Below are 122,805 nucleotides of genomic sequence, written 5' to 3'. Positions count from 1 at the left end.
GGGGCATCTGCCGGGCCGGCAGCGCCTTCCCCGGGCGGCCGCGGGCGAGCGTCCGGCGCTCCCCCGAGCCAGCTGCAGTCGGAGCGGCCGTTCCCCGCCTCGCAGCGGGGGCTGGCGGGCGAGGCGGCGCGGGGAGTTGGTGCCTGGCTCGCTGGGACTGCCGGCGGGCCCCGGCTTCGGGAAAGGCAGGCGGCATCCCATGGCCAGAACACCCCGGAGAGAGAGGCCTTCATGGGCATCGCTCTGCTGGGCTACGGGCGGGTCGCTGGCCTGAACGCAGCCCTCACGTTTTCAGGAATTTAATTTCTGTTATGCATATTTGCGTTTAAAAACCCACCTCGATATGTATTTGTAGCGTAACGCGTGCTGGACATGTTCCTGGGCTCTGTTTTGGCTGTGCTTGCAGCTGGTGTCCGCCTCAGGAGGGCACTTTAGGTGGGGCTTGATTCTGGTGCCCTGTGTAGCCATCACGGGGAAGCTGTTCAGGGACGAAGGAGATGCCTTGTGTCGGTGCAATGATGTGGTGGCCCGCTAGAGACTTGAGATCTTGGGAGTTTTTCTGCATAAAGCTCTTCCAGTTTTGATGTTCAGTTGTGAGTCAGTGTTTCTCTTCTGTGATTGAGAAAGATTAGTCGAGGTCATCAATTGGACTGGGTCATCCAGGCTTTTCGGGTCGGGTGGGGGTGGTTTGTTGTTTTTGTTTTGTTTTAGGGGGTTTTTGTGTGTGTGTGTGTGTTTTTTGTTTTTGTTTTTTAGTGTACGTCATCTGTACAGAGAGTTACATGAAGATATAATTTGGTGAGGCTTTGACGTTTGTTGTCCAGTTACCATCATTGATCGCAGATTTCTGCTTCTTAGACTTCAGTGTTGCTGGTCATAACAACTTGCATCTTACAAGTGGAAGTAGGAGAAAAACATTAACAGCACTGGTTTGAAAGTAATTTTAAGTTTTAGATTAACACAGTGTTTAGAGAGAGAAATTGTGCTTAAGCAAGGGGTTTTTTTATGTGAGTTGTTTTTATCAGTTAATTTTTTTTATTGAACAGTCAAAAATGTTTTGTTTGCTATATGTCAGTATATGAAGGAATTTAGTTGATTGCTTTTTGTTTTGGAATAGCAGAGCTTTGGAACATTCTTCTATAACGTTGGTATGTTTGTACTTCTATAGTACTGGTGTGGTCTTCTAAATGGATAGTGCCAGTGAACAAAGTAAACAATCTGTTATGGTTAATATTTACTGTGAAAATCTCATGTCAGGTTTGTTGTGGGGTTTTGTTTGTTTGTTTTCCATTAATATGCTATTCAAAATCACAACAAAATAGCTATTACACTGTGTGCTGGCAGTCCTTCTTAGTTCCATATTATAACTTTGTAACTTACAGTGTGTTTTTACAGATACAGTTAAACTGCTACTGTAGACAATTCAGGCCAAATAACTGAGGCCAAAGTGATTTGAGGTGAAGTTACTTACGTGGAAGCATCTAGTTAAAAATGAAGTTTGGTCTCAGCCATATCTGACATCTAGACTTAGTAATAGAGGTGTGAGAACTTAGCTTAGAAGCCTTTATCACCAGTCTGTTATAACGTAATTATGGTGATTATTTAACATGCAATAATAATAAAAAAAGAGAAATGTATAATCTCATAAAGCATCTCTTTGAGAGCTATTAAATTGTAACGGGTATGTTCAGTTTTACTTGGAATTAAATAGTTACCTCACCACAGAAAGCATATTTTTTTTCTTTTTTTGAAACTGTTATGACTTTGAAGAATTTCCCAGTTTATAGTAAAAAATAGTATAGTAAATTAAGAAATACTGGAAATTCACTTTGTGCTTTTCTACTGTACGTTGCTCTTTCTGTATGCATCTCTTTGTTCTTCATTTTTTCATACATCCTATTCCAAAAATTTTCTTAAGGGTTAATGAAAGCTGAGACTGATGAAAGTTGGTTATTTCTTTAAATTTTCTTCTAAGTGGCTTGAGAACCAATCAGTGGTTCAGTATATAACTTATACATGTGTATCACAGATGGAGTGACCTAGCTGAAACTTCTTTCTGTTTTACAGAGACACATTGCAAACTTAAGAAAGTAGGTCTTAAAAATCTGAGCAAAGCTGGGGCTTTTTTTTCCTCACAGGTGACCAGGTAATATGAAGAATAAAACAATGAGATGATGGTGATGGGGTGACATGACTGCAAAAGAAAGAAAAAGTAACTGCAATTTCTAGAGAAGGCTGCAGACTGCCAGCTTGTGGTTAATGTAGCAGCATTGGTGTAGTGATAGTCTAAAGACAGAGATTGTCCTTAAAGTATGCGGTCTGAGGTGCAAGTATGTGGAAGAACATTGTGATTTGGCAAGTTGAACATTAGGAAAGGCTGTGACAGAGATTTTGCCAGGAAGCCACCAAACCTTTTCTTATTTAACTTCAGAAATTTTTTTTTTTTCATTTTCACCCTTTTATGCCTTTATAAACTTGTTATCTGTTTCAGACATTGTGAATAAACACCTTTATTTGCATGTTTAACTGAACCTGGCATGAATTAAAAGTGGCGCGATATTAAAAAGTCATTTCTCACTTCAGTCCGTGGAGCAAACTGCAAGAACCTGGTTCCCTGTTATGTTTTGTAGAATATCAGAAAGCTAAGAGAGTGTGCTCCCAAGGAAACTGTTTGGGTTCTCTGGGGAATAGGTGTTACAGGTTCAGAGAAGAAAGAAATGTCACTTCAGTAACTGTAAGTAACCAGCTTTCTGTCATTCTCGATGCTGGGGTGCACACTGAATTCAGCATGCTCCCAGGAAGACTATTATTTAATGTGAAGCTAAAACCCGTTGGAAACGAGATTAAATCCTTATATCCCACTCCTACTGTGACAGAATTTAAAATATGCCCTAAATATACCTATTTCTCTGTCAATATTGTGTTATGTGTTATTAGGTTATTGTAGATTGCTGCAGACAAAGCTTTATGTTCTGTGGTCCCATAGTCTCTCCAGTCATTAAACTGTTCATCTTAATCTGATATTTTTTTCCTTCTTTCAATCCATTTTTTCTTGGTCGTAAAGATAACACTGATACTGCAATGATAAGTTGATGTAGTTTTATCTTTCTGAATATGTATACCTTTGGAAACATTAGGTGTTATAATGGCATATTGGTAATAGCACTGTTAGGAGTATTAACCATTTTGCTGCTGTTATCTTGTTTTAGCAGAATTGGGCAGTTAAAGGATTTATCTCCAAACCTACTCTAAGATTATTTTCCTTACTCAAACCTTTGACTTCACCTCTAGCAACTTCTGCATCAGTGGTGTGTTTTCCATATGAAATCATGAAGACTATATCAAGAAATAATAGTTATTAAGTCAAACACAAAGAATTGCTGCCTTTTGTATGCAATGATGTAATGTATTTATTAAAATTATCTATTTTCCTCCCTGTATATGTTGTCCCAAAAGCAGGGTTCTTTACCCAGTGTGCAAGCAGCCGAATATACACACGGAGTCAAGATATCATTTTATTAGGAGATTGCGCTGTGTTGGGAGCTAGGTGATAAAACCACGAAGCTAGCACTCTTTCTTCACAGTACCTGCATCATTTATACTTTCAGTTTTGGTTAGTACCTCCTCACATTTCTACCCCCCTTTCCAGGACTGGTTAGTAATTTACATATTGTTGCACAATCATTTTCTTGGACTATGCATGCTCATGGGTTAGGGTCTTTACCTGGGCCAGGGTCTTCATGCCTGTGGGTGTGATTTTTAGTATTATAATGAGCAAAGTTCATCCAAAGGACACTCTATCTGACAGTCTCAAGATACATGTTAAACAAATGTAACTAATTACGCATGTTCCAGGATGTTCAAACTGCAAGGACAGCAGCTCCTGATAAGAGTGATTTGAGGAACTCCTTATCTCTGTTTAAGGAGCAGACTGACCTGGTACTGGTCCACTGCTTGCTTATCCTTCAATTAGTCATTGCTGACAGGATACATTCCTTTAATTGGTAACGACTACATATAGACTCCAGCCTGTTCCAGGACCCTATCTAGGCAGTGCCAACTTAATGATTGAAACCTTAAAACAGAGGTCAGAAGTACTAAATTTGGATGTTCAATTTGGTGTCACATGGGTACAATTTCTAAGAATACTTAACATAAGAGAGTACTTATATATTTAGCATACATACTGCATTAACTTCAGCAGGCATTTGGCTCTCCTCATCAGATTCAACATCTCAGGTTGGGTACTCAGAAAAAGAAGAATGAGCAATTACACGGTAGTTGTGAGCAACCTGAAGTGGTATTTGCTGCCAAAACCGTGATACCTGTGTGCCCTTATATAAATGGCTTCATATGTTACAAACACAACTGTCTAATCTCTTTATCCTCCTCAATTCATCAGAGTTGTATGTAGTGATTTTTGACTTTGAGTTGAGGATATGATAGGATGTTCACAGGAGTTATTCATATTTACCCTTTATGTGGAGTGAGGATGGTGCTGGAATATGTCTTAGGAATGTGCAATTTGAAGTTCCTATTCTAGCATTTTTTGAGCCTATTGAGATTCTGTCTGCATTAAGAAGTTATGTATCAGAACTGATTTATATATGTGTGAGTTTGGAAAATCTCGTTATTAGCCAGCATCAGGCACTGGCCGAGGTGGTAGACGTATCTGAGACAAAGCAAAGAAAACTTGTGTAGGGCTCATTACTATTTGTGAAATGATACATATGAGTTGGGTTTCTCTCAACAGAGGAAGCCATGAGCTATGTCTGATTCTCTTGTTTGTTTGTTTGTTTTGGGGGGGATATTGTGTATTGTGTCATGCTTCTGACTGACTTTCTCACTTTATTTTTCCTCCCTAGAGTTTGATGTCACCTTGCTTTTTAGTCCTTCCCCACGTAAATGAGAAGACAAGGTTTTAATTCTGAATGAGCCCATCTATTTTGGGATTTATTCTGCGGTAAATGACTAGGGATTCTAACAGCAAAGTTTCATCTGTTGCATACTGTCTTAATCATCTGCAGACCAGGTTTGTCCTCTAGAATGAATGAGGAAGAGGTGCTAAAGTAATTAAGGCTGGATTTGTGTCTCATTGCTGATGGAGTTTCAACTTAATTATACTAAGGCTGAAGTATTAACTCATTGTAAATATTGTAGATGGTTTCTTGAAGATATACATGTTTGTGAGTGACCTAATTAGGAAAACAGCTTCACTCTATACTTAATCACATATTACACTTGCAAGTTTTGATACTGACAGTAAGGAATTGAGAATAGAGAAGTCACTGTAAGGGATTTAACAAATAAAATAAACTAAGCATACTATTAAACTTCATGACGGCAGTGAGTAACTTTTTTTTTTTTTTTGGATGAAAGCTGAGCAGAGGGAAGGATCAGGGAATAGGAATGGGTAATGAGAGAAAGTAATGATGTATTTGCAGTAATATTGTTTACATGGGTTATAGCGGCTTAAGCAGTTCCCTGACTTTGTGCTGAATGAAGTATCTTCTGAAATCCGAACATCATGAGAACAACCACAGGGAGAAATTAAAAATAACACTACTGAAAATGTTGTTTGATTTGTGAAATACATTGTGTATCAGATATTTCTGTGGAGGGCACTTGGCTTTCTTTTTGCTGTGGCTACCTTTGACAAAAATCTTCAGTTCAAATAGGTGCTTTTTTGTTGCATTAACTTTCTATAAATTCAGTCTTTATCTGCTACTGAGACTTCTTCAACATGCCTTGCAAAAAAAAAGTCAAAATGCAATGTAAATTGTTTAACCACAATGTTTTAAAATTCTTTGCTATGCAAGGATAGCATTTTTAGAACTTTTCACATAGCAATTATTGTTTTGCTTTTTGATTCCCATCCATTACCACTGACATTTTGTCTTTACCCGTAACTTGGCTCAGTTATGCTATGTGAAGTGACAGATGCTCCAATTCTAAACATGCAGTTTCTTTTGATCGCTAATAACTAGAGATGCTGAAGGGGCACTTCTAAACCCTGGGTTTGCTTTCCTGCTGCCTCCTTTGTGCTGCAATGATTTTCATCTGCTGATGCAGGAAGGCAGTTCTGGGAGCTAAACAGAGATCCAGTGACTTGTTTATGAAGTGTTATTCTGATGGCAATAACCATTTGGCAGGAATAGCTTCCTATAAAGACCTTTCCAGATGGAGTTATTATGCAGAACATAATAAAGGTGCCAAACTGTAAACACTAGGAATTGAATAATTAATTCCAAAGAGGCAATGACAGGAGAGAAGGGGAATACTATTCCCTTGATTATGGTTCTGTCTGCTCTTTAGTAAACAACAATATTGTTATACATAAGAGTGAAAATAACTCTGCTCCAAAGGTTTGTGCTTGATAAAATAGTCTCCAGTAGATAGTAGGTTTGTGATTTAGGAGACCTACAGGTGGGTAGATGGGCAGGCTTTGTGCTTTTGGTGCAGCATTCTGTAATTTGTGGATTTATTTCTTTTTTTGGTTGAAGTATAGTTTATGTATGGTTTCATGTATATGCTTATACCAAAGTGTCTGTAGGGGTGAGCTCAAGCCCCACCTTCCATCATGCAATAGTCATGAGCACATATAGTAGAGAGTGCCTTGTTACTGCAAAATCCCAAAGGTACCTGATGTTAAAGGATTCAAGCTAGATAGCAAAAGGGTAAGGCAGGAAGTAGGTTTCCCTGTCAATTGTCTATCTCAGTGAACTGATTAACATACCTTTCTGTCTGCAAGTGAAAGTCTACATACCTCTTATTGCAGTAGGTGACTCCAAGCTGCAGTTCCAACAAACGCTTAAATGGAAATGGGGTAATGGCCTTTGCATAGCAGCTGTACAGCTTAAAGACCACTCTGTCCAATGGTATTTAAGTATTATCTATAGATAACATTCCATAGGACTGTTTAGCAGATGCAACTGACAAAGGTATTTCTTAGCAAGTACACTGATGTAGCTTGAGTTCTGGTGGAACTCTGATGATAAAAGGACTTTGTTTTTATCAGTACCATAAAAGGCATTGACACAGCCTCCAGTCTGTTTTAAAAAGTCATATTTCAGTGAAGACCATTCATTTGGATCAACATTAACTGTTCTGTAGATCTGAATGGTCTTCTTACTGGTTTTATAAATACGGAACCACTTTGATTCTGAGGATGAGAAAGGTGGTACGTGCAGGAAGTAACAGCTAGTGAAGCCATAAGAAGCAAAAAAAACTTTGATTCCTTAGCAGGCCCTAAATGTGGATGAACATGACTACTATTTCATCTTTACTCACCCTTTTATCGTAATATGGCTAAGCTTCAGGATCAGAGAAATGAAAAGGAAAATGCAGACAGTTCTTTGTAACCAGAGAACAAGGCAGATGTTCAGTAAACATGTAGGGGTAAAAATGGCCAACACTTTTCTTTTGTATTTGAACCCAGAGGTTGATGTCCATTCTGGAATTGCCATGTAGGACTTTGGAACACATATCCCACTCAGTCTAGTATAAAAAAGTCAGACTTTCTGCCCAAGTATCAATAACAAGGAGATGGATCTTTAATACATGGAATTGTCTTTAAATAGTTTGCAAAGATAACCCAGAAGAGGTGGAGGGACACTACACCACCTCACAGACTGGAGATAAACAGTTGTGGTTTGTTTGTCGGTGCACTGCTGTAATATGTCTTTCGATATGTTAGCAGGATTTTTTCCACAGTTCATGCTGTTCTGGCTTCTGTGAGGTTTGTGAACAACCTTTCATTTGAGAACAATCAGCCTTGCACAGTCATGCCTGTGAGTACTTTACCAGTGCCATGTACCACGACTGATGAGGTAAGTGGGATCAAAAGCATCCCCCTTGCAGGATACGAGAACCATAACAATGTTGCATGCTATGGGATTGGGGGGGGGGGGGGGGACACACGCGAATATTAATAATGCATAGATGAGTCTGAAGGTGTAAACTGTATAGAGGGGAAGCCAGACTTGAAAACGTTATAGGGATAGATTGGCTTGAGGCGCCACATCACTTAGCAAGGTTAAGCAGATTTGTCATTGTGATAGGAAGAAGACCAACACATGCATGTTATAGCCATCCAAAACCTGTTTTGAAATGGAAAGATTCTTGCAGGTTCTGAACATGTGGAGTGGGCTCTGCCTCTTGCTTGCCCCTTTACCAGCCAGCAGTTCAGACCAGGAGAGGAATACAGACTTCTACCCAGGGAAGATCAGCACCACTGCCAATATTTAAGTGCTGTGGCAAGTCTGAGTTGATCTCTATTATTAATAATCTGTGAAATATGATACTATGTAGATGATACACTTTAGCAATGTGGAAATGTCTCATGAAGTCCGATTCTGCAAAGACAGAGAGGAGGATGCCAAAGCAGATAAACAGCATTTGTGTTTGTTTACATGATCCTTCATTTTTGAAATGTTTCTCTTGAGAATTTGATAACTAGTGCAGGTGAAAGCTGGCAGGCAGAAGATGTTCTTTCTGTGGAAATTCACTGTGTGGGGTGAGTCAGTTGTGGCAACTTGAATTGAAAACTCGATGCTGCCAAGTAGGAGTATGAAGATTCTGATGGGCTGGGACTGGAGCCCCATGCATATGTTGAGCCAATACCAAAAGAGGTGGTGAGGGTCCTGTTGTCATCAAACTATAGTTCAGAGGGCCAGTTATTTTTTGCCTGAAATTGTACAGTGTTGCAGTAGAATTTTTTTCCTTCTCATCCAAAAATGGAATGAATAATCTTTTGAGACACCAAGTCTCACGGTGAGATGGAAAAGGCAAAGGAAACAGGTCTTTGAGATTATAGAACATGTGCTGAGGACTGGTCAGATGCCCCAGATAATACTACATACTGTTGTATTTTAAAATATGGGCTAACATACTAATACTTAACATGGAAGGTTGAGAATTCTGATCTGGTAGTCTGTCCTAAGGTATGTGAGAGATGATTCAAAAGTGTCAGGCTCCTAATACTGAACTATATGTTGAGCCTGCCCTGATCTTTGTGCCATTGCTCTGAAGGACTGTATCAAAGAATGACATGTGTCCTGTGCCACAGCTTGGACAGTCCATAACAAAAACTCCTTGTACCTTGTTACCAAGAATAATTGAGGATCAATAACACTGATGAACCTTTCCTGCATGCTAAATTACTAGGTGGAGACACTGTCTCCAGGTATGGGCACCAGAAAATGAAGCTCAGCAGTTGTTTGGAATTCTGTAGAGAATCTGAGGGGCAGGGAGGCCTTTCTGCAAATGGATCAGAAACCTTCCATCTCAAATCCGTTAGGAGATCAGGTCCTGGCACCACAGCACACTGTTGTGATTGATTCAGGCTGTCCTGTCAGTCCTTAGTCAATCGGTTGTGGCAATCAATGATGCTGCTTCTGTCTTTTTAATTAAATGACTGTGGAAGTGCCACTTCGTATTTTTATCAGCATGAAGTTTAAGACCTTATACCTTATGGATGGCGTGTTTTTACCAAATGTGTCCTGTGCACAGGGCAGGCAGAGCTGAAAGATGTGTCTCAAGAAAAAGTCAAGTAAGTAGATCTTACTAGAGAGAATAAAGTATGAGTTTAAACTACAAAACATATGGTTAAATGATACAAGTAAGGAACACTGCATTATTGAAGGGACATCCAGCTGTGGAATGCTGTAGTCCACCTGGCAGAAAAAAGAAACTGGAGAAGTGTCATACTTGTGCGTCAGACACGTTGGAGTATGGATACCATCAAGTTCTCTGTGGAAAAATTATTTCCAGTTATAAAGCATTTGTACAACTGCAGGGCAGATATGCATGTGGATTAATACTTAAAAGATAAAACAACATGTTTGCTGTCATAAATGAAATTTTATTATAGTTATTATTAGCTTCTTGACAAAATTTATAATTTCTAGTAATTTTTATACTTTGCACACCAACGCATATGGTTTAGTATGCTGCTCCCTCTTTTATATCTATGACCAGCTGAATTCTGGTGCAACAACATTAACTTGAATCAGCATGTTGTAAGACTTGTGAGACTGATGTAACTGGAGAGTAATTCATCACAGGGAAGTGCACAAATGACCAGATGGACTCTGCAGTTCATACACTCTTATTTTTTTTTTTAATTTTTTTTTTTTAATTGGAAATTGAAGTTACTGGGCCTGTCTGATCTCAAAGATCTATTTCTACACTGAGTGCACTGCAGTTGCTTCTGTTTTAAGAGATCAGTGTGCTGGATGGTCCCTGATGGGGGGAAAAAAGTAGTTGGAAAGTACTTTGCCTATTCTATAGGATTTCTTTAGCTTTCTGGATCTTAATTCACTTTCTACAAGTAAGTAATGACAGATGGATCTGTTTCCGATTTCCCAGTCATAAATTTATTGTGGGACAAATGGCTGTTGGAGGCAAGCAAACACAGTACCACTAGAGAAAATGTAAAAATGATAAGTTGTTTTGAAGCAATCTTTGAGTGGATGGTTGTTACAGGTGGGCAAATGATCATATGTACTCTTGACCGCTTGCTTTTTACTACTCACAGGACTTGTTCTGTATTATCAGCACAGTGTCTCAGGCTGGGGTAGCTAAAAGTTGTTTCTTAAGCATGTGGGTGCAGCTGCCTCACAGAAATGTATTGCAGTAAAACCCTCCAGATCTCGAATGTGGCTGTAATGGCTGTCTAAAAATAATATAAAACAAAGGGTGTCCTTTACAGAGCCAGCCAGAAATAACTTGCTTTTGCTCTGTCAAAATGTAAAGCTCTTGCTAGTTAATTTAAAAGCCACAGCCTGACCCGGAGGCGATGGAAGAGCTAACTTTACAGCAAATTTTCTACGTGCAAACCTCGAGCTTGGACTTCTACCAAAGAAAAAATAAATATCAGTCGTTCGTAGTTTCGAGCCTTGGTTTTGTAACAAGCCGCATTCCTTCCCCCCCCCCCCACCGTTTCGTTCTCCCCACGCTGGGACGTGTGGCCGTTCTGGCTGGGGGCGGCGCGGCTCGGGGCCTGTCTGTGGCCGGGCCCGGCCGGCTGAGGGCGGGAAGGCAGGGGCCGGAGCGGCGCGTTCCCGCCCTGTCCCGCGAGGCGCGCCCCGCCCCGGCCCTACCCGCCGGAGCGCCCCGTGCCGGCTGCGGCCAGTCCCGCGCGGGCCTCCGCCACCCGAGGTCGGGGGCGGGGGAAGCGGCGGCGCAGGCCCCGCCCCGCGGCGGCGGCGGGGCTGGGCGGTGCCTGGCGCCCTCACGTCCCGTCCCTCCCGCCCTCCTTCTCCTCCCCCCTGTCGGCGCAGCGCTGTGGTGAAGCCGCATTGTTTGTGCCGTGGGGGGAGGGGAGCTTCTCAGCCCCGGGAGCTGAGCGCCGAGCCCGCAGCCGGACGACGAGCCGCGTCGCGCCTCACGAATGCGCCGCGCCCGGCTGCACCAGCAGCCCCGCACCCAGCGCCGGGTCGCTGTCGCGGGCAGCGCGGCCCTCTCAGCGCCCGCTCGTCCGCCCGCGGCTGCCGGACGCGGGGCCAGGCGGCAGCCCCGGCGGGACCTCCGCCATTAAACCGGCCGCAGCGTCGGCCGCAGAGGCGGAGCGGGAGGTCTGTCAGCCGCGCTTCGGCGGCTCCCACAGCGTGAGTGAAGCCGGGCGGGCGGCGGCGGCCGGCGGTTGGGGGCTGCGGGGACGGGAGCCGGCGGGTCCCGCCGCGGCGAGACGGACACCGGCTGGGGGAAGGGTAGGGCGGGCTGGGCACGGCAGCGGGGGAGGGCGCGGAGGGGAGAGGCGGGCGGGGGGGAGCCGAGCGCGGCGGTCTGGGGGAGGGCGCCGCTCGAGCTGTTTTGTCAGCCGCCATATTTGTGGGCCGAGTATTTTCGCGGTGGGGAGGGAGGTGACTGTTGGGAAGGGCTGGAGATGATGGGCCTGGGCAGGAACCATCGTCCCGGGGGCCGGGAGGGGGGAATGCCGGGGCCGGGCAGGAACCATCGGCGCGGAGGGGTGTGTGCACGCTGGAGGCTCCTGGGCGTGGGCAGGAAGTGTTCGCGCAGGACCGGCGAGGGCGGGCCCGTGGGCAGCCCCGAGCTGGGCGGCGGGAGCAGGGCCGGTAGCTGGGGTGACTGTGCTGTCCCGGGGCAGCGCAGCCGCTGCCGGCGGCGGTTTCCTCCCGCTCGGGGGCAGAGCGGCTGTGGCGATCCCGCGTCGGTTGGCCGTGCCCGGGCCAGTTCAGTGGGGTACGTGAACACCGGTTCTTCGCATTCCCCTGAGGACATTGCTTTTGCTCCACAGCTGAAGTTGTGGGGGATATCCGGCCCGTATGCGCGTAAGCGCTGTTTGCTTACTCTCATTGTCTAGGACTAAAGAGCATTCCTGTGTCTTTCTCTTTTTAATGGTCTGCATGAAAGTGTCCATTGAGAATGGAAATTCCCTTTTCCATTGAGCAAGGGATCCAGGGACCAAAGGCAATTTATTTGAAGAGGAGGAAGGTAACTAGGACAGAGATTGTAAAAGGAATTTGTAATCAAAAAGTATACCTTATACTTTTCCTGTTCGCTTTAGCTATTGTACACTTTGATTTAAAAGTATTTTTTCCCCTCATACCGTGCATTCCACACAAACAGCTGTCTTCCTGTACTTGGGTGGCGGTGAAGCAGAGTGTCTGCTGGTAACTTTCTTCCCCAGCAGCAGCTGGTGTAATTCCAGGAAAGCAAAATTGTGGGTAACTTTCTTGTTTCATCTACTGCAGTCTTTGAGTTGTTGTAAGAGGCAGAAAAGTGCTAACAGAAGTGCCTTAAAGTAATTCTGTTTTGCTGTTAGTGTGGTGTTAGTATTGAATGGAAACTGTCTTAGTTTACTCTTTTTCAAACTTAGGTCCATGGCTTTCATTCCTGTGGATCTACAGGGTACTATGCGGGGGGAGGGAAGAAAGATGTGTGATAATTAACTAGGAAGAGCAAACCAATTGCCAGGCATGAATTTGCTATGCAGGAATCTGATCTTCCTCCAGAATATTTATAGGACACTTGCAAACAGAAGAATTTTGGAGAAACAAAACATTGCTTTGGCTTCTGGAGCATTTGAGTTATTCACACTAGGTTTCTATGAAGTTTGGCCTCAGTGCTACCTGTTACAATTCTGTGTTCATTGCATTTGTTTGTAGCATGTCCATTCTGTGTTTAACTGTGACAGTAATTTTCTTCCTAAGTAAGCTTTATTTACAGTTGAGTATTACAGAGAAGGTGCCTAGATTTTAGCTCAATTTGTTTTTATCATTCTGGTTCATGCAGTTTATTTGACTTTTATGATAGCAGTCCTAAATCTTAAAGCAAGAATGCTTGTGCTTCTATATGTTTTCTTCCTGTTCTGACTGCTTTCAGCCATGCTTAAGAATCTCAGGAATGGGGAAGGATAGAGAGCTTGGAAACTTAGCATTAATGTGGTGGTGTTTGGGTTTTTTTTTCTGTAATACTTGGTTAAGTTAGGTAGTGGATTGTATACAAGTTACACTATTTTTTCATTTCTGAAGGCTGCCTCTCATCCGTCCCCCAGTATTTTGTTCAAAATAGTCACTATCCTGATGAGCCACTATGAACAGGTACACAACCAGCCAAGATGTAGGAAGGGACATTTTAAAAAAGATACAGACTTTTACATCTAGACAGAAGTAAAGAACAGTGAGGTAAACATAATTCAAATGATCTGTTTTTCTTGATTAGTGACTAAATTAAAGACAAATATATAAAAACCACGAAACCATTCTCATCTGTAGTAGGTTGCCGTACATTGACACATCGGTGTGTTTTAGCTGAAGAATTGCCCACTATTCACAATAATAAACTGAAATCAGGGGCAATCGTGTTATCTTTGGCCTCCAAATTGTAAAGTCTATTGTGAAACTGGGAACTAACTTTTAATTTCAGCTGAATTATTAGTATGTCTTTGTTTTTGGTTATTGGACCTTCTGTAGCAGTATTAGTGGTTTAAACTTTTTTTACAGTTAATAAATCAGTATTATTTATTCCCATGTTGTTTTACAGAATTAATTTACTAAATATTTCTTCCGAACTTGTTTGAAGTGGTGAAGCCTTTTTTATTCATCTGTTGTTTATATAGAGCAGATCAGAGGTCTGTTATGATTAAAAACTTACTGTTGTCCGATTTTGTGCTTGTGCTATAAAAACAAGTAATAAGAGTTAAGGATTATTTGTATATAAGATCTATGAGCAACACAATTCTCACATGAATTATAAAACAGCTTAGATTAGTCTTCTTATTTTTTCTGGGAAAACAAGGTCAGTTTGTGAGAGCAGATAGAGCAGACCTTCTCAAGAGCTAGTTTGAATGCTAGCTGCTTAAATTATTTAGTCTTCGTGTAAAAGGAGTTCCTTTAGTACTTTGAAGGTGCACCTTTAGAGATAGGCATCATAGACTAAGCAAAAGGCAGGCTACATGGAGGAGTTTGTTATTGTTCCAGTCCTTGCTATTCCTGAAATAGATATACTAGTCTTGAACAGTAATTGTGTTTTCACCTCTGTGTTTCTCTGCTATTTTGGCAATACATGCTAACACTAGTTGTATTATTTTAGCTAATAAACAACACTGACTTGAAGTGCAGAATTTTTGGTTGGTCAGAATTTAAATGGTGAGGCCCTAATAATACTTGAAGCCAGTGATTAAAGATCAAGAGTTTTTTCTGTAGCTGAGGCAGAATGTTGCTGTTTATGAATTATTTATTAGGAAGAACGGGGATAGAACTTTTAAACTTGACCTTATAGGTTGGTTTTATAATATTTTCAGCCCTCATAGGAAAAAAAAAAAATTAAAAGTGTTAAAAAGGTATAAGTGTGGAAGCTTTTACTTAGAAATTCTTTCAACAAAATGCATGCTTGTCCTGGTCATGGTGCTTCATGGTGGGGTGCAGATGGAGCTATCATTTTGTGCAGTATGTGGAATGATCTATTTCCAGTAAGTGTTAAACTTGAAAATTATGATAAAGAGCTTGGGATTGGATTTAAAGACAGGGAGATTTTTATCTATCCCAGTTACTCTGAGAATCACTCTTGAATAATCTGTTGAGAGAGAAGGGTGTGCATACATGCACAGTTACATGCAGGGAGCAAGTTTTCACTCTAAGTCACATCTGCTTTACAGGTGGAATATTTTGTAGTTGCAGTTCATACTGTGACATATTGAGCACTGCAGGTTCAATTACGTTCTTATCATTTTGTAAAGAATAATAGACTTGCTAAGAATTGAGAAAAGTAAAAAAGTAAAGGGCTGTCAAACTGCACACTTGCCAAAGATGGAAGTATGTGTAGTTTTCTGCCTTAAATTGTAGGTGTAGTAATTGAGTTTTTAACAGGATTATTTCAAATTACACTGGAAAACATTGTGGGGAAAACTTATTTCTCCTTCATGATTTTGTTAGTTCTTTTGAGATCTGGAGGAAAGAAACTGTGGCTGTTGAAAAAAATGTACAAACTGCAGGCACCTTTAATGTATTAGGAAATACTGTGTTAAAGGTTTTCTTCCAGTGTAAGAGGTGTATCTTTTTTTTTCCTGTGGCACTTCTGAAGTGTTTTTTCTCATGCAGAGGTCATACATATAGCTCTTCTGTAGGATTTTTGTGTCAAGGATTTTTGTGTTTACTAAGAGAAGCTGTTATTTAGGAGATCTATTTATCATTAAGTTACATTTGTACAAAACAAAGTGTGCAGTCCTATGAAGTAAGAGTGACTGGCTTTTTATTTTCATTTGAGCAGATAGGTTGAGGCCTATAGAATTGGAAGTTTTTTTCTTGCTATCATAAAACTAATAATATGAATATTTGGAGTTCATAGTATTAACTGTTGTTCTAATTTTAGGTAAACATTACCAAATGAGGAGAAAAGGAAGATGTCATCGAGTATCGGCAGCAAGGCATTCTTCTTCCCCGTGCAGTATTAAGCACTCCCCCACACGAGAAACCTTGACGTACGCTCAAGCTCAAAGAATGGTTGAAATAGAAATTGAAGGTCGCTTGCATAGGATCAGTATATTTGATCCTTTAGAGATTATATTAGAAGATGATCTTACAGCCCAGGAAATGAGTGAATGCAACAGCAATAAAGAAAATAGTGAAAGACCACCAATTTGTCTAAGAAGCAAACGGCATAAAAATAACAAAGTGAAAAAGAAAAATGAAGCTCTTCCGAGCTCACATGGTACACCTGCTACAACAGCTCCTCTTCCAGAACCAAAAGTACGGATTGTTGAATACAGTCCCCCTTCGGCTCCTCGGAGACCTCCAGGTTATTACAAATTCATTGAGAAGTCAGCAGAAGAACTTGATAATGAAGTTGAATATGACATGGATGAAGAAGATTATGCGTGGTTAGAAATAATAAATGAGAAGCGTAAAAGTGATGGAGTGTCAGTCGTTTCACAAAATATGTTCGAATTCCTTATGGATAGGTTTGAAAAAGAGTCTTACTGTGAGAACCAAAAACAGGGTGATCATCAGTCTTTAATTGATGAAGATGCGGTGTGTTGTATATGCATGGATGGTGAATGTCAGAACAGCAATGTAATCCTGTTTTGTGATATGTGTAACTTAGCAGTACATCAGGAATGCTATGGGGTGCCATATATACCTGAGGGCCAGTGGCTCTGCAGACACTGTCTGCAGTCCCGTTCTCGGCCTGTAGACTGTGTGCTGTGCCCAAACAAGGGAGGTGCCTTTAAAAAGACTGATGATGATCGTTGGGGGCACGTTGTGTGTGCTTTGTGGATTCCGGAAGTTGGATTTGCCAATACAGTTTTTATTGAGCCAATTGATGGTGTCAGGAACATTCCCCCAGCCAGATGGAAGTTAACATGCTACCTCTGTAAACAGAAAGGTGTTGGTGCCTGCATCCAGTGCCACAAAGCAAACTGCTATACTGCATTCCATGTGACGTGTGCTCAAAAAGCCGGTCTATATATGAAAATGGAACCTGTGAAAGAACTAACTGGCAGTGGGACAACCTTCTCTGTAAAAAAGACTGCCTATTGCGATGTACATACGCCACCAGGTTGCACACGGAGACCTCTAAATATTTATGGAGAAGCTGAAATAAAAAATGGTGTTTGTAGAAAGGAGGGATCAGTCAGAACTGCTAGGTCTTCATCAAAAGTCAGAAAAAAGACAAAAAAGGCCAAGAAAACAGTGGTTGAACCCTGTACAGTTATGCCAACAGTATCTGCTCCTTATATTCCCCCCCAGAGGTAAGCAAACCCTCCAAGTGAGAGAAACCTTTACTTAATTATCTGTTTAATAGTAAACCAATGCTTTTAGATGCTGACTTTAAGTTTTGGTGCATTTTTAATATGCTTTCCTTAAAGGGCATACTTGGAGGATTAATACAAATCATGTACATTGTACTTTTATGAAATTGCATTACAAATACATTAACTTCCCCAGAGAAATTAGTAGATGGTCAAGTGGTCTGTCTTGTCCTCAGGAACTTTATTTTTTCAGTTGTGTTTGGGTTTGTTTTGTATTGTTTTTTGTTGTTGTCAGACCAAATCATGCTGTGTGCTCAGTCATCATTTGCTGTACTTTGGAGGATTAACCACTGAATTCAGAATTGCATATGTGGTTGACCTTCATATTAAAAAAACAGCCAAGCTCAAAGTTAGCTATATTCATAATTTGAGGATCTGAACTTCTTTTCCTAATTTTAAGAGGCCCAAACTGAAAAATTGCATTTGCAAATGTAAGACTTGAATCTTGCTCATCTCATCTAAATTAAGTATAAACTTGTACTGTAAGATCTATGTAAGTAGTACAAAGAAACCTTCCAGGAAGTGTTTTCTCTGTGGGGCAGAGTATCTTTTCAGGCATTTTTTTTCTTAAATTTGTGGTTTTCATTTGCAAATGCAATAGTATTTATGAAGGCCTGGATCATCAGTTTGCTATCTTGCAGACTTTTTTTAGAAAAGTTAGCAAGTACATGATGTTTAGGTAGTTGGTTAAAGTATTATCGGTCGTGGAACTTGAAATTAATGTGCCCTCCGATTCAGTGATGCTGTCAAATATCTATCCTATAACTTTAGTGAAAGATTTATGTTTGAACAAAAATGAATTAATGCATGTGGCAAAGAGTTTTAGTTCTAATGTTGTTTTTGCTTACAAATTTATACTTTGTAAGAATTTCTATTTAAGCTGAGTTTTATATTAACGTCTTTTGCAGTTCTTGCAGGAGGTTTTGCTATGTGAGTGCAAATATAAAGCACGAACTGATATTGCTATTTAGATTTAACATGCCATATTTTTGTATTTTAACTGTAGTGATCAGAGGGGCTGGCAGGTGGCCCTAGATCTGGTGAGGCTAGTGAAGTGATGCATCAAAAAGCGGGGACGTTTCAAGTGATGTTTTCATAAGTAATAGCAAAATTGGAGCAAAATGAAGACCTGTAATCTCCAGGAGTTAAAAAAATCAGCATGGACTTCAGTTATCTTAGCTGTATCTTAACAGTAGCATCTTTTCAGATTTCTTTCAGTTAAACTGAGTTATAGTGCATTTCAATAGTGGAGATAATTTATTTCTGGAATTTGAGTAATGACAGAAAGTTCTGAGGTAGAAAAATACAGTTTTGGCTTTGCTGAACATTTGAGACATAGTGTACTAGGCTGAGAAATGCAAAATTGGACTATTGGGACTAGTACCAAGTTTGTCTTTATTGAGTATTGGTTTTGTTTCTGACATTTACAACATCAGTGTTTGCTATCCCCTTGAATGAAATTCTTACTGATTTAAGAACAGTAGTTTAGAAAAATTCTCGAAACAGGCATCACTTCCACGTGCAAGTTCATTGTGCTGTGACAGTGAGGGCTCTTAAAATAATGCAAATAACTGCTGCTTTTTTAAAAGCTCACTCCCAAGTCTCAGATAGTGGACAATTCAGGCTGGTTGAATTAATCTAAATAAATACATGATTTGAGACTGCAGTCCTTTTCTGCAGTAAGCTGTGTTAATACAAGTAGCTACTTGTTGACTGACAAACAGCATTTAGCTCCTGTGTGGTGTTTACAAACATCAGATCGATTGCTTTGTTCTCCATTATGTTTTGCTTGGTAAAATGGTATTTCTGTTTAGTGATGCATTGTAGAAAAGCATAAGTTGACAGTAAGCAACTAGTACCATTGTTTAAACAGGTACTGCTGTTTGTGGGAGGGAAGAGTTATATAAAAGTATTTGGCTTTGTCTTAATTAGGACAATCCTGATTGGCGATGTAGTATATTTGTTTTTTTAAGACAAATTAAGAAAGAACATGAGTTCCAAATTCTGTGTCACAAATGTAGAAACTGGACACAGTTTAAAACTATTTTAAAGTTCAGCTGTATTACAAATGGCTTGCCTTCAGCTGAAGGAGACTCTTGCTTAAGTAGTCTTTGTAATGTGAACGTGCTTGGTCCTGGAAAGCTAATAGCTGAATTGAAAGCAAAACAGAAATGGGTAAATTAAAAAGAAAAGTGGTTATACTGCAGACTGAAATCTCAGTTGTCTAATTTTCTTTGGCTATTCTTTTTTGTCTATTTTTTTTTCTTTTTGCTTTAGAAAACTCTTGTGTATGTATGTGAGTTAAAAACATACCCATAGACTAATAATGAATGATGTAGATATTTTCACAGCAGTCTTCATCTAAATGATCCGTTTTCTCTAAACTGTTTTTTAATGCTTTTTCTCTTGGAACTGCCTTTCCAGACATCTCGGGGAAGAGCAGTTGAGCTGAATTATCAGAGAAGAAATATATGTTTACAACATTCTGGAAATTGAGGCACATGTGGAGATGTTTGATTTGGTATACTTTCTTAATCATTAATAAGGAACTGTATGTCTCCTGGGCATGTAGCTGGTTCTTCAGAGTGAGTAGCCAGAGAAGTATACAAATATGAAGGTTATAGTGAGGAGGAAAATACTTGGTGGATGTAGCCTCTGAGCACACGCGCTGAAGCTTTAGGAGAAATGTCTTGCCATTTATCTTTAGTTTATGGTAGCAGGTTTATGTGGTTTCCTTACCTGGATAGTGAGTGTGTAGGAAAGACCTGGCATTTTAATAATACCATTTGTAATAATTCTGTTTTCCAAAACACCTATGCAAATATTCACAATATGTTTAAAGACTGGTGTAGAAAAACATACTTCATAATTTCTACACAACTTTCTGTAGCTCATCAATTTCTGTATCAGTTTATCTGTAGATCAGGTTTTTACGCGACTGCCTTGAATGACTTTGAGGGCTGTACACCTTGCAGTTTTCACAGTTTCTTACGCAGATGTCATACTCTTAAGCTTTTTGCTGTTAAATTACATAGATAGTGTCATTCTGTAGGTCGTTTGTTATCTAGTTATATGGCCTCTGTAAACTACTGATTAAGGAGTGTAGGATCAAAAGTTTTTAGCCATTGATAGGAGATTAATGATTGCTTCCTGTCTTTTATTTTACTTTTTTTTTTTTTTTTTTTTAAATGGTGGGCATCTATGCTGTTGCTTAGGTTTTTTAGAAAGTCAGTACCCACTTCCAGAGGTTCAGCAGGTCATGTGAGAGCCTGAAGGGAACTTCAGTGCTGACTTCTAAGTTGCTTAGCATATAGGATACTATATGGGACCACCAAAGAACCTCTTATGCATATATGATTTGCATCAGGCGTTCTGGCGGTTTTTTTTAATATAAAACTTTTGAAGATCGTTGCTTATGTTGTACTGCTTGCATTCATCAGCCTCTTTGTTGTTTTTTTCTTTTGGAAAGGCAGAAATTATCCTAGTCTGAAAGTCACATGTTTCTGAGATGTGTGGGAGCAGCCGTGTTAGAGGGGTACAAGTGGGACAGGACACTCTGTCAAACTGTAAACCTGTCTGGGAGAGACCAACAGTACTTGCACCTGTTGGGAAACAGTAGTCAGAGAAGTGGCCTCCCACTGCCGCCAGCTAGGTTGTCTGAAGAAAGAGGCAAATTTGTTCTTGCAGTGTTCATAGTCTACCAGTGGTGTGTGATGGTTGACTTTTGTTTAGTAGATGAATGAATACTTGTTTTACTAATCAAATACTGAAAGTGTTTTATATAGATTGCAGGTCCAGAGTTTCCAAGTTAGGAAATCTAACTTTTAGGACTGACTTGACAATATAAATCTAGCTTATTGTCTGTGTTGGTTATCTTGTACTAAGGCTCTGTGCACTATTTCTTGTGGATTATTTTTTTCTCCTATTGCCACTCATCATCCTTTGTAACAGCTGACTTACCCAGTGAATAGGATGGATACACAGGGAAGAAAAGTTGCAGTGTTAACTGTGAAAACTGTCTGGTTTCTCTCCCTTTTGAGTGCTTGATTCTTTAGTACAAACAACATTGTTTTGGTGTAGTCTCTTGATCTTGTGTGTCAGAAGAGGCATTTAAAATGTGATTGCTTTGTGAAAGAAAAGCCAGTGTCAATATTCATGTTCTTTAAAAATGTCAAAGTAGGGCATTGTGGCTATATACTTGGGGAAATTGAATGTAATGTAAAACATTTAATCTTCAATATTCAAAATACTTGGATATAGTATAATCTGCTGTATTAAAATACCATTCGTGCAAGTACTGCACTCTAAAGCGGAAGCAGATATTTTAAAGCATATAAATATTTGCTTTCTCCTACAGTTTTGGTTTCTACATTATATATTTGTAGTGTCTGAAACTAAAAAGCATTTGAAATGCAATACTTGTACAGAGAGCGAAAAATAATAAAAAACAGTCCCGCTTGCATAATAAGTAGGAATGAGGCGTTATACTTGTTTTCTGTGTTAAATGCATCGGTTCTGTTGCATCATATTATTGAGAGAGAATAAAAGATCCTTGTGAAAGTACACAAGTAGTAGTTGGCAGATAACTGAGAGTAAAAATTGATGAGACTCTTAAAAATTTTTTTCAGCTGTCTTTAGAAATCAACATTTATGTGCTGCACATTAATCGATTTTTCTATGTTGACCTTTGCTTTTATTAGAAAGCATATCGCTTCTGGTAGTAAAACTGGATTTCTGGTACTTTTTGTCTCAAGGCAGAACTGGTATTTCCTTTTGTTTTATAATTTATCTAATTGAACTATTCTCAACTTTTTTACCAATAATTAAATGTAGTCTTGATATCTTGACACAGGCATCGTGATTACCTCAAAAATGAAGTATGGACCAGAAAAAGAAATTAACAGGAAGTGATGAAACACAGTATCAGCAGAAAGGAACATTTACTAAGGCCATTGACACTTAGCATTCACAGATGATACTTCTTAATCATATATGTGGCTTGTAGGGTTTTTTTGGAGGGTTTGGTTTAATGTTTAGGGTACCGGGTGTGGGGGTTTTTTTTAATACCTTCAGAAAAATTTTAAGTGGGGCAAAAAAATAAGAAATGCTGCTTAAAATTCAACATAAAAAAGCTATTGAAAAATACTACTAGAACCTGTGTTACAAAAGACTGAAGGCTGAATAAATCCAGGCTAATGTCTGTTAACTGTTTATCCTTGAATATACATGTATGTATACTTTCACAAAATAATGTGGAAATACTTAATTACAGGACAGCATGATGTCGGTATGCCTTATGGTTGTATCTAATAATTAGATGATGGAATCACTTAGGTAAAGTGGGAGAGGATGCCAGCAGTCATCATCCATTGCTGTTTCTTGTAAGACTGATTGAGCTTGAAACCTTTATGATACATGTGGAAACTACTACTGATGTCATCTTAACCTCTATGCTTAATTTTTAAAAAAGCCTAAATCAAGAAAAGAACTACTGCAGTGTTCACTAGCTTTACCTTAGTGGTATTTGGGGAAGAAAACGTAAAAGTCACTTTAGAGCTTTATTTTCAAACCACGTTGTCTTGATTCTGGTTGGGTTATGAAATAAGAATTAATTAGTGTATTGGAGAAAGTGTGATTGACTTAATAGGTTGTAAAAGTAGATTTTGATTTTAAGTAAAAATAATGGAGAAGACACACGTATGTCTGGTGTAAAAAGAGAAAAAAAAAAAAAAAACACACACACAAAACCACAAGTTGATTGATATCCAAAGGGTGATTCCCCCCTGCTAAAAATCCAGAGGATAGCAGTGTTGTCTCTTATTTAAATATGCCCTTTTAATGAAATTAATATAGGAGTATGTTGTACATCTATTTTTTTTCCTGTATTCTGGTTGTTTTGCATGGTACAAAGAAGCTCAAAACATATATTAATATGTTAAGTATCTCTGTAAGGTGCATTATTAGTATTCTGTGTGTCCTCTAAGGGTTTTCGTCCACAATGACTATATATGCAACAATGCAGTTATGAAGCTCAAAATCCACGTGTTTTTAATTTTCAGTACTTATGAATTTCACCAGTTACGTGAACTTTCATTAGATATTTTGGTGGCAGTTAGAGAATGTTGCATCTTGTAAGTGCCATACAAGAATGTGATTTTCAGAACACCTTGTCTGAAGAACTGTCTCCAGGCAGTTTTTGATTCAATAGTAAAGTTACAGAAGGCACAAAAATTAGTAGATAAAGGCTGAGATTTCTTTTATTATAGATAAAAAGGCGGTTTTTGAATTATACTTTGGGTGATGTTAATTTAGCCTTTTGAGATTATATTTCAAAATCATGTTTGTTATGGTTATGACTACTACCAAAAAAAAAAAGCACAGAATAATATTTTCAGTAATTTGAAGGAAAAGTCATGACTCAGTATTCTGTATAGGAAGTGGTAGAAATACATCTATGCATGTGATTTTTCTGAGAAGACTAGGGAGGTTTTTCAGTGTGACGGGGTAGAGTTTTTTGGTTGTTTTTTTAATTTTTTTCTTATCCAGAGTTTTGGAAGATCACAAACTTGAATGTTAAGTAGGAACAAAGTAACCTGTTACAACTAACGGAGAATTGACTGTTTACTTAACTGTTAAGTTCAATGTTCTGCTTTTCTGTCCAAGAAAGGAAGATGCATCTGTAGATAAAATACGCACAGTTAGATTCTCAACCTAGCAGAGAAGGACAAATTCAATAGCTAGAATTTTAAAACATACAGACAAAAATGAATAACTCTGAAGGTGATTGAACACTGCGTTAGACTACTAAGGGAAGTTATTTGCGAATGGGACATTCCTGTTTGTTCAAAATCTTCAAAACAAAAGCTGGAGAGTAGTTATAATTAGGAAAGTGTGTATTTGTCACAGGGGAATTCTGCAGACTTGTGTGGCACAGAAATAATTGTTAGTCTTTTCAGGATTTGTTGTATGTGCTGTTTGGTACATAGCTGACTTCTGTTAGTTATAAAAGAAATTTTATCCTTATCCTTTTTCAAAAGGAAATAAATACAAATGGACTCCGATTTTTACATAGTTATTAATCTACCTCCTGTGTTATCTTTAAAGCTGATCAAAAGGGTTGGTTTGGGGTTTTTTTAGTTAAATAATACAGTAAGTTGAAATTTTGAAGGCGGAGATAAATACAGGCAGAGCAACAAAACTATCTACACTGTTGTTCTGTTTTGTTTTGTTTTAAAAGGTGAGTTTTACAAACACTGTTTGATAGGCAGCTGCTGCCAAAGGTTCAGTGTGGGAAGAGTTGTTTGGGTAGTTGGCAAGGCCCCAGAATTAATTCCAGTTCTCAGAATAGATGCTTTCATAGGTTTTTATTCTTTTTTTCTGCTAATTCTTTTCCAGTTAGTGGAATTACTACAATTGTTTGTAGGTAATATTTGTGTCTTTGCTGAGCAAGACTTGAAAATTCAAATGTTCTTGAAACTCAGTTTACTTTGTTACAATTTATTCCATTTAGATTTTGTTTTGTTCTGACAGGTTTTAGAAATACATGTGCAATCTTTGTGTTGGAAAATAGGGGTATTTTATTTGCTCAGTAAGGTGGAACATCGTTTGATTGTTTTTGGTATTTTAGTGATAGTAAATAAAATTTTAGAGTATCATTTAGTTTTGCTAGTCTTTTGCATGTACATTTAATACAGCTATGTTGGATAGAGGAAGATGCAAAATAACAAATTAATGCAACTGGAGCTTCAGGACAAGTATAGTAATTCAAATACTAGTTTAAATTCATGTTTAAAATTGATTCTTTAGTGGGTATTTGATCTTACTTAATCTTACAGATTTTCATATGAAGTTCCTTCTGCCCAAGTTACTATACTAATAATACTGGCAAAATCACATATTTACATAAGGAAATTATCTTTCCAGTTCATATTTTGAAAAGAGAATGGAGAGATGCTATAGAAGTCTTTATAACAGTAAAATAATATCTGTGGAGTTAAAAAACATTTATGGTCTGTGGAGCGGTTAGTGATGATTAACAGAAAAATGGCTGATTATCTTTTGTTGGCTTTTTTTAAGTTAAACTGCCGCATAGTTAGTCACCAAAAATACTGTTTTCACTTTTTTTTTTTTTAATCTGGTTACCATAGTTGCCACAGTGATCTGTAACTGAAACCAGGAGAGGAAGGCAGTCATGAGTAGGAGAAGGAAACTGTAAGATTGCTAATGTGACAAGAGCACATCTCTTATGTTGATGAAAATTATTTTATGCATTTATCTAAAAGATGAGGAAACACAGGACTTAGTAACACTAAGCTTTCTGCGAACGCTTTGAGCGGTGCTTTAAGAATATCACCTTTTGTAGGGCAGATTATCCATCAAATGTCTCTGTATGAGGAGAGGGTTAGTATAGAGCACCTGATAAATTGCAGTTTCTCACTAAAGCTGTTGTATATTGACTTTCATTTGAAATTAAATTGAGTCTGTCTCACCCTTTCAAAACAAACCAATTTCATCATCATTCTGTTGCTTTTTTAAATGCAGCATATTTTTAATGCCATAATTTACACTTCAGCCTAAACTGTGGTTTCAGGCTGGGAACTGCAAGTGCTATTCAAAAGGTTCAGTTAAAAAGGGACCTTTCCCTTTTTAAAGACGAGCAGGGAATTATATGATACCTCCGTATCATGGTTGTAGTGCATGGTGCAGTGTTCTACAGTCAGATGCCAGTAGGAAGGGCAGTAGTACTAGTTTTCTCAGTTGCCTGTGGCACGAATAAAACAGTTCTGAAAAATGTTTTGACATCTGCATAGTCTTGGAATGTAGCCCAAAAAAAGGAAAAAAACAAGAGGGAATATGGTTAATGGTGCCAAAACATCAAGAGGCTGCAGTAGTCATCAGCGTGAAACCTAATGCTGCTTTAATAGAACTAATTATATAACAGCAGCCACTGAATTTCATGGGAACACAGCCACGTTTTCAAATCTTATAATGTGTTTCATTTTAAATAACTGATAAGTTGAGGGAAAAACAAGATACTGCGAGCCACACTGAGCTGTTCTTAAGGTCTCAGAACAGTGGTTCAGGCTGCAGCAAGTTACAGTGTAAGAGCTGTTCTGCTCTGGGTTTAGCTTAATTGTCTTAATTATTTAAATGCTTTGAGCGAAGTGTGTTTCGCACTTAACGTGGTCCGTTTCAGGATACTCCTCAGGAATTTTGTCATAACAAATTCCCTGTTTCACGTGAAACCTAGACAGCAAGGACACTTTTGTCTTCTTCCTTGCTTTCTGTAGTCGCTATAGTTGTGGCTTTTTATTCCCCGTTGTGTCTAAAGTCGTTGTGATAGGGGAGACCATAACTCTGGTAGAATCTTCCAGATGTATGTTCCTACCTTCTCTTCTTTGTGAGCTGTCTTCAATAGTAGTCTTGCACTTACTTGTCAGTCTTAATAGAGATATAAAAATTGTTATGTAATGAGATTGCTAATTGCAGCAAGATAGGTGTGGTTTTTTTCTGAACAGAAGGCACAAGTTCAATTGATACACTGGTGTTTAATGTGCGTTCTAGATATCTGACTATTTTCTCACAATATTTGCTGTGTTTGACTTGACATTTAAAAAATAAAATACTACAGAAAGATGTTATTCCTGATGTTCTCATACTTGGAAAAAGTCCTAGGGTAGGCAGATAACTTGGCAAAAAAATGCCTTTGCTGAGGTGTTTTATGTAGGCATGGGAGGTGTGTTAAGTTCTGTAAGTCTTGCCTCTGCGTGGGGGATTTATCAGTATAGTTGTAGCTGTTGATCCTGTCTTGTGCAAGTCGTATCCTGGATTTCAAAACTATGAAGTCTTCAAACTGCTCTGTCTTACCTGCCTGAAATGTATAGTGTTTTAGTTTTTTGTTTGTTTTTACTTTTCAATATTTTTTTTTTTTTTAATTACATCTCTCTTGGGGGAAAAAAAGGGGTCAAGTGCAGCAAACTCCTTTCAGACCTCAAAGAATTTCAAGATTCTAGTTTGAAAATTAATTTTCAGTATCTACAAATATAGTTCAGGTTCAGGTAGCAGAAAGGATCTTGTTCAAGGCTCGCACATCCCGTTGTGCCATATTTCATGCTTGTGTTTAGCTTCACTGCAGCTGAAAGTATCACTGTGAGTGAGAACCTCTTTCCCAATATGGTCACTCTGTCAAGGGTGGGAGCTTCAAAATCAGCACTCAGTCTGTGTTACTTCTGGCATCACAGCAGTGGATAAATTGTGTCTCTTTTTTCCAGAATGGTTGTGTTGTCAGCCAAAATTAAAATTGTTTGGGACAGTAAAAGCCTACCTGGGAGTGTCTGAGTAAGCAAAAAGATGATCAAAGAACTGTGCTGTAGTTAGTGGACTTTTAAGAGTCTAACAGCAGATGTCGCATCATTATATTAATAAGATCACAGTGTAGCGGCTCTGTATATAACTGCTGTGTGAACATTCTCTGACCGCTGTATTTTGAGAAATTAAGGTGTGATTGGTGGTGTGTTGCCACTGCTGAATGCTGGTGTCTAAATGAAATATGATCAACCAGTAGTTGTTTTTATTTGCAGGGAAGGCAAAGAGGAGTAAGATTCCTACCACTTGTTGGGTAGTTTCTGCACTCCAGATTACCTTCTGTTTATTTGTATTTTCAAAGTTGGAGAATATCTTCTGTGAACATCTTTCCTAAGTTTATTCTAGCACTTTACTATTATAATTATCTATGAATAGAATGTTTTGTTATGTGACTGGGCAAATGTACTTAAAGCTGTAATTAAAGATGTTTGCTTAGTCTTGCCACATCTGATGGGCACAAAGCCGAAGCACCTTTCTTCACGTTAAATTATGATTCTCTGATCTTTCCAAATAGGTATCTATTTGGCTGTGCTTTTTTTGACTCAGTTTAGTAGGTTATTCTGCTCCCAAAAGAGAAATATAAAAGTACTTATTTGATTTTGATTGCATTCTGTAATTAATTGTAATTCTGTTGTGTTTGAAGTTTAATATGGTCACATCAAGGTCTGTTGTGCACTGAATAAGTCTTTGTGGAGCCTGCTTCTGCCCTTCCGTGAAAGACTTACAAGACAGTCCTAAATCCATCTGCAGACTGTCTAAGCTTTAAGTTAAGCTAAAACTTTTCAGGAATGCCTAACTTACCTTAGTGTATTAAATGAAAAATAATGTCCCTGAAGAACTGAAGGACACAGTGGTACTATATTTTGAAGAAAACCTGTGTTTGCTCTGCCTTTACCTTGTGATGACTGAAAGCTCTGTAGCTAGTTAGCATAATACTGAGTAGAGCTGTTGTACCTTACCTTCTATGCAGCCCAGAAAAAACCACCAGGGATAGATCACCTTTGCTGAACTCAGGATAGACTCACTTGTCTGTCTGTCTGTCTGAAAAATATCATTCAGGTTTCCCAGCTATTCATAAAAATGATTGTACCCAAATTTTACTTTGCTTTTTTTTTTTTTTTAGGTCTTTGACTACTTCTCTTATCACTTACCTGAGAAACTGCTTTATCCCTAATATTAAAAGGGAGAAAGCAGAAAAATATTTGTGTGCTTATATTAATTATTTTTATTTAAATGCCTTGTGCTATCACTCTAAAAATCAGATACTTCTTGAATTTAATTTTGCCTGTTTTGGTATTAAATTTGATTAGAGAATCTCTGATAGACCTACCACTATCTGTTGTAGAGTTTTGCTATGGGTAGTAATATACTTAGTGAAGAATGAACAGATTTTTTTTTAGTGTAAGTTTTGAGAGGATACTGTCATGTGAGGCTTTGACATTTTAATGTGTCTTTATTTAAAAATAAGAGTCAAGGTTGTTGCATACGATGTTCATATAGCATTTTCCTAGAGTATTTGTAAACAGAGTATATGCAAACAGTATTTGCATCTGTTAAAATCAAGTTTGGAGAAAATAGTGTTTATTTAATCATGATATTTTGCTTAACTGTTTGTATCATCCTCTTGCATCTTTTCTGTGTGAATATTTTCATCATATGTGTGGGGTAAAATCATAAGTGTTCTTCTGTTTTATATTTTTGTTTGCTTTATTTATGAAAAATAATATTAGTGGATGAGTAATACAAGCTTTTTGTTGTACATTGTTATGTAAAAAGTTAAGATATATTGTCATTAAAATAAACTACTAATTATGTGTGAAGATGTCACAACTTATCTGAAAACTTGTAGGGATTTACAACTTGATTTCTGATTTTATTTTTAATAGGAAGATAATTCTGAAATGCACATGATGCTTTATTCTCAGTCCTAATCTGGGATTGCTCTTGAGATGGTCATGAAAAAATTAATACCCTTTAGCTTTATAAAGTACTTTAATGTATTTGGTAAAAACTATAGTGTCAAACAGATGTATTTGATTATCATCTACTGCTCAGAAATAATTGTGCTAAAAGAGGTGTCATTGAAAGAAATAAGTAATATGGTGATCACTGCTGTTGTTACATTATACCTTCATATATATCTGACGGTTAACTTCCATAGACAAATACATTTTATGCTTTGCTATGAAAAATACAATATCAGTTTTTCCATATTTTAGATTAAATAAGATTATGAATCAGGTGGCCATTCAGCGGAAGAAGCAGTTTGTTGAACGAGTGCACAGTTACTGGTTGCTTAAAAGACTGTCTAGGAATGGTGTTCCTCTGTTGAGAAGGCTGCAGTCCAGTTTACAGTCACAAAGAAACACACAACAGGTATGTGACACACTTTTTACTTACAAGAAAAAATCAGAAAATCTCTTTTATACAGAGTAAAAAAATAACTGGAAAGCATAGCATGTGGTAAAAACTTTCTCTTATTCAGGACTGAGTAAATCCTTCACCTTATTATCAAGTAATATGACCTATATTTGAAATTAAGCACTATCAAATCCTTTTTAATTTGTGAGATATTAAAAAAACCCAACCAAAAAAAACAAACCAACTGGTGTGGGTTTTTCTTTTGTTTTACTTAAATGTTTCACAAAAATACTGTCACCAAAACTATCCTAATACCATTGCTTGGTTTTTTTTTTTAACTCATTCTCAATGTGCTATGAGTTAGTAAGGTAAAACATTTTATTTTAAGTTCCTCAGAAGATGCAAAACAAGTATGTTTTTGACATTTATAACTAAGGAAAATGGGGATTTTTGCAGAGTTAAGATTAGACATGCTAGTTTACAGGTTTTGAATTCAGATCGTTATTGCCCACGTTGTTTGGTAATAGCAGAACTAAGAGTGAATTGTTGATTAAGTTCGAAGACCTGTTGCAACTTTCATTTTCACTTTTGACATAGTTAAGTAGGATTGTAGACAAGCATAAATTTATGCTAATATTTTGTTAAAGTAAAACTCAGCTAAAATATATCTAGGTTGGTTAAAGTTGAACACATTTAGCAGTCAGAATAGCTGGAAAACAGTCACTTCACATATGTATCAGATTCAGAAAGCAGTACTCTTCTGCTTCCCAGTTTTGTAATATGAACGTCTCTTCAGTGATGTTAGAGATTTTGGCAGGTCTTCTGTTGTTTTGTTTTCAGGTCACTGAGTGTCTTAGAAAATAATTAAAACTTCCTTTCTGAATTCTGTGTATGGATCCATATGTGTAGAACTTGAAATGCTGTGAAGCATCATGATGTGGAAATTATTACTGCATCCCAGTTACCTTTTTTAATTGAACTGAAAATGTAGCTGTCTGTGTTCTTTCTGTTCTCCAGGTGTTTGACTTCAAGTGGAATTGTTCGTGTAAAATAGTCTTTAGAAGTTAAAAATGCATTTTTTAATCATTTACTTTTATTAAATTGAGATTTTTTTTTTTAATTCTTTAAAGCTTAAGTATTATTTTGTTTGAATTGCATTGCTGTTTGCTGATTGTCATTAAGTGATGTAGTCTTAAAAATACCACAGTCAACACTGCTTCTTAATTATCTGATCTGTCATTTTTCTTCATGTTTCTTTTCTTAGCTTTTCATGGAAAAAAACTAGTTAATAGTTCCCAGAAGAGCTGAGGTTGAAAGGGACCTCTGGAGATACCTGGTCCAACCTGAAAGCCGAAGCAGGGCCACTTAGAGCATGTTGCCCAGAACCATGTGCAGACAGCTTTTGAATATCTCCATGAGTGGAGAGTCCACATCCTCCCTGGGCAACCTGTCCCAGTGCCTGGTCACCCTCACAGTGGAAAAAAAAGTTTTTTCTGATATTTGGAAGAACCCTCCTGTGTTTCAGTTTGTGCCCATTGCCTCTGCTCCTGTCAATGGGCACTGCTGAACGGAGCCTGGCTCTGTCTTTCTTGCACCCTCCCTTCGGGTATTTATATGTATTGATGAGATTTACCCCCCCGAGCCATTTCTTCTGCAGGCTGAGCAATCCAAGTTCCCTCAGCCTTTCCTCATAGCTGAGATGCTGAAATTCCATTTAGGTGGAATTTACATTGAATAAAAACTGGCCACTCCTTTATCTTCTTTCATTGCTTCTCTATTATTCCATTTTAATACTGTTTTTTGGGTTACAACTTCTCTAAAATATTTTGTATTCTACTTTTAATCTTTGATTAATCTTTTAATTCTGTATGAGAAATTTGCATTCTGAAGAGTGGTGCCAGACAGTTGCCTAATAATAGCTGAACTTCACTGTATTCAGATAGTAGACTTTTTTTTTTAATGAGCTTGAATCCTTAAAATTAATCAAGCACAAAAGTCCAGGGCTTATATGGCAGTATAGTCTTAGACTAAGTTAGTGTCTGAGAAAATTATACTTGGGAGTTGGAAAGTACTTTTCCTGTTGAGATGGCATGATGAGACTGGAACATTTCTGAATATTTTAAGAGTAACTACCAAAATAAAGCAATACTCATAACTGATGTTTGATTATAATAAAGTAAGCCTTAGATATGACCTGTTTAAAATCTCTTTGCCTGTTTGCACTCTTGTACAAGCACCTCTTTTCCCTCTGCCTCTTCTTCTAACTTTGCACTATTCTTAAGTAGAAAAAAATTGAAATACTTTCTAAATTAATTGGAAACTTATATTTGTTCATTAAAAATTGGGTCACTTCTGAGACTTGATTCTTAAAACTTATAATTGAAATTAACATTGTCTTTTGAAAAGAAAAAAGTTTCAGGCAAAGCTGAGTATTAAATGATTCAGTTGATTAAAGAAATGTACAGTTAGTGCTTTTCAGTGAGTCCCAAGTGTCCTGTGCACGACATTGTGTCTTCTTCATAGCCTCTTCAATAATTATTTGTAATACCTAGTTAAGTAGTCATAACTGCAAAGCATTTGAAGTATTAGTCATCTTTGTTACTCCAAGTCTAAGCCAAACTGTAATGTATACTTCAATACAGCTATGGCATAGGTGTTCTGAGAAAATTTTTGAGGTATAGATGATTGTTTCCTTTCAGTCTAGATGGGAAACTTCTTCTACCTTATTTTATGTGAGAGGTCAGATGGTCAAAAACCTAAATAGGTTTTCAGTCAATACGAGGAACAGAAACATTGGTGTAATAGGGAATCAGATTTTTGTTACTATTGCTGCTTAAACTGAAATGTTAAGGTGAGGAACCAAAACCCCAGAAGAGGTTTCAAGATGCCTAGTATAAGGTGGTTTTGATCCCACTCTGATGTTTGCTACTAGAACAAATTTGGCAGGGGCGCAAGCGTTCATGATCTAGAGTCACTTCCTAATGAACGTGTTTCAGAGCTCACTTACGATATGCTTTTGAATGTGATGTTACGTGAACTAGCAGTTCTGAATCACGCAAGAAGTTTTTTTTGCTTATAACCTACCTCACCTTGTGGAGGAACAAGGAACCCTCTGAAAGAATGGTTTATACTGTCAGTTCTCTCCACCTAGAAATTCAGGAAAGGTATTAGAAATACTCTAATAAATTTACGTCCCCAGTATTTTTATTTTGTTTTGGTTTTCCCTGTAAAGAATGCTTTAATAAAAATAAGGCATGAAATTTAATTGTAGTAGCTTGTTGCTCTAGTGAGGTTGATTTAAAACCACTTTTAGGAGAAACAAAGTAGAGGTGCTTGTGACTAAGGTCACAACTGCACTGGAGATTTCAGCAGTAACAGAAATCGCAACCACTAAGTGGTTTTGATTGGTTGGCATGCAAGTGTCAGAAGAGGAGCTTAATAAAACTAATTGTATTGCTCAAGATCCAGTTTCATCACTAATGCTGTTTTTGTTTGGCTCATGTTAAGTTACAGCCCCTGTAGGGAGCAAGGCTGTCCCCAGGTATTTACATCCAGCATAAGGAGCAATCTGTTGGTACGCTGGCAGCATTCCTGCTGGGATGCAAAGACTGAGAACATAGTCATGGTGGGAGCTGGAGCTGAAGACCAGTTCTCAGTTGATGCGTACTGTGTGTGTAAACTTAGAAGTGTTTCCCTCTTCCCTCAGTATTAATAAATGTGTCAGTTTTAGCTTTTCTAGGTAATACTTGGTGTTCAGCAAGAACTAAGTCTATCAGAAAATACCACAGGGTTTCTTTGTAACTTTTTATTGTGTTGTCAGCCAGAAGAAACTTTCTGGCTTTGTTGCAGAAAGACAGATTTGGAAGAAGAGCCCTTTTTTTCAGGAAGTTAATAGGAACTTCCCTTGTCAGAAAGATTTTGAAAACAAAAAATTCTGAAAGGAACTCTTTATCCAAGTTTTTACTAGTTAAATATTGGAAACCAGTGTGTTATGCTATTTTCAGCTTGCCTGGATCTTTTAATCTAATTAGGGTGTATGTTCTATGTCAGGTAATAAATAGGTTAGGGTAAAGGCAGATTGTCTTAGCTATTAAAACCGTGCCTGCCAACATTACATTGCACAGAAGGGTCAAAAAACTAGAGGCTTGCTATTAATCCCCAAGCCGGAGTGACATCGAAGAAGGGAGTGTATATGTGCACAAAAATAAACAAGGTGCTCTTTGATACTTTCGGTCACATCTGCAGATTTTACCTACCTGCCTAGTTTATGAAATGACATTTGTAAATCAACTGATTTGACTGAATTTTTTTTTTTTTTTTTTTTTTAAGTGAAACTAGACCTTCAGATTTAGCCAAATACTTAAGTCTCTAATGAGCTACCCCAAGACCTTGTGTAACAAAATAACTTTTTCTTTTTTTCGGTATTTAAGTTTCCTGACCCACCCTAAAACTAATATGGTTTTGTTGACTTCGCTTTCAGCAGGATCAGTTCCCCAGTTTCATGAACTATGCAATTACCTAGGGCAAAATAGCAGACTGTGAATGGCTGCAAGCAAAGGGAAGATAAGCCTTCCACATTTAGCAGTAGCCACAATTTAATTTTGGTCCTGAAAAACTGTAAAGCTATGAAAAAACAGTATAGCTGTATCAGTTAACAAGTTGCTTTTCCATGCATGGGATCTTTACTCTGAGATGAAGAAGTTTAGAAGAACAGCAATTGGTGGCATTGTAGACTTTCTAATTCAGTAAGTCTCTGAGAATTTTAAGGAATGTGTGTATTAATATTCAATCAAAATCCACTTTGAACTAATCAGTCTTTCATAGTTTAATTGTTATATCTGCAAGTCATGACTTAACTCCTTAAAAGAAAAGGTGACTGTCAGTAGTGTAATAGTCATTGGGAAAGGGAACTAGAAGTGTCTAGCTACTTCTTTTTGGTCTTTTTTTCAAAAAGAGGAATGAACTATTGTTTCCACATTGCTTTATTGTACTACAGAGATAGTAAATAGTTAACGATTTTCGACTTCAGTGAAGTCAGAGACTTGAATAAAACTAACTTCATAGCTTCCACAGGTGCTTGCCTTTACTCTTGCAAAGCGTGTAAAGCAATAAAATATTATGCCGATCATAGAATCATAGCACTCGCCAATCTATTAGATATTTTATTCTACTGCCAGTTTTTGCAATTCTATTTTTAGAACCTTCAGTCTGAAGGAGTTCACAAGCTTCCTTTAGAGGACCTGTGATATTTCTAAATTATTCTCCTCTGAAGGAGGCTTTTGCTGCGAGTGTAACAATTTATAGTATTGGTTATTGTTGATCAGCTGAGACAGTTTTCTGTCTTCTACTTTCTGTAGTTTACGGAAGTTATTGTTTGTTGTAATTTAAAAGAAAAAACACATGACAATTACTTATCAAGTGTATATTGCATTATGCTATTTACAAGTCAGGCGTACAAAGCTTTGGATCTCTTTCTGAGATTTTTTTAATAAAATATTCGCTTTAAATGTAACAGTTTTCCAAAGCAAATGTTTCTTTTGTGTATTTGGTACTAATGTAAGGACTTTTACTATTTTCTGGCTTTGTTTCTGGTGAATTACCAATACCATTTGAACACTGTAGCTAGTATTCCAATTTCCTTCTCTTTCTTATGAACAACAGTAAAAACACACAAGAAATGCTCTGTTTTCTCTATGTACAAATCAAACTAAATACTGCAAGTGTTTAAACACCACTGCTTCCTAAAAATGTGTCGATTAAATTCTTTCATGTGTTCATTGAAAGGCATTTTTGATTTTGTTGTGTTAAAAGTGTGTCATAATCCTGCTGGGTGCAGGGGAGGTGGACTGTGGTGAGCACAAGAAGGATTTGTTTCTATTAGACTTGAGTTTCTAAAGAAGATGAGGATGTTCACCTGGTTTGGATTTTGATGTGAAAATACAGAATCTTACTTTGCAGGTTGTTGTACTGCTAGGTTGTTGTTTGTTATATTGCATTTTTGATGTAAAGCTTATGACCAAGTGCCATGACTATAAAATAATAGTTGTTCCTTTCCTGTGAATATGTTCTGTAATTGTGTAAAATTAGCTTATAATAAGAGGTTAGTGTTTTTCATTCAATGAAAAATTTTTTATTCTTCTTTTAGAGAGAAGATGATGAAGAAATGCAAGCCTTAAAAGAAAAATTGAAGTACTGGCAAAGGCTGCGCCATGATCTTGAAAGAGCACGTTTGTTGATTGAACTTATACGTAAGCGTGAAAAATTAAAAAGAGAACAGGTAAATAAAGTATCTTAATTTGGTGAAACTTTTCCAAAGGAAAGACTCTCAAACACAGTTTTACAATAGAAAGGCTTTAGTATTTGTCTTCTAATCCTCATTTAGGATCAAGGAACATATGGTCATATGTGCACTCGTGCAAACTCTTTAAAATAAATAAAATGTTAATAGAGTCATAGAATGGTTTGGGTTGGAAGGGACCTTTAGAAGTCATCTAGTCCAACCCAAGGGCTGCAAGTGTACAGTACCAGCTCATGTCCAGCTTTTTGTCCACCAGTACCTCCAAGTCCTTCTCTGCAGATCTGCTCTCAACCCCTTCATCCCTCAGCCTGTACTGATACCAGGGATTGCCCTGACCCAAGTGCAGGACCTTACACTTGGCCTTGTCGAACCTCATGATGTCCACATGGGCCCAGTTCTCAAGCTTGTCCAGGTCCCTCTGGATGGCCTCTCTTCCCTCAAGCACGTTAAACACACCACTCAGCTTGGTGTTGTCTGGAAATTTCCTGAGGGTGGACTTGATCGCACTATGTCATTGATGAAGATACTAAGCAGTACTGGTCCCAGTATGAACCCCTGAGGGATACCGCTTGTCATTGATGTTCATCCGGGCATTGAGTCATTGACCACTGCTCTCTGGATGCGACCATCCAACCAATTCCTTATCCCCTGAACAGTCCATCAAATCCATTTCTCTCCAATATAGAGCGAAGGATGTGGAACACCATATTAAAAGCCTTACAGAAGTCCAAATAGACGACACCCCATAGCTCTTGCCTTGCCCACTGATATAATCACTCTGTTGTAGAAGGCCGCTAGGTTGGTCAGACAGGACTTGCCCTCGGTGAAGCCATGCTGGCTGTCTTGAATCACCTTCCTGTCCTCCATGAGCCTTAGCACAGCTTCTAGGAGGATCTGTTCTGTGATATTCCCAGACACAGAGGTGAGGCTGACAGGTCAGTAGCTCCTGGGATCTTCTTGCTATCCTTTTAAAAAAATTGATGCAATATTTCCGTTTTTCCAGTCACCAGGGACTTCACCTGACCACCGTGTCTTTTCAAATGTCATGTAAGATGGCTTGACAATTATATTAGCCAATTCCCTCAGGACTGCGGGAAGCATCTCATCAGATCCCGTATACCTATCTATGTTCAGGTTCCTCAGGTGGCGTCAAACCTGATCTTCTCTTACAGTGGGTGGGACTTTGTCCCCTTAGTCTATGCTTTGAGGTCCATCCACTTGAGAGGTGTGGGAAGAGAGCTTGCCAGTGAAGACTGAGGCAAAAAAAGTCATTGAATACCTCAGCTTTCTCCTTGTCTGTTTTTAGCAGTTTCCCAGTCATGTTTGTCAGTGGGGTACACTTTCCTTGACCTCCCTTTTCTGACTGACATACCTATGGAATCCCATCTTATTATTCTTTGCATCCCTTGCCAAATTCGGCTCCAGCTGCACCTTGGCCTTCCTGGCCCCATCCCTACGCAACCGGGCAGTGTCCCTGTACTCTTCCCAGGACACTTGTCCCTGCTTCCACTGCCTGTGCATTTCCTTCTTACCCTTTAATTTGACTAGCAGGTCTTGACTCAGCCATGCTGGCCTCTTGCCTTCTGTACGTGATTTCTTACACCTGAGGATAATGAGCTGTTGTATTCTTTGGAAAGTGTCCTTAAGATTTGCCAGCTCTTTTCTGCTCCCTTGTCTCTTGAGGGCAGTTTCCCAGGGGGTCCTGTTGATTAACTCCTTGAAGAGCTGGAAGTTTGCTTTCCTAAAATTCAGGGTCCTGACTATTCTTTGCTTGGCCCATACCCCCAGAACTGTAAAGGCCACCAGTGCACAATCGCTGCACGCTGCAGCCCAGGCTGCCTCCAGTCTTGATGTCACTGATTAGCTCACTTGCACTGGTGACAAGCAGGTCCATTATCACATCCCCCCTGGTAGGGCTGTCTATTACCTGGCTTAGGAAGTTATCCTCAGTGCACTCCAAAAGTCTCTTGGATCGCCTAGAACTTGCTCTGGTATTTTTCCAGCAGATGTTAGGGTGGTTGAAGTCCCCCAGCAGGATGAGAGCCTGTGACTGCAGTGCCTCCTGTAGCTGGAGTAAGTCGGCTTCATCAGCAGGCTCCCCTAGGCAGCCTGTAGTAAACACCAGCCACAGTGTTCCCTTTGTTGCTTCGGTGTTTAATTCTTACCCATAAGCTTTCAGCTTGCTCATGGCAATTCTTCAGTGACAGCTCTTCACAATCTATCAATTTCTTGATGTAGAGAGCATCTCCTCCACCCATCCTTCCTTGCTCATCCCTTCTGAACAGCCTGTAGCCACCAATAGCTCCACTCCAGTCACGGGATTCATCCCAACAAGTTTCAGTAAGTTGTCTACCTAGGTAGTAGCTTTCTAGCGAAATGGTGGTAGAATCCAACTCCTCCCATTTGTTGTCTGTGCTGTGTGCGTTGGTGTAGAGAAATTATTTGACAACCCATTCTGTTAGACTTGCAAAGACAATTGGTTTCTGAAGAACAGTAGAAAATTCCATCTTTCCATATTTTCCCAATACATGTGCTTATACTGGGTAGCACTTTTGTTCTTCTGTCACAAAAAAAAAAAAAAAAAAAAAACAAAGCCTGCATCAAAGTCATTCTAATGTGGTGTTAACATTGCAGGGAGAAAAGGAAGCAAGAATACACAAAGATAACACTTAGTATGACAACTGTGAAAGCAAATTTTTCACTTACGAGTCTTTTAATTGTCCTTATTTATAAAAATACTGTTCCATTTTTTAATTTTTGTAAGCTGTGAACATTCATTGGAAGATAACATAGTTTATAATTCTTGAGTCCTTTCAGGAATTCTGTGCATCATTACTGTACATTCACATGTCACTTGCCATACACATCTATTATGTATTATTATTTATAGACACGTATTTTATGGATGTGTGTTTGTGTGCTTACACACACATTAACGTATCATTAAGAGTTTATTTTTGCCATAACAAGACTGTTTCAACTTTGATAACTCTTTAAATGGCCTGAAAATAAAATTAAAGAGGAGTTGTAATATTGTCAAAAATAATGAAAATTCTGAAGGACAGTCGAGTATCTGAAGATGTTGGTTCTGTTTTTTTAAATTATTTTCTTGGAATTTATGTAGAACATTGTCTTTAAAATTACTCTTTGTTTTGGTCTTTTGTAGCCTGTAAATGTACATCAAATTATCTTTTTACACTTTGAACTTAGCACAACTGAAATTTCATTTTAAAGACATTAGTTTTAAATTCTTGTTCTTATTTTCACATTGTTGGCAAAATATGAAGCTTAAAAAGGGAACAAAATTCATTTATAGATAAAATCATTTTAGTTCTAAAAAACAAGTTGAGATTGAGTCTACAATGAAGGGTTGAGAATGTTTTTTTCTTATAAAGACATCAGCTGAAAATGTAGGTTAGACGAATGCCAGCTCATTTACTTAAATATATTTATATTGTGTTTCATATCTAAAGTACTTTACTCATGCTGCAAAACAACTTTAGAACAGTATCTCAATGAAAAATACTCACTTGTACAATTACTACTTCTTTAGGTCAAGATTGAGCAGGTTGCTATGGAACTTCAGCTCACTCCATTCACTGTACTTCTGCGATCAGTTCTGGACCAGCTGCAGGAAAAGGATTCTGCTCGTATATTTGCTCAGCCAGTAAACCTTAAAGAGGTATTTTTTAAGCTGTATTTTGTTATGTTTAGATATGACTTGGTAGCACTTAATAACAAATCACTGCATGCAGAGTTGGGAGCAGTATTACCTTTAAATATCTATGGTGATACAAGTTCTAACTTACTGCTATGAAAGCCTGTTTATGCTCATACACTAAAATAATTTCTGGGAAATAATTGTACAGAATAACATGGATACATAATGAGCTTTTGCAGTAGGATTATTTCATAAAGAAAACTCAAAGGGTGTCTTGAAATTGGAAATGTGGATACTGTGTTCTTATGTGCAGATGAAATTCCTTTTCATTTACTGGGAAACTAGATAAATTGTATGTGTGTGTATATGTGGATATATACATATACAACACGTATATGTGTATAAATAACACATAGGCATGTGTACATGTCTATATGAACTGTATATATGTGTTCATATACTACATATACATGTTTATTTTATGCATATGTGTACATATAAATACATAAATTTATAAGCAAGCACATGCATAAATACAGTGATGTACGTAAAAACACAGAATTGTAGAAACATGTGGTTTCATCATCTCTTAGTAGAGCTCCACCTTGTTACCTAAGATGCAGAATCTTGTAATATGTAAACTTCGGTTGGCATGCAAATGTTTGCGGTATCATGATGTGCAATTGTAAGCTACATTTTGAAGTTCTTGATTTGAAGTGTTAGAAGATGCGTTAAAAAATGTGGGTCAGTTAATAGCTAATGTTTCTTTTCTGTAATAAGATAATTTTACCCATTCATGTTTTAAATATTTATTCAAAGGTTCCAGACTATTTGGATCATATTAAACATCCTATGGATTTCTCTACCATGAGAAAACGGTTAGATGCTCAAGGCTATAAAAACCTCAGTGAGTTCGAAGACGACTTCAATCTTATCATAGATAACTGTATGAAATACAATGCAAAAGATACAATATTTTATAGAGCTGCAGTGCGGTTAAGAGATCAAGGAGGTGTAGTTCTCAGGCAAGCCAGGAGAGATGCTGAAGCAATTGGTTATAATAATGAAACTGGAATGCACTTACCTGAACGGCCTAAACTTGAGTCACCCCAGCCTTTCTCATGGGAAGATGGTAAGATGTTGTTCGATTATTTTTAAAAGTTCCATTTTTCATTACACACAGCATGTACATTCCATACAGATGACTAAGATTGTTGTTGCTGTTCAGTTCGCTTTTATTTCCATCTCCCATTAAAACCATTGCTTGAAAAATTCAAGTGTTTCTGTTCTACTAGATCTGTCATTAGAACTAAGTTGTTATCCAGATTCTGATTTTGACAATGCCAGAGCCTAATTTAACAAAATAGATGAAAAAGGTTTTTAACCTGAGTGCTTTCTTTCACATGATTGTATATGCTTATAAGTCACGGAAAACGACTACCAGTGCACATAAACTTACGTGCATTCTTAAATAACCTAATGAATTAAAAACATCCAGCACATTTGTAATACTAGGAATTAAAATAACTCTTTTTGAAATAGACATCAGGCTTCTGAGGCTTTGTCAGTAAAGGAGAATTATTAACATATTTCATTTATAACCACAGTCTTGCCCCTCTCTTTGACACGAAGGAAATAATTTATCAGAGTGGGAAGGATTAATTGTGCCTTCCTTCTGACCTTTTAATTCTTTGCTCTACTACTTACTTTTCTTGAGCATAATGCTAATCAAGAAGAACAGTAATGATATATTAGGAATTTGTTTCAACATTTCTTCACTGGTAATGGTGAAGCTACTAAGACTGTAATCTAAATAGCTTTTTGGTGACATCTTTTAATTCTGGCAAGTGATTATTTCTCCCCCACCCCCCTTTGGTATTATTTTTCTGGGAAACACTAACATGTTTTCAATTATACATATTTTGACTTCAGTGGATAGGTTACTGAATCCTGCCAACAGAGCGCATATGTCCTTGGAAGAACAGCTGAGAGAGTTGCTAGAGAAACTTGATCTCACCTGTGCAATGAAATCCAGTGGGTCAAGGAGCAAGAGATCAAAGCTGTTAAAGAAAGAAATCAGCATTATTCGCAACAAACTAAGCCAGCAACACAACCAGGCTCCTCAAATAGAATCAGGTATTGGAAGTTTTGAAGAAGAAAGTGCAGCATTAGAACAAGACGGAGAAGAAGAAGGTAAGATTTTAAACCATGTTTAAAGCAGGACTGTTCTGAACCTCTTCAGTCAGGTGCTTTAATCATGTGAATTAAAGAGTATAATAAATGAATATTGTATTTAATTTTTAAATGGACAAATAGCCACTTAACTGCAACAAATATTTTAAGAATATGATGCTGATATTTTTAAACAAAACCTTCATTATTTTTCGCAGTAGCTAGGCGTTTTAAAAATTTAGGTGTTAAGAAGTGAAAGTACAAACAATCTCATATGAAAAGGAATTGGAAACATCTTTTTACTTTCAGAAATACACTTACATGCCAAAATATGTATTCGGCATCATGGGAGCCTAGGTCAATAGTGCTAAAAACTCTGCTGTTTTGCTGTCGTTTGTAGCACTTTTTATTCTCTACTTCAGAATTTGGGGAGGCTAGAGGGCAGGCTTGGATTTTTTTAAATTTATTTATTTAAAATAAAACTAACTATTGATAGGACTTAACACATTTCATGTTGTAGAGGCAAATCAGCCATATCTAACCAGTCCTTCCCCTTGCGCTTCTCTTCCTCCTTAAAGCATTGATCTCAGAACTGCATCTACTCTTGGGTAATTCCCATTGATTTCAATGAGAGCAGTATACTAGAAAGTCCTAACTTTATTTCAGTTGAAAATAATATTTGCATTTTTGCTTTTAAATCGGTTACTGAGGTCTTTATTTCTCAATTTTAAATGATGCAAAGAAAATCTAGTCTCTGAAAAGTAAAGTTCTATTGAGTTTGTTTCACAATCACCTCTAAAAAGCTAGCCTATTTTTCTTTAGGAGAGTTAGAGATGTTTCATTTTGACTAAGTGTGTTGAATGGGAGGAGGAAAGAGCTCAAGGGAAAGTGGAAGCATTGTAATAAATAAAACTATCTGTGTCTGGTGCAGCTTGATGCTATCAAAGTTTTTGAAAGTTAAAGTCAACAAAATGACTGTCCTTAACTGCCATTCAAACAGAAACTTGGTGTTTAATTCTTAGTGTGACTAAGAAAATGCTTTTCAAACATATAACTTCCTTGAGACTTGAATGACAATGGTAGAAAAAGTGTACATAAATCAGCATGCTTGTCTTCTGAGGCCATTAAGTATTTTTAAAACATTTAAAGATTGATTGGTTCTTACTTTGGGTTCTTTTTGGTTTTTTAATCTTCAAGTGATGATGCTACTAAATATAGTTCTTTATGAGTGTAATTTCTGGCAGATAACGAATACATTAACTTTCTTTTACTTATAGCTTAACATTTTATGACACAGCCTTACACTGCAGCTATTGTGCAAAAAATAGTCCAAAAGTGAGCAGTAACTGTTTTCTTATATTTAGAGTATACTTTTTTAAAAAAGCATAATGAAGAGCACGATCCAGAGTTGATTAGCATCTTTGTTACAATTCTGATCTAGTGAAGAGTAGTAGTCATTGGTTCAAATTTTGATTCTGAAATGGAAGGTACTTAGAGAAGTAAAGAAAATGAACTTCCAGAAGGAAGGGTGAAGAAGGTAGAATCCTGTGCCCAAGATATCTACAGGACCTGACTTAAGAAGACCTGCAAATTATCCCTTGCAGTTATGTTTTCAGTTTCTGATCATGTGAAAAATATGGTACCAGAATAACCCAATGAGATTTAGGTTTTAGTGTCTAAATAATTCTGCAGTGTTTTGCTGTGCTTACAGATTTTTGTGAATATTTTCTAATTAATTGTATAGAAAATCAGAATTTGTTCACAATGAATGGTCACCTTGGACATTTTAAACTACAGGCTTTTTTAATTGGTGGCACTTTAAACATGCTTATCTGACTGTAAATTTCATTCTAAATATCTTCCTGAAATATTATTTACCAATTCAAATATTTGTATGCCTTCGAAGTATGTGAGCACAGTTGCACAATACATTTTTTAGTATGAACTACGCTTTTGTTCGATTAAACCTTAAACAATGGGGCAAAGATTTTTCTGCAGTTAGAAGTCATTGATTTCCAAGTAGGCATTGCTGAGCCAAAACAAAAACAATATAGAGACAATATTTAATCCTCTGCAGATAGTGGGCTTAACCCTTGAGTTTTTACACCTTTTTCAGGTGGCATAGAAAAATTAACTAAATTTTAAAAGATCATGTGATCGCCTAAATACAACATTGGCCTCATACAGTTACTCTAGAATAAGCATCTTATTAATTTCTGGGTTTTAAGATCCTTTTGGAAGCTAGAAAGAAGATTTTAGCATCTTTTTGAGTTGATAATTATGGATTAGGAAATCCTTCTACTTGTATTTGAGAATGCTGCAACAGTAGAATGTTTATTTTGTTTACCATCACTTGGCATGAAAAGTGAAACTAGTTTGATATGCTCACAGTTATATCTCTTTCTTTTCCCAGCATAGAATTATTGGAATTGACTGAGACATGATCATCTTGGGGGATGGGGGTGGGAAGAGAGAAAAGGAATTAAAAATGGTAGAGGGTGGTTTTTCTGATTTCTCCTATCAAGTCTGCATTGTCAAGTTTGTATTTGCCAACTAGTGACTAATCAAGCTGTAAGACTTTGGGGGTGGTTTTTTTTTTCCCTCCCCTTTTTTTATTTCTCTTTCTTTTTAGTAGATAAAACTTCTAGCCACAGATGTAAAACAGCTTTGCAAATTTGGCCTTTCTAGAAATTTTATAATGCATTTTAGGTCACTCTAGTAGTTCAGGTTACAAATACTTTATTTTTTTTTTAAATGCTTATCTGATAAAATTTATTGTAGGCAGGTAAGGTGAATATTGATAAGGTGAAATAGATAAAAAATTACATTATCAAAAATTTTACTTGAATGGCAGTATAATTGCATTTAACTGATAATCATCCACCACCCCGACTTTCTATTTAAAAAATTAGATTTCTTAGTTTTTAGTTAATGAAACTAACATAACTGCATGAGAAGTAAAACTTATTTATTTAGGTGTAAATTGTTAACACCAACTGTAAACACCTACTTTTCTATCCCTGTCACATTCCCAGTATAAAAGTAGGAACTACTAACTAGGACAGATCGTTGCTAGTCAAGGTTTGTTTTTAAAATGTTATGCTTTGTTTCCAAACAACAATTTATTTGGTGGGCTGCACATATATAGTGAGTTTTATATAGACTTTATAACTGCAGGTTTTCAAAAATCACACTCTATTTATAATTTTTTCAGGAGATAAATCTCCCCCTAAACTTGAACCATCAGATGCATTACCTCTTCCTTCAAACTTGGAGACTAATTCAGAACCACCAACCCTCAAACCAGTAGAACTCAATCCAGAGCAGAGTAAGCTTTACAAAAGAGTAAAATTTGATAATGAATTATATAGCACTTCCATTCAGAAAGAAATAAATGGACACACTCCAGAACACTTACTTGACAGTAATCTCAATGAGTCGACTGTTTCTGCTGTAGCTGAGTCATCAACTGATGTAAACAGACGTACATCCATTCTCTTCTGCAAATCGAAAAGTATAAGCCCCCAAAAGTCTGCAAAGAACACTGAAACCCAGCCAACTTCTCCACAGCTAGGGACCAAAACCTTTTTGTCTGTAGTCCTTCCAAGGTTGGAGACACTTCTGCACCCAAGGAAAAGATCAAGGAGTGCATGTGGAGATTCTGAGGTTGATGATGAGTCCCCTGTAAAGCGCTTGGATACAGGTAAATGTTACAGAACTTATTTGAATGGATGCACCTTGAAAGTTAACATAGCTGTTAATTTTTTGATATACCTGTAATTGTTAATGTTCAGATTTTAGCACTTGAACACTTCTTCTCATAGCTGAGTAGTTGCAGTTCAGAAAATTACTGATTCATTTTTGTGTTGGCCCTATACAATTTAGACTTAGTGAATCAAGTTTTACTTTTGCAGTTTTCACTTTAACAATGGAATCTTCAAATTCACATCCATGGGTGGCTTATTTTTTGTTTGTTTGTTTTGAGCTGTTTTCTACTTCCTTTTGTTGCAGTGAATAGGAAAGGTGAATCACCTGCTTTTTTGGAAATTCCCTGTTAAATTACATGGAAACCTCACAATGTGGTGCCAAAATTAGAACTCTTATAAAGAGGAGCATGGAAAATACATGTTCCGTGTATTACTTCATTTTATTGTAGTATTTACTCCAAGCGTATTTTCACGTTATTTAACTTATGTCTGTGTATGCGGTGCTTTGTATACCCATGTAATTTATGCAAGTGTTAAAATCCCAAACTATAATGACATTTCCTGTGTTTGTTTTCTGTAGTCTGTGCCTTTTAAATAAATGAAGTTGAAGAATCTAGGTGTAGGATTACACTCTTAGTGAGACTTCTCTAAAGAACATTAAAAAAACCCCTATCCTGATACATTGGTATAGTACAGTTTAAGTGAACCATAGTTCTGTTTATTGGAGAAGCTGGAGTAAAACCCCCTTTGAGGAAGAACAGCAGCATAAAGAAATTACTTAAATAAGTTTCCGTAATGTTATCCATGGCCATTGCTATGACATATATTACCCTTGAAATAAATACTCTGTTCATTGTCATGTTGATAACTCATATGCAGGTATGAAAACAGCATGTGTTTTTTTTGTGCTTTTGAATGAAAGAAATAGGAATGTAATTTAACATTTGTTGTGTACTCCAAAAGCTGTTTGTGTTTTTTGTGGGTTGGAGGGGAAAATAAGGTTGTTTTTTTTTGGAGTTTTGTTGTGAATGTTTTATGTTGTTGTTATGGTGAGTTTTTAAATTATTAGTCGGGTTTTTTGGGGGAGGGGGCTGGGGGGGGTGGTCTTTCGGTGTTTGGTTAGTTCATGTTTTTTTGTTGTTTTTTGGAGGTTTTTTTTGTTTTTTTTATGAGATTTTGTTTTTAATCATCAAGTAAGGAGGAAAATTATTCCAATGCTAGAATCATAGCATGAGAAAATAAGAGTTGTTGGCAGGGAAAATATTTTCATTTATATGTCTGTTTCTTTGTTTCATTTCTTTGGAAAGCCCGTTTCCATTCCTTTTCATAACATCTTGGAAAGACCATGTAGACTTGATTTGGTACTTGAGTTCTGAAGTAGGAAGGTATTATATCATATATCATATTTTATTTACATATATATATATATATAAAAAATATCTTATATCATGTTAAGATAGTGTAATGATAGAAATGAGTTGATCTCCATTAATGATGTAAACAGCTTTGGTTTCCAAATATTCTGATTTACCAGTGTGTCATCTAGATAATTTTATTATGTACATGTATACAGATTGTATTTTATCACACACACAATTAATCATTTTGTGCTAGATGAGACCAGGAATTACTACTAATTCCTTGAACATTTTATCTTGAATATTGTGAATTATTTCTTTGGAGAAGAAGTCGTTTTATTATACAGGAAAACTGACTTAATCCTTGGCCATTTAAAAAAAAAAAAAAAAACACCAGATTTTAAAACTGCAGCTACTTTGATCTTCATTATTCTCATAGACTGCCTTTCATTATGCTCTCTTGAATTACATTTGAGGCTGGTGTGCTTGCCAGTTAGTTTCAAGAAAGACACATACAGGATCTATCAGCACACTGTATGGTATCCCATGTGTTGTTGTTACTCATATACAAAATAATTACTGAAATACTAGCTTTTTTTCAGAAATAGGGAGACTATTGTACAACATGACTTAAACTTCGAAGAGGACTGAAAGCGGTTCACTTTATTACTCTGGCCCCCTTTATGAATCTTTGTTTAACAAATGTGAAGCAATAGTGTAATATAACCTTAAATTCTAATTTCAGAGTGTTCTAGTAGAGCATTATCAATTACTTATATAGCACATCTTGCTCCATAGTTGATATGTGGAAACTGACAACTACATAGTCAAGAGATGTGTTCAAAAATTTTCTATACGCACTTGATGTATCTTGGCTTTGCTTTGTATGGTATCTAGCAATTTCAAAAAGCAGATAGATTGTTTTTACTTCAGAAATTTTGTTCACATCATCAGAGAACGACATATGATTCTTGAAGTTCAGGCATGTCAAATATTAACTGCAACAAGTTCAATGACCTTTTCAAAATATCGGTTGTATACTTACCTTGCCACTTGGTTACAAATACTAATCCTTTTCATCAGGAAATGAGTTGGTGCAGTTATTGCGTCTGAGGAAAAAAGGTGATTAATGGATAGAAGGTAGATTTTACCAATCGTTTGAAAATTTGCCTTTATCAGTTGTGTGTAGGTGAGATAAAGTCCTGGAACACGTGACTGGTCTAAGATACCTTTTAAACATTTTAAAATGCCAGATTAGGTTCAGATCAAATTTTCATGTTCTTGGTTTTATCCATCACCTTTAAGCTTTCATAAGTTTAGGATAGTAATTCACTGTTATTGTGTTGGTACCTTCTATTTTGATTAGAAGCTAAATATTTAGAATATACTATCATAAGCAATCACTTTAACTTATCATAGAATTAGAATTGCAAATAGTGATTATTATAGCACAGTATGTTGGTTTTCTATTATTTCTTGGCGAGATAGAAGTAATAGAAAATTTCAGTGAAACATATAATTATTTGTCATTCTTCTTGCTTTCGGCTACACAGATTTTCTAAAGGCATTGAAATGGATGTAAATAAATATTTATAACATGGATCACTGAATTAGAGTATCAATACAGTAAAAAGCACAGCATTGGAGGGGGGGCAGGGGAATTTATAATTTCTTAATATATCTTTGCATGCTGTTGTCAGTATACAACAAATGTAATTATACCATATTAAATCTTATTAGTAAATGTTGGCCTGACTTTGAGATTGCTGCAAAACGTTTGATGGCTCTTCAGAACTGTCTGCAATTAACCTGTATATGAATTCCACTTTGATATAACTTAGTATTGTAGTGAATACCACTTAATTTTATTTGGTGTGATAAGGATAGAGCTTATATCTGGGGTAAAATGGAACACAGATTATTTTTTTAATTCTTCAATACTTGATTACTAATGAATCTTTGGCTCTCTGGAGCACAGGCCAATTTGATTAGAAGTCAAGTTTCATATGTGCGGCATTTGATTACCATTCTCTAAATGGAAGAAATGAAAGTAAAATATGTATATTAAGAACATAACTTATGCCCACTAAGTGAATAACAAACTAGACTAGAGGTTGCTCAGTGAAAAAAACAATTGGCATAATTAATCATCTGGTTAACATAGATAGGAATGATAGTGTATACAGATATTCATGAGTAAAATGGAGTAGTTTGACTAGATGTACTGTCAGATCCAGATTCCTTATGCTTTGAATTAAAACGGTTTGTTTTCTTTTTTTCTTCAAATGCATAGGGATTGTTTCCTGTAAAATCTGATGAGAAATTCAGTTATTTAAGCACTTAATGATGTCCAAAAACTTCAGCTGCCTGCCTTTGGGAAGTTTCGAAACATAAAACATTTTAAGGTGTATGTGAAAACAAACAAAGCATTGGAGATTGTGAAGGCCTAAAAGGAATTATCCCTTGGCTTGTTAAATTTGTCAGTGTAGAGACACGGGGACTACAGGACCACTTGACTGCTGAGCTGTCAGGACAAAACCAGGCTGCACAGCAGCCCATGAGCACTGAAGAGCCTGAGAAAGTGAAGTTTGACTAGAATGCTTCCAAAATTAATGGGGGAGATCCTAGTGCATTTTTTTTTCCTTCTTTTTGACAAGTGTTTGGTTGTGGTTTTTTTTGGTTCACTTGGGGTTTTTTGGGTGGTTTTGGTGGGGTTTGTATTAGTGGGATGGTAGGCTGCTGAGAAACTTCGACCATTTGCGAAGAAAATCACGCAAATTCAGGAAAGAAATTTGAAAATAACAATGCTCCATTTCTTTATTTGTATTTTGCCCACTTGAGCTTTAGACAGAAATTCTGGCAACTCTACTGAAATTTTTGCCAATTTAATTTATGGTAAAATTTTGAGAAATAGGAGAGGATTTTTGTAATACATGTGGAATAAAATAAGTGCATAAGGCAGAAAGAGAGGGAAGGAAATTATTTTATACCAGTCAGAGGTTGCAGTCACATTTAAGATAACAAATGTTCCTCTTGGTTTTCTATCATCTAAAGAACCGTACTAGTAACTTCCTTGCTGTTAAAAATCTTTGGCTTATTTCTTGATTTTATATTATTAGAATAGAGAGAATTTTGAGCGACATGGTCAAGAACAGTGGGACTTGATGAACAACTAGATAAGTGGGGGTTTTGTCCTTTTCAAGGCTTGTGAAGTGTGTGCATGTGTAAGTTATAATATGCATTAATATTTTAGAAATTTTTCTTGGGTCTTAAACCTGTTAATTTCTTTGAAACTACTATCTTTTGGGTTATTTTAAAGATACTAATTATTAGCACCCAACTAAAAATAGCTGTGTTTTCTAAGATCAGCATAACTGAATTTTCTGTAATGATAAAAAGTATTTCTAGATGCCCTCCTGTTTTTCTTGATGCTGTAGAATTGTAAAGCCTTCTACTGTATCCTGGCATTTCATTTTTTTTTGAATGCTTAGTTCATTTCTTGGCCCAGGTTTGGCTTTCTGGAAAATAAAATGTCATAGTCCTCTACATGTTTCATCTGTGGCATTTAACACTAATTTTTCTGTGTGGTGCAGATGGTAAACAGAAAACTGTGGCATTTATTGAAGGTATTAAAAAAGAGACTGGATTTGGAGATCCACACTATGCTTATAAATTAAGAACACACTTGCCATGGTGTTGGGGCTGAGTATAGATGATCTGTGTTGAAATTCACAGGCTTGGTTATTGTGAAGTCCCTTGTATCAGGTACATAAGAGTTGACCAAATCACGTTATATTTGGCTTTTCTATAATATCGTAGGATCGTAGAATCATTTTGGTTAGAAAGGACCTTTAAAGGTCATCTGATCCAACCCTCACATACTCACCTATAGGTCTGATTTAAGAGATGGATGATGATAAAAATTAATCCAGTGACTCCAACACTTAACTTCAGGTACTGAACCTGGAAGTCAAAACTACAGGTGACTTGGAGCTCAATTCTGCTGTGACTGGAGAGAGAGGGAGACAGTTTCTGTGGTATGACTGACTGCAAGATGGATGTCTCTCAGAAAAGATGTGTCGGGTGATTTGTTGATGTTTCCTTTTTTATTTTTCTTTCCCCTTTTCCCCCTAGATGAGAATACGTTAGGTGGTTACATGTGTAGAGGAAGGTCCTCAATAAAGAGTAATGATGGTAGAATGTACTCTCTTGCTGTAGCATACAGGCTCTCTGAATCCTTCCATCCTGAGATGTAGCTCTGATTTCTGGATTACTTAAGTCAGCTGGATAAGCGTTACTTCTCATTATTTTCCTGTACAATGGCTTATATTCACCTAAAGTAGAAAAGAAAGCTTACTAAATCATAAACCAATAAATAAAATTGGTAATCCTTCATTTGTGATATATTTCTACCCTTTTCTGTTGCGACAGAACAAACTTTTCAGAATTCAAGAGCATCTAAGTGTTTCATCAGCCTTTGATCATTCACTTTTATGTCGCTGTTCTTTGTCTATATGTTGTTCTAAACCAAGGATCTTCCACAAGCATTTAGATGAGGCAGGACATCTTTCTGTCCTGGAGTGCTGGACATAAGTGCTCTATAAAAACGGAGTCTCAAAATGAGTTTTACAAAGTCAGAAGGAAAATGACCAGTTTGGTTTCTGCTGAGGCAGTACTGCAAGCAAAATTAAGAATTGGGAAGTAAAAGGAAAACTCTGTCCTTAAGGCTCCTTTCCATGAGGGAAAGTTTGCTTAAAAAAAAAATAATTTGTGGCAGTTACCCAATATACTGTCAAAGAAAAACCTGTTTACCCAGTTGTTAGGCTTCTTTATCAAAAGCTCCTGGGAAGAGATTAGCTTCACCCTTTCAAGCCGGGACACAGTCAAGGTTTCATTTTTGCCTGGAAATGCCAAATAGGAATAAGGGATCCTTGAGCCAAGTAGAATTGGAATAGTTGCTTCAAGAAGCAATACAGCAGACATGACATGTGAACTGTGGTATTGTGTATATCCTTGTGCATACTTCTCAAATGGAAAAGATTGCATAAGCATTTCTACGGATAGAGTAGCTGGGAAATGGCATTCTGCTCATGCTGTGGGAGGAAGTGTACACATAAGAAGGTATCCTGTAAAAAGAAACATACATTACACAAGAATAGGTTAAATACTTGATACAAAGTTGTGTTTATAGGTACCAAAACAGCATTCTTGGTTGTACTGTCAGTTGGACTTTGTCAGGCCATGCTATCCTAACGTGGTAACATTCCCCCTGCTTACATTTTTCTTTCTCTCCTCCTCCCTTCTTTCTCTTTTCCTCTTTTACTTTTCCCTTTTCCCCTTCCACCAAAGATGTAATGATATAGCTGTCCCTCAGAAATTTCTTTCTTACAACGTGTCATTGGAAAAAAATGGAGACGAAAGTAGATGTTGAAAACTAAACTTTGGCTGGTAAAAATGGCTAAGTACTCCTGAGTTCTAGTTTGTTGGGTTTTTTTAATAGAAGTATTTTAGGTCTGAGGTGAAAAAAAAAAAAACATACTATACATTAATCTGATTAGATACAAAGATGTGAATGTGCAGGTCAGCCTAAAAATAGCAAAGCCAGGTTAATGTTTAATAGCCCTGGATTGTCTTCACTTGATGATGCTTCAAGCACTGTCAGGTTGACTGCACAAGCAGTGAAACATCCTGTTTTGTCTTTGAAGCTCCTTCCGGTGAAGCCAGGAAGACAATTTTAGGATTGCAGTCACTGTTCATTTTTTGCTAGGCTGGAATAATTTTTTAGTGCGATGCTACAGTTTCTGAAAGGATTCAGATCGTCTGCTTGCCCAAGTACAGACCAAGCTGTCATAGAGGGAGACTGTTCAATGCCTGTAGTAAGCACTGGATCTTTCTATGCTGAATCACTTGAAGTTTTCCTCTCTCTGTGAAATACCTCTCAAGCTTCAAAAGGCCTGGAAAATGGGCTCAAAAATGCAACTCTGCAACTTAATGAGGTAACTGGTTAATGCAAGGACTTGCAGTTTAATGTGGTGTCCTCTGTGTCACCTCACATTTCTGCCTTCCTTTCTTTCAGTGGCAACTTTAGTTTCAATTTCTCTTCCCTGTTCTAGAATGAGGCACAAATTAAGAATCAATTTTCTAAATAGCTGTAAAAGGCAAATAAATGGTAGATTATTTGTTTCCTTTTTAATAGTGTAAAATTGCTGGATGCACTTACATAAGAGAGTTCTGAAGTTCACCTGTGTGTCTGGTTCCTTTTCTTTGGATACCATGCCCAGCAATTGTGTTCTCACAATTACAGGGAAACATTTACTTTCAAAGAAGAAAAAAACATCCTTTAGATTAAATTTTATATATATATATATAAAATATATATATACATGTATATATATGTATATATACATGTGTGTGTATATATATATATATATATAAAAATTACTTAGATATAAATTTTATAATGAAACCCTTTAGATAGTAATTATGAAAAATAAGTTCCGTTTAGGAAAAGGAATAGCCTGCCTTTGTAGGTCCTGCTGGGCTGCTCTGAAAGACTGCTAGGCACTAGATTTTTGTTTATGCAATATATAGCAATAGGTAATTATCATGCTTTGTCATTATACAAGTATGAAAATAGTCTTTATTGATGTAAGTTTTTAATCACTCTTTGAGATTTCTTTGTTTTAATTTATATCAGGATTTTGTAGGTGATTAAATAGAAATTTCAAGTGAAGAATGCATATGAAAGTATTTTTTCTAGAGGCTCCTTACTGTTCGCATTACTGTATAGTTCAGAAAAAATGTTTGGAAAAAAGATTCTGATCTTAAATCCTTCGTCTTGCCTAGAAAATTAGAGGTAGACGGTCCTAAATATTACTGACTTTCTAAAATTGTATTTCTTGGATGCTGAATGACAGACCCATTGATCTATGTGTGATTCAGGAACTTTAATCTTATATTTTACCGTCATCTCTGTGTGGTTCACATGTCATAAATCATATAAGCTAGAGCTGAATAAAGAATTCTATTTGTAAAGTTTTAAATTCTTCAAGTTTTGTGCTTGCACGTTTCAATGGCATTTTCTACTATACTACTACTGTCATCAGTCTTTTCTATACAACTAGAACAGCTGATACCCTCGAGAAGAAGATGTAGAACTTTTTTTTATAAATGTTTCTGCTTGTATGCTCTTATTTTCTTTTCATATTTTTTTGGAAAGTTGTCAAACTCCTCTACTAGTGTTGCCTCCCACTTGAATATTTTCAAATGTCTTGAACAATCGTCATACAATACAGTGATCCTATTGTTGTAGTGCACAGAGCAACAGGCAGTCCTTGTCTTGTATAAGGTGAAGTGATTAAACATTGATTCTTTTTCCTTTCTGTTGCACAATTTATATTCAGCTGTTTTAGCACATTTTCATCTGATTAGCCAGAGGCACCTCTTATTCCCAGATTTTGAAGCAAATTAGTAGTTACAGGATAAATTCTTAAATGTTCTTTTGCAACTTATTGAACTTTGACTATTTTTTGAGCCACCAAGCTGTACTCATCACATGCTACTTAAACAGAAAAAGATGAAATTTTTCTCTTTAGGGTTTGAAAGGTGCTCCTGTTTAGTGTGTAAGTGCCACGTCATGGGCTCACACAGAGCTTTCTTTGCTATCTTTGACCATGACCAAATTTTAATCAAGTTTTAAAAGCTTCATTTCCAAGGGTACTCTTCACAGCAAACGTTATCATCCTTGTGAGTAACTGGCTCCCATTGTTGGCACACTGGAGACTCTTTTAAGAACTGTAAACCTCTATGTACTGAGATATTCATCTCTGTATTCTGAAAAGAATGATTGTGTGTGATATTCTTACTGCACTCCAGAATTTACTGGTGGAAGTAGACATTTATAGGGTTACTTCAAGGTTGACTTCTAAAAAACTTTATGGATACCTTCCTATTGCTGCAAATACACCCGTTTTCAAGGTTTGCATATTTAAGAATACAATAACTTTGGGTTATTTATTACCTTAAAGTATTCCTTTATCCTGTCTGTGTGTACCTGTATATATAAATCCTCTTAAATTAGGGTCATCGCCCTTCTTACTCTAGCTGGAGGAATTTTTAAATACGTTTCAATACGATGTTCTTGATGCCTGTCTTGCACATGGAGGCTGTATTCTATGCTTTTAATGCCTTGAATATATTTTCTTATTCAAGAAGGATGTCTGAATCAAAGTGAAACTTTTAGTCTAGTTTTGCCTCTTTTGAAACTTCAGCTGAGTATTAGCGTTAAAATATGTGGAACACTTGTATCATTCTCACTGTCTCCGGACACTGCTGTAAGGATGGCTTATTTATTTGAAACCTCTGTTTTCCTTTCAGAGAGACTTAATGGCTTTTTCACTGTCTTCCAGGTTCTCATATTAACTAATATCATACTGGGTATTTATCTCTTTGGATCCTAATTATTTTATGTTATCCTCAACATGGAATGGAATTCAATTTAATGATCATTTTGGAACACAGAAAGACAATTACATTTGAAGTAATTATTTTGGATCATGTTGAAGACACCAGCCATCCTTAAAACAAAAAAAAATATGAACACTGTTGGAGGAAGTCTTTGACATATATGATACTATGCTCTTCATTCAATATATTGCCCCATTTCCGTAAGTTATAAAGTTGTACGTGTTGTAGTATATGTGACACAAGTTGGTCGCAGATTTTTACCAGTCCCAGCGTTCTTATTCCCAGAACATGCTCTGTGAGAGCAGATTAGTTAAGAATGTTTCATCTCGGTCCTCTTCCCTTCCACAAAAAACAGTCTAATCTTACTCGGAGAAATGTACAAAAATGTTTTACTTATATTTGTGCATTTATATAGTTTTAGTGAAATACCCATTTTTCTTTAATGAAGACTAACGTCACTGGTGCTGGGTAAGTGCACAAGTCAGGACTTGCTTAGTCCTTGCTTGGTAAAATGAATCTAAATAGTGTTACATAGTTGATGTTGTGCTGTGTACAGTTGTTTTTTTAGGGCTTGAAATTATTTAACAGTTCTCATCATTTCTCAGCTCTTCAGCTGTGGTTTTAATACAGCACTTCATCTTACATTTGAATGTGCTTAGTTTTGCATCAAGCAAATCCAAATTTTTAATTGCTGTAGAATCATTTTATACAAGTTTTGCTGCTTTATTTTTGTTTCAGCAGAACTGCAAGATGTGATTACATGCTGAAATGCATAATTCTGTGGCGGCATTTTGTACATTCATGGAGCATGATGCTCCTTGGACTACACTGAGTTTTGTTTCTCTGTCATTTTTTCCAAACCTTGCTGTTTTTCTTCAGTTATCTTTTCGTACTTCCATTAATTTGTTATGGGCAACAAGATTCTAACTTGCTTGATGTAGGTAGTCAATGAATGTTTTAATTGCAGTTTAAGAGCAAACTGCTACTGTTGAGAAAAACTTGAAACTTTCCCTGATAAATACAATTTTCAGGGCAGTGAGAAACCTGTGAAAAAGTATCAAGCTGATCATCTTTGTCTTTTTTTTTTTTTTCTCCATCTTACTTCACAGTTGTTGCTCTTTTGAAGAAACTTAAAGAGTGAAAGATAAAATCATCCACTAATAAAAGCTTTTAGTTTGATGTTTGGTATTTTTTTTTGAGCGGTGGTGTTCTAAATCAAGGGTGCTGGTGACAAAGCAGTTCGTGTATGTTCAGTACCTGACCCAATAAAGTTTCACTCTATGACTGCAGAGAAAGCTCATTTGATCTAACAAAAGCAGGATCTTTTGGCATATATAAGTGGCCCATAGAGGTTTGTTGCAAGCTTACTCAGGCTACTAATCTGTAAAAGCAGGATTAGTTACTTCTCCTATGGATTTTCTTTATTTGACCTTCTTAGTAATCTCTTTTCAACCAATAAAATGCACATTCCTTAAAGCAAATGGGGTTCTTCTTTAATCTCAGTTACTCTAGTAGCTACAGGAGATTCGCTGTTTATTGATTCATGGGGAAAAAGAGCTTTGTAATGATATAAAAAGACTCAAATTTCCAGTTATAGCATATAAATGTAGTATATCTGTTTATTCTTTGCACATCAGTGATTCCATAAAGTACTTATATTTTATTGCCTGGATTTTTCTGGCAAGTTACAAGATCACTTGGGAACTGCTGCGTCGATGACTAGATATGAGCATGTTTTGTTTAAAATAAGCATTGAGGTCCTCCTTTCTTAAAATAGTGCCTATTCCTTATAATTTCTGAAAAGTGGTCTGTATAACCTTGAATCTCATGGATTGTGTAAGCTCATGTCAATCAGAGCTTGATATTCAGGAAAATTACTCCTGCTGAATAGCCTGCGTGTTCTTTGTTTTTTGTACTTCCACAAGCAAGAGAGAAATATGTTTGAGAAGCTCTAAATTCTTTAGCACTTTAGTATTCCTGATTTGTCAGGTTTCTTTTCCCCTGCTAGTAAACATTCTATGGATGATTGAAAAAACTCTGCTTACTGTAATCTTAAAAACGTATGTTATTGAATTAAATGAATCATAAACTCGTAGGTTATGTTTAAACTGGCATAAAACTGGACTACCACTGCAGAGATCTGTCTCCATCGCTATAGTTGCATGTTTCTGTTGCATCCCTTGTTTCTCAGCATCAGCAATCAAGGAATCACATGGTTACTGTGTCCATTGTGTTACACCTTGACCATATATTTCTTGGTACTGATACGATGACAATGAGAATAAACCATTGCAAGGGACTGAGAGCACCAAAATGTCCATTTCAGTGGCAGCACAGTCAAACTCATGGAAGCATTAAAATGTGAAGCTACTCCATAACTTTTTGGGTGTTTTTGTCCTGGATATACATATGCTTACAGAACCAGTATACATAGAGATATGTAGCCAAGTCATATTTGGCATACATATGGTTAAACATTTTATACGTACTCTTACAAGAAAAAACAGGCATTTACTTCCACTTTCTCAGTCCACTGGGAACCTGAACTGGGCTCTGGTTCTGGTAGCAATAATTACTTGATGTGTCTTCAAATTTAAATTTTTATCTGTGATCTAACTTGTTTCTGCTGATAGCTGGTTTATATTCGCTAGATGCCTGAATGATAACTTGAGTAATGTGTCTCTGGCTTGTGGCAGAATGAAAACAAAAACGGTTCTTACACCTCACTTGAAAAATAGGTCTGACAGGATATCTAAGAATAAAAAATACATTATTTACAGAGACCTAAGAGATCTTTTTATCTTTGCACAATGCTTTTTCATCTTTTCATTTCAGATGCTATGTGAAGTGTGCTGTGATAGTTTATAGGGGATTTTAAGCTTTCTCATCAAGAATACTTTGCTTTGACAGGTCTTCCAGCATAGTCTAGGACTGAAGTAGTTCTTAATCTCCTGCTGTTTGTACTGACTTGCTGAGAATGAGAACAAGATTAATCAATAGCATGTAGCCTGGTGCTTGAACACGCAAACAATGCTTCCTTTATCATTTTCTTCTTGTCTATGAAATCAAAGGCAAATATAGGAGTTACATAACAGCCATTCTTAAATAAATGTTCTCCACTGCCAACTAAATAAAAGAGAATACTTATCTGTAAATCTTTCAAACCATTGAATAAATCCTCCTTTTTCTCCTAAAAATCTAAAATTGTGTTAATAGCCTAAATGGAAGGTCTCCTGGGCATGGAGCGGGAAATCCCTTAAATCACTGTGTGGAAATGCCTTGAGGTACAACTGGGTCATACAAAGTCACTTGCAGAGCTCAAGTTCCTTAGTTGTCAGCCTTCTTTGCGGAGGTTTTGTAGCAAACAGACTGGAAAAATTAGAGTTTAGAAAAGGGAGTTCTGCTGTAATTGTCTCCTCGTCTAAATGCTCTATGGAGAGGCAGGTGAAGTTGCATAAGCTTATTTGACTATGTCTGAGTGAACAAACTCATGACTTCTAAGACTCTTGATAATAGGATGGCTGGGATGGGTAGCTCTTTTTTGCATTATGAGAAACATGCTAGTCATATGCCATAAGTAAAAACTTTTACTTTCTTGTAAGGAAGTAAGTGCTCAGAGTTGAATTCATGTTAAACTTCTGTTCTCTTTGCAGTCTACAGCTCGCAGTAGTTGGTTGCAGACTAGTACCATTGTCTTTAGCCAGTTCATTTCTGTTGATAGTCTTGAGACTCTGTTGGAGTCTTTCTTTTTTAGTTCTGATTTCCCCCATTCTCTTGGGAACGTCTTTAGAATGCTATCTTAAACCTCTTAATTTGTCTCTTTAGCCAATTATAGAAATGGCTTAATAGTAACTGTGCTGTTTGTGAATTAGCAAACCCAGAGCAGGATTGGTAGCAGCCCATCCAATCAGTAGCTTGTATATAAAAGCCTTTTAAGTATTCATTACACTTATGAAATAAAAATGCAATATTATTGGATGTATATAAACTTGTGCGAGGGAAACACAGTCAAAACAGTAACACACATGTTATGATTGTTGTTCACCAAAACCAGGCATGATACTGTCAGTCTGAATTTACCAAAATGGAAAGACTTTCAGGAAGAATGAGAGAGCATCAGAAGGGAATCCCTACCCCTCTTTACTTCCAGTGTTGGAAAGGGATTTTCAGTATGTATTGGCTTAGAGTTGTAACACTGTATTTGAATGGGTCTCTTGTTGAGTTGGTAAATCTGCCTGGTTTGTAACCTTTTTTTTTTTTTTTCCCCTTATTTTTTTTCTACTCAACTTCTGCAGCCTGTCTTAATAGCTGGAAACATTACATACAAAGACTGATTTGATATTCCATTTGGTATTTCCCATGTTATAATCTTCACGGTTTTTTATGTTACCTAAATTTCCATGCTGTCTTTAAATTATGGACTACAGGAACCTCCTATTTATAATACTGTGTTTGGAAATGGTATATTTTCTTAATGTTCATGTTTTTCTTTTTTGGTCACATCAAAATACTGAAGTACAGAACAATCATGATACAATGTGCAAATACAAAAAGGTGTTAATGAAAATGGTGTAGTTTCCAGTTTGATGCAGTTTATTTTTGTGTTATGCTGTAGGTCTGTCAAATGGTTTTGGAGATGAAAGTAAAGATAGAGCATTAGATGATACGCCAGGAAGAAAAGTTGAACCACGTCGCCGCTGTGCATCAGAATCTAGCATTTCATCTAGTAACAGTCTTTTGTGTAACTCAAGGTAAAACTGTAAATCTGAAATGTAAATTTGAGACTGAATATATCAGTTTTCTATACTGCCTGTGACCCATATTGGAGGATTGCATAAATTTTAGAAAAAAGAATACTTGACTATGTTTCTCTTTTCTGTATAGATACATATACGTTATTATGCATATAATATGTTAAGTACCTTCCTAATCCTGAACACTAAAAATGGGTGTGTTTATTTTGGTGAGGGGAGGAGAAAAGCCATTTTCAAAGCAGTATCTTGCATACAGGGAAAGTAAATTCAGTAGCTGTGGAACTGTAGATTAGCAGTCTGTGATTTGGACTGCTGGCTGGTTACTGCAGTGATGGTCGTACAGTGGTGTACAACACCAACTATTCGCCTTCCCTTTCTGAAGTCTGTTGTTAACCACAGGACTGTCAGAATGGTCACCTCTGCCACCATTGATAAATAACTCTCCATCACCAATGGTGCACATCTTCCAAAAGCACACTGATCTCTGGGTACGAGGTGGCTGTCTTCAGTCCTGGGCTATGAGGATGGGGCATATAGAGGTATAGGGTAAATCTGTTGGAGGAAAAAAAGTCAGCTTTATACATGTGTTCAAGATTGGTATTAAACTGTTTAAGGGAAGGATGTTAATAGACTCCAGTCAAACAGGCTTTCAGAAGCAGAGAGACTTTAATATTGCATTTCCTGTAATTGTGAAATATGGATGATTTGATCTAGAATAATTGCTCTTCCGGTTCTGTGTTCTCTTAAAGAAAATTCCAGTGCGCAGAGAACAAATTTCTCATTTTGTGTATAGATATGACCTGTACAGCAGTTGCATACTGTCTTTTGCTGATAACCAGGCATGTCTGCATATGTGAAAAGAATCTGGATTTTTGGCTTTTATCTTGTTGTTTGTGTTTGTTACATATACTCTGTTAAAGCTTGCTGCTCTGATTTTACTGTGTAATGATGAATTTTAAATTATTTTTCAAAGTCTTGATTGATAGTCAAGAATGGTAATTATTAAGTCATGGTTTTAATATTAATACTTTCATAGTTTCAGCCTACCAAAATGTGGTAAAGGTAAGCCTGCACTGATACGAAGACACACACTGGAAGACCGAAGTGAATTGATATCATGCATTGAAAATGGAAACTATGCCAAAGCAGCAAGAATTGCAGCTGGTAACTATGAATAATTGTATTCTTAATTATATTGTGTAACTGTAATTTTGTCCTTTTATTTGACACATTCTAGCATTCTTATTTTTACCGCTGAAATACATTAAGCATTTTGAAAGCAGTGTTGATAGCATTGCAGAAACTACTGGTTTCTGCTTTTGACTCTTTAAAGACTTTGAAGATAAGGGAATAGGATCTGATTTTGGTTTTTTTTATTGATAAGCAGTATTTAAAATGATCAATCAACTCTAGTAATACAAGCAAAACTTGGTCTGAAGCACTGTTTGTGGTTCTGTCAATATTTTTCTTCGTTGGGCTTTTTGGTTTAGGGTTTACTCCTCATATACTGTTCTGCATAAACATGGTGACAGATGGGTGCGACATGAGTCTTCTTTGATTCAGGAGAAAAATGAAATTGGAAAGAAGTGGAAATTTCTAGGAATGTGGAGGGTAGTAGTAAGTTACCAGATTTTTAGGGAAATAACTATGTTCTGTTGATAAGTTTTCCACCTGTTTCCATATTTTAATTGCATTACAATATCTAGGTAAGTTGTCTCTTCCATAAGTAGAACTAGGTTTGTGTGGTGCAGTGCTCCCGCATCCCACGCTGAAGCTGGACATTGACTTTGCATTGTCTTGCAGGCCTGTCTTGAGTTTCTGATCTTACAACTCTTCTTCCCTTCATGCTGGCTGTTCCTTGTCCAGTACTCTTTCATGTCTTTCTAGTGCTTTTATCTGACTCTTTGTTTGCCCTGGTCTGTTCTTTCCTTCCCATATGATAAATTTTTGTCTTTCTTGCAACTAATCTGTTTTCAGCTACTGCTTCATCACTCTCAGGTTTACTGTATTATCTGTATGGTGGCCTCCTATACAGGAATTAACCTTTTCTGTTGGCTTTTCTTACTTGGTCCTGGGTAGTCTTATATTTAACACTTTCAACTTGAAGAATTCCTGTTTTTTCAGAACTCTCCTTGATCTCTTCTTAATTCTGTCTCTGTTCTCAGATATATTCTACAGAAGCCTAAAAGCATATGACATTCTGTGCATAACTGGACTTTTACCGTGATTTACTTTGATTGGTAAAGTCCCAGATTTTGCAAAGAAACTTAAATAAAGGGTTGTTCATTCTTGGCAAAATGTCTCAAACAGTTCCATTTGACAGAGCAGATATGCTTTGGAAACACAGTGCTTACAGTTATGCTTTCTTTAGGTCCAAGGAATACCTTGTTTCTATTTACAAGATGCTGTGTCAGAACCTATGACATGATACGTTGTAATACTGCAATTAATGTCGGGGTGCAGTTTTGCTTTGGTTAACGGCTGTAGTCATTGTGATGCACGCACACTGAAATCTGGTAGTTCAAATGCAGACAGTGTTACAGGACTGCAGCTGCAATCACAAAGCCAAGTGTGCTGTTTTCTGTAATACTGAGACTTGTGAGACTGAGGTATGCTTCAGAGCCAGGTCCACTCAGTGTACTGGACAAGTCAGGACTACTATGGAAAAATATGTTCTGTATTGAAATATAAAGGTTATGTTGAGATACAAATACAGAGGATGAAATAAAATTTCAAAAGTGACTCAGAATTCTGTCTGACTTTTGGGACTTGGACTTTTAGGCTTAACTGGGTTTTCTTGGTTTTCAAAGAGAGTTATATGTATGTAAGAGCTTGTCCTTGGTGTGCAAGAGCACTGGATGATCCGTACACGCATGCTGTTTAGTGGTTTTCATTAACAGCTGCTGTGTAAAGAGATGTGCTGAGATTTGTAGGACTGGGTTCCTTTATAGGGTCAGGAAGTTGTTGTGCCGAAGTAGCAATGTGTTCTTCTGGCTGTCCCTCCTGAACCTTGCCTGATCCTTTTGCTTGGCTATTTCTTGTTCCCTGATCCAAGATTCTTATCTAGCTCTCCTGTTCCTGGGATCTCTCATGCTTTTTGTCCCCATCTTTGTCTAGTCAGTTCATCCACCTTCTTGTCAGATTTATTTTTTTTTTTTCCCTCTCAGTAAATCTTAGTGATGGTGTTTTTTCCAGCAGTGGCTAGGTGGTGCCTTTCCCTTCATTCACATCAGACTGATGAAGCAAGAGTGACCAGGGGGCAAGTCGCAGGGGAACGTTTTGCTGCTTTTGACTCAAAATAGCTTTACCCTCTGCGTGTTCTTAATTTGAACAGGTTAACATTGACAGAAGAGAGAACACTTTGTCCAGTCAAGAGTTACATAGTAAAAGGAAAGTCTCCATTTATCATTTGTGCTAAAGAATGACCCATCAACGCTATGTGAAGTTGCATGTTCAGTTCCATCACTTCTTTGACAGGATTGTTGATGTAGTTTCAAAATAAACTGTTTTTTTGTAGAACCATGTTTTTATGTTGCGTTCTGAGCTTTTTCAGAGGGAAAGGATTATTGGAATTTTGCAAATGCTTGCATTCTGAGAATTAAGGTGTTTTAAGAGATGCTGTTTCTAGAAATGTCTAAAAACTTGTTGTTTATCTGTAGGCTTGGATTATATAAGTACTAGTTAGAGCTGTTACGAACCTTACATGCTTTTTATCAATATGTGCATGAAAAGTTGGTTTGATACATGGATTCTAATGATCATGAGGTATTGATGAGGAAACAAAGAACTGTGGAAGATTTGTCTGAGATTTCATGCTCTAACATTTTAATTTTATATTATTATTTTTTTAGAAGTTGGGCACAGCAGCATGTGGATTTCAACTGATGCTGCAACATCTGTTCTTGAGCCTCTAAAAGTGGTATGGGCCAAATGCAGTGGATATCCTTCTTATCCAGCTCTGGTAAGTACACAGCTCCCCATCAGTATGGTAGTGACACTGTTTCTGGTCTGAAAATACCAGCGTGTGAACTTGAAGTAATGAATAAATTCCCATTCAGGTTGAATAAAGGTGGCTTATTCTGTCCTCTTCACCCCATGCATCCAGTTTTTAAAATTATTGCAGTGTCAGTTGTTGAGTCAATAATCTCTGCTGCCCTGCCTATCTTTTGAGATGTGTAATACCGTTTGTGGTGGCTTAACGCCAGCTGTCAACGGAGCACCACCCAGCTGCTCACTCACTCAGCCCAGTGGGGTGGGGAAGAAAATCAAAAGAGTAAAAGTGAGAAAACTCATGTGTTGAGATAAAGACAGTTTAATAGGTAAAGCAAAAGCTGCACACGCAAGTGAAGCAGAAGAAGGAATTCATTCACAACTCCCCATGGTCAGGCAGGTGTTCAGCCATCTCCAGGATAGCAGGGCTCCATCACATGTAATGGAAACTTGGTAAGACAAACACCATCACTCCAAACATCTCCCTCTTCCTTCATCCTCAGCTGTATATGCTGAACGTGACATCAGATGGTATGGAATATCCCTTTGGTCAGTTGGGGTCAGCGGTCCTGCCTGTGTCTCCTCCCAGCCTACTCACAGGTGGTGTCAGAAGAAGAAAAGGCCGTGACTGTGTGTGAGCACTGCTCAGCAGTAACTGAAACATCCCCGTGTTATCAACAGAGTTTTCAGCACAAATCCAAAACACAGCCCCATACTAGCTACTGTGAAGAAAATTACCTATCCAAACCAAAACCAGCACACTTGTCTCAGTAGTCCTTGTTTTCCCAGTACGTATTTTTGTTTAAAGAATCAACTAATTAAGCATTGGTTAGACAGCATCTTAGTGTTAGAACTGTAAGATGTCTTCTGCTGCAAAATGAGTGTGAAAATACTCTGATTCTGCAGTTGATTGAAGAAACAAAAATCTTGGTAGGGTCGAAATAAATCGAATTAATGTATGCATTTGTGAAGAATGTACTGGAAACTTAAAGCTGTTGTGCCCATGTTATTTTAGGAGACATACAGTTCTACTTAAAGCTTGCAGAGAAAATGTTGATGAAGTGTTTGGCTTCAGGCATTTGGGCTTATAGAAGCATTGGCTTCTGGACTATGGCTTGTTTTAGATGGCAGACTGGACAATCATGACTTTTAAGATATGTGAGCTGGGGACATCAGCAAATGTGATCATACAGAGTCAGATTAAAACCTGTGGAGGTGAGATTCAGAACACTTGAGTTTAAGTATGTTCAGTGGGTGACTTGAACTCTTTGGATCAGATCCTGAAAATGTGATTGATTGTCTCTTGAATGGTGTTATAATTTTAGTGTTAGATGTAAGGTGATTGTGACCAAAAGGCTCATTTTCTGCCTGGTGTTTCTCTGGGTGTGTGAGGAGTTGATTGAGGACTTAAACCTCAGTTAAGAGAAGTTCTTCTCCTGATTTCTACAAACTCCCCACAGTGTTAATTTTCTGTTCATTTAGTTCCCATAATCAGTTTACTGTGGGTTAAGATTGGTGCCAGTATGGCTGCTAGAAAAGCACTAAGAATTTGTGGGGTAGGAGGTGGGTGAAAGAGACAGGGAGTAACATAACTCCTCTTTGGTGGAAGCTGAGCACTTGATAATGATCCTATAAAGGAGTTTTACATCAGCCTGATTAGTTTAATGTTAGCATTAAACGAAACTTCGCCCTTCTGCAAACCTTATTTTAGAAAGAATTTGTGACTGTAACTGCATATTTAGCTGAAAACTGAGTCTTTAAATTGGATATGCAAGATATTTGAAAGTGGCTTCTGATTTCTTTTTTCTGTTATGTTTTTTGCTTATTTAGAGGGTGTTTTCCTACAAATTCTGTGTGTGAGGCTCGTATTTTGCAGAAACAAACATTTTTACCTTAACCTAGGTTGTTTCTTTAAGGTATCTGAAAATCAGACCCAAAATTTGAGGCCAGTTATAGCTTTTAGAAATACTAGTTGAACTTTCTCATTCTGAAACCTGCTTGTCAGTCTGCAAAATTGCACTAAGTAAAATTCCGATGTGACTTTAAGAAGAACTGATATGGGTAAAAAATGCTCTAGAGAGATCTTTTTCAGTTGAATCTACTGCTGTGCCTCCATTGTGCCTATTCAGCTTACGTCAAGAAGTTACGTGTGTGACACAAAACCACTTTATATGCAGTGGCTGTTTAGTGTGTGATTCTTTTCCAATTAAATTCATTTGTAATGCCTCCTTAAAATAAATTATGTCATTTTAAAAATTACAAACTGTCCTTTCTTTTCTTGTACAGATTATTGACCCTAAGATGCCTCGTGTTGCTGGCCATCACAATGGTGTTACTATACCAGTGCCACCTCTGGATGTACTGAAAATTGGAGAACAAATGCAGACCAAATCAGATGAGAAACTATTCTTAGTACTATTTTTTGACAATAAAAGAAGTTGGTATGTTATTGAAATGTATTGTTTTATGCAGTGACTTAAAATTTTGAAAATCTGTACCTTTAGTCTAAGAGAAAATGGAAACATTTTTTTTTTGTATATATTTCATATGGAAGTATCAACTGTAACGTTTAATATTTGAATCTATTCTTGGACCAAGGTGTATCATCACCAAAATATACCTTTCTTTGGTTTGTTTGGAAGAAAATAATATGTCATTAAGTAGTCTTTTGGTTTGATTTACAAGCTGGTTTCATTTATTGCTCTAGTAAATTGCCTCTTTGGCTAAACAGATTTTTTTTTTTTAGATAATAATCTGTATAATTTATCTGTATCAGCCTTGCCTTATAAATGACAACACCCAACACCTTTTTTCCCCCCAGTCTCCTCAAGTGCATTTTCTTTCAATTTTTAACCTCTCTAGTTAAATACTTCATTAACACCCTCATTTGAAGTTCTTAGCCCTTTCTAGACTTTTTTTTTGTGAAACCTGCCTTTTTCCCATTTCTTTCAGTATTGGCAATATGCTGTGTGGAGCCTGAAGGGATAATCACATACTAAAACAGTATTTTCTCCTTTCACTATCACTTTGTGCGTGTGTGTATTACTGTTTTGTTGGGGTATTTTTTTGCCACATACAGAAGTTCTTCATCTACTTCTTTTTCTTCCCATCATCAAATTCTGTATTTTCCTGTGTTCTTCTCGGTCCCTCTCCAGGTTTCCACACAGGTCAAGCTAGCTTTAAATCTTTTTATATTTTGTTTTTATTCCTGAATTTTCTTCACTTTCAGATATCATTTTCCTCTTTAGCTTATGATATGTGGTGTCCAGAAATGCTGCCATTCCGGACTCTCTCTGTCCCAGTACACTATCACCTAAATAACTTCTTGCCTGAGACTGAGAACTGGTGTCTGCTTTTCTGTCACCATAGATCTTTTGGCATGATCACGATTCTTTGGCTTGCTCTCTCTGCTCTTCAGGTCTTTTCTTAATTAATTGGTACTTCTTCATTATCATCTTTGTTCAGTTGCACAGGATTCCATGATATTCTATGTTCTTCTGCCTTTGTTCATGGAGAACATGCAAATGTAAACATATTTAGTATTCTTTTTTCCTTTTCTCTCCTATTGGTGTCATGAGTATAATGCATGCTCTCCCTAGCCACTTTCTTAATAATTACCGTGATTGCTGCTTGATCTTTCTTGGGAGTCTTCTGTATTTGTAATCATATGCAGGTGGCCCTAACTCTTGCAAATATTATGCAAAGCTGTCTGTAACAGATACTCTGCATAGATGGACAGGAAAAACTAAATACTTTTCCATCCCTTTCCCCTTCTAGCCTCCGCCCCCACCCCCCAGCTTGTTTCGGTGATGGCTCTTTTGTCCTGATTATTTTGGCACCCACCATTCTAACTGACTTTTGCCTCTTTTACTCCTGAATCCATGTGTATGATTTTCGTTCACTTGCAGGGTGTATTTCATCCTCAGTCTGTGATACCAGCAACTACCTTTTCAAATAGCCGTATTTGTTTCCTTCGCCACTTGCATCTTGGCAAACTTTCTGTTAAAAATATCTTCTTAAAACTTCCCTCTGATTTGTATTAAAACTGATAATGCTTAGACTGCTGCTTCTCGTGGTGATGTTGCTGTTCTTTACTGTTCTGTCTATATCCTTGTACTGACTCTTTAATTTTTTTTGGTTTCTATGTATGTGCTTAGTACAACAGGGTTGTAGTTTAGAGTGCTTTAATTAAAAAACACTATTTCAAGAGGCAGTTTTATTCAGTTGAAAAAAATCAGTTGAAATCAGACTTTTCTGTCTGATTTGCAGTTGGTTTGGTTCCAAATGGTGTTCCAAACTGAAGCATGGCTTCTGCTGTTCTGTACGGTTCCGACTACAGTAACGTACTTCAGTAGATATTCATTAGTTTACCTAATTTTTGTTCTCCTTAACATTTGTAACTTGAGCAAACAGAATTAAGATAAGCATTTGTGGAAATGAAGTAAATGTAGTTTACACTCTTAATTAATACTTAGAATTCTTTCCCTTTAACTAGAAGAATGGAGTATAGAGTTTTAGTTATCACTCGTCTATGCCCAGGTTTTAATGAGATTCATGGGGCTTAAAATGGAAAAGTACTCTGAATATTGGGTTAGAGGGATTTCATACTGCAGGGTAAAAGGGTAAAAGTGTACTAAGCAGAACTTCCTTGACAGTTCAGGTTTCTCCATAAGGACAAAACTGAGATGCCTTAAATGTAAGGCAAAAATTAATCATCTACAAAATCATTGAAATAATGGAAATAAAAGACTGAAGAGAAACAATACTGTGTCAGGTGAATCTTGAGCCACATTCATTGTTAGTTGCTGCTGCCTATTCTTAAACTAAACTGCATCAATATTTCATGCTCTTTTTTTGAGTTGATGCTTAATATCAGTCATTAAATAAGTATAATAGAATTGGAATGTATTCTTAGTTTTGTGGAAGAGACTTTCTTAATTTTTGTGGGTTTAAAATATTTAAGGCAAGTAAGTATTATCTTAAAAGGAATTTATCACTTATTTAAGATAGTAAAGCTGATCTACTATATGAGAAACACAATATAGCAGCCCTGACATTTCTGAACAAACTTTTGAATTTTATTCTATATTTAACATACTTTTTTTTCCCATTTCATACAGGCAGTGGCTTCCCAAATCCAAAATGGTTCCCCTTGGGATAGATGAGACCATAGACAAGTTAAAGATGATGGAAGGACGTAACTCGAGCATACGAAAAGCAGTAAGAATTGCTTTTGATCGTGCTATGAATCACCTGAGTCGAGTCCATGGAGAACCAGTCAGTGACTTCAGTGACATTGACTAACAGATTCTACCAAGGCATGAAAAACACCACACAGACTTGAACTCTACTAATATGAACCTCTTTGTCTAAAAGAATGTATTGAAGATATAACCCCTTAATTGTTGATTCAGTGGCTGAGTTCTGCAAACTTGAAATATTGAGCAATTCTTCTAAATCACCATTGCCATATTGATTAATGATTTTATCGTGTTGTAGTTTGGAGGATTTTCCACTAAACCTGTTAAAATGTCTTGTTCATAGTGTTCATAATTGTACATAAATGTATATTCAACACTTAACTTATTCTGATTTTAGAAGTAGCTCTTTAATTCCTTTTATAATTTTGCTGGGGAGGGAATTGGGTTTTGTTTCCATGCCTTTTATTTTTTTTTCTTTCTTTCTTTCTAAGGTTAAGTTACCTAAGCACCATCTTCCAGCTTAAGGTGTTTAGTGGATCTTAAAGCGTAATATCAAAATGGCATCAAATATATGTTTGCCTGAATCATATACGTTATGGTGCTGCTTATATCATTTCTTCCTTGGTCTGTAGCTTCTGAAAAAGACTTCTGAATGTTTGTGTAAATTGTTGCTCTTTGCACAAAGTACCACATATTTAAGATTGATGTAAATTTACAATTACAAATATGTATTTTAAGAAAGGCAGTTGCATTATTTTGGAGGGTACTTTGTGAGAAAGACATCAAGAAAAAATTATACTATGTACATCACTTGCAAATCACCAAAAACACTCCATTTGTTGCTCAAAATAACAAGATTGTTTTTGTTTTGAACAAACCTGGCTTAAAGCCTGCAAGCACATTATTTCTTTCAAAACCATATCCCATTTATCTCCCATTGATTTGATTTTGTTATGTGTGCCTCCCTGTGTTTTATTTATTGTAGAAAATGTATTAATTTGCTTTATAATGAAAAATAAAATTGACAAATATATTGATATGCATTTTTATACAGGCACATGAGAAGACAACTTGCTTTGGGAGAAAAATGTATTGGAAATTGTATAAAATAACTTGATGGTTTGTGTGTAATTTGATTTTTTTTGTAACTTGTAATCTTTTGTTTCCAATGAGATTTATGTAACTTTTAATTTAGAACACTTTGGTAGCAATAGAAACTTTGGATACATTTTTGTATGGTACATGTGATGTATATAGAATTAGTACTTTATTTTTATTTTTAAGAAGTAAAGCATTATGTCTGGGCAGGGGGAAGAAGGAGGGTGGGTTTCCAGAACTGCATTTTTATATTAAAAAGAAAAAAAATAAAGTCAAGATATTGATTGTTGTAGCTACTTTATTCCTACCTTCACTGAGATACTGAATTTGTAACAACGAAAATGGCAAGGTATGTTTGCAATGTGATTTATAATGACTCCATTATTTATAAATGCACTGTGTTTGAACTCTTTTGCAGTGATATCTTAAATACTGTACCAAGTTATATAATATGAAACACCAAATAATGCATATGAATGCACGAAGTATTTATGCCCAGCTTTTTTATAAAGGATTAGCAAATACAGCAAAACCAATACTTTTAAAATCTTTTTTTTTTAAAAAAAACTTCATTGAATAGCATACTTCATTGTTAAACTTGCTTGAATCTTTATTTTAAAGGGACAATTACTTTTTAAATAGTTTTTAATGTTTTTATTCTCTATTGTTTGTAATACCCCCTTAGAAGCTTGAAATAAAATTTCTTTCTCAACTGTTAATTTTGTCCTGAATTTAGCCCCTGAGATTTTACTGTAGAGCCCATTTTCTTACCCCATGACTGAGCTGTTACAGAGGTGCTAGTTCAAGAACCTGATTGTTTTCTTGCAGGATGCAGTGTCATCCTTACTGAGCCCTCCACCTGGTAGGTATCCTAGCAAGCTGCAATAGCTGTGTCCAGTTGCCTATGATGGACTGTAATATTTAACTACAGATGAGTTGGATAAATTTCACAAATGATCAAGCAAATAGGTTTCTCAGTCTTGACAGTAAACTCAGCTTTAGGGGGAGCAGCGATGGCAGGTACCCAGTAGAGATGGTCATGGAGGTGTGCGGCTGTAATCAAAGCAACACGCAAATCAGGTAGAAAAATAAAATGTAAATTCGATTGTTTGCATTAAATAGAACTGTAGTGACTTCAAGCATGTGCCATATAGCTGTGCTCATCTTTGAAGAGAATGGAGCCTAATTTGTGCAGTATTAAGACAGTAGAACTGCTGGTCATCTGTTAGCACTACCTAGTAGGAATCTTCAAAAAAATAATCCAGATCAGATTTTATTTCAGACTTGTGCCACCAAATTTACTCAGATTTAGTGTGTGTAACACTGATAATGATTCACAGCTTCATTGGGAAAAGAAAATAAGATGTTTTGCTTTGTTTTTTTTTGTTGGTTTTGTTGGTGTGTTGTTTGGTTTGGGGTTTTTTTGGTTATGTTTTTTGGGGTCTTTTTATCTGTCAAGCCTTGAGAGCTGAAATTGCAGTTACAATAGGGGTTGGAATATGGTAATTTGGTACTTGTATTTTAAGAATTTTGATATCTGTAAAGTATGACGTCCCAGTTCAAAAAAAAAAAGTATATGCGCCATTGCAAAATGATTCACTAGAAGACTTCACCAAGTTCTTAACTACTTTGGATAGGAAGGAGGATAAGGAGCTCCTTTTTTGAAAAGAAAAGCAGAGCTTTAATTATTCTGCAACAAATTGTTTAATCACGTCTTCAGTGAAGGCTTTAGTTTGGATTTTGCTGAGACTTCCAAGTTTCGTTTTCTGCCTTTTGTCTTCAGAAACAGCTCCATCAGTTCTCCAAGAATGTAAATTTGCTGCCTTGATCTTGAGGTGTCTGTGTGCACTTCAGAGAATTCTGAGCTGGAAAACTTCACTGATTAAAACAATCCTGTTAAGCATCCTAACAAACAACACTGCATATTATTTTGAGGAAACTGGCGTGAAGGGAAGTTGTTTTTCTCTTGTACGTGTGATGGAAACTGTCCCAGCAATTCCTCCCTGATACCATCTGAGAGGAGGCTGCAGCCGTGGCCATGGCTGTTACTGCACTCTTGTGCCAAAGTATCATCCAGTGGCTCTTCAGATTGGGTTAAAGTCTAAAATAATTTCTCAGACTTCTCAGTCTTCAGTGTGACTTACGTGGTTTTAAGGGATTCTTTTACCTATTTAGAAAAGGAAGTCTGAGCTCCGAAACTATTTCCAAATTCTAGGGCCTAACCTGGTACAGTGTTCAGATGAATATGTGTAGATCAGAATGTGTTTTACTACATTTTAGACCAAGTTCTTCTGTGGCACCATTAATAACTGTAACATAACGATAGAGTGGAAATTGGTATTCTAGTGGAGGAGAACAAAAAAACACAGTGTTCACACCTGTTTCTTGGGAAGTGTTACCACAAAAAATACAAGGTGTAGATTTGTACGTTCACTACTCCATTCGGGCATGATCATTTCCTACTAATAAAGTGTGGGAGTCCCACATCAAGAAGCTGAAGCTGAGGTAAAACTTGTATTAAAATGTGAGAAATCATGTTATAAATATTTAATGAAAAAATGTGGATAGAGAATGACTTTAAAAAAAAAAAAAAACAACAAAAAAATCCAAAACCAACGAGTTTGTTAGCAAAGTCAGTAATTTTTTTTTATTGTGATTTTGTATTTTTTACACTAGAGGGAGCAATGCACACAGACCATCAACACTGGCAAATATTTAATATTTTCTTGTAAAAATGCTGCTACTAAAACTGCTTGCTGGTAAACAGTCCTTTAGGCTTCTGTTGTTTGTAGTCCATCAAAAGTAGCTTTCTGTGTTCTGGCTGCAAGTGGGCTGGTGTGGGAACTTATTTTTAACTGTAAAGCTAGTATGTCAAACAGCTCTGGCTCTTTGTGTCTCATTGCTAGTGACAGGCAAGTAACATTTTGCACTTCTATTTAGCTGATTATTTTTCTTTCCACAGGTGTAGTGCTATGAGTGCATTCTGTAGCATTGTAAACAGAAAATGACTCAGAGCTGCTTGCTGCTGGTAATGCAGTGCAAGTCGACCACACAGCATTTAGAAACAGAAATACTCAAGTTTGGAGGTCAAGGTGTGAGGTGAGATAATCATGCTGTCCTGCAGGCTGGGAAAGGAAGGTTGTTCTGAGGATATGCACAAGAGAATTAGATAACTAAGCTCTGATGTGTGATCCTGTGGTTAAATGTTGTGATCTATATATAAGGAAAACATTTTTTGTTTTTTTTTCCCCTCTGTAAGTCTGTATCACAAGGAGTGAAATGTGACTGGAGGAAGCATCCACTGTCCACATTCTACCTCACAGCTTTTGTTTAGCTTGTTTACATTGTTCTGTAACATAATTCAGTTATTATGATTCACCTAGTTTAACAGTTCTTCCTTGAATTATTCATTTCCTCTAATTTTTCTCTTATAAGGTAGAAGAAAAGAGTAAATTCAAGCTAATGGAAGTTTGAAAATATTCATTTGAAATAGCATGAAATTGATTAAGCTTTTTAAAATCTTTATTGGAAATTGGTATTTGATGGGAAGAGGCTGTAACTTTATCTTCCTGCTTCTTCAGCTTTCTTTTATTGCCTGTGCACAGAACCTGCTATCAAATCTCTGCTGCTCAGGGAGGAAAATGCAAGATCTCAGCAGCTGTACTTCAAGGTTATTCAAGCCCCTTTTTGATCGTTTCCATGGTGTTACAGATCTAACACTGCAGTTTGCAGTCACCTGGCTTTATCTTCTGCTGATACTACACGAAGAGGGGACAGAAAAGGACTTTTTTAAAATTTAAATTTAATTATTCTTTAAAATTTTGAAATTAATCCCAGTGATATCACATATCTTGGAAAACAGTTCTCTGGTCAAACCGCTGCTTCGCTGCCTCTGTTGGTTGTTTTCACAGTTCCTCCAAGCTCAGCTTGTTTTTTGTTTGTCTGTTTTGATGTCTTCACTGCAACAAGTCAGCACTGTCAGCAAACCAGGGACATTTTAGTTTTCTGGGCTAATGTCTGGGTGTACAAAGAGGTCTGGGGTAATGTGAGTAGTTTCCACATATGGTCTCCGATTGCTTCTCTTTATACAGTGAGCGAACATATTGATACATTTCCCACCTGCCCCATTAATCTGCATTTTAGCACATTTTTGGTCTTGCCTAAGCTGTCTGGAGCCATTCTCCACATGAAGGCCTTCACTTTGTGAACCCCAGGGAGATGTAACTGTTCTCTATTCAACTTCCCTGGCAACAGCCCTACATTACAAAGATTTGGTTCAGTCTAAAAAGACTGGTTACGGGTTATTAGAGCTCTCATCTTCCTCATCTATGTTCAGTCTTTGTGTCCTTGTATGGGAATATAGCAGAAGATTTGGCAAGGAGGTTAGTTAAATGTAAATATGCTCAAGTGACTTGCACCTATCTGTAGAAAAAGCACATACATCACACTAATTGTTTTACTGACCTTGTGTGCTTGATGAGTAGAACCTCTGTGTTAGATAACACAGGCCTGTGAGAAACTCTGGGCACCTCATCACTATGTCTGAGATTCCTGCTTTGTTGTGAGAAGGAGCAGGAGGCTGCGCCTGCCTGAAGCCTTGACATACAGGTGAGCTCAGCAGGCCCAGTGTTCTTCCAGCTGGGCTGAACTTAGAGCGCCTGCGTCCCCACTTGTGTCACCTCTGCCTGGGAGCTTAGGTGTGACCTCGGAGATCCCCCAGTAGAGAGGTAACTAAAATAAAACTTGCTCTTTGCAATGCATTCGTGGCCTCTGACTCTTCTTGCGATGTGCCTGCGTATGTGTACGCAGTACTTCACTCCTCCTTACTCCGCTCTATGAAGACAGGAATTTTCACACTCTTACAGCATGAAACAAAACAGAAAAGGCCTATCTAAATACATGGAAAATACAAGAAGGAAAAATCAAAGTCTATGCCTGTCATTTAATGGGAAAACAGAGTTGCTAACAGGTGATAGAAAGATGATGAAGGATTTGAGTTATTTTGATTGATTTCTTTGCTTTATTCTTCACAAAGAGAATTGTTCTGAGATTATGGCAGTTCATTTTTTCACAGTCCTAGTGTTTGATAAAAAGTTGAAAATGTCTTCCTTATCTATTCATTCTATAGGGCTTGATGCTCATGCTCAAGTAGGTGGAGAACTTCAGGAGAAAGATTAGCAATTTTAATGAACTCATGAAGTATTTTGGGCCTTTTTAAAGAACCAGAGAAGTGCTACAATAGTGTCTCCATATAAAAAGGGGAATTTGGAGCATTGTCCCCCACTTTTGCTAAAGATGAAGCCACTGCAAGGACATGGTGAGAGAAGCAACAGTGGCTGGATAATAAGGTAATAGCTGAGACATGGGAAGAGAGAGGGCAACAGTATTTTCCTACTTTTCTACTTAGAAAGGTACAAACTGGATTTATAAGTAGTTAAAGGTTATGGAGAACTTAATTTTTAGTTAATTTCAAAATATGGATTGTGTAGGATAGGATATTAGTCCTAATAGTGCATAAAAGGGGTAGTAACAGTTGGAATTACTTTTGACCTCACCAATGCTTTTGATGTTCTTCATTATTTTTTTAGGCAAACAAGAAAATTATCACCTAGAATAAACGGTTTTTTGAAAAACTGTAGCAGTTCACAAAGTAATTGTCAATGGTTTGATGTGGAGCTGGGGGAAGATTTTCAATAGTCCAACTTTTGGATCTGCACATTAGTGAATAATAGTATTTAATGCTTTTATGCTAAATAGCCCTGCAAAACTCCTCAATGCGAGTCTAAATTGTTTGGTGTGTGTCTACATCTATGTTTTGAATAAAATTTAGTTTTGCTTTAGTAGTTCTTTGACTTTGCTTCTGACTTGGTGTGTCTTTTCTATCTCTGATACTGACATCCTAGAATTAGTTTCTTCACAGACTGACATGTAGACTTCACTGACTTAGCCATAAAATGTGGTGCTAGAATACTAGTAGGGTTTTAGTTTGTTTTTTTTTTTTTTTTCCCAGCCCAAGGAGAACTTGGAATTAGAGATGTTATTTGTCCACACCAGGACAAGGTGATGGGCAGCAGTTCTTTTAGAAAGTGAAGACCTGTGTTAAAATTGTCTCATTTTTCCTTTCCTTTCAGTGGAAATAGTTGTTTGTGCACAAGGAAGATGATTCTTACAAGATAAACAGAAAGCAAGTAAAACTACAGTCAGGTAGTACATGAGTCTAACTAGTAATCTGAATTTTATGCCTTTTCTGTAACTTCTAGATTTTCGATGGTGCAACTGATGGTCCTTAATTTACATATTTTAGAAAAAAAGTGAAATTGAAGTTACTCTTCTGCACTTCTACCAGGTGAAGATTATAGGAAGAATGTATACAAGATACCGGTAAGATGCTAATGAAGTCTGAAGATCAGTTTTTGAGATCAACTTCAAATAATTTGAACCAAGATAATCTAATTTGCTGCATAATTGTCTGCTTCTTTCCCCAGATGTTTATTTCTTCAGAAAATGCCTAATACAGTACTTGTCAGCAGGTGTTTCCAGCTGAGAAAAATATGGGGCTTTGTTGCATTTTTATTACATTGTAAAATAGTCCTAGCTTTTAACAAAAAAATTGGTCTAAGAGGCGATTTCAGCAGTGTAGAAAAAAGGCTTTTTGTAGTGTCTGACTGGAAGAAGAAATGTTCGTATACATTTTGTGCTGGCTTCTAGAAACTCAGAAATTGGGTTTTTTTTTTTAAGTTTCCATTACTCCTTTTTTCCTTCAAAGATCCTTAAACAGACTAACTTTATAAGATCTCTTAAAATTCCTGTGTTTATCTTGAATGTGATTATTAGTTAGTTGTTTTTAATACTTCAACTGCTATAAAAGTGTTGAGGTGTTTGTAAATAAATTAGTCTTAGTTGGTCTTTAATAGGTAATGAAATGTTTATAGCCTTTGGTACTAAGTAGGATCAAGCAGCCCTGTGCATGTCTCCCTGTACCCAAAGGGTTTCACCCAAATTCTATGGTAGTTGTTTTGGGAAAAAGACTAACACTTTCATCCAAAAGAATGCATAAAGGCATCTCTTAAGTGAATCCATTCCAGACTTCTTCATTCTTCTTAAGCGTTCTTAGAATTTACTCATCTGGTAAACTAATCTGGATCAGAACAGGCTTCTCAAAATGTTCTAAGCATAAAGTTATATTTCATAGCTTTAGTTTGTTGACAGACAGTACTGTTGAGCCTTTACCTCTTTTCATTTTGTACACCGCCATACATGCTCTTAACAGTTACAAAGGCCTTTTTACATCCTTCTGCTGACTATTAGGTTTACAAATCACATCTGTGATTGCTATTCAGTTTACTTCCCCAGCTGTGGGACGTCAGCAGTGTAAAGTAAGGAAGAGTAAAATTGAGGCACCTAATACTGAGTATATACACTGAAAAAGTTTCACTTTTGGCCTTTGAACAGAGTAGATCTGACAGTGAAAGATTTCCTGGATTTTGCATATTACTGTGCACAAGATTAGACCTCTTTCTTGATGCTGGAGCTTTTGACTCAGAGATTTAGGTATGGGGAGTGGAGGATTGTGTCAAACTGCTAAAAACATGGTATATGCTTATAATATCACAGAACCGCAGAACGGTTGAGATTTGCAGGGACCTCTGGAGCTCATCTGGTCCAACCCTCTGCTCCAGCAGGGGCACCTAGAGTCAGTTGCCCAGGACCATGTCCAAACAGCTTTTGAACTTCTCCATGGGTAGAGAGTCCACAACATCTCTGGGCAACTTGTGCAGTAAAAAATTGCTTCCCAATAATCAGAGGGAACCTCCTGTGTTTCAGTTTTTGCCTGCTGCCTTTGGTCTGTCACTGGGCACCACCAACAAGAGCCTGGCTCTGCTTTCTTCACACCCTCCCTTCCAATGTTTATATAAATTGAGAAGACCCTCCTTCTCTAGGTTGAACAGTCCCAGCTCTCTCAGACTTTCCTCATGGACTGATGCTCCAGTCCCCTAATCATCGTTATGGCCCTTTGTTGGACTCTCTCCAGTGTGCCCAGGTCTCTGCCATGCTGGGGAGCCCAGAACCAGACACAGCTCTCCGGGGGTGGCCTCAGCAGCACTGAGCAGAGAGTAAGGATCTCCTCCCTTGACCTGCTGGCAATACTTGGTCTAAAGCAGCCCAAGATATCACTAACCTTCTTCCTGAACATCATCTAATTTTCCAGTGTGCAGAGTTCACAAAGGTTTTGTAACACTTTAAATTAGTTTAAATTAGGAGGCACCTTGGGGAGAGTAGGTTGTTGTGAGGAAACCAATCATATCTTCTGTTCTTTTCTCAGTACTCATTAAAAAGAAAATAAAATTATGATGGTGTTCCTGAAGTGCTGCTGCTTAAGGTTTTCTCTTCAGTACATTTGTATGTACCATTTTATAATGAAAATAATTAACATCATTGTATGTTGTAAACCAAAGGTCACTTGAAAAGAAAAAGCGCCAGCTTTATTTACCGCAAGTTTTTCTTTTACCATAATTCTGATTTTAATTCTACCATCAAGCTCTGTTCTGCCTTAGCTGTTTCTCTTTCACTCAAAATGAGTATTATAACAGCAAACCAATACATGGTTAAGAAGTTTAAAAGTAGAAAAAAATCACAAGAGGTTACAGAGAAGAGAACAGACATCCTGGAGTTTGGACAATCCCTTTCCAGCTGCTCTGTGCAGCAGTTTCCCCTCTGATTCATGCAGTGCACTAGCGCCTGGGCAAAGAAAGATAGAAAGCTTTCTGCAAAGGATTTGACATGTGGTCATTGAAGCAGTAGGGTAGAAGCAACTGAGCATTAAAATTTAACTGGACAAATCAGCAAAAAGGGTAGCTTAATAATTTTGTGACAGGAACTATGACACTCAATTGTTTTCAATAACAGGTGATTGCCCTTGATGGACCAGAAGGTCTCTTCAGCACTGTATTCCTACTCCTTGATTGTTAAGCTGCCCCATAACAGGTAAATATGACTTAGTTTTAGCTTTTTAGCTATTTTTCAGAAATCTAATTCTACTATGAATGATTTTCTCCCTCTTCCCCCAATTCACATGTTAAAATAAAACCAGAATAATTCATCAGAATTAATGGTGCCTGAGATGAGAAAAGTGAATGTAGTGGGTTTTTTGCTTTCATTTTTGTTCACTTACTTTCATATTCTGTTTATTATTTACTTCATAATATTTTGGTGGTTATGGTGGTGTTTATACAAGGCATATCATTAATAGGTATAAAAGCTCCCATTTCTTGAAGATAATGGTATTTTAGGTAAATAAAAATGTGTAAAGCAGTATGTTATTTCTTTCTTTTTTTTCAGAAGTTCGTCTGGAATTGAGTGAAAAACACTTATAATCAAAATAAGCAGTAAGAGAGACCTGTTAGCAGTTAGAGATGTTACTGAATTGTTTGATTTATCAGAGATTATGTCTGTCAACAAGAAAATACCAAAAAAAAGGCAAATAAAACGGAATTCGTCAAACAACAGTAAAGCCATTGTTATTTAAAAAGTCCTAATTTCTAGGCAAGGAAAAGGAGGCTGCGTAGTAAATGAGGGCAGAGTTCTCAGTTTAGAGTCAGAATGAAAAAAAATTAAGGTCAAAGACAATAGCAGCAGCAGACAGTCGCATGACACCTCCAGAGCCTTGTGTGCCAGAGACCCTGCTCATGCTACTCTCTTATTACTGCAATTGCTCCAAGTGTCTGTCAAATTTCCCATGCTTCATGTAAGCTACTTGCATAAAAATAAACCATTAGCATTTTAACACTTCAGCAATAAAAAGTTTTGGGTTTGTTTTGCATTTAACATTCAGTATTTTCATTAATCTTAGTTAGTGTGACACTGTCTTCTGTGTTCAAGGTTACTGGAATTGACAGTGATGTATTCAATCCGTCCTAAGGTTAGGTATAGTTAATGAACTACACAAGTCTGCTTGTGTTTCTAAAAATTAGTTTTGGGGACAGTCTGAAGCTCATATTAGCTCTTGTATTCAGCTGCCTCTTTAATGTTGGCTATATTTGTACAAATATCAGCTAAAGAGCAAGCAGCTTTGGAAAGTCAAAAAACAGCTACAAAGCTGAAGTTGAGCCTGCTTAGCTGTCATGTTTGCAGCGAGAGAACAGGTAAAATCTTTGCAGTAGATATTAGTCCACTCAAACACATGTAATCAAATTACCACTATCTTTTCTGATCTTCATGGGTTCTGTTATAAAATGAAGCCAGAGGCTGCATGGGTCTAAGTTGAGATGACCATTTGTTAATTAATTTGAATGCGAGCAGGTGGGAAACCAGTTCTAGAGCAAGACAAAAGCAACACAATGGCTTAGTGCTGCTGCTGCTGACATTACCTTAGTTTTGGTAAAAATAGAAACCTCCTGTTGGCAGAAAGCTATTTAGTTGAAAGGAATGAGAGAAACTCTGCATCTCAAAGGATGGTAAGAAAAAAAGCCTCCTAGTTGGGATCACATGGCCACATGTTGACCACACATAGATCTGTGCAACAGCCTGTGAATGCTGCCCATAGCTGACGGCACAGGTGGAATCCCCCTCAGATGGCATATGGAAGTCTGCAACAAGAAACACAAGCTGGGATGGCCCCATGCTTGAGTCAGGTATGCAGAACTAATCAATAGATTATCAGGTATACTTGATGTGTGCCTAGGCAGGTATGTGTGTGTGTGGTATTATGAAGGTCTACACAAAGGTACTTGTAATGGTCATTAAAGGGAAATGCACCTCTACTACTTGTGTTCAGTATTTTGCGGTATTGCTTGCCCTGCTGTTGTGTGCATTAGGTCTGGTGTTGTGCTGTGTCCCACACCCTCTTGTGGCTTGGCTGTAATTCAGGTGCAACAGAAGAATGTAAGTGTTGTTATCTCTGGCTAACAGATAAGGGGGTGAAACAGAAATTTAGTGACTTGTCCAAGGCCACAGAGGAAACCTGGGACAGAGCTAGAAATTGAAGCAACACACTTCTGCCTCAGCTGCCAAATCATGGCTTCTCTTTTAATCAGCTGATGAATTTGGAACCAATCACTAACTCAGTCGCTCAGTGAATTTTGCTAGGAAAAGAAGTGTGGTGTGCTGACCCCGGCCAGCAGCAGAGTGCTCGCACAGCTGCTCGGTCAGTCCCCGCTCCCAGCAGGATGGGCACAGGAAGAGCAGAAGTGAGAAAATTTGTGGGTCGAGATAAAGACAGTTTAATAAATGAATATGCAATAAACCTTTGGCCAGTTCAGGTCAGCTGTCTTGGCTGTGCCTCTCCCAGCATCCTGCCCAGCCCCAGCCTGTGCACTTGAAGGAAAACAGAGAAGGTCTTGATGCTGTGCAAGCACAGCTCAGCTACAGCCAAAATGCCACTGAGTTATCAATACTGTTTGAGTCACAAATCCAAAAATCAGCATGATACGGGCTGCTGTGAAGGAAGTTAACTCCATTCCCACCGGATCCAGTACAAAAAGGTTGAGGTTTTTCAGTTTGGTTTCATCTTGCATCAGCGTCAAATGTATTTTTATGATAATTTTTTAAAATCTGTTTTTAAGGCAGAAGTCCTCTAACCTTGTTTCAAAATAGTCAATAGTGCTGTAGTCAGAGCAATCTTATGGGATACAGGAGGCTCAGATTTAAGGCCCTGCTTTGAACTTGACACAGGTGCTTACCTGTGAATCTTCTATGTCCCGTTTGCATCCTGTGAACACTGAACTTGGGCTCCTGTTACCCCAAACATCCATCCTGTAAAGAGGAAGCCTTCTAAAAAAAGCCTTGTTGTAATAAACATGCTTCAAAGAAAAATTAAAATTGTTACAAAACCAACTTAATTTTATTGAAAAGCTTCTCATCAGTACAATTAATTTCTTGGCCTCTTATCTACCCATATGTCCTGACTTTACCTAATCTCTACTCCTGTGCTGCAGATGTGAGGCACAATATAAAACATTTTTTATAAAACAGCTACTAAATGATCCTAATCTATTTACTGCTGTATTGACTGCTGGTACCAGCTATTTCCAGACTACACTCTATACAGGTATGCCAGGACAAGATTGAAATAAATAAAAGTCCTATGATGCATGCTGGGATTTCATGCGGGGACTACCAAAACAAATAATTAGTGCATGTAGTTAAACAGTTTAAATCATCTGCACTGTGTTTAAAGTTATGGGCTTTTACCATTCTCTGCTTCTTAATTTAGAAACTGCATTTTCAAATCTTTGCATGCTGATTGAAATACGGATGTTTTAACTTTCTATATATATTCTGCTAGATCCCCAGGCAACAAAGATGGCAGGTTGCTAAGTATGATTCCCGAAATGTAGTTAAAGTAGTAAAAAGAGAAAAAAAAAATCCCTTACTTTGAAAAAGTGGTGGCACTGAGTATTAATGAAATAGTAGCACTAAATTTGCACAACGGTCTTTAAGGGATTTGAGTACTTAATTCTGATGGATGAGTTGCTCATTTAGTACAAATATACTAGAAAAATGTAGGAGAACTATGGTAGGCATAATTTTTCTTGTGGAAAACTTTTCTCATTAAGACCATGTTATTGTGAAAACACTGTGTATTTATCTTTCACAAGCGTAATTCATTTTAATTAAATCAGTACAATTAGTTAAATAGTCCTCCCTCAGAGGTAACATATAAAGGTATCTTCACAGGCTTTTGCCCAAATAAGGTTTAGACTAAAATTCATATGTTATTATTGAAAAATAACAGCCGTGGACCAAAATTTTTGACAACAAAAGACTAAACCTAACTCTTTTACTCTGTTAAGGTTTTGTGCTAGTTTCTTTGCTCATTTTAAAGGAGCTGCGGGACTTACAGCACAAAAACTTGTTCTCAGCCAGTTCACTTGATATAATTGAACTGACTTGTGGATATGCTAAAATGCTGAAGATACCCTCATATGTTGGAAAGATTTATCCTAATGCACAGTAGATCTCCTTTGTTAGCTAGTGAGAAGAATTACTATGTAGGTAAGCTGTACTTTGGTGAATGGAGATGCTGCCAGGCTCCTCCAATGCCCAACGATTTCACACTTCCTCCAGGCCCAAAGATGAAGGTCGATTTGGACATAAATGTGTTCTTAAGTGTGGGACTTAAAAGTAATTGCCTGAGACAGAGGTGATGAGGGCTTGGCCTTGCCTTCTGTTTTCTCTGCATTCCTTCACCTTCCAGATTCATTATGGGTTTGATTTTAACAGATATTTTCAGGTTTCCCCTTGGTTGCTATTCTTTCTCCTTCTCCGCTTTGAGAGAGGACATGAAAATGTTAATTCTGAAAGAGGTGAATGAACTGAGCAAATCTTCATTATGGGACTTTACCATTGCACAATGTCAGAGTAAGAAAGTGCACAAGGAACAGCTTAGTTAGATTCTACTCAGTCTACCCCAACAGGACTGCTGAAGTAAGCATTCTTAATTTTTAAGACTAATGCTAAGGTGTTTACAAATGCATGAAAATACATACCAAATAAATTCTAAAGTAGCTAATTGATTGGATTTCTGGTATTAACTTTTTAAAAACAATACATATTACAGACAAGTATAAGTCTGGAAAGACGCTGATTTCCAGACAATGTGCTACAACTAGCAGTTCAAACAGAACAAATCTACACAAATAATGTAAAGGTAATGAGAACCTTTTATTATTCTGTAAATATGCCTGCATTCTGCAAAGTAGAATAAATCAATGTTCAGTTTGTGTTGGTAAATCAATGCCTTTTAGATTAACACCTCTTTTTGGATTATGGAACACTTGCATGAGAATATGTACAATCAGTTGTCTTACACTCAATTTATTAATATTTGTCATGGTTTAATTCATGCACTCCAGAAATGAGAGGCAGTTTGCAGTGTCCTTCAACTTTAACTGTAATCACAGAGTGGACTTACTGCTAATGATGTCTAAGGATCATATAGATAATAGCAATGTCAATAGGCCTTTGGCAGAGAAAGCTGATAATGTTCAAAGACTAAATTATGAAAGTTAACTATTTAGAAAATCGTGGGAAGCCCTAGGGTGTGACAGAATTAAATCTTGACTTATGCTTCAAGGAAGATAATGCTAGCAAAGGATAAATCTGTAGGGCATAAGTATTAAAAACTTTTTCCATTTAAAACAGTTTATCAAAAAAGGTCAGTTTGCTGAACCTCAAGCTTCCATGAAATAGAGAAATTTTAACACTTGTTTTTTAAATGAATACTCTAGGGACCAAGATAGAACTTTTAGTTAACTCATTGTACTGGGTTGTGTGGCAAGGTTTTGGTAGCAGGGGTGCTACCATGGTGGCTTCAGAAGATGCCAGAAGCTGCCCCAAGTCTGACAGAGCCAATGCCAGCCAGCTCCAAAATGGACCCATCGCTGGCCAAAGCAAATCCCATCAGCAACGGTGGTAGCACCTCTGGGATAACATAGTTAGGAAGGCGAAAAAACTGCTGTGCAACTGCAGCTGGAAGAGAGGAGTGAGAATATGTGAGAGCAACAACTCTGCAGACCCCCAGGTCAGTGAAGAAGGAGGGCAGGAGATGCTCCAGGCATGGGAGCAGAGATTGCCCTTCAGCCCGTGCTGCAGCCCATGGTGAGGTCAGCTGGCCTCCTGCAGCCCATGGAGGTCCATGTCAGAGCAGATACCCACCTGTAGCCCATGGAAGATCCCAAGCAGGAGCAGGTGGATGCCTGAAGGAGGCTGTGAGCCCATGGGAAGCCCACAGTGGAGCAGACTTCTGGCAGGACCTGTGGCCCCATGGAGAGATGAACCTGGGCTGGAGCAGGTTTGCTGGCAGGGCTTGTGACCCCATGAGGGACCCACACTGGAGCAATTTGTAAAGAACTGCAGCCTGTGGGAAGGACCCACACTGGAGAAGTTCGTGGAGGATCGCGTCCCATGGGAGGGTGCCCATGCTGGAGCAGGGGAAGAGTGTGAGGAGGAAGGAGTGGCAGAAACAATGTGTGGAGAACAGACCACAACCCCCATTCCCTGTTTCCCTGCACTGCTCAGGGTGAGGAGGCAGAGAGATCAGGAGTGAAGTTGAGCCTGGGAAGAAAGGGGAAGGCGAGGGGAAAGTGTTTTAAGATTTGGGTTTATTTCTCATTATTCTACTCTGACTTGATTGGTAATATATTACATTAATTTCCCCAAATTGAGTCTGTTTTACCCTTGATGGTAACTGCTGAGTGATCACCATGCCCCTTGCTCAACCCATGAGCCTTTTCTTGTATTTTCTCTCCCATGTCCAGCTGAGGGGAGTGATAGAGCACCTTTGGTGGTACTGGCTGCCCATCTAGCCAGGGTCAACCCACCACACCCATCAAGGAAGCGACTCTTGTGGTCCTGGTGGGCTGGCAGTAACCATTTGAGATGGATATGTGAGATTAACTCTGTGCCCTGTTTGAATTTGCCAAGGGATCTGAACACAGTTGTGCTGCATCTAATGTAAACGCCTTCACGTCTATTCTCATGGCTATGGTTTTGGTTTGGTTTTCTGGTGGAGCTGCTCAACTCTGACAAATTTTAAATTGTTTCTGCAAAGACTCACTCTGTAGACCAGGGAACAAACATGAGATATAAGACGTCTGGATTCAAATTACCTGTGTGATAAATATTTATTTGTTTATTTAAGGTGTGATAACTTCGGCAGCAGTGAGAAAGACCTTTCTTGCTATAGGCAGAAAAGTTAACCATAATGATTTAAGCTTATCTCTGTGACTTGACTTTGGAACAAGGCAGTAATGCCAACCCAGACAGATCATCTACTAAGTTGACAAAGTTTGTTTCTGTATTTCAGTCCTTATTTTATGTGATATATTGTATACTGGAGAGCCTAAACCATGCTGAGAATGGACAGATCTCCTTGCAGACCTTCTGATGGTTTCTAGAGCAAAGGTGGCCTAAGCTAAGCAATCAACTCCATAGATTTTATGTGACATAAGATGAAAAGCTTGGGTTTAAATCAAACTTGTAATGTAGATATTTTTATTGTTTTCATTTCTCTTATGTTTTCCAGAGTCTTGGAGTAAAAAAATAAAAGGCAATTTAAAAATCGGATTAAAGATTTGAGTCTTCTTCTGAAATAACTGAATTTATTTATTTGAAAAATGTTATTTTTCTTCCTAACTGTCATTTTTGCTGCAACAGAATTCCCATCCAGGTATCTATAATAGTATTAGAGTTTAATACTCTAAGCTGCTACACCTTAAATGTACAGCCAGTTACCTAAATGCTATGGTATATTTTCATACCTGCTGGATCCCTCCTGTTGCAGAATTAGCAGTTTGGGGATGCCATTTAGTAACTTTAAAAAATATTTTCCAAATTTCTTTTGTTTAGACCATTTCCAGAGTACTGTTATTCCCCACTGTCCACAATCCAACCATCCAGAACAAACCTCTCACATTTCCCGACTCCTGATCATTAAGCTGCTGTTTCTATGTGTTAATTCATCACAACCTGTCCAACATATCCAAATACATTAGCTAGAGTTTCTTCTAAAATTTATTGGAATTATTGAGTGACTTTCCATTAAATCAGTATTTGCTGGACTGATGGGCTGCAGATCCATCGGTCTGGAGTATATACGACCAATATACCACAGTTTGGAGGAATCTGATGCTAAGAAGATATTCTAAGGCAGTTGTTCTGCTGTTGAAGGCTTTAAAGTGACAACAAACTTCAAAGTCTGAGTGGTGACTTTTATCAGATGCATGAAAAGTACATCTTTTGTATTTGAATAATCAGTTGGAGTCATAAGGCTACAGAAATACATAGCATAAAAATGATTCCTACTTCAAAGGGCGCAGAACAAACAACAGTTTCAGGTATCTTTAGAGTATATGCAAATGAATCCATGCAGTAATTTTTTGTGATTATTTGTTGATATGAGTCTGCAATACAGCTTTAAAAGAGTTCATTGAGGTCTAGGAATAAGCAGCATTATCTAATTAATTACAGGAAACATTCTGATGAAACCACCTGTACAATTCAGCCTCCATGTGACTGTATACCATGTATAGGTAAATCTGTATGATGTAATCCAGTTCACACAAGGACTGTTCATTCATTCTGAGTGCTCCTTGTGTTGCACAAGCACCTCAAGTGCATCGAAGGTAACAAATGGTTCAGGCCATCTCTACCCATGTTCCAAGACCCTTAAATGAGGCTCAAGCATCACTGCTGTTCCTAGTCCTCCTTGTCCATTGTAGCAAGAAAGTGTGTATTCAGTCATAAAAGCAAGCAAGGAATAGTTTAATAATTTATGCTCTACTAAGAATTTTGCATAAATCTGACAATTTTTGCAGTTTTTTGACACTGCTTATCTGTAGATGGCCATGGTCCGGCTCTTGCAATGCGATTACAGGACAAGTCTGACTGCAGGATTTAGGTTCATGTAAATAGGCCTGAGTATTACTATAGTAATAATAAATATTATTATACTAAATATTACTATATAAAAAGGAAAAAAACAGTATATGCTTTTGGATCCAGAAGGCTCCAAAGACTATTTTCTTCTCGCAATGTTACTCATTTAATAGTTTCTTTCCTGTCCCTTTCTTGCTCTTATTTCTCCTAACAGCAACAAGAGGAAAAGACAAAGCAGCATAAGCCCTGCTACCTTCCTCATTTGGGAGGCTTCATGCAGTGTGAAGCCGGCTCCATTTTCAGACAACAGGACAGATTTCATTTTCAACTCTAGGAGAAATGTCTAGCAGTACATACTGCTGGTGGTGGTTAATTTCGAGAAGTGAAAAGCAAGCCTTCAGCACGTAAAAAATAGCCCAAAAAAGGAACTTTTTTCTGCAACAACTTTTTTTGTAGGAAAAGAAATAATGGGCTTTAATTGTAGTCAAGATGGTTTAGGTTTGACATTAGGTAAAAAGCTCCCTAACAGTAATAATTTCACAGCTCAGGTTTAGATGGATGATGGATTTTGTTGAATTTTTTCAATTTGCTGGTTTAACAGTGTAATTAGTTAAATATTTCAGGATGGATTTTTTCTTTTATTTTCTTTTTTTATATAGTAATATTTCAATCTCTCTTTTCTGCAAATTTCATTGTGAATAATACTTTTACATGTGATGCAAATCATTTTTATATTTTCCCACTTGCAGGGAGTTAAAAATAAGTAAAAATGTTTCTAAGTGGAACACTGAAATGACACACATTAAAAATGGTTCAAAGGTTTTGAAATTTTCTGCCTGAACTTTAAAGCTCTGTGAGTTCACAAACATTTTTGTTGTAAAAAAACAAAACCAAAACAAAACCATTTTGTGAGATGAAATTGTCACCAATATTTTAGTAATCAATGAAAACTTACACAAATAATTAATTTTCTTATTTTTACTGGCTTTTTTGTTTGTGTTAAAAATATGAAAACAACAAAGCTAAGTTAGTCTGTTGAAACTGCACTTATTCATGCTCAAGATGTTTCACGTGACCCATTAAACACAAATGTGTTTTAATTAGAGCAATTTTTTATGTGCCTGATGCTATCATATTTATAATATTGATATAGGTATTTATAATGTCGCATAACTTTTCTTAGTCTTTTAATTGTGAAATACCTGACAGTACTGACATTTTCTCCTCACAAGGAGAGTAGGAAGGGCAGGTGCTATCTCTTCTCTTTGGCAACCAATGACAGAACCCGATGGAACAGCAGGAAGATGTGCCAGGGAAGGTTTATATTGGACATCAGGGAAAGGTTCTTCCCCCAGAGGGTGCTGGAGCACTGGAACAGGCTCCCAGGGAGGTGTCACTGCCCCAAGCCTGACAGTGTTCAAGAAGAGACTGGACAACACCCTCAGACACATGGTGTGAGCTATGGGGTTGTCATATGCAGTGATGGGAATTGGACTCGATGATCCTTGTGGGTTCCTTCCAACTCAGGATGTTCTATGATTCTTAAAATAATGTTATCAGTATTAGAGTTAACAATACTGAAATTAATAGAGTAGTTGAAACTTCAAGAACATCTTTGTTCTACAATGACATTGTGGAGTGCGTGTTATTATAATTTTAATAGAAAAATATTTCATTATTATGGGTTTGCTATGTTCTGAACTCTCATAAAAGTGCTCTGAATAGGAAAGCTGTGTAAGGTTGAGGTGTAAATCTATTTTATCATAACTTGATACTGTAATTCTTATTATCAATCTTGTAAAAAAAAAAAAAAGTGCCCTGAAACATTTTTGGGGTTTACAGACAAAAGAGAGCAAAAATGTCCTATAAATCTAGTTTAGATATCACCAAAACCTTATCAAACCTCTTCTGCATAGGAAACATCATCTTAACACCCATATCTTAAAATCAGGTGGTTCTTCTGTTTTATACCAGAAATGAGAGCAACATTATCATTTGTGTTTTAATTCCTATGTCAGTCTTGATTTAACTTCACGTAGAAATCCTGTTTTAATCCTTTTAATGAACATGGTCATTCTAATTGCACCCATCTTTTACCCAGAGAAAATTGCAATTATTTGAGTAAACCCTCAATTATATTGACACCTTTGAAAAGGAATTGTGTGTTTTCCCCCATGAAGGCTTGCTCTTTATGCTGCAAGTATTCTCTTTGATGGATAATGCCACAGGCATAGTTTGTTGGGCTTTTTTTTTAACGTAACATATTGGCTGTTAAAATAAATCTGAAAGAACACAGAGGTCATACTTAGCTGGTCCCAAATGTCCCTATAGACATATGTACAGACAGGTGGTTAACATAGCCTCCTGTCCAAAACAAGATCTGGAGGGATTTCTTCCTATTCCTGGCAGGTGGTCAGCTCTTCTCAGAGATCTCTGAATATGTCTGTTTAAAATATTTATGTGATTTTAAGATGGAACTATGGGTTCTTTGGGTGCGAAGCTGCTATCCACCTTTCAAAGATGGTTCACTTGTGATTTTGAAATGAATTTCTTTTTCATGAAACAATGAAAACAAAGTGCTGAGGATAGAAACAGGGCCATTTAGGGCAAAAGCAGCAAAATTCAATCACATTGCATTACACTGTATTTCTGCCTCTCTTCTGGAGAAATGCGGGGCACTGTTGAGGTGGTCCCACACAACTGACTCACTGCCTGAATGTTTCTGCAAAGTTGTCACTGTTTGAGCACGTTGTGTGATGTGTGTATCTATCCATCGTGAACAGAACGCAGATGACACCTTTCTTCTGCAGCAGTGTTGACAGAGGGACAGCAAATTCCTCCATTTCAGCCGCGTTTCTCTGGCAGTGGCACATGCACTGCACTGCTGGGCCAATGCTGGAATAACAACTTGCTGTTTCACGTAGTGTTTCACAGACACTGTAGCAGTTCCTCATCCTTCAGCTGCTCCTTTCGTCAGAACTGGGGGCTGTGGGAGCAGACCAAGTCCTCCCATGCTCGTTAATTCTGTGGGAACGCAGCTCATGCCATTGCTATGAGAGAAATCACTTGCATTAGGTTCTGGTCAGCTTGCTCACATTATTGGCCCCCAAAAAGATGACAGAAAATAACACACACAGCTTTAACTTTTTTTCCCTGTGAAGTGACTTACAGCAATTGAGAGGAGCCCAGAATCTTGTTCCTGAAGAACAGCCCTGCAAATGAGTTATAAAATTGTATAGCAACAAGGTATAAATAATATATATTGTCATGCAGGATTAATACATTTTCATCTTTGGGTTATGGAGAATTCCCGTAATGTGGTAGACCTGTGGGTGATAATGGCAAGGCTCATTTTGTTACATTGCTTAAAATGATCTCTGTATTTCCATCAAAACTATCTACTTCCACAGGTAGAGAATGTAGGTACAAACATATCCAGACTAAATTAACACAACATGAGAGAGCTACTGAAAATACATTCCTTAATGGGAATGTGTGGATACATCACAGCCTTTGCCTCTTTAAATCTTGTTTTCTAGTACAGAAATGTATTTTCAAGCCTGTTCTAAAACCACCAAAAGCTGGTTTGCAAAGAGATTTTACTCCATTGACTGCTGCACAATGATGGTTCGGTGTCCTTGTAAGTACAGAGACTCTGTTAAGATAAGTGAGGCAGACAAAGTTTGTCTTTCCAGAAAAGCAGATTTCTGAGAAACAGCTGTGGCTTTTTTTAATCAAAGGAAATTCTTAAGTGAATTCAGTACATGGCTGCAGAAAACATATGGACCAGTAGGTGATTAATATGTGCATACAGAAATTCCAGAGAAATCCCTATGGATTTGGTAGATGAAAATGACTCCCAGTGAGCACAAGGTTCTAATCTGTGCTAAAATCAGGGCTTTTTTTTTTAAATCAGCTTGCATTAATACACTGTGTTAGCCCTAGAAAGCTGTAACTGTTGATTTGCACAGCCTTAGCTTTGACCTTATCAATTTCAGCCTGGAGAAATTTAGCCCTTGCTTGAAAGGTAAAATACCACAGGTGTATGCTGTTGTTGACCAAGATACACATCTAAATAATTTCCATTGATGTTTAATTTAATTTAACACACCTAAATTATTTTCTAGTAATAGTTCAAACATTTGACATTTGCCAGTTTCTTTTCACAAGTACAAGCAGTAATTTTGCCCTCATTTTCCCATTAATTTCATTGTGAAACTATTAGGTGTGGTCCACATCAGGATTCCTTACATATTTCTCTTTGCAGCACCAGGCAGAAGGGCCACCATTTTCAGGTAGTGTGGAATTTTCTATATCCCTGTACAAGGTACAAGTTAGTAGCCACATCTCTGGAGCTCATTTTACTTATTTCTTCATGTTCTCTTCAGTGGAAACACTGGTGTACATGCAGCAGTGTTGCATTAAATAGCTCTTTAGAACTCTTAATGGTTCATATTGGAAGGACTGTTTTGATACAATGGTAATTAGCTCTGGAGCAGATTAAATACTTGTGTCTTTGGTGTTAGAAGTCACTTTCAAAATTTTGGATTTTCTCAGCTGACATTGCAGGGACATTAAAGAGCAGATGGACTTTCTAGCTACCCATACTCAGTTATTCTCAATAGGTACAATTTTATTTTCATTTTTATAATGTCTGATGTCACATCTGATGTTTTCTTCAAAACTGCAATTTAACAGAAAGTTGATAATGTAAACATGTCAAAATGTATCACATGAGATGTATATTTGTTGTTGTTGTGACTCAGAATATCTGTTTCTACTCAAATACTTCATATGAGAAATTTGATAATAGTGAAAAGTTGCAAAGTTGCAGAATTTGAACAAAAGATAAAGTAATAAAACTGACAAGCTTACTAGAACAGCAAACACCAAAAAGAGATGGATGTTGGTTTTGTCTTATCTCTGCTCGTGGCATATCTGTTTTTCTGTGTTTACAGCCTCAATAACAGCTGACTGAAGTCTGTGATTTTTATTCTTCTGAGATATGCTTACGTTAGCATGGGAGTGCCTTTCGTAGCCAAACCCACACCTTAGTGTCTGGTGGGAGCTGGCCTCTTTGCCTGTCTTGCTTTAAAGGACTAACTGCAATGTTCTGCCCTGTTCTTTGCTCTAGTGTGTGCTATGTTCACTTTATTATAGACCTGAGCCTTTTAGACATGCACTGATGTTCATTGGGGCATTATGTTGTGCGTTTTCAAATACAATGATCTTACACACCCCATTCACGATTCTGTTTTTCAAAAGCAGAGCAACATTTATACTCATTTAATTTAGATGTGGGAAGGTTAAAAGCTTCTGAAAATCAAGTATGAATAATTTCAACTTGGAAAGCCAAAATGAATGTTCACTGTTAAAATTAATCTGATTATTATAGACACAAATGGTTGAATACTTTTGCATTTTTTCAACTTCTGTGATAGAAGTTGTGTATGTTAACTTAGAATCTCCTCTGTGTATTACTACATCAAATAAATAGCAGAGTAAATAGAGCAAAGTTAACTGAGAATGAGTGATAATTATATAAAATATTATAAAAAATTACACCAGAACTTTCTTACAGTTAACTAGCTGATATTATATATTTAACCCATTGTTTAAAATGACTGATATGCAGTATAAAGTACTAAATGAAAGTTTTCATTTACAAAAATGAAATGAGATACAAATAAGGCTGATAGTAATTGATTATTCCTGGGTTGCTACTTTGTGATTAGATTTGAAACTTACTGTTTTTTGTCATTTGTATCTCTGAAATAAAATGCAAGATGTTTAAAGAAAAAATGTTATGTCTCTAATAATGCCCTAGTTTGACACCCTCTATATCACGTTTCCCCAATATATTGTTTTTATTGATCAAGGGGCCCTTTCCACGCTTGCTCATTGGGTTCTCAAATGAATTTGGCATTTTGAGGTCTCATTGTAAGCTACATATTAACAGTACAAAGAAAGAGCCGCACATCCTGCAGGGTCTTGGACAACATAAAACAATGCTCTTAGCTTTTATCTTTGGATGAAACAGTCTCCTTGATAGCAGATGACAGAGCAGGGAGCAGGGCTCATCGTTCCCCATAATGAACCTGCATTCTCCAGATGTGTCCTGCTCCTGGGAGCATCTGATTGCCTGAGATTTCCAGGCTCAGCAATCAGGCTCCAGAAGGACAGTTTGCTTACAAAGCAGGCAGTTTGAAAAAGTGTGGCAATGGTAAAACTAAGTAAATCATACACAAAAACCTTCATCTTGTATGTATATTGGATATATGCTACGTGATCGAGATAATAGTGGTTGAAATTTTCTCTCATTGCACTCATCTTTCCTTCAACACTGATTTTTTTTTATAAATCAACTTTCTAAAATATTTTTAACTAGGATGCAGATATTTTTATATATTTTAGATAAGAATATTGAGTAAATAAAATACTTTATGTCCACTAACCTCTTCAAAGAAAGCATAGTTATCTGGGTAACTCAGTAGCAGAGCAATTTTCCTGTATTAAAGCTGCTTTCTTAGCTAATGTCTGCTGGGAGAGCAGATTTCTTTACCAAGCCACTCTCTCTCTAAAAGATTTAATTAAAATTTTATGTCTGAATTTATAAACCATTAAATTATATTGAAAATTCTTGCACATAAAAACTGTTCCCTGTAATGGTGAAACATTGCAGCTGTAAAATATTTATTATTAGATATTATTAATTTTTTTGTAAACTGTAATTTGTCTGATTGTTTCAGGACTACTTAACATACTTATTTTGCTCTTAAAGATTCATTAAAGAATCTTTAAAACAATAATCAATTTTTTTTTTGAGTGCAATAAATGAGATACAACATTTGTCTTTATCACTGATCACTGGATGTCAAGCCTAGATTTGAAAATGTTCTTCTGCAACTGTGGTCCACAAGATGGCAATCTTGGACTGAGGGAGCCTCTACAAATTATTCCGTGAATAGTCTTGCTGCTGTTTCCAGCTTTGGGAGCAGGTTTGAAGCTGGTGAGCTGTGCTGGTGGCTGGGGCTGCGCTGTTGGATGGACCACGCCACCCTCAAAACTGGCAGCTCAAGTTGTGCAAAAAGATGCTCCTTTGCTGTAACAGTTTTCCACTGATAATCACTATAATTCAAGCAGCTAGTTTTGAAATAAACCTTTTGAAAGTATAGAGGCTGTTTAGTAGTATAAATATCTCTTAATGGCTTCTGCCCATTTAATGTGAAGACTCAAACCCATATACTGTACATGAACAGCTGGATGTTAGTTTTATCCTGTCCCTGCCACAGCACTTAAACATCTGACAATATTTTTAAAAACATATATCCTGTCAGCAAGTTATGAAGCTGAAAGTACTGTGGTTTCTTTTTACAAATCGTCTTTCTCAGGAAACCTTAGGAGAGACACATACGGACTTTCATTGTGTACGGGTCCACTTGTTCAGCCGTGCTTCTCCAAGGGTGAAAAGTAAGAAACACCTGACAAGTCACTGTCTCAGTGGTGAGCAGCCCTTCCTCTGGTCTTGTGGCTGAAGAGTAGGCAGAAGCAGCACTTCAGATACTTCACAATTTTCACAAACAAGACATTCAGTGATTTTTATACTGCAGACTGCTGTATCACTCAAACAGCTTTGCAACGCGTCCAGCTCTGCAGTGTAAACAGCAGGATGGTTGCCCACAGCTTTTAGCTACCTATCACTTTAAAGAATGAGGTTGCATGGATTGAAATGTATAAATCCTGCTAAATCTTCACTTGGGATGAACCTTTGAACTCACCAGCGTCATAAGAGCCTGCAGTACAGCTGTGCTGACTTAATGCGAGACCATCAGTACTAGCAAGTCACCACAGTTGTAGCTTCTCAACTTTATGAACTAGTATGGCTCCATTGAACTCAGTATAATCGCCGTGATACGCACCCTGGCATTAGTTGCTCATCTATCTCATGGGGCACTCAAAGATTTAAATGTATGATGCCAGTTTTAGGATTAAGCTATTTAACATGAAGTTGGTAGTGTAGTCCTAGAGAATAGTTCAGCCTTCCTGCAAATGATTTCAGAAATGGGCAGCAAGAGGCCGTGAGAAGGTGTTTGGAGGAGGCCATGCGGGGCAGGGGTGTCACAGCCATGTATTGACCCTGGAGTTCTGGTTGCCTAGTAGTTTCCTCCAGCTTAAAATATGATTTCAAAACCTAGACAATGACAAACCCTCATTTGTTAGCCTTAGTGAAAAAAAAAAAAAATCATTTTGTAATTTAAAAACTCATTTTGTAATTTATTTGCACTCATTTAAAGAACAAGCTGTAAGTGCTCTTTACTATTCAGGACATTTCAACTTGCCAAGGATTGAATTTGGGATTTGGAAATGACAAAATCCCAGAATTAACTATGAAAAGGAAATTATCTGGGAGAAAGCCAATGAAAATAGGATGAACAATTTTTTCTTTTCCTGTGTTGTATTATGTTTGTGTCTTCCGAATTACTGAAGTCTTCTGAGGATCAAAATGAGGTGCTACCAACTTTTTTAAAAGCATAAGTATATAGAGACCATAGTGACCTCTTTCTCACCAGGCTTAGTTAAAAGAATAAAGATTGGTAGGGACAAAAATGAAGAAATCCAGCTTGCTCTTCCATGACCTTCAGAAAGTTGACAAAGACTAAGGTAGCCACAGAGAATTGTATTAGCTGAGGTCTTCCTCTGACCCTGTACTCATCCCTCATGCAAATGGACAAGACGTCATCTGAGGAGCTGTAGTCTCTGCTTTGTCCAGAAAACGGTGTAGGCAGCTTGGCAGGAGCTGATGCTATCATGTACCTATAAGAAATTGTGATCAGCCTGACACCCTCTGATGTGATTGCTTTCCTGGTTTACAGGGTTTGATCTACATTAGTCTTACTCAGAGGTATGTGTCTGTATTTCCTTAAGCTGCACCACATTTTAGAATCAGAATCATTTTGGTTGGAAGCAATCCTCAAGATCATCGAGTCCAACCACAACCTAACTCTGGCACTTAACATGTCCTTAAGAATCTCATCTATATGTCTTTTAAACACCTCCAGGGTTGGTGACACCACTGCTTCCCTGTGCAGCCTGTTCCAGTGCTTCACAACCCTTTCCATGAAGAATTGTTTCCTAATATCCAATCTGAATCTCCCCTGGCACAACTTGAGGACATTTCCTCTTGTCCTATCACTTGCTACTTGGGAAGAGACCAACAACCTCCATGCTACAAACTCCTTTCAGGTGGTGGCAGACAGCGATAAAGTCTCCCCTTAGCCTCCTGTTCTCCAGGATGAACAGCCCCAGTTCTCTCAGCCACATTGTGTTTTACTCCCACTTTCTAGATCTGACAGGTAAATTTTAAATAAAACTGGATCCTGAATACTTCTGCCCAAAAATCAACACTTTGATATTTATCATTGATGTGTATTTATGGCTATTCAGATAGTTTCCACTTCGTATGATTGTCTTTATTACTATTCCAATTGAAATTAATTTTGAAGATATTAAGGTTTTATGAAACATTATACATCTCACCTTTATTCATCACCTGCAATATTTTTTTTGATTATGCATGTGTAAGAAAAATCCTATTTTGCACATTTCAGCTAGTATTTCTGGGAAAAAAAAAAAAAAAAAAAAAAAAAAAGCAGAGCTTACCAGAATGCAATATTACTGAATTACAGTGTATTTAACTGACAGAGTTGGTTGTGAAATAAATTTAGAATAATCTACAATAATTCTCCCTTAGTATCTCCTGCTCGTATAAAGAAAGATCTGAGTCAGAAATACCAGTAGGAAGGTTAGACCTCACCCTCACAACTGTGTATACAGCTCAAAAAAAGGTAATCTAAACACGAAGAGAACCTACCCATGTAATTTCTCATTTTATCTCTAATTCCAGCAAAACAACATACAGTGTAGAGAGATGACAGAAAAAATAAATGTGTCATCTAAGTCTTGTTCCGTGGTGGGGAGTGTTTCAATTGTTTTTAATATGAGAGCAGGTTTTCAGAATGTAAACAGTCAACAGTTATTTGTGTTAATTATTTCCATTCTTAAGATGTCCCAGCAGGAGCTCTTTTTCAGTCCAAACTGCCTGAAGAAACATTATAACGTGTATACATAAGCAGAGTTTCTTCTCCTCTTTTGCCATTTCTGATAATCTTGCGTATACTACTGATCTATATTTCTACATTTAAAGCTGTTTGGTTTTTTTTTCAGAATAATTAGAGGGAGAATATTGATCTGCAGTAAACACATGTGTGATCAACATTATCTTTTTACTTGTTGCATGCACTAAGAAGCATAAGATAAATTATCCTTAAAATAAAAATACATTAAAAAAGAAATAATTTCAGATGGCATGAACTTCCTAACTGACTGTTTAGATTTGTAGATTATCACAAGAAAACTATTATAGAAAATATTATGTGTATATATATATATATATATGTTTTTAAAGCTTTTATAAAATTAATTACTCTGTATTGCAAACAGAAATCTGGATACAAACAGCATGGAAACCATTTGTTCTTCTAAACCCAAACCGTAATACTACTTTGTTTTACTTTGAGGGAAGCAGAGTTGGATGTAGTTGGACATTTATACTGTACTGCTGCTCCAAAGCATCTTTTAGTGGTTCTTCCCTATGGGGCCTTGGTTCCTGCTGTTGAGTGGTGGCGTTTCACCACGCAAGAAGGAAGGAGGAAAAAAAAATAACATTTAGTCATCTATGTTTTTTTTTTTTTCTTCCTCAACGCTTATTCTCTTTGTCTTCATACAGTAAAACAAAGAAAAAATTGTGATAAGTGACAATTATTCTTATGGGCTGTGTCCGAAAGCCTCTCTGGTTCATGGCTCATTTGTTTGCGGGATGGGTGTTGCACACTCATTGAAATGGTGTGCCTGGTACAGATGTGGGACACTGTCTGTGCGTGTCCCCACTGTGACTCCCAGCTGGGGCTGGGGCTGAGCCCACAGGGAACCTGCACTTGTGCTGTCCTGACAGCAACTGGCCAGGCAGCTGTCAGCCCCTGGTGGCAGCCACGACAGCACGTGGACTCTGAGGGGCTGCAGTACTTCTGGGTTCCAAACCTTTCCTGCAATTCACCTCACCCCGCAGAGCTGAACTACCCCTGCAGAAGGACTTCCCTTACTTGAGTTTGGTGGTTTGGCTTCTCATAATCCTCAAATTCTGGAGAGCGTAAATGTTGGTACCGCCTGATGTGTTCACTGTATGGAAATGGTGGAGCAGCTCCCATTCAGGGTGGAGGCTGAGTCAGGAGCTGATCACAGGATCTCATCAAACTCCCAAGCAGCATGGAAGCTGCTCCAGGGCCATGGGCTCCTGGCAGATTGGAGACCCTCCAATGGCAGGTGTTAGCTCCTGCCAATGCAGGAGTTTGTCCCAGAGGGCAGGTTCTCCTCTGTCTTGAGAAATGGCTACAGTTGGTCGGTCATGCAGCTCCTCTCCGGTCCTATACATCAGAGTTTTATCGACCTCCTGTCACTGTCACTGCTATTCCTTCAAGAGAGGGCTCGGACTCATTAGTGAGGTAGCTTGTTCAGCTCCTGCCCCAGCTGTGGCTGCTTTTTGAGGAAGTTATGAATTATTGACATGGTAGATCTCATGAACGTTTAAAAATACATATTAAAAAGAGAGGCCATTTCAAAATAAATTTTTTTGTTTGTTTATTTGTTTTTTCCTCTGTCAGAAATGCTGCTTTCCAACTGCCAGTATCACACTTAGTTAAATAATCTGTAAGGATTTAGTACATTATTTTCACTGGAATAAATAATATCACTTTCATACAAATTTGGCTAATGAACTGTTGCTATGATATTACACCAGGTTACGTAGCCTGGAGAACTGCATGCAGGTTTGGAGCTGGGGACTGTGGCTTTCTAAAGCAAAGCCTGTCACTACAATCACCCTGAAAGGACAAGAATTGATTAGTTTTCTCTGAAACTTCAGATCATTTCATGATGATACAGTCTAATATGTAGATTAATACAGTCTGAGCTTTTACCTGGGGCTTTTGGGAACCTCAGTGCTCCCCGCTGCCTCTGAACCCTAACTCTCAGCTCATTTTCAAAAGCAGCTCACCCTGATTCATCCAAAACCGTCCCTCAGTTCTTCATTGTGAAATAGGATTAACAGCTGCATTGCCAGTCTGAAAAGCTGAAATACGATGAACAGTGTTCTCGAATATTGCCAGTTTATTTTCAATATTCAAAGGTATTGTGAGGATTTGTGTGTGTGTTTTGTTTTTGTTTTTTATTTACTGTGTACACTTTTTATGCTGCTGAAGTATTAGAGACATATTTTTGTGCTTTTATTGCTGTAGCTCTAAAGGCTAGAACTTTCCCTGAAGATAAGAAATCAAGACTGAATATTTTCATATATTCACAAGACTGTACTAGTAAGATGCTAAAAAAAAAATCCTGCTCTTATCAGATGAAGATAGCTTGCAAAATTATCTGAGAAATAAGATTAATTATTCTTTATAGAGAAATTAGCAAAGTGCCCATTATGATAGTTTTAGTTTGACTCCTGAAGAATCTGAAGTGCACCATTTACATAAAATATGGATATACTTACTTTAGTGTTTTTAGTATTTCAGACAAGTTGAATCAACTGAAAGAAATTTCTCCTCAGGGGTGTAGTATCTGCTGTGGCAAAAGATATTCAGCTTGTTTCAATAAAATAAATTGGTTGGCTTCAGCAGAGCCTTTAGATTGATTCTGGCTTGGGATCTAGCCCCAAATGAAGAAGACCCATCCCAAATTAATCTGCTTTTTCAGATATTCTGAGATCTTTGCTTTCCCCAGTGAAGGTCAGGGCAGTAGGAGGTAAAACACGGGCATGATTAATGTTCTCCAAATCTGTCTGGAGCTGAATGCCTAGTGCAGGAAACCAGCTGACCAGAGGGCATTGATAAGGAAGGTGATGTATTTGTACAGCTAAAACACAAAGACACTAGTGAGGAAACTTTTCAGTTGTGAAGAGTAAGGTCCAAATCTCATTCTGGCATATCAAATTGTTATAGTTGTACCTTATTCAAAGATAAAGGGAAATTGGTTTGAAGTAGATTTTTTTCAGTCACTGTGATATGTTGCATTGTTTCAACACTAAAAAGAAAGATGTAAAATGAATGTGTTTAGTAAAATAATTAGAATTCATGATTTCTTTTTCTGTAGAAAATATTTATAATGGAAAGATTTTCTGCATTAGGAGGTAACACTGTTAGAAGTTCTACAGGAATGTTAGGAAAATGACCTGCAAGAATTATGTCCAGAATCTAAATTTATATGGGATAAAAAAGAAAAAGGCTGCATGGGACAGGAAATAGGTTTGTGTTCCATTTCCGTGATTCAACGGCATAGGAATTCAATAGCAGTGGCCTTGGAAATGTCAAGACACCACAGTGCAGAGAAAGTCTTACTGTGTTTGTTTGTTTGTTTCTATCTTTCTTTCTGATAAAATCTGTCTTTATTTCAGTCTGTGTACACACGGAGTACTCCACTGCCTCTGAACAACTAACAAATGTTGAGAGATGACAGTCATCTCTCTTTGATGCTTCAGATGAACTTATTTAAGTGCAGTTTTTGATGAGAAATAAAAGAATCAAGTTTTCATTTAGCATAGAAAATGTTAAATTTGAAAGAAAGAGACTTAGCCTGAATCATTTAAGTCATGAAGAAGGACAGAAGCTTGATCACCTCCCTGAAATCTTTGGCCACGAAGTAGAATGTAATGTAAATTATAGAAGGATTCAAGGAACCAATAAACAACAGTTCTAACTACAGTGAGTAAAGCGTCTTTAATTAAATATCTGGAAAAGCATGTAGTTTATTAAGAATGATGCTCTGAGATCCTGCTTCTTCACATTCTAGTTGTTTGAGAGGTGTTTTCCTGCTGCTAGAGGAGTCTTTCCCATTTGAGTTCACTTTAAAGCAAAAAAAAAAAAAAAGAAAATATCAAGGATACTGTTAAATAATGCATAACTGAAAATCAGTAAATGGTTGTTTAGAGGTTGACTCAAGCTATAAGAAAATCACTCTATTTTTTTAATAGTTAGGCATATATTAATGACTTTGGTTATTTTGAAATGTAAAGCACCAAAGCTAATTTAAAGAAATACTTAGTGTTGTAATTGTGTATCCTCTTTGTAATGATGCTGTTAACCTGAGATTTCAGCCCCAAAGCTTACCAGACCTATTTATATGTTTACTTACCCTAAGGTACTAGCTGTGAAAATCCTTGAAAAAGCACCATCATTAGGACCCAATTAAAGAGAAAACTTATGCTAATAAAGCCAGGAGTTGATTTTTAATGCTAGGAAAAGGGAAAATATTTAATGTCTGTATTTCCGGAAACCTTTTGATGTTGGTGATAATTAGTTCAGTCCAGCTACTGAATTAAGGGCAGTTTAAGGGTTATACAGACATTTGAAGGTTGTTATATTCAGAGAAGACCTTTTGCAATCCTCTGGCACTGAATGGCATCTTATCCCATATTCAGATTTAGTCAAAGAACTTCAGCAGTGGAAAAGCAACTCAAGGATTCTACTTTTTTTTTTTTTTTTTAATGCATTTTGTAAATGTTAGATGAGGAAAACAAACTAAAATATTTGAAATGGTAGCTGCATAGCTGCGGAAAGTTATAGTTCCTACATTCAAGATCATTGTTATAATCAATGCAGTCTACTGTAGAATCTATAGTTCATCGTTCTTTAATATATTAGATCACAAGAAATTTATGAGTCATTTCAATTAAAATACATTTGTGAACAATTCTAGTACTGTGCAAATACCCCTTTGTGCTAAATGACTTCATGTGTCTGATGCTAATTTTAGAAGGCAAGAAAAGATACATTTTATGAATAGTCTAGATTAGCTTTTGATCTTTCCTCAGAGCAGCTCAAAGGGACAAATGCTCTGTTATGTAAGTACTGAAGAGTTTGTTGTGGTAGGGGTGATCTGGTGGTGTACGAAGAAACTGTATTGAGAGGGTACAGTACTTTCCAGTCTCTGGCTGGCCCTACAATCCAGAGGATGGGCTGGTACCAAGTGGTGCAAATTACGGGTAAAGGTGCTTTAGATTGTATTAACTTCTCCATGTCCCTGTGGTAGCCATTGGTCAAGGAGGCTTGAGAGGTCTAAAGCCATCCTCGACCCACCTCGTTCAGTGAAGAACAGGAGCAACTTTGATGACCTGTTGTACACCTAACTCACCTTCGCACCTGATATACCTGTGCACAACAGATGAAAATATAAATAATTAGACTTTTTTATATATAAAAAGCTGATGCATTTGGATATTACAGCGAAGTAAGCTGCAAGAATTTTGGTTGTACATGTGTCAGAATATGCCATGGTGTATTTTTATTGAAGAAACTGCACTGAGCCAAGACATCTTACTGACCTTGTAGCAAGCTAAATGAACCAAAGGAATGAAAATGTAAAAAATGCAACATTTCAAGCACTAAGTATATCTCTCCGGTCATGAACAAAATGACAAAAACATCTAAAAATGCTCAAATAAATGTCAAGAAAATTCTGCTCGGTTGTGTTTGTGCATAACACTGAACTAACGCGTCTACTGCTCACAGACAGCAGCTGTAGCTGGTGTAAATCACATCATCTGAGAGACCCTACAGAAATTCTTGGCTGACAACAAGCTGTAATCACCTGCTGAGGTTGCTCTGTCACACCCTGAAGTTAAGATCTGGGACAAGTCATTTAACCTGTCTGTGTCTCTGTTTTCAAATCTAGATGGTAGCAAATAGCACATTTCACTACCACAGTGCTCACGGGATTAAAAAAAATTGTGCCGTGTGTCCATGCCTGGGCACTGGCCGTGGGGGCTGCGGGGTCTCTGTCAGCAGAGGTGGTGTTGAAAACGCATTTAAAAAAGGGCAAAAGAAATGCCAGAAATGCAGAGGAAGGGGAAAAAAAGTGAGAGAAACAGCCCTGCAGACACCAAGGTCAGAGAAGAAGGAAGAGATGGAGGAGCTGGTCCAGGTGCTGGAGAAGATACCATGGTGGAGCAGGGTTATCTTAAGGAACTACAGCCCGTGGAAGGACCCACACTGGAGTAAGAGAAAAGTGTGAAGAGGAAGGAGCTGCAGAGAGCAGCTGTGATGGACTAACCACAGCCCCCATTCCCCATTCCTCTGCATTGCTCAAGGGCTGGGGCTGTAGAGGAGTTGGGAACGAAGGAGCAAAGATGAGCCTGGAAAAAGTATTTGGGGGCTGGGGGAAGGTGTTTTTAAAATTTGCTTTTGTTTTTCATTTTCCAGATCTGTTTTAATTGTCAATAAATCAAATTCGTCTTCACCAAGGTAAGTCTGTTTTGCCTATGATGGTAATTGGTAAGTGATGTCCTTGTCTATCTCAGCCTGTGAGTTTTTAATCTTATTTTCTCCTCCTGTCCTGTTAATGAGGGGAAGTGAGAGAGTGGCTGGGTGGGCATCTGACAGTCAGCCCGGGTCAAATCAACACAAAAACATGGTAGAGGCTGCGGTGTGCTGCAGTTACAGGAATTGTGGATTCCTATAGATTCACTCGTATCAGGTCCACCATACACAGGAATGTTTCTGTGATTGTGCTTCTTTTATGTGAACAGGCAAACAGCTGTTATGTAAGTCAGTACTGAATTAGGGATATTCTCCTGTCCTGTGGGGCAGTGCTGTGTTGATATAGCACATATACTATGCTTGGATAGGCACTATATGATAGTCAGCACTGTGGTGGGGCACAAGCCTGGGAGGTAGTTCTGTGTTTGATGTGCTAGATTAGCTTCCTGACATAGAAGGATGTTGCAAATAATGCTACCTCCCTTGGATGGGGTTGATGAGTCTTGACACTGAGACACAGAAGTTTAAATATTATCCAGAAAGCAATCCATCTTCTGCATCAAAATTTTACAACTAAATCTCAAGGACAGATAATCAGACTGACTGAACATAAGTGTAAAGTGGAGACCAAAATATGAGACTTGTATTTCCCTTGTACAATAAGGCAATACTTAACATAAGCAGCAGTACAGTACCGCACATCACAGTAACCAATTCTGCATACTCAATTTTGAAGCAAAGGGGTCCCTGCACAGTTTTGCAGTATTTGCTGCAGCACTGCATAGGCAACTCAGAGGTGATTTCACCAGTGCTGTCAGAACAGGTACCAGAGATTACTGTTTGCATTAATGTGATATGCTGCTTGCCTGTGGATAAACTTTCATAGGCAGCTAAAGCTTTTCAGGTATTTATCAGGATGACTTAGTGGATTTTGTTCAGACACAGATTCTTTAAGATGTTTTTTAAGCCTTGGCATCTCAGTGATGTTTTTCCAGTCGAAATTCAATACAGTTCTGATATGTTCCTCATCACACAGACATGCTAATTTTAGGGTTCACGTATTTCTCAGGGTCCCTGAAAAACCATGTTACAGAGCAACAGTAAAAAAAAAAAAAATTATATGTATATTCAACACCTAACTAAATGTTAATAAAATGTTGCAAAATTACAGCAATGCTATTGATATGGGTTCAGATTTGCTTCTTTTCAGGTTACAAAAGCCCATCAGCCACACTGCTGAAGAAGAACTCAAGAACGGCTGTTTTCCATCATTTTAAGAGCTCAACTGCATGGTCAGTACAGGGAGATTTGGCTTAGATAAGATTCTGGCAGTGTAAGAGAAATCTGAGGGGATCCTGCAACCCACAAGGAGTGAAGCGTATCTGTGTTATTCTGTAGCTCAATCATGCAAGGCAGATGAGGCTCATTTAGTCAGATGCAGCACTGCCAGAAGTGGTTTTACTGCTTCAGACCGGAGTTCTTTTGCCTGCATGTCACCTTTCTGAAATGTGGCAGTCATTGCAAAAACAGGGAGCTACATGTTGGGCTCTGATGTGCAGTGTCAACATGTAACTTTCAAAATCTTCAAAGCCATGTGTGTGCAAATTCAGAAATGAATGAAATGCAAGCAGTTGCACATATGTATAAGAGTACAATCTTCTTCTAAATTGCCGATATTTAGTAGGATAAGTTTGAGATCCTCCCTTCAGTTGCTCAGTCATACTGAAAACATTAATATTAAACATACCAAATGTTTGCCTTCCTTATCTGAGAATTATTTTTTTTTTTTTTAGTTAGGAAATGGTTGACATCTTAACAACAAGTTTGTGGTACATTGCTAATGCCTATTAGAATGAAAAATTAAGAAGCAGAACAATGTAGCATAACCATGGGTGAATGTAATTCGGTAAAAATAAGTGAAAAATAAATACTTGAAGTACATGTTCAGAATATAAGAATGCGTAGGAAATTTAGACAGGAGATTGCAGAAACTGCGTGAATCACTATATAGAAAAGAGATGAAAAATGTAGGAAGTCCTTTAGACTGGAATTGCAAAGGAAAAAAAATAATAGAGATGATATTATAAAAAGGGTAAAAAAAATAAAAAGGACAAAACATGAAAATAGGAGAAGAGATCAAATAAAGCACAGTTGGACTTGGCAAAATGAGCAGGAATGTTGAGAGAGAAAATGGACAATGTCAATAACAAGAAAATTGTGTGAGGAATAAATTGGTTTTATTTAATGATAAGTCTGTTTCTTAATTTCTGCCCAATTTTGATAGAGTGTTGTGGATTAGTCTTTGTTGGAATGTCCTAGCTGACTATCTGGTTATTCAGTATTATAATGAATTGGGTTTATTTCATCTTGATGGCTAATAATTCCATAAAATGAAAAGTAAACCTGTGTTTTATTAATCCTTTCTGCAATGTTCTCTTTGCATATAGAGACAATTGAAACAAACAGCTCAAGAGCAAGCTTTAAAAATATATACTTATTGTTTGCTTTCTAGACGGTACTCCTTGTAGGTACCTTGTAGGTACCTCTTTTTTGTGTTCCATGATTTGGTGATGTATGTGTGTAGCAAAAAAAGTGCTCAGCTAATCGTCAAACCAGAAGTATCTAATTCTGTTAAGAATGTGGGATGTATTGGATTGCTTTCCAGGTCTTCATCATGTGCTTCATGGACATTTTATGCACATGAATTCAAGTTATGATGAAATTTAAGTGTTGAAGAGCTATTTCAGGTTTGATTAAAATTTTTCTCTCCTATGTCAAGGAGGCATATGTGCATTAAGAACTAATTACTGAAAACATTTACACTTGTGGTTACTCCTTTAAAACATAACTATATTGAAAAGCTGTTTATATCTTATATATTTTTACTAAAAAACTGATGCTAGAAAATAGGGAAAACAGACTCTGAGGCCTTTCTTATTTCACCCACCTTCAATGGTGGATCTAGGCATGGCAGTGATTGTCACTCTCATCTGACAGCTCTTTGGTTTTCTGTGCCAGGCAGCATGCAGAGTTTCAGATGAGAATGCAGGAGGAAAGTTTATGAAACAGTTTTAATGGAACTCAGTCCACTTTTAAATTTCTGCTTTTCTTTTTTGAAGCAGCATCTGAATCTAATGGTAAAGAATCATCTTCCTTTCCCCCTTTTGGCATTAGTAAATTGCTAGGCATATTTTGCAAAGAATAAAATAAATGAGAGCTCTTGATGAGCATGAATAATTCTGGGAAAGAATGTAAAAACCCAGATGCCCTGGATGCTGTGAGCAAGGTTTGAAGGAAAAAGTGTGCTACCCAGCTCCTCATTAAGCATTTATTTTCCTATTCCTTTAGAAAGAACTATTACCTTTTGTGAATTCACTCTAGCACAGTCAGAAAGGAGTGACTCTCTGTCATCACAATTTTGTAAGAGAAGAATCCTGAAATCTCAGTATCTGAATGGACTGAGCAGAGGAATGAGGTGACATGTACACATATGAATGTCTTCCCCTGATCCCAAAGAAATCTGTCACTTGGATGTTTTGTTTGTAGGTCCATTCTCAAAACAGAAGCCGAGATTTCTAGCTATATAGAAACATTTTCTGTAAAAACCTTTTGTTATTTTCATGTTTCTTTCATTGAGTTTGTTCACTCTGAAAGGTTCAGAATCGTCAGATCTTACATTTGCATTAGATAGATGCTCTGAACACCTTTTTTTCAGTACCTTTATATCCTCAGACCTCTACGAAGATAGTCTTATAAGGGCTTGTAATTTTGTCATTAATAGTTCCTCTTCTTATGACTCAGATAAATATATTTTTGAACTGTAAACCTATTGCACAAATACTCTATAAAGACTCTACATACAATGAAATTAATAACTGGATGGGAAAAAGACAAGCTAAAGTTTTTAAACTCTTACAACAAAAAAGTTTCTCTTAGAAACACAAAACTGGCTATCTACCTACCTCTTTTTTTCAGAGACACAAAAATCCTTAGATGTTTCTGTAGTTAAGGAACCTTATCCAAAAGGTACTAATTATTTCACTTTCTTTCTATATGGAGTGGAAATTCCTGGGCATGCACCACACAAATATTGTCCAGGTTTTGCCAGGTTGAGGAGTGTCTAATCAGACCACAGGAATGAGTCCTTAGACTTTGTTTGCTTTTGGAGGAACTCTAAGCTCTAGCAGAGCAAACAAAAGTGATTTTCCTAGAGGGCTGAGATTCGAGGTACCCTTACATGGGATTTGAAACCTTGCTTGTAAATCAGCTTTCTCTCTAGTTTTAACAGACTGTTTGCAATGAATAAAAAAAAGGTCCATGAATAATGAGGGGATGACAAATTATCACTCCCTTGGATCATATAGTTTGTATTGCTTAGTGTATTGTAGTTCATGAAGGCAATATGCACCTTTTAAATTGGTATGCTAGTTTCTCTACATCATTCTTTTATGCTAATTTAATGACTGGGACCACATAGAGATAGTCAGGGAGATCAGGAATGCAGCAGGGAGGAGGAGTTCTCCCTGCACACAAGGGAGAGAGTGTGTTGCAGTAAAGGTGACTAGTCTATGAAGGTTTGGACAGATTTGCTGGAGCAGGCAGCAGGGCTCAGACAGCATTAATGAGATTGTTTATTAGTACCGGATGAACAATTCTGCAACTCACTTGACAAATACCAAGCAAAAAGCACCACAGGGGAGCGTCCCACTGCCTTTAGCAGCTCCGTGATCTGTGGAATAAAATAATCACCGAAGAAAAACAATCTATTTTCTATCTATTGAGTTTTCTCTAACATACAAAACTGCTTCTATCAGAATTTAAAATCTTGGCTAACCCTGCATGAGATCAGGAGCTTTGTTTAAAAATCAGAAGTCTGTGGTTGAAATAGCAGCATAAAACAGAAATGTTGTGACTGACTTAATAAGCTGTGTATGCTGTACTGCATCTATTTCATTTGTGGGTTTTTTAAGCTCTTTGTTTTGATTTTTAGATTCAAAATGTTACCTTAGCTACTGCACAGCATCAGATTTTCTTACTGCTGCAAACTGTTCTGTTTTCCATAACTGTCTACCACTCCTGCATGCCGCAGTGTTTGAATCTGTTTGAAATGGATGTTTGTCAGCTAAATTCAGGGTGCTCAAAAGCTTTCTCATTGGAGTGCTTTTTTTTAATTCCTTTTTCTTTTTTGAATTCATTCCCCAGGGGTCTGCCTGAACTAAGCTTTGTCTGTAGCAAATACACTTTTATATATATACACACACATACACACACACACTTCTATATGCATGAAAGGTATGTGTGTGTGCATATACTTATGCACATATGTTATCTTTCTCTTTCCATCCTTTCCTCCATCCACCCACCCACCCATTCACTGGTCCAGTTTAAGAGCAGTTTCTTATAGTATGGGAAAAGCAATAGACTTTGCACAGTTTTCAGCCTTTATTTTTTCTCATCAGTAATCCAAGATTATTAGAAAAGTGAACATGAAAGGTTGATTCTGCTGTTTTCTTGACTATGTCCGTGAAAAGTGACCAGACTTGAAAGGATTTGGTCAACCAGTATGTCATTTACATGTTTAATTAATGTCCGGGGTTGTTTCTTCAACTGGTTGCTAAAGTGTTTCTATGATTGTTTAAGTTATTTGTATGTAAAACTGAACCTAAAGATTACCAGTTAAGGTACATCATTTTGGAACGTTGTGTCTTTACCACATTCCTTATCTTGTCCTATGCTTGCTTTCTTGTGATAACCAGATGCTTTCCTATTTATCTTGACTCCATCTTCATCAGCATCAGCTATCATTGTGATGATGATCTGGTAAATGTTGAGTGTATTCCTCCCTTTCCTCTAGTTCACCTGGCTGCTCCTTTCCCTTGTTGTGCCACTGAACACTTCTCTTCCCACTCAGCAGGAAAGTTGCAGCACACATCTCCACTCATACACTGTTGTCCCTCTACAGCTTTCAAAGATCCACTAGTCATTCTTGATTTCCTATTTGATTGCTGTAGGGACACATCAGAACGTATTGGATAGACTTGAGTTTTGTGATTTTGAATTTAAAGTGTTCAATATACCACAAATTCCTTTGCTCTCCAACGTTTCTTTCCCCAGACTCTTACGTGTATTACAGAAATGAGACATCTTTCTGTTCAGCAGAAGAGCTGTTGTGATTGCTGACAAACAAACTATATTTAGAAGGAATTTTATCACCACAGCCAGATCTTTGGGTGAGCAGGAATGGATTGATAATAGCACCCATGCTGGTACAAGTAAACCATCTATTTGGAAAACTTTTGCTTATCTGGTTCAACATGAAGTAATATTATGTAGTACCTGCAAAAAGCCGGAACATCTGTTTAATAACCTCTTAGTTTTGGTGTCCTTTGTACATAGAGTTAAGACCTAAGGAGCAAATGAAAGGTAACTGAAGTCAGTAGAAAGTCTCCCAATTATTTTAATAGACCTTAAACTCACTTAAACTGACTTAAATTGTTATGCAAAAACACCCCTTATAATATCTACTCCTTTTTGCTGGTGTTGCTCTCACCCTCCCAGTGTCCCTCCAGCTCATGAGGCCAATGGGGTCATCCTTCCCCCAGCCAAGCGGTGTTGGGCCATGACAGTGAGTCACCGGCATCTTGAGTTCTTTCCCCAGGAGAAATGCAGTGCTGCTGGTGGGGGTCCCCTCATCCTCAGTACTTGGGGTCTACATGTGTTTATGTTGCCTCACCTGCTGCTGCCATCTGGCTGCTCCCAGCAGAGGGGTGAGCATGACCCCTCAGCTTCTTCAGCCTCAGCCTCCCACAGGAGGGGGTCTTGTTTGTTGGGCAGTGACCCCCTGGGTTTGCCAGACCCTTTCCACAGAGGCACTGGCAGAGCTCAGGCTCAGGCAGGGGAGGCAACAGGCGCTTGGTTGCAAGGCAGGAGCTGAAACCAGCCCAACCCAGCTCTGGACAATGTGAGACCCGGCCAGCCGTGAGACCTGTGCTTTCAGCTCAGGGCATAGCCTGTGGTCCTTTCTGGGAATGGTAAAATTATATCCACCTCGCTACAGCTGAGGAGGAAGGGACCCCATTCGTTACAGTCAAACTTGTTAAGATTTTATTTAGCCTAACATTACACTCCTGGCTCCACATGTGAAGGGTGTCTCATTTTTTCTCATATGGATATTTTGACTGCAGCAGAAGTAAAACTTAAAATTTAAATAAATAGCAGTTATTTTTTTTACAAAAATTATGGGTCAAGTGCTTTCAATTTAATATTTTTGCAAGATCTTGATTAAAATCTTAATAGATATTGGATGACTATTGAAGAGCTCTTAGACCTGGTCATCCCAGTCTGAATAGCAAAGGGCATCAAGGCTCATAGCTGTCAGCCAGCTAACTGCACTGCATCAGGTCAGTGGCACTGTGTAGTCACAGCTAAGTTAGTTAATGATTGTTAATGACTGAATGTTTTGAATATGTAATGATAATGATTGATAGCAAGAAGTAAATGCTGGGAATATGTATTGTTAATGAGTGTCAACAAGAAGTTTTGTTCTGAAGTTTTAAACTGGCCTGGCTTATCAATTAAAGTGATTCTATTACAGTGTTCTCTAATTTTCTGACTGGTACATATGCTCATATTTTCAGCTGCAAAGACCTATGTTAGGCAGCCATTGGGCATGTGCATGAGAATGTTACGTTTTTGCACATACTCTCTGATTTCACCCACCTAGCTCTCTGCGAGTTGAGTATTTAGTCTATGAAAGACATTTATGGTACACCACAGTCAGTGAGGGAGAAAGGCACCATCAGGCAGTGAATCATCCCTGCTCTCCTGGACACCTAGCCTGGGATTTGCAGTCACCTCACTGGGATGTCTACAGCTCTCATCTGATTACAGAGAAAGCTTATGTTGGTTTCTTGGGTCTGGAACTGGCTACTGGTCACTTGTGAGCTGTGTCCTATCCAGAAAACAGTCAACATGGATTTCTCAGTTATGCACCAGTCACCTGTGTGAAGTCAAAGGATTAATGGTAGTATAAGAACACTACATCAAGAACACTAATCAGCTACAATTACTTTGATCACTTTATTAAGACAGTGTGACCATGAAGATAGTGAGTCTTTTCTATCATACATGAGGAAAGAGCCCTTTCTCAATCTTGTTAACTCTGAAACTGAACTGGGCTGTTGTTGCTGTGTAGCATGGTTAGTGAAGAAAACTTGAGTTAATGGCATGTCAGCCTCCTTTCCCATTTCTGTGACATGCTAGTGAACACATTTTTCAGTGTAGTGCTTGAGATCTGCTGGAAGGCTTAGGCAAAAGAAACTTGACAGTTTCTACCTTGAGCATTGTTTTCAGTGCAAGCCATATTCCATGTCTTCCACTCAAGTCCTGTTTCTTCTGGGGAATGTTAATGCATAGGATCATGCTGGCATAATTTTTCACATCTGTAGCATAAGCTGGCTTCTCAGGATAATGGTTTGTGTGCATAATCCTGGGAGAATTAGACTTGCAAATGCCAAAGTAACATGCAACAGCAAATTTCTTCCTGGAGCACATGTGTATGGTTTGGTTATATTTGTGTGTGCAGCTTGAAAAGAGCAGTGACTTCTCAGAAGTTTAAAGTGCTTAGGTGGAAGACTTCACAGAGATACTGGAAACAGGCTTGCTTTCATTAAAATTTGCCTGTATAAAGATATTTGCATGACCAGAACAAGAATTAACAGTAGAAACATCATAATAAAGTTCAGCCAAAAATCAGACTGAATAGAAAAGGTTTAAGATAATTATTTTTGCTCATCAGCACTATCTAGATAACAGAAAAGAGAAATAAAATTTAGAAATATGAGAAAAGGGAAAAAGCCAGAAAGAATGTATTTCTTTTACTTGAAGGAGGTTATTCAAAAAGATTCAATACACAGCACACTGCAAGAATAAAAATTTTCCTAGGAAATTGTTTAATTAAAAAATGAAAGAAGATAGCTACTAAGCAATTAACATTTCATAAGATACAAAGCAATCCAGGCCCAAGGCATTACAAGTTGTATTTCGGCTACCACTTAGTTCCACTTAGTACAAGAAATACAACTGCCTCAAAGAAGCCAGTGCCAGGCAAAGACAGTAGTAAGGAATTTAACTGCAACTCTTAGTACTGCAATATCCAGCCTATTGCCTTTATTTGTTCTTACCTGTTAGGCTAGAATTGTGCTGAAATATCTATTAATGTAAAGGCCTGAAATGAAGATGGTGACATACGTATTATTTAGCTGTGATCACACGTGGGTGACATGAATGTTATCTATATGTAAACAAGGTGTTCTTTAAAATATTTTGGACCTTTTCCTTCTGATCCTCATTCTTCAGTGAATGCAATACTTTGTTAGCCTAGCATAAAGGTTAGCAGAAGAGTTCAAAATCTCTTATTGCTACATGGAATGGGCCTGGCTGTGCCACAAGATAATACTGAGTACACACCTTCCCCTTGTCACAGCTCTTGTGCTCATTCTCATGAAGTGCATTTTCAGGGCTGAACAGGCAGCATGAACAGTGACTGACCAGATTTGATGGCAGTGCTGTGCTCCTGCACCTCAGCCCTGACCTAGAGACAGCTCCTCTATTCTTTGCGTTTGGAAAGATGCATTATTAATCTTTTCACACCCAGGATCCAGTTAAAAATGTAACATCTGGGCAAATAGATGGCTAATGACCCTACAAGGGCATCCTGGTCTAGCACCACCACTATAACATGTAGCTATTTGATGCTATAATGCTTGCAATGGCTCAGTCGCTGCAGACATCAACCTCTTCATTCTTCACTCTCTAGAGGTTGCATTTACCACAGGCAATATAAGGTGGCCACTGCCCTGAATCGTTCCCCAGCTCAGTACAGAGCATGGCTTATCTCTGCAGAGACGATTCCTTTAGAGAAATAGCTCAGAGCAATAGGGCTGCCACAGCTTTCTTCCGTGTTTCCAATTATGTAATTAACTTTGAGACTAATCCTCTCTGTGTGTTTAATTATCACTAAATTTTCTAGATCTTTGCAAACCCCATTCCCCTCTCCAGGATGATTTTTTTTTTTTTTTTTAATTTATTTTAAGAAGTCTTCAGCTTCGCTCATTGCTGACTTTCAGTGCCCTTTGTGTGTTCAATGACTGGAACATTGGCCCACTAAACACATATGCACAATCATTCATAACTTTTACAGTTTTCCAAAGAAATCCAATTCAAAAACTATAAACTTCTATGAATTGTTCACAGAAAAACATCAATAAATGTTCAAGGTGGCCATGGCAAAGAATTAATTCAAACTTGGCATCAGGAATTGCTTTTCATGTGCACATTAATGTTAGAATATTGTTACAGGTATCCAGGCAAAGTAGTTCACTCAACAATGTGTTTTCATGAAGTAAATTTTAAAAATTATGAGAAAGTACTAGTAAAAGCTCATTTCTGATTTTGCAAACACAAGCAATTCTTCATGAACAATGAAGCAATCAGTGACTAGAAATTTCACTATGTAACCCCTTTGAGTAATCTTAAGAAAATGTATAGTTGAAATTATGAATATTCAACAGCCCATAAAATACCACAGTTAAAGACTCTTCTAATATGTCTGAATTATGAATAGTTCCAGGAAACATGGCTCACAATGTAAAAGGGGAATCTAAATTTGTCAATTCATTCTCACTGAATTATATGCTAATATTATTATATGTAATTTGAATATTACATCTTGTACTTCCTTAGATTTTTCACTCCTATGATTTAAAAAATTTAGAAATTGTATTTCATGAACTAAAGAAACTTGGCTGAGAATGAAATCCACAGCAGATGTTGTAAACTCAATTTAAACCACATAATATAAATCTCAAAGTGGCAATTGCCACATAGTACCGTATTTGAATAATATGATGACATATTCTAAAGGACACAATGAATGGACAGCTACAAACAGATACAAGTGCTAAAATACGGCATAGTAATTGTGAAGAAGCAGTGCCTGCCAAAAGAGGCACCTTCAAGGTCCAGGGAGTGAACTACTGCATCCAGAACAGGTCGGAGCTATTTTGACAAAATCTTTTTTTGGCATTAAAAAGCTAACTTGTCAAAACCAGACGCCTTTCTCAGAAATAATTTCAGATGAAGCTGAGTACAAAGGTTTCAGAGAAGGTTGTAATTGTTCCAAAGAGAATACAAACACGAGCTCAATTTCCCATACAGTGAGGTGTCCCCACCTCTTCCCTCTATGGGCCTCTCTTCAGGCAGGGGAGACCCCACAGCAAGGGACAGTAAAGGAAACGGTACTTGTTGACAGAAGGAGAGAGAGAGGATTTTACTCTTGCAGTCTCCAGCTGAGGAATGGCTCCTGACCACTGCTGGGTGCAGAAGCCTGCACACTTTTGGTCATTCCCAAAGGGCCCCGCAGTCATACGCTGGTGATCTGCCCAGATTTTCTTTTGATTTCCCCTCCACCCATCAGATAGACCCTGGAGAGCTGGCCCCAGGAACTGCAAACAGTGGCATCCCCTTCAGTTTGGTTAAATTGCTTCATTTTTTAAATTGTGAGTAGCGGTTAATTGTGCTATCTAATAACTGCAATAATTCTCAGCACTTTCATATAGCTATTCATCTTCAAAGAGTATCACTAATGTTAACTAATTAATTTTCTGGTTTTCTTCTAAGACACAGAATTACAAGCTGTGATCATGCAGACCACCTAGGTAATTATAATTTTCCTTGCATTGAAGATTATTCCAAAGACTATTTTTGTTATTTTAGGTGTAGTCTTGCAAATGCTAATTTGATCAGATAAGAGTTAAAGCTAAAGTGATTAAATGATAGATTTCCTGCTTTAAAAACTTCAAGAGTGGCATGCTAGTTATCCTTATTGAAAAAGGACTTCTTTAATCTAAAACTTGACTATTAAGTACTGAAAAATAGTGCTAAAGGACTGGTTTTGACAGAGTCTAGGCACAGAAGGAATATGAGTGAATCTAACTTTTATACTATCAGAAAATGATTAAATTAAATATTCAAAGTTGTATTTTTTTTTTTTTTTTTCGGTTCACAGCAGTCTTTTGAGAACATTTTCCACAATGATTTTCAGTAGAGCAGTAAGTAGAAATTGGTCCTTTTCACCTAAAAGAAGAAGTACAACAGCTGCAGTTTGCAACAAATAATTTGGTCAAGATGCATAATGCATGAGCCACTGTTCCGCTGATCACCACTTTCTCAATTATTGTCTGCTATTACTCTAGTGATTATTGCTTCTTACTTAAGGGGTGGAAAGTGGTTAAGCTAACAGATTTAACCTTTTTTTTTTTTTTTTTAATCTCCATTCTAAGATTAGAAGGATTAAATAATAAAAGGTATTCAAAATGAGCAATAGTGCAGGTTCCTTAAATGTCTTCTGTCTCCTCTCTCCAGAGACAAGTACAACGAGGTGAATCTCATCGTTATTTGTCTTTTCAAGGGCAAAGCTGTGATAGACAGGGCTTAATGTGTATCTTGGTAGAATTGAATTTGATCCTCAGGGCTGGGCCAGAGGGCTGCTTTGTTAGATTTGTTAGATTTACTCTCTCTCCTCGCTCTCTACCACAAACAAAATTACCTCTTGGAGGCCTGCATCAGCCCCAGCATCCTGAGACTATCTCCTTTTCTTGATTTCAGTCACATCTAAATCTGTTTAAACTGTCGACATGATGATTTGTGGAGAGACGGGGATTAAGCAGAAGGGAGATTAACACAGTTGTCTGTCTTCTTCAAAATAATATACCTGCTGACAGTAAGGGCATTCTTCAATTTACATAACTTAGCTCACAAGAAAGGCTTTATGGTTGTTATTGGGTTGCTTTTTTGCTATCAGCAGTACAAACTCACGTGCTCCCTGCACATTTAAAACCTTGACAGTCCATTTCTTCAATTCCTATAAGACTGAGAGACATGCCCTCCTCTTTTTAGATTGAATGAGCTTCTTAGATATTTGAGTAATATGCATAAAATAGAGTATTTAAGAAATGTGTCTTAAATTCTGATGGATATGAGGTGAACTTCCAATACCCCAAAGAAAACATGCATTCCAGTAGTGCCAGAACTCTGTGAATGATTATTTCAAAATGGAACCACGATCTCTTTGTTTTGCTTTCATTTGCTGGTAGGAATTAGCAGAATACTTATTCTTTTGGTTGTCTAGGGAAACCCCCCCCTGCAATATTCTTATTTAATACTTACTAAGGTAATTTTTGGCAGCAGTAACAAGAATTGCTTCAGTGGTATTTTATGCTTGGCCTCACTCTGGTGGAAAACAAAGGACTGCAGAAGAACAAGAAAATTTAATCTAAAAATGGGAATAAGAATGTCTATTTTTTTCATAGTTCTACATTTTATCTTTGTTCAGTTATAGAGGATAAGGCATAGAGCCTTTTCTTCTGTATGTACAGAGCTTTGTAAAAGAAACCTTGTTTTGAATTAGGAACTGAATTGTGAGATAGCATTATGCAAGTTAAGGGAATGCACAAACTTCAAGCCAGCAAATTGATAAATGTACTGTCACAGCCATGTAAGCTGGAAGAGCTGCATATGCAGGAAAAAAGGAAATAATTACATTGAAAAAGTACAGCTTCCTAGGTGTGAAACCTCTTTTTTTGTGCCTTATATTTTTATATGAAATCTCACATAAAGGCTGGTAATATGAGGACTGGGGAGGATGAGGGAGTTTATACAGTTATCTCCAGCCTTGCTTCTCTGGGAGTCGAAGCACTTGAGAAAACATCTGTTGCACCAGAACTGGGAAAGTTTTTCTATTATAGAGCTTCAGCTTGCAGCTCAGGACATTGCAGAGAAGCAGACAGAAACTCTTCTTTTCATCTCCCTCTGTGTCTCTCTGAAATGCTAAGTAAGGTTTTTTAACATGTTGTAGGGTTTTTTAAATTAAAAGTTAAAATAATATTAACAACTAAAAGTGATAACATAAATAAAATTAGTCAATCCATTTATTAACCTGTTTTCAGAATCAAAACTGAACTAAATATGTTTCTGAGGTCTGAGGAAATTTAGTTATTTTTCTTCTTTTTATTTTTTTCAGATCTTATACGTAATGATTATTTTTGAGTGTCCTCAGTTGTATCTATTAACCATGCCTCAAGAAACAGACTATTTTCCTAAACTTCCCAGCTAAACTAAGCAGATGCAAATCATTCAGGTTTTTTAGTCAATAACTTTCAGATAGACATCCAAACTTTGAGGTGCTTATTGAATTTGAACTCCACTTTAAGAACTGTTAGACATTCCAATAGAAACTGCTTTTCTTTATTTGTGTTAAAGCACCGTTTAAAAATAGTTCTGTGGTGTGACATTTTGGTTACTAAACGCTTGTAAATATCATTATTTCTTTGAGAGAATGAAGGTGCAGGCTCAGTCCTCAGATGCGTATAAGTCAAGATGCTGAGCTGAGAGAGAATATCCCAGTGATGACAATGGGAGGAGGTGTACATAGGTAACATTATCAATGACATATGCCCTTACACAAGACAGTGGAATCCATTTACTCTGAAACCACACAAAGTTTCTGCCATTTATGAATATTATTCTATATTTTATTTTTCTGTATCAACTAATGCTCTGCTGTTGGTTATTGAAAAAGACTCAAATGTGAAAGGAGAGGCTGTGTCTTATACAGGCTTAGGACAGGTATGGTAGAGATGGACAACTTTGCAAGAAAAGACACAATGATTAACAGAGGTAGAAGACTTGATGAATCTATCCTTGAAGTAAAAGAGATTTGGGCACCTGTATATTTGCCAGTACTTTCTACCTACGGTAACTGTAGTTGTTTCTGTAGGTCAGATCTTATTTTTAATTAATTACGTTGCTGAATTGCTGAATTAGGTGTTTTTAGGAAGGGCAGTCTTACTTTTAGCCTTAACATCCTAAACAGCTTACTCCTAACTGAATAAACCAGTCAAGAAGAATAGGGCACCTCTATAAATTATCCTGACATTCCACTTATGGGAAAAAATTATCTGGAAATTACCTTGTATTGCCACAAATACAAGAAGAATCAGAAGCGCCAAAGGGATACTGAGAAAGACTGCTGAACTGTCCCTGTCTGGTTTAACCCATTCGTTCATTTACTGTCACTCAGGCTTTTCAGAAAAAATGGAAAATGACCTCTTGACAAAAAAAAATGAGTTCATAATTTCTTTTTAGTGTGTGAAATAACCTCAGCTGTTGCCACCAAATCAATGATGTGGAATGAATTTATATTGCTTGCTTTCTGAAATGTTTGTTTTAGTGTGAGCAGGTTTAGAAATATATAAAATTTTGTTTATGCTTGCAATACCTAAACTAACATGGAGAGACAAAAACACTTCATCTAAACTCATTCTGCAAATTAAATTGCTCACAATATTCTCTGTGGGAGTAAAACACTGCAGGAATACCCAGCATGAAGAAGCATTGGGATTAAATACCAAACAACTCACCTTACTGTGGCTTCATATCAATGGGTTAAACATGATAAACAGTTTCAGTATTCACATCATTTTAAGCTGCTGGGTATATCAGCTGATTTAATACATTTGCTGTTGTTTTTTTGGCTCATCAGTAGAGCTAGTACAAAATCTGATAGTATACCAGTTGGATTTATATTGCTGCAACAGATAGAGATTATTACTGATGCCAAGAAGACTGATTTTCTGCTGATTTGATTAGGAGAGTAGCTGTGCAAAGCTACATATCAGTATATGAGAACACTGCAGTCCTCTAGAAGACCACAGAAAGGAATTTTGTGTTGGATTTGGAAAAACGGATCAGCTGTTTCTCTATCCTACTACATCTATTTGACAATTCATACAAATTATTTAATCAGCCTCTTCATGTATGCTAGGAAATAGGCTTTCCATATTAACCAGGGAAATGTCAACTCAAGGCTATGGGGGCTGGTGCTAATAAGGTTAATGAATAGCTGGCCTGAAAAGCAACAGATGGGCCTAACAGAGTGAGAGCCTTAATGGCATTCATAATGCCTTGGGTCAACTGCAGTTTATCTTCATTTTTTTCTCATTTAAAATATTCCAAAGGAATAATAAAGTAAGTTTAAATTTTCCCCACAGGGAGATGAAATTTTATGCAGCACTGTTTATTGAATGTCAATGTGTTTGGTTATTGCTACATTGTGCTAGAACTGAAGTTGCATTTTTGCAGAGGAATTTTTCATTTAGATAATTTAAAAGAGTACTTGCTTTTTATCAATTGCTACTGCAGAACTGGTTTTGGTGTGGTTTTTTATTATTTTTTACTATTTTTTTTTTTTTTTATTCTGAAGACAGGCTAACACAGAGGGTCCATTTCTCGTTATGTATTGTAGCTAGATACATGCTTATTATGCCAAATTTGAAGAGAGAAATTATAAGGGTAGAGTTTGAATGCCCATCTTGTGGTCTAACTGAAGATGACAGAATTCATGCTCATTATGATAGATCACATCATTTGATAGAATATGGTAGAAATGACAAAAAAATATGGTGGAATTCATGAACATTCCCAGCTGTAGTAGAAAAGGTTTCTGCTCAAAATGTATTTGCTGGATCTAACATTACCTTCTGTGATCCCATTGTCCTTCATCTCAGATGCATTAGTCTTACACTGGTAGGAATATTCTCCAGAAGAGGCAGTTCATATATTCCTTTCTGCTCTGAATGCAGGCTCACGGTGATGTCAAACTATCATTAAAGTACACGTGTTGCCTGAATTTAGGCTACAAGATTTAAGCTCTAGCTGCAGCTAAAATAGTGAAATATAACGTTGAGGGACATTTTAAGACTAGTTCTCACTTTTTCTTGAATAGATGCTGTTATTGGGGAGGGAAGAAAGCATTGCTTTCTTATTTAGCTTATATCTCTCTCAAACCATTCAAAGTAAAGTAGTTTTATCTGCGCAACTCACATTCATACTTTGTAAGCTCATGGAAATAGCTAAGAACATATTTAAGTTTAGGATAACTTTTCAAAATACCCCTTCCTGAACTGATGTTACCAAGTTTGCCACATCAGATGCTTTCAGATTACCCCCTTTCTGCTTCTTTAGTGCTCCCATTCCCTTCAGTCGGGGCAGAGTTAGACCAATACTGTGGGCTTTTGAAAACCTCACTTTATATGGATTTTTAAGATATTGGATTACTCATAATGAAGACTATTGATTTAACTTTAAGTTTGTGCAGCTCAGTGATTCCAAAGTATTTGATGAAATTTGTCTCACCCAATGTTAGATGTCTAAAAAGGTGTCCAAGCCAAGGCCAGCTGGCAGACTGTTCAAGACAACTTACTGAGATTGTCCAGTGAAGAACAGAATACACCATTAATTATTTAAGATTTAGTAGACAAAATTAATTTTTCTACTAATTGTAAAAGGAGGATAATCTTAACATTTTGACTTGCAGGAGTCTGCTTTAAAATACTGGCAATTTAAGCATACACGATTCATCAAAAATTTCAGGTGTTAATTTAATTTACAAATAACTCTGGATATTTTGCTAATGAATATAATATACTGCATACAATCTAGAATGCTTTAGTGCCAGTGGTCTGGAAGAGAAATTCATCTAATTTAATAATTGTTCTATTACTTCTATAACAAAAGTAAGAAAAATAGTACTGAATTATTTATGTAATGAATTTCATAGAACTTGTCAAGCAGCATTTAATCCGATTCATTCACTGGTAGCTATGGGCTGGAACAAAACTCATCACATAAATTCAAGACCATAGACTTCTAATTTTGGGTCCCACTTCATCATAGAAGGACTTACCTCTCAGTACTTGTTTGCCATAGATCTGTACTTCTTACTGGTCTGAGGAGAGGACCAGCCTTGTACTAGTTGCAAGTTGTAAAGATGTAACGAAGGGGAATAGAATCTACCCACTTTATCCTTGACAACCATAGAATTTATGTGCTTATTAAAGATGTGATTTTTAGCCTCTTTTGTGACTACTACTACACAGTGATAATGGGTCAGTTCCAAGTCTGGGTTAATAGAAAGCAGTTCCACTTGACTTCTGAAAAGCACCATTGCACCATTCCCTGATGTATTTTAAGAAGGAACAATTTTATTTAATGGTACAGGTGACATCTACCTTTCCTTACCTGAGCCTTATGCTTTGGGAGTCTTGCCTGTCTTCTGACTCACCTGCACATTTTCTTTATTTAAATTACCTTGACACAATGTAGTTCTGTTCATTGAAGGAAGAGGAAACTTAAACTTACACGTTAAATTGAAAGTCAAATATGACACAGCTTTCTTGCACTTCTGAAGTTCTAATTGCATTCTATGTGAGTTTTGGGAGTTTTATGGTATGATAACTTTT

The 122,805-nt window shown here is 37.3% G+C and overlaps 1 protein-coding gene across 5 annotated transcripts; it reads left to right on the top strand.

Annotated features, from left to right (window-relative positions):
* Window positions 1–11,193: 11,193 nt before the first annotated feature.
* On the top strand, window positions 11,194–71,425 carry BRD1 (bromodomain containing 1). Of its 5 annotated transcripts, XM_082076154.1 has the most exons (14): window positions 11,204–11,609; window positions 12,376–12,456; window positions 15,835–17,215; window positions 29,860–30,016; window positions 36,147–36,278; window positions 39,853–39,981; window positions 40,780–41,092; window positions 41,893–42,153; window positions 45,347–45,835; window positions 60,279–60,414; window positions 61,454–61,581; window positions 64,269–64,378; window positions 66,694–66,848; window positions 69,528–71,425. In XM_082076154.1, the coding sequence occupies exons 3-14, from the start codon at window positions 15,849–15,851 to the stop codon at window positions 69,709–69,711; spliced, it is 3,561 nt and encodes a 1,186-aa protein (XP_081932280.1). In that variant the 5' UTR covers window positions 11,204–11,609; window positions 12,376–12,456; window positions 15,835–15,848; the 3' UTR covers window positions 69,712–71,425. The 5 variants fall into 5 exon arrangements, with proteins under 5 accessions (XP_081932283.1, XP_081932280.1, XP_081932281.1 ...); XM_082076155.1 differs by lacking the exon at window positions 12,376–12,456 and having other exon boundaries at window positions 45,731–45,835; XM_082076153.1 differs by lacking the exon at window positions 12,376–12,456 and having other exon boundaries at window positions 11,205–11,609.
* Window positions 71,426–122,805: the final 51,380 nt, after the last annotated feature.

This window comes from Streptopelia decaocto (genome assembly GCF_964273445.1).
Source record: "Streptopelia decaocto genome assembly, chromosome: 1".
Taxonomy (NCBI): domain Eukaryota; kingdom Metazoa; phylum Chordata; class Aves; order Columbiformes; family Columbidae; genus Streptopelia; species Streptopelia decaocto.
The sequence above is the reverse complement of the archived record's forward strand: the minus strand, read 5'-3'. Positions and strand labels throughout refer to the sequence as shown.

Coding starts and splice junctions, on each gene's coding strand:
- BRD1 (XM_082076154.1), top strand. CDS start 15,849: ATGAGGAGAAAAGGAAGATGTCATCGAGTATCGGCAGCAAGGCATTCT. Junction 42,154..45,346: donor ACAAGACGGAGAAGAAGAAG/GTAAGATTTTAA, acceptor TAATTTTTTCAG/GAGATAAATCTCCCCCTAAA. Junction 60,415..61,453: donor AGTCTTTTGTGTAACTCAAG/GTAAAACTGTAA, acceptor ATACTTTCATAG/TTTCAGCCTACCAAAATGTG.